This window comes from Ostrinia furnacalis, unplaced genomic scaffold (genome assembly GCF_004193835.3).
Source record: "Ostrinia furnacalis isolate ACB-3 unplaced genomic scaffold, ASM419383v2 OfSCF1491, whole genome shotgun sequence".
Taxonomy (NCBI): Eukaryota; Metazoa; Arthropoda; class Insecta; order Lepidoptera; family Crambidae; genus Ostrinia; species Ostrinia furnacalis.
In genome coordinates, this window is record NW_021131730.1 from 82,538 (window position 1) to 226,716 (window position 144,179).

General features: G+C 41.6%; 8 protein-coding genes and 1 long non-coding RNA gene across 17 annotated transcripts; 5 read left to right on the forward strand and 4 right to left on the reverse strand.

The window, feature by feature from the left end:
* Nucleotides 1–15,150: 15,150 nt before the first annotated feature.
* FASN1 (Fatty acid synthase 1) lies at nucleotides 15,151–44,927 on the reverse strand. Of its 4 annotated transcripts, XM_028304735.1 has the most exons (23): nucleotides 44,817–44,927; nucleotides 44,630–44,687; nucleotides 34,514–34,709; nucleotides 27,206–27,972; nucleotides 26,528–26,758; nucleotides 25,766–26,095; nucleotides 25,079–25,582; nucleotides 24,734–24,962; nucleotides 24,148–24,629; nucleotides 23,438–23,710; nucleotides 23,151–23,330; nucleotides 22,868–23,076; nucleotides 22,418–22,706; nucleotides 21,547–21,840; nucleotides 20,732–21,262; nucleotides 19,909–20,463; nucleotides 19,630–19,817; nucleotides 19,413–19,555; nucleotides 18,229–18,549; nucleotides 17,275–17,960; nucleotides 16,569–16,853; nucleotides 16,169–16,333; nucleotides 15,151–16,009 (listed from the first exon to the last, which is right to left on the reverse strand). In XM_028304735.1, the coding sequence occupies exons 3-23, from the start codon at nucleotides 34,686–34,688 to the stop codon at nucleotides 15,647–15,649; spliced, it is 7,200 nt and encodes a 2,399-aa protein (XP_028160536.1). In that variant the 5' UTR covers nucleotides 34,689–34,709; nucleotides 44,630–44,687; nucleotides 44,817–44,927; the 3' UTR covers nucleotides 15,151–15,646. The 4 variants fall into 4 exon arrangements, with proteins under 4 accessions (XP_028160536.1, XP_028160535.1, XP_028160534.1 ...); XM_028304734.1 differs by lacking the exons at nucleotides 44,630–44,687; nucleotides 44,817–44,927 and adding an exon at nucleotides 44,293–44,527; XM_028304733.1 differs by lacking the exons at nucleotides 44,630–44,687; nucleotides 44,817–44,927 and adding an exon at nucleotides 44,285–44,527.
* Nucleotides 44,928–53,829: 8,902 nt separating this feature from the next.
* LOC114352973 (reticulon-4-interacting protein 1 homolog, mitochondrial) lies at nucleotides 53,830–62,764 on the reverse strand. The gene is made up of 8 exons (XM_028304751.1): nucleotides 62,626–62,764; nucleotides 59,948–60,155; nucleotides 59,409–59,629; nucleotides 58,910–59,098; nucleotides 58,359–58,471; nucleotides 55,345–55,483; nucleotides 54,908–55,057; nucleotides 53,830–54,373 (listed from the first exon to the last, which is right to left on the reverse strand). The coding sequence occupies exons 2-8, from the start codon at nucleotides 60,141–60,143 to the stop codon at nucleotides 54,251–54,253; spliced, it is 1,131 nt and encodes a 376-aa protein (XP_028160552.1). The 5' UTR covers nucleotides 60,144–60,155; nucleotides 62,626–62,764; the 3' UTR covers nucleotides 53,830–54,250.
* Nucleotides 62,765–62,839: 75 nt separating this feature from the next.
* TrpRS-m (Tryptophanyl-tRNA synthetase, mitochondrial) lies at nucleotides 62,840–68,421 on the forward strand. The gene is made up of 7 exons (XM_028304749.1): nucleotides 62,840–63,027; nucleotides 63,278–63,505; nucleotides 64,153–64,392; nucleotides 64,954–65,098; nucleotides 66,450–66,601; nucleotides 66,884–67,015; nucleotides 67,556–68,421. Exons 1-7 carry the CDS (start codon nucleotides 62,938–62,940, stop codon nucleotides 67,760–67,762), a joined length of 1,194 nt encoding a protein of 397 aa, XP_028160550.1. The 5' UTR covers nucleotides 62,840–62,937; the 3' UTR covers nucleotides 67,763–68,421.
* A 660-nt stretch (nucleotides 68,422–69,081) lies between these two features.
* Nucleotides 69,082–72,232, forward strand: LOC114352976 (serine/threonine-protein kinase MAK). 6 transcript variants are annotated; one of them, XM_028304757.1, is made up of 5 exons: nucleotides 69,083–70,866; nucleotides 70,949–71,011; nucleotides 71,092–71,211; nucleotides 71,381–71,577; nucleotides 71,967–72,232. In XM_028304757.1, the coding sequence occupies exons 1-5, from the start codon at nucleotides 70,028–70,030 to the stop codon at nucleotides 72,026–72,028; spliced, it is 1,281 nt and encodes a 426-aa protein (XP_028160558.1). In that variant the 5' UTR covers nucleotides 69,083–70,027; the 3' UTR covers nucleotides 72,029–72,232. The 6 variants fall into 6 exon arrangements, with proteins under 6 accessions (XP_028160555.1, XP_028160558.1, XP_028160557.1 ...); XM_028304756.1 differs by having other exon boundaries at nucleotides 69,084–70,866; nucleotides 71,381–71,602; XM_028304759.1 differs by having other exon boundaries at nucleotides 69,086–70,866; nucleotides 71,381–71,571.
* A 433-nt stretch (nucleotides 72,233–72,665) lies between these two features.
* On the reverse strand, nucleotides 72,666–73,877 carry TBPH (TAR DNA binding protein homolog). The gene has a single exon (XM_028304738.1). It carries the CDS (start codon nucleotides 73,704–73,706, stop codon nucleotides 72,831–72,833), a length of 876 nt encoding a protein of 291 aa, XP_028160539.1. The 5' UTR covers nucleotides 73,707–73,877; the 3' UTR covers nucleotides 72,666–72,830.
* A 211-nt stretch (nucleotides 73,878–74,088) lies between these two features.
* SA1 (stromal antigen) lies at nucleotides 74,089–115,021 on the forward strand. Its single transcript, XM_028304739.1, has 20 exons — nucleotides 74,089–74,749; nucleotides 79,587–79,757; nucleotides 79,894–80,098; nucleotides 80,550–80,775; nucleotides 81,119–81,242; nucleotides 82,401–82,579; nucleotides 83,076–83,298; nucleotides 83,826–83,957; nucleotides 84,903–85,022; nucleotides 85,518–85,676; nucleotides 86,148–86,361; nucleotides 100,623–100,636; nucleotides 101,418–101,585; nucleotides 102,410–102,595; nucleotides 103,215–103,380; nucleotides 108,007–108,137; nucleotides 109,492–109,662; nucleotides 111,669–111,869; nucleotides 112,630–113,849; nucleotides 114,578–115,021. Exons 1-19 carry the CDS (start codon nucleotides 74,282–74,284, stop codon nucleotides 112,927–112,929), a joined length of 3,558 nt encoding a protein of 1,185 aa, XP_028160540.1. The 5' UTR covers nucleotides 74,089–74,281; the 3' UTR covers nucleotides 112,930–113,849; nucleotides 114,578–115,021.
* Nucleotides 91,765–93,483, forward strand: LOC114352959 (uncharacterized). The gene has a single exon (XM_028304737.1). It carries the CDS (start codon nucleotides 91,781–91,783, stop codon nucleotides 93,278–93,280), a length of 1,500 nt encoding a protein of 499 aa, XP_028160538.1. The 5' UTR covers nucleotides 91,765–91,780; the 3' UTR covers nucleotides 93,281–93,483.
* Nucleotides 115,022–118,930: 3,909 nt separating the features above from the next.
* LOC114352975 (uncharacterized) lies at nucleotides 118,931–122,640 on the forward strand. Its single transcript, XR_003655903.1, has 3 exons — nucleotides 118,931–119,410; nucleotides 120,453–120,521; nucleotides 122,117–122,640. It is a non-coding gene; the product is annotated as an uncharacterized LOC114352975 (long non-coding RNA).
* A 9,484-nt stretch (nucleotides 122,641–132,124) lies between these two features.
* On the reverse strand, nucleotides 132,125–132,918 carry LOC114352971 (uncharacterized). Its single transcript, XM_028304748.1, has one exon. The coding sequence runs from the start codon at nucleotides 132,837–132,839 to the stop codon at nucleotides 132,411–132,413; it is 429 nt and encodes a 142-aa protein (XP_028160549.1). The 5' UTR covers nucleotides 132,840–132,918; the 3' UTR covers nucleotides 132,125–132,410.
* Nucleotides 132,919–144,179: the final 11,261 nt, after the last annotated feature.

A 144,179-nucleotide genomic window follows, 5' to 3' on the forward strand; every position in this document is an offset into this window, starting at 1 on the left:
TATGGTTCTAATTAGTTACGTGGGATGAATAAATTCCTTGAGAATTTTAGCGCTTAACATCGTTGACATTGTAGGTAGGTAGGTACTATTAAGTTTCTACCATAACATTTTTTAAGTATTATAATTGAATTAAATGATAAATTAAAGCCCATAAATCCTAGTTGCAACATTTTCAATTTTAAAACAATTAACTTTTTTATGTCAATACACTTTTACTTCTTTTATTTATTATTAAAATCAATTTAATCATGTCAGAAGAAAATAAGTTGGTGGCCATGTGGCCATAGTAAAAGCTCTCCGATCCAGTATAATGCATACGGCAGAGTTAAAACTACAAGCACCATCTATCGGTGACTGCCTTGACTACGAGTGCTCCAAGGGGCTCAGGCGAACGTAAAGCCTTCTAGTGACGCAGCAACCAGGCTGGCGCGGGTGAATAGAGGCGCGGAATACTCGCAAGAGGACGCTACGGTAATATGTAACATAATAACTCAGATACGAGTAGGTACTTACGTTAAATTATGGAACCAAAACTTGTGAAAAATTTTTAGGTCCGTTGTAATATTAAAGGCCATTATAGCTGCTGACACAGAAAAGTTCTCAAGCAGAGTCAAGTCTATTTAGATGCCCACCCGGACGTTGAACTAATGACCTGATTGATATACGATCTGCAGGATTGCAGCGGCACAAGGTGGTAACAAAAATACAAAACGGCGCGCGACGCAACAATCGCGACGCGAGCAATTTAAAGCAAGAGAATCTACAAAGGCAGGTGCATTTTGCAACATGAGGGAGAAAATTATTGACGTGCTTTGATACTCATGCATGAGTGGCTCATCGTCAAATCCCAACATCACATTTTCAAGTTAAATAAGATTAAATCGATGAAATAGTGTATGATAAAATGATAGACGATGAGATGAATTATCCCCCCTTTTCTCCTGAATTTCAGTAAAGGTGTGTGTGCCGGTATGCAGTCCCCCAACATGGCACAAATTGGTGACCCCGACGACGAACCCGACGAACCTGATGATCCTAACGTGATTGGCACAGTGTGGCACTTTACTGGACTATGGACGACGATAGAACAATAGAACCGCCTACTCTATTCTCAGTTTGGCCACAAATTGCTCCTCAGGAGGCCTACGTGCCTAAGTTAGGAATGGCATTAAGATCACTTTATTGTACTGTGATTTATGTGCAATTCAAAATGTGCATATAACTAATAAATAAATGATGTCGCGATGCAAATACTAAATGGTTAATTTTGAAAATAATAATATAAATAAATAAATGTAGGTAATTTTTTTAGTTCACGGTATCGCGGAGCCAGTCACGTGTAGGCACTACCCGAGGCAGGGTGAGGCGCGGCGAGCGTGAGCACTGACCTGCCGCTGCGAGCTGCGCCGTCTCCGTCATGTAGAGCTCGGAGCCGCTTCAGTCATGTCTCCAGAGGAGCGCCCTCGGTGACGTATCGTCCGGCCGGCCGATGTAGGAATGACAATCGACAGATCGGATGATGGTCCGCGTAGCATTATTGGAGTTGGCTTCATGGACAGTTAGGAAGCGGCTAATGTGAGCGTGACACGCGAATATGGATGTAACAAGCAACAACTAAACGCGTAGAGGTATTAAATTGAAATTCTTATCAAATATAATAGGTCTATAATATCTATAACAAAATTAAACTTCTAAGCCAACGCAATCAAAAAATACAGCCGTTTTGCCGCCAATTTCCGCAAGTATCGACACTCGCAAGGGAATCAAAACCTATAGGGCACTTCCGTTAATTCAGAATCTTGAAATTTGGTACGAAGCAACGTCTTATACCTAGCACAGAATAAGTAATAATTTGCGAAACCCGTAATTTTTTAGTTATCAGTTTAATTTCGCAGGATCTCGTTAATAGTAGGTATGCTTGTTTAAATGTTAAAAAGGCTGCTTCTACACATCCGTTTTTTTGACCGGACACCGGATTGGGCGGTGGTGTATCCATGCGTCCGGAACCCGGATCGGTCCAGCGAAAAAATTTACAACATTTTACCCTAATATCAAAGAACTAACTAGATAAGACTGTGAACGATCAGAGTGAATGAAATTGTTAAAAGCACTCACCATCGGCGTCAGGGCGAGCGCGGCGGCGGCTGTCTGGGCGCGATGCCTGCTCAGGGCGCGAGGCGGCGCCCTGCGGCGACCTATGCAAACAATTTACAAATTATGTATGAACAACATCTACTGTGTGTGTTGCTGTTTGAACGTTTTCTTTGTTTTTCATCGTCAAAAAATATATTATGCTACAGTCGCTTTTGAATGCAAAAACCAGTCAAAAGTGGTTTTGACAAAGGGCATCGGTCAAAAAAAAGCATTTCTTAACTGATTATTCCAGACCGTGGCTTTGACCAAGGGCGTTAGTCTAAACCACCTCTGACTGCAAAAATAGTACGGAATAGGAGATCGAATAATCGCTGATTATGCTGTTAGAAATAAATAGCATTACGATATGTTACATACTATAATCTACACTCAACATCAAATAAACCGCACCTTCCGCGACGCGAACTTTAAAGATTTTCTTCTGACACAATCATGATGCCCCAACAATATTGGTGTTATTTGAAAGCCCAATAAATACCCTTAAAGAAAAACACATAATTTCTAAATAAATGATTATCATTACCATAAATGTGACTTGAAAAGAGACCTCACTTTGGGCTCACCTCTGGGATCAATTAGACCAAAATTTATGGTTATAAAACCAAATAATGATCACACGTGTCCTCTTTAACAGATGGATACCGATTAATCCCAACTTAACAGTTTTATAGCCATAAAAGTTGACTCTGGATCCTTCTAAAGACACATTTTTGGGGTAAAAACCTTTCCTTTAGTGAAATGAAGCTTAGAACTAGAGGCTTTTAAATGGTGCCAATATTGGTGGGAAGTGGGGACGCATACGTTTGAAAGTGCTTGTTGCGGGAGGTGCGATTTATTTGATGTTGAGTGTAGTATTTATGTTATCTGTGCATTATGGATGGGGAAATAAATAAACTTGTGATCATACTTGCGTGCATCACGAAGTCTACGTGGGCGATAGGCGCAGAAGAAGTCAGGGCGGACGCGATGCGCGCGCAGCAGCACCTGCAGCGGGTGCGGCGACAGGGCGGGCGCGGGCGCGAGGGCGGGAGCGGTCGCGGGCGCGGGCGCGAGGGCGGGCGCGAGGGCGGGCGCGGCGCCCTCGTACGTCTGGTCGGGCAGCAGCATGCCGCGCGCATCCCGACGCCAGCGCGAGCCGTCGCCCGCACACGCTGTTCAAGGAAGCCCTAAATGCCCAGATACAACTAGCTTTTTTTAAAGGGGCTAACGGGATTACGAGACTTGTAATTTGTGTAATAGAAATTGCTAATAATCTTAAAAAATATATTTCATACATTGCCTAATTGCCGGTAACATATTATGAACTTTATAATAATAAGTACTTTAAGCTTGTAGGTTGGAGTCTAGACACTTCATTTTGTATATGTATTTTGTTATTTTTGTTATGTAAATGACTAACCTGTATGCGTACCTACTTATTGAAATAAAAAAATAAAGATATAAAGTGGAATAGATTACAGAGTATGAAAGTGGTGGAACACAGTTGATACTGAATATCGAATTATTAAATTGTTCCTTTTAGAACACACAGCGGTATCTATACTAATATTATATGCGAAAGTAACTCTGTCCGTCTGTTTGTCTTGCTTTCACGCCTAAACCACTAAACCGATTTTGATAAAATTAGGCAAGGAGATAGTTTGAGTCCCGGGAAAGGACAAGATAATTTTTATCCCGGTTTTTGAAACAGGCACGAGCGCGATAACGTTTTTCTGTGACAAACAAAAATCGCGGCGGATAGCTAGTCAAGTAATAAGTTTATAAAGATTATTTTAAACCGACTTCAAAAAAGAAGGAGGTTCTCAATTATTCGAGTGCATGATTTTTTTATATGTAATGTTACCTACAGAACTCCATCAATTATGAACCGATTTCCAAAATTATTTTTGTGTCATAGGTATACCTACTCCCGAGGTGGTCCCATTGTCACCAAGTCAGGGTCTGATGATGGGATATCAGGGAAATCGAAGACAACCCTCAAATTTTATAGGCACGTATATCGTTATTCCTCATATTGAGGAGCTGATGATAGAAGGTAAAACTCCTTGATGCTTAGGAGCTAGAGGATAATTATTTTAATTTTATAGATACGTATAGTTTCTAAAGTTATTCAAGTGTTTGCATCAGGTAGTTATCAGCTCATCATGATGAACTGGTGACGGTAGGTACAACCAGTACAACTCCTTAACGCTTAGGAAATGGAGGATAATTCTTTAAATATTTCAAATAGACCGACAGTTGTATTCTTTCATGTTGTTAAAGTGGCTGACGGTTTAAGGTCTTTTTAGGTTGCCGTCTTGCCGTTATAGTAACCTGGATTTTGTAAGGAACATTATTTTACACTTAGTCATGAAAAATATAGTCTTACTGCCCATCTTCAGTGGTAACATCAAAGTAATAATTATAGTTAACTAAAAAGCAAGAAATAAATTAATTTTAACAAAAAATAAAACCGACTCCAAAAAACATCCACTATAAAGTAAAGAAATTATTACTTTATTTATTTAGGACGAACTAATACCATGATTGATACTTTTGGATTCGGTGCCGGAAAATTTCATGCGTTTCATAATCAATTTTTTTTATTTATGACCAGCCGTATGCGGCGTAACTAAATTAAATATGTTTTCAGATAAAAAGTAAGTACCTACCTACCTTTCTTCCTAAGGAATTATGAGACGCTGCCGCTAACGAGTCGCATGCGCATCAAAAAAGCTTCGAACGCTTACTCGGTGCTCGTGTTTATATCATTAAATACAGTGACTCGACAGGCACATGTCCAAAGATTTATTTATTGATCGAAGTGATTTCTGTCAAAATTCTGAATGTGATAATGATAAGTAATGGTCTTTGTGTGTATTATAGACTTTTCTTAGCCAAGTATCGTAATGAACAGTTTTTAGACTTTTTATCAGCAGATTGTAGGAGTTAGACTAAGTAATATCCACGAAGCATAATCGTACCTACATGTATAGTTAGTTGGCTACACTTTCTAATAAAATTTGGCGATATTCAGTTTGTGAACGCGGCGGAGCAAGGGAGCGGGTCGGGCGGAATGTCGCGCGCATGCTTTTTGTGCAGATTCGGCCGCCGCCTACTGTCATTCGGCCGTCGCCGCGAGTCTGACCATCTCCTGCTCGTACCTACCTACGGACTACGCGTAGACAGACACGAAGCAAGCACCAATAAACATGGTGAGGATACTGGCTTCTTTGGACTTCGGACTTCCAGATGTCACACTGCCACACTATGGAGCGAAATTGAGATTTATGGACATAGCGATTTTTTTCACAATTTCTATTTGAAAAAAATACCTATCGATAGGTTACGTTATTCTGATGAATAAATGCTGCACAAGCTTTTCTCTAAAACCAATAGTTTGACTGGAAAAAAATATTTTCCATTTTCGTTGTATGGAATGAAACATAAAGTGGTCGATTTCGACTAAGCCTTGACAGATCTTGCTTTGAAACTACTTGAGCCTTGTTCTATGGCTTGTTGACTGTAATCCTACGCTATCAGCGCGCATCCAAAGTTGCCCGTTCACAAGTTATGAGGTTCTGAAAAATTAAAAAAAAGTAAGTAAAAGTGACTTTTTTTTGGAATATCTTTAAAGATTTAACAAAAATATAAAGATTTTATACGTTAATAATGTAAATTAACCTTAAATTACTGCTAAAAACACATTTTAATAAACTTAATGTCAAGGCTTAGTCAAAATCGACCACTTTATGTTTCATTCCATACAACGAAAATGGAATTTTATTTTTTTCCAGTCAAACTATTGGTTTTAGAGAAAAACTTGTGCAGCATTTATTCATCAGAATAACGTAACCTATCGATAGGTATTTTTTTCAAATAGAAATTGTGAAAAAAATCGCTATGTCCATAAATCGCAATTTCGCTCCATAGTGTGCCAGTAACTACCCCCCACCAGGAAGACAATATTAATTATCTATACTTATAATAAATCTGTAGAGGTCAATTCTGTACATGAAATATATTTTCAAAATAACTATCAGGGGGTAATTACTTAGTGATCGATACTGATGCCAAAAATGCAATCAGTAAGATTTTTGTCTGTCTGTATGTTCCATAAAGAAACAAAAACTGCTAGACGGATTTTAACGAAACTTGGTACAATTATTCTTCATACTCCTGGGCAGGTTATAGTATACTTAGGAATTCCTACGGGAACGGGAATTAGCGGGAAAATCCTTTAGTATGAAAAATCTAAACCGCTTAAGTTAGACGCTTGCAATTTGGCATGCAGGTAGGTACCTTAGTAAACTTAAAGCTTAGTTACAACAGGATATTGCAAAATTCCCACGGGAACGGGAGTTAGCGGGAAAAAACATCTGTATGAAAAAATCTTAACCGCGTAAGATAGATGAAGGGGGTAAAACGTTTAAAATAAGTAGTTAAATCGGCTACCTACCTTATGGGTCACCGTGATAGCTGAAAAGGCTTATTGCAAAAATATAAATAAGTTTACCCTGGCCACGTTACAGTTGATGACATAGTAAGTATAGACCTGCAAGTTGCCACAATGCGTTTCAAGGAACCACCTCCATATTTAGCGGCGCACAGCGATGACGGTCTGTCCCGCAGACAATGCCCTCCTGATTTAACTGTATTCGGACGACCAAATGTTCGTTAACCGATGTTCACGTACAAAACATGTGAGGAGGTATCCTTACTTAACTTGTTTTACGGTTTAAGACATTTATTTCTCAAATCAGAAAATGTTTTTATTTAATTTTTTCCAAAATTTGTCTTACAAACTGCTTCAATTTTTTTTCTCGAGTGTTTTCAACCGCGTTTTTTATTTGATATAATATCGAATATGTCTTTAATCAAATAAAATAAATTTCAGATCCCGTACGGCTAGCACGAAAAACTGAGTTGGAATCGTTTGCGTATTCGAATCACCATCAAAAGATTTAGTTCGCAAACTACAACAGCGCCCATGTGAACTTGTCGTAAAGTGAACCTAGTATGAGAAATGGTTGCACGAAACTTATTTTAAGAATCAAAATTGTCACATTATCGTCTAATTTGAAGGTTGAGTATCGAATTTTGTCGAATACGCAAACGATTCGAAGACGAAAGTTGTTCATGAATGCTAGAGGTACAGACAATAATTGAATAGCTAGTTACGAGCAGCCAAAGTTGCTAAAATTTAAAAGTACAAACCACGATACAAAATTCCACTTAGAATTCGATTTAAACAATACCTAATGATTTTAAAAACATCTCTATAGCTTCTCTTTTTTCTACTGATAGGTATATCGAATATGTGTTTAGTCAAATAAATAATTGAAATTTATTTTATTTGACTAAACACATATAATGATTGATTGATCACACTAAATAGATAATGATTGGATAGCTAGTTGCGAGCCGCCAAAGTTTAACAAAAGTACAAACCACGATAAAAAAAACAACTTGGAATTCGAATTAAAAAAAAAAATTGATAGTGGATTGCCAATGATCTTAAAAACATCTCTAGCTTCTCTTCTTTCCAATGATATATCACATGTAGTAAGCAGATATTGAAATTTGTCAAACATTCGAAGTTTATGGAAGAAAATGGAATAATAATACAAAAGTTAACAAAAAACCCCTTTTTTGTAGATAAAAATAGGTCTAGCTAGTTTCATCTATTTTCATAATATGTAGGTAGCTACACTTTATCGCGACATTAATGGCAATTTTGTTTGTCAACCCAAAAAAATAATAATTAAAGTCTATATGTTATAGTCAAACCTCGAAGCTCAGGCGCTCCTAGGTTTGACTAGTCAATCCTCAGGTCTGACTAGAAGTCTTAGTTGACTAAAGAATGTTAGTCAAACCTAGGAGACTAATTTGGTCAGTCAAACGTCGAAACTGAATTTAATGAAATCGGGGTTTGACTAGTCAAACCTCAATTAATAAGACTTTAAACTAAACTACACTTCATTTTGATATTAAACTTATTACATAGACTTTAGCGACCGGTTCTCTCTTTAGGTGAAGGTACGAGTACGAATAACTAAACTTGTTTACTGCGGTAGTTTATCAGTGTTTCTAAACCGATCTTGAAATTATTATTTTTAGGGTTCTGTACCATAAAGGATTAAGGTTAAAAACGGAACCCTATTACTATGACTTCGCTGTTTGTCTGTCACCAGGCTGTATCTCATGCCTTTCCCAAAATATTTAGTTTTATAGTCACTTTAAAAATCATCCCCATTATAACAATAAAAGAGTCGTACGGAAACCCCTTCGTACGTGAATCCGATTCGAACTTGGTCGGTTTTCTATAATATTGCTGCCGGCCTCTGTAACACTGCGTCTACTTTTGACCGAGTCTGCCAGTCGTTTCTAGGATTGACTAGGCAAAGCCCGAAACAGATTATTTTAGTTTCGACGTTTGGCTGAACAGTTTAGGCACTTCTAGGTTTGACTTAGTCAAAGGCCGAAATAAGAATCCACTTCGGGGTTGGCCCGAAGGCTTTGATCAAACCTAGGATAGATCAGTCATTCCGCGAAGAGACTGCATATCGAACTTTGACTATGACATATACATAAACTAGATCATGAAATTTTAAAAAGTCACTAAATTAATGATAACTTTTAACTACGAAAAATCTTACAGGGAAACACTCTGTATACAGGCGTGATAACCGCTTATCGCGGCGCGCATCATAGGCCTACAGTTTTCGTATAAAATAATATGTTTTACAGTAATTTAGCTAACTTACAATAACTACGCTCACTCCTGCGGTTTGTGAGTGCTCGCACTTTGCACTCAGTTGGCGATGACGAACCAATATTATCGAACTACCCTCACAGTCAAGTTTCTCTGTCGCTTGTAACTTTTTCTCTAAGACTTACAAAAATGTTACAAAAATACAATAACATAACATTTAATAAATGCCTACGTAGCTAGCTATGTGGTATCAAACTCGGTTTTCTTACTTTGGATATCTAGCGAGCAGTCCGCCATGCAGTCTCCCCGCGCAGGTCGGATCCCATCTGGAATTGTTCGCACCAATACACACGAGATAGTACACCCACGACATACCACAACTATTTAACACTGCTCAGACGGAAATATAGTCAAAATACATAATATAATATGCAGAAATGGGAATTATTTGCAACAACAATTCGAACATTGCAGCTCGCGGCACTCGCGGCGAGGACGGCGGCCATCACACTCACAGTGGCAGCCAGCCAATCAGGATCGACTCCCACTGGTCTGCCCGTAGAAATCGAGCGTTGCTACTGGCGGAGCGAACGAATGAAGTTTTATGAATGTTGGCGGCATATTTTTTTTTTATAGCTCGCTTGGTTTGTGCATTTGATCAAAGTAGGGAAAATGTAGGGGAAATAGGAAATACAAAGTAATGATTAGTGAAAATCACCAAAAATCATCAAAAACGGTTAAAAAACAATTTTAAAGCGTAACGTTAAAAATCAAATATTCTGAACATTAAATTTTATAGTAGCTAGGTGTGTGATCATTTAAAATGGTTTTTTATAACATATTTATCATGATTTTAAATTTATTTTCAACTAGCTTTCCGCCCGCGGCTTCGCACGCGTGAAATTTCGTTTGTCACAGATCGTCATAAATTATAGCCTATTATATGTTATTCTGGATTATGAACTATAATACTGTAAAGTTTCATCAAAATCCGTTCAGTGGTTTTTGAGCCTATTCATTACAAACATACAAAAATAGGTAGGTAAAAATCTTTCCTCTTTATAATATTAGTATAGATAATCATAAGAATTTGTATGAATTTTGACTGATTGGTAAAATTTTAAATCCGGCGAAACAACTGTTGACTGATTTTTCAAATTCAAATTATTTATTGCATGTCACATGGCCCATGAGCAAGGATTGATAGACCATAATTTTGTACATGTGACGCCCAGTTTTTTGCAGTTAAATGTGGTTTTGACTAAAAGCCCTTGGTCAAAACCACTTTTGACAGGAAAAATCAGTCCAAAGTGATATTAACCAAGGCGCAAGGGCATCATCATTCAAAACTACTCCTACTACTAATTAATCTACTCTATCCTAACCTGTAATGTTAGAGATCTGATTGTGGTTAATTAATTAAATAAATAAAACCGCTTTTGACTGATTTTTGGAGTCAAAAGTAGTTTTGACCGATCATGACTTTTGACTGTAACGTGTATATTATATTTTATGAATATAATTGAGAACCTCCTTTTTTTTTAACCGACTTCAAAAAAAGAGTAGGTTATAATTATGTTCGGCTGTAAGTGTTTTTTTCTATGTATGTTCGCCGATTACTTACTCCGTCAACTGTGGACCGATTTTCAAAATTCTTTTTTTGTTCGATAGGGTACACTTCTGAGGTGGTCCCATTGTCACCAAGTCAGGATCTGATGATGGGATCCTAGGGAAATCGAGGGCAACCCTCAAATTTTATAGGCACGTATGTCGTTTTTCATATTTATTCTAAAGTTATTCAAGTATATGCGTCTGGTAGTCATCATCTAATGTTGATGAGGTGATGATGGAAGGTAAAACTCCTTAAAACGCTTAGGAGTTAGAGAATAATTCTTTAAATATTTTAGGTACGTATGTACATACAGCTGTATTACTTCAGGTATTTTAGGTGAGCTGACAATGAAAGGTCAAACTTCGTAAGTTAGGAGTTAGATGATACTTTTTAGTTGCCAATATTTAAAGTAGGTAGCCTGTATTTTGTAGGGAAGATTATTTACACTTAAAATGTAAAACTATAGTCTCAATCTCATTAAACATAGGTACTGTCCATCTTCAGTGAGAATAACAAAGACCAATCAACTAAAAAGCATGAAATAGTACATTAATTATAACAAAAAAATTAAAACTGGTAATGGTATACATTTGTCCTAATAAAGAAATAATGAAATTATTTTTTACTTTTTAGTGCAGGTTTTTTGGAGTCGGTTTTAATTTTTTTGTTAAAATTATTGAGGACGGAAAAAAGAAATACAAGGACTAAGTATTAAAAAAAATACATTCAGTCGTTCTAAATCCGTGTAAGGACTTTCATGTTATAAGTCGAGGTACCTACCTACACTATTGACAAGAGCCCGGTTTGGAAAGCGGCGCGACTCTTATTGGGGCGTCAAGCGGCCAAAAAACTTGGGTGACCAGCGTTTACGCCGCGCGCGCCGTCTGCTACCAACTAATGCGACAGCTAGATGATTTTCTAGAGCAATGATTTAATCCTACTATGTAATAATAGAAATGCGAAAGTTTGTGTGGATGTATCATTAATTTGTTACTCTTTCACGCATAAACTACTGTGAACTGAAAAACTAAGAAAATGGTGTCTATTTCAAAATGTATTAAATAAAGCAGGTTGCGTGGCTGAACTAACTGTCGCCTATCGTCTCACTCGCTGATCTATATTTTTTGTGCGTGCGCAAGCTCCATCCGCGTCACTCAATCGTCCGCGGGCCATGCACTGCTAAATTAGGACGTGTACCTACTGTGAAGTACTGCAGTACGCGGATCTATCAACTAATTAAGTAGTTATAAAAAAAGCTTTTAAATACTTACTTACTGAGCAAAAAATTTTCCCGCAGATTTGCCTGGTCGATTTATGGTTTGTCACAAATTCTTCCCCCGATAATTTTCATTCTCTATTTGATTTATTGTTTTGTTATTGCGACAAAGGCTACTTATCTCCTCTCTTTGTATGTCCGCAGCAGGATCAACGTCTATCCTTACGTCCATGATGAAAGTAAGTCGATAGGTAAGTAATTATTGCTACGGACGGAGTCTTAATGCTACCATCATGTAGGTAGTCGAGTCATCATGGAGCTAGCTTTACTTAACTATTTCTTTTTATTAATTGAAATAGTATTTAGATTTGGAGAGCAAGATCTGATCACCTGAGCCCCGATGACGGTAATTTTTATCGGGGCTCTGGCCAGCTGAGTGTGACGCGCGGGCGCGGCGGGTCGCAGGTCGCGCATTAGAGGGGCGGCGCGCCGCACGCGCGAGCTCACGCACGCACGAGCCGCGCTAAATTATATAATCAAATTTAATCGCGTGATTTATTCGCGCACCAATGATGCGTCGTTCCCACGATCACCGCAGCATATAAGTAAGTATTATTATACGCTCACCCTACTGTTATTGGCTCGAAATAGGACCGTACTTTATTTAGCGAGCAACGAGTTGAAGCGATTAGCTATTGTGGATAAAGTAATAGGAAAGTTAACAATTAAATAGTGCTCTACTAGAGAAACATTAATACCATCGCAAATGTAGCTTGTGACTCGCTCGAAAGCTATTTATACCTACTCGTATCTCCCTCCATTAAGCAGACGTTTGTGGACCACCTGACTAGTTGTGTGTAGGTTGCGGTCTGTCTGACAGGATTAAGTTACACACCCAGGGTTATAGTAAACTAGTGGTGCGGTGGGAGATTACTTCCATGTGAGCGATCGAGGCGGCGGTACGGGATGTGCAGGTTCAAGATAAGTATCCGCCACGAGCGCGGCGAAGCACGGGCAAATGGAACAGCAGCAGCGTTGGGGCTGCGTAGATAACGCTTTGCATTCATTGCTACGTGCAAGACGCGAATGACTATGAAACCGGGTATTATTAAAATCTTATCGATGATTTTAGACGATAAATGTATGGGCATATCGGTAAAATCGATAAAACGACGAAATAAAACCTTAATATTACTTATTAGTTCAATCGACAAACGATAGAGAATAAATAGGCTGCGGAGTCCCAATTAAGCAATTTAGTCAATTGCAAATCCCGTGTTCACGAATGTAAAAAAGGTACGAATATAATTTTGCAACAACAATACAATTTAAATGGCGCTAGCTTTGAAATGTTATTGAATACAACTGAACTATCTAAGGAATTATTAACTAAAATCGGGCAACGCAATCGGGTAAAAAATATCCATAGTTTCTCATCTACAGAAATACAGGACAGTAAAGAAAAAGGGTAGGTTAGAAAATCCTCAATATCTTCAAAAGTACCTACCTCTGACCTAGCTTATAAATAAAGACTAAATTAATTCAAACTATTTATTTTTCTTATTAAATGAAAATACGTAGTTTTTCCAATAAATGTCCTTTGCGGCACAGTGTATATTGTATTGTTCGCATTATGTATTGTGATTTAAGTGCATAAAAGTTTGAAATAAATAAATAAATATGTTTCACTTACTTGTAACAATATCCCAGAAAGAAAAACTGACCTATTAAAGTGTGTCTCAGCTGAACTAGGTAGATAGTACTTATTTTTGCTGCATCACGTTTTGACAATAAAAATTCACGTCTGATTCCATGGGTTCTAAGAAAAATTTCAAAGTACCTCCATCCGACTATCCAATACGGCACAAAGTATAATTTTCCCGTGAGTTTCGTTCACCGCGCCTCTCCCACGGACCCCGTGCACGCGTCGACGACCGCGCGCGCCGCGTGCCGGCCGCAGACTGGCGTGCCCCGCAACCACAAGCCTTGCCCGCAACGTCTTACCACAGAGCTGGTCTTGACATCTGAGCGATATGAGATACTCAGATAGGTTCATTTTTCTGATATTAATTTTAAAATTAAATAATGGAATGTATGGCTACTAATTTTGACTACCCACCATTTGATTTCGGATCATAAAATTATCATTTAACCATTGATAAATATAAGTCAAAAGTTTAATCATCATCATCATTTCAGCCATAGGACGTCCACTGCTAAACATAGGCCTCCCGGCTCCCCCAATGATTTCCACAATGGCCGGTTGGTGGCGGCCTGCTTCCAACGCCTTCCTGCTACCTTTATGAGGTCGTCGGTCCACCTTGTAGGTGGACGTCGTACGCTGCACTTTCGGGTACGTGGCCTCCACTCCAGAACCTTGCTGCCCCATCGGCCGTCAGTCAATCAAAAATTTAATAAGTAGGGTTTATAATTAGGCAGGTATAGATTTCTTAATCAAATGGTTTTCATTGAGGGGGTTTGGCGGAAAATAGCGCTTATAAGCAAAATGGCGATCACTACGGCAGTTTTCGGCGAGAATACGTTTGCTAACATTTGCTGACTTCCATAGTGATGTGTTTCATCCATTTTTAGTTTCCGTAATTTTAGCAGTGACATGGCTTACCGCTTAGCGATCGTCATTTGGCTTATTAGCGCTTCCAAGAACTGTTTTCCGTCAAACGCAACGCCCCCATTGTGTGACAAATAAATAAATTCTATTCTATTGATACCTACATACAGGGTGTCCCAAAAATAGTATCAAGCTGAAGCCCAGAGGCAGAGCATCAGCAGGGCTACCCGAATTACCCCCATGTATGTTCTACGATTTTTCATAGTTTAGAAGTTATCAATTATCATTGTTTCTGTAACTTTTTAAAATTTCATGAAGTTTTCAACTTTGTAGTCAGTCAACCCAGTAAAAAGTTAAAAAAATTAAAGCCTACCAAGAATAGGTCCTGAAATTTTAAAAAGTTAAAAAAATAATGATAACTTCTAAACTACGAAAAATCGTAGAACAAACATGGCACCCCCATGTATGTTCTAAGATTTTTTCATTGTTCGGGTAGCCCTCCTGATGCTCTACCTCTGTGCTTCGGCTTGACACTACTTTTTGGGACACCTGTTTAAATATATGCTTGGAATCTCTAAGCTCAGAATGCAAATAAAACATACTATGATGACCTGTTTTTTTATATTTTTAAACAACTGAAAAAGAAGTGAAAAAAGTAGGTAAACTAATGTTTTTTTTTACTTACTATCTTAAAACGTATGGGGCTTGTGTCTATTTTCTACTTCTACCACTTCTATTAGCTAAAAGACAACATTGTTAGCTATCGTATGATATAAAATATTTGCTTATTAGTGTTAAGGTGCCCATGCTGTCGCTTGTTTTTGAAGGAAGACGTGAATACTAAAAATGTAAAGTCTGATGCGCTATCGTCTGTACCGATGTGATCAAATAATTAAAACACAAACTAAAAATAATGCACTTTTAATCACAGGGCGCTGACGCCAAGTCAGTAACAAAATAAATTACCACAACAACCATACACATGAACAGAATATACTGCTACTTACGCACTATACATACATGTGATGTCAGAGTCGCTTACACGCTTCACCTACTTACGCGCTACGGGCGCCGTCCCGCGGGCGCCGCCCTCCGCCTCGCGCCAACTACATCCAGTAGCTGACCGGCATTCGAGATACATTCGCTCGCTAAACGTATAAACCTAAGTTTATACAGTGTCCACTCGTCACCGCGCCCCCGGCCGTAACGATCGTACGCGACGGGAGCGCGCGGGCGCCGGCGGGACGGCCTTTATCACAAGAGTCGAGCCGGGCTCGCATAAATAAATCAGTAACACATCGACCCACTACACTAGGCGAGATTCAGTCCTCAGCGGCGCGCGCGCCGGCCGCGCCTCCGCCGCCGCCGGACGGGCGCGCCGGCGGCGGCGGCGGCGCCGGGCTAGTGCTGCTCGGCCAGCAGCTGCGACAGGTGCGCGGCGATGGTGCGCGCCGAGTCGCCGGCCAGGATGGTGCGGTGGTTGCCGGGCAGCACCTCGGCGCGCAGCGGGCCGGCGCACACGTCGCGCAGCCCGTAGTAGTCGTCGCCCACGGTCACGTAGTTGTCGCGCGCGCGGAACAGCGTCACCGGCGCGCGCAGCTTGGCGGCCGGCCGGTACGCGTCCGCCACCACCAGCTTGCGGTAGAACGACGCGGCCGCCGCGGCGATGGCGGCGGCCGGGTGCCCGCCCGCGTCGCCGATCAGCGCCGTCGCGCGCTCCAGCCGCGCTTCCCAGCTCGGGAGCTTCTCGAGTTCGCTCGCCATCTGGGGACGAGAGGGGGCGTTTTTACGTCCGACTCGATTCGAAACAGACGAAAGTTTTAAAACGTCCGGGCGTCGATTCACGAGCGCGCCCGTCAAGTTTTCGGGTTCGAAAAGGAATCGACGCCCACGGGTCCCTCGAGGGCGGACGGGGGGGCTCACCTTGGCCTGGTCGAGGTCGCGCAGCTGCTGCGCGAAGTAGGCGAGCGCGTTGGCCTCGTTGGCGGCGGCGGAGGGCGCGGCGCTGCGCCGCTTGCCGCGCGTCGTGTGCGTGCTCAGGTACGCCGGCGAGCCGTCCACCAGCACCAGCCGCGCCGCGCAGCCCTCCTGCGGACCGACACCGTCAGACACCGAGCAACGATACCACACCTCACGGTGAGGTGCTCAAAATAGGGTTATGCGTATGCAATATTTCATCGAAACATTGAAACCTTCACACATTAAAAAAACAATTGACCAAAATTATTAGAATTACTTTAGACTTTTTTACGTCTTCTGTAAAATGAACTTTTTGTAGATATTATTTATCGATACCTCACGGTCGATTTGACATTTGGCTCACCTGCTCGAGCTGCAGCGCCATCTCGAAGGCGACGCCGGCGCCGAAGGAGTAGCCGAGCAGCGTGTAGGGCGGGCGCGGCTGGCGCGCGCGCACGTGCGCGAGGTAGAAGCGCGCCAGCGCCGCCATGCTGTCGAGCGGCGCGGCGGCCACGCACTGCAGCCCCCACGCGCCGCCCGCCAGCGCGCCCGCCACGCCGCGCAGCACGTCCACCACGCCCTCGATGGGGTGCAGCATGAACACCTCGCCCGCGCCCCCCCCCGCGCCCGACGGCAGTCGGACCATCACCTGAAGACGGGTAGCGTAAGTTCATTATCGTCCGCATAGTCTCGATGTTCAACTTTCATTTTTGGTTTTTCTTTTGGTTCGAAATGTTTAGTACACCCTACCAAGATTTTTTACAATGTTACGCTGTGGAAGAGCCGCTTCCTCGGACGCAGGTGCATAAGCACCTGCGTCCGAGGAAGCGGAGTGAGCACATAAGTGCTTAATAGAGAAAATTCACATCTACTTTTTAACCCTAAGATTGCAGCGAATAAATGTTTATTATTTATTTATTTATGTTTGCAAGCTCGCGGCAAACGTCCAGCACGAAACGATAAAATTAAAAGTGCCCCAAGGAAGATGCAAATATAATCTTTAAAATCAAAACAAAGATGAAAATATAGTATCTTCCCTGTTCAGATTTGATTCAGGATTCAGACCGTACCTGCGTGGGCATGAGTTCGCCCATGCTGGCCATCTGCACGAGGTCGTCGGCGGGCTCGGCGGGCGCGGGCGGCGCGGGCGCGGGCTCGGCGGGCGCGTCGCCGCCGGACATGGCGCGCAGCTTGGCGAAGGTGAGCGCGCGGATCTCCTGCGCGCCCAGCACCACGTCGTAGCCGCGCTCCAGCGTCTGCTTGATCTCGGCGCCCATCAGCGAGTCCATGCCGAGCTCGGCCAGGTTGGCGCCGTCGGACACCTTGCCGGGGTCCTTGATGCCGAGCACGTTGGCCACCACGTGCACCAGGTCCTGCGCGGGCGCGGCGGGCCCGCGGCGCTTGTCGGCCAGCACCATGGAGGCGGCCACCGCGTGCGGCAGCGCCAGCAGCGTGCCCAGCGCGTCCACGCACGACAGGATGCGCTGCGGCACCGTGCCGCCCACCACGGCGTCGTGGCCGCCGCCGCCCATCTGCTCCACCACCATGCCCACGTCGCCGATGGCGCCCCACTGCACGGCCAGCCCGGGCAGCCCGTCGGCCTGGCGGCGCTCCACCACGCGCTCCATGACGGAGTTGGCGAAGCCGTAGTTGGTCTGGCCGGCGTTGCCGCGCCCGCACGACACGGACGAGAAGGCCACGAAGTACTCCAGCTCGGGCGCCAGCTCGCGCGTCGCCGCGTCCAGGCACTTGGTCGCTGCGGGGACACGGTGTCGCTTTTAATGGCCACTTTGCTTCGCGTACAGAGTGACTTATACAAACTTTTGTCTATAAAATGACACGATCTCGAGTTCGTCAGTAAAATTACTCGTCAACTGAGTGCACAAAATAAGTAACAAAGCTATTTACGGAAGGTATACACCGAGTATGAAGTTTTTACAGAATCAAAATTGAGATTTATACAGGGTGTACAAAAAAAGAACGTGCCAAAGTTGAGGATCGTCGTCGTCGGGTCGGGCACTCACCGTCAACCTTGGGGCGCGCGACCTGCTTGAAGTCGTCGGGCGTCTGGTTCTCGAGGAAGGCGTCGCGCAGCACGCCGGCCAGGTTGAACACGCCGCCCACGGGCCCCAGCGCGGCCGCCTCCTGCAGCAGCGCGCGCGCGCCCGCGGGGCTGGCGGCGTCGGCCGTGGACACCAGCACGCGCGCGCCCTGCTCGCGCCAGCGCGTCACGCACCAGGCCTGGTAGCCCGTGCGCACGCCGCTGCGCGAGTTCAGCACCAGCCGCGTGGCGCCGCGCGACACCAGCCAGTGGCCCAGCTCCAGTCCGAAGCCGCCCAGCCCGCCTGCGACGTGCACTCTCGATTATTATGACTGCACGTGAACGCGAATGCGAGTTCCGCGCGAGAGTTGAAATGCGAATTCGGTATTTGACACCGTTTCCCAATAATTCTAAAGCACAATTTTTATAAGACACTTCATTTTGTAGTTTCGAGTTAAAAAATAGTGACGTCATTGGCTAGTATCACAATACAAAATCTATGGGAGTCTCGTTTTGACAGATTCAAAAAGTATGTCAATCGATCGGTGGTATCAAACACCGTATTCGGAAGACGGCGTCTCGACGCAATTTTGAGTCAAACACCGAGACGCGTCGTGTTGGAATTTGAGGTTTCGAAATGAGGACGCACGATGAAGTTCACTCTCATAAATGAATCTGACGCCCGTATTCACAAACGATGCTCGATAAAGAGAAGCGGCAAATCGAACGCGCAGCGTTGAATAGAGCTCTGTGGTCGGATCGTGTGTGACTGTGCGTCCACGCGCACTGCGAGACCTCATAGTGGTGTTTGTGTACACGGGCGTGGACCGAGTTCGCTAGCGGCGGAGCCGGAGGTCGGGCGGCGCGCTACGTTTTAATGTTTTAATTTAATGAATGATGTATTTTGTTATTATTATTATTTTTTTATTTTTTGAATAATTAATTTATGGTTTTTATTATTATTTTTTTTCTTCTAATTTCTTTTTTTTTTTGTATAGCGCTGCAAAAGGCACCCACTGAAAATCAGTGTCTTGGCAGTCACACTTTCAAGATATTACTGAGTGGGTGACCTTTTTTGGCAACTTAGTTATTATTTTTTGTGTATGTCTATGTTGCTTGAATTTGTTGTTGCCAAAGTAAAGTTATTTTGTTTCGCTTTGTACGTACCCACGAGCACGTAGGTCTTGGCGGGGTGCATGTAGGTGCGCGGGCGCGCGGGCAGCAGGCGCGCGGCGGGCGGCGCGCGCGCCGGCTCCTCCTCGCGCACGCGCAGCACCACCTTGCCGATGTGCTTGCCTGTCGCCATGTACCTGCACACACGACACAACGTCAGGACACCGGAGCTCGACGAACACAGTGCCGAGGCGCCGGGGGAGGTACGCACCGGAAGGCCTGCTCCAGCTGCTGGTCGCCGAAGACGGTGGCGGGCAGCGGCGTGACGGCGCCCGAGGCGAGCCCCTCGCGCATGCAGCGCACCACGGCCGCCTTCTCCGCGTTCTCGCCGTCCGCGTCGAACAGCGCGTCCAGCAGGATGCCGTGGAACGTGGTGTTCTTCAGGAATATCGACATGCCCTGCAAGCGAAACGGTCTCACGTCACACGGTTTTCCGTCACGATATATGAACGAATAAGTTTCCGAGTTCGCACGGCGACGCGACACTCACCAGCGCGGTGTTGTTGGAGAGGTCCAGCTTGCCGATCTCGAGGAAGCGGCCGCCCTCGGCCAGGCAGCGCACGGAGGCCTGCAGCTTGTCGTCGGCCAGCGAGTTGAGCACGAGGTCGACGCCGCGGCCGCGCGTGCGGCGCAGCACGAGCTGCTCGAAGGAGGCGTCGCGCGAGTTGCCGATGTGCGCGTCGGGCAGCGCCGGGAAGCGCCGGCGCAGGAAGGCGCGCTTGTCGGGCGTGCCCACGGTGGTGTACACGGTGCAGCCCATGTGCAGCGCGATGGCGATGGCGGCCTGCCCCACGCCGCCCGTGCCCGCGTGCACCAGCACGGCCTCGCCGCGCGCCATGCGGCCGCGCACGCACAGCGCGTAGTACGCCGTGGAGTAGGCCACGGGCACGGTGGCGGCCTCCTCCAGCGTCCACTTGGCCGGCACGTCCCACAGGAAGCCCTTGTCGGCCACCACGCTCGTGGCCAGCCCGCGCGCCGCCACCATGCCCATCACGCGCTTGCCGCTCGACGAGCGCCCGCTGAACTCCAGCCCGAGGATGCAGTCCTGGGGAAGCGACGTCACACACATAGTTAATAACTTGTGTTTGTAAATTTTATATAATAAAATAAAATATACGGTGCATGTAACGATTGAATTCAAACCCAAAAATATTTATTGTGAAACATATTGTAGATTTTTACAGAAATTACGTTGTGACAGTCTGACCGTGTTTGGTGAAACACCTGGTTGGCGTATGTACAATAATAATATGATCGTTAGACGAAACGTTACGCCTCCGAATGAGAAAAATGAGAAGATAGACGGGTCTCACCTGTCCGGCGAGGTTGCCGGGCAGCGCGTCGGGCGGCAGCTTGCCGGTGGCCAGCATGATGTCGCGGAAGTTGAGCGGCGCGCAGTACACGCGGCACAGCTCCTCGCTGGCGCGCAGCGGCAGGTGCGCCGCGTAGCGCAGCGGGCTCTCGATCCAGCGCAGCGACGACAGGTCGCCGCGCGTCAGCGTGTTCACGTACGCGTGCTCCACCTGCAGCGCCGCCGCGTCCGGCTCGGCCAGCGGCAGGTGCCGGTACGAGCCCCACACGCCGCCGCGCAGCACGTTGAAGGCGGCGTCGCGCCGCACCTGCGCCGCGTAGGCCGGCGCGCCGGGCGCGAAGGCGGGCCCGCCCGGCGCCAGGAACACGCGCACGCGCGCGCCGCCCGGCTCGCGGCGCAGGCACGTGCCCAGCCCCAGCGCGCCGCCCGCGTCCGCGCGCGACACCACGTACACGCGCATGTCCTCCGTCTCGGCGCGCGCCACCGCCTCGCGCAGCGCGTCCACCCACGCGTACGAGCTGTCGTCCGTCACCTGCGGGCAGCGGGGGTCAGTCGCGGTCCAGTCTCGTGCCGACTTGCGCCAGAGACTCATAAAACTCATTTATTTATGCAAGTAGGCTTTAAAAAAACAATTTAAACACGTCCCAGAATTAACCCTACCACTGCTTCAGGACAAATTTCTTCAAAATCCTTTAAATAATCATCGATTTTATAGTGTTTTTTCATTAAGGTACTTTTAATATGTTTTGAATTTATAAATGGGCAGTTCTACAACAGTTTGTGGTGATTTATTAAAGAATTCGAGACGGCACTCACGTCAACAACGACGTGGGTGGAAGGGATCTCGGGCGTGCGCTGCAGCAGCAGGTACTCGCAGCCGGCGGCGAGCTGGCGCGACAGCGGCTCGAGGCCGGCGCGCGCCAGCACGTCGCGCGCCTCGGGCGCGTCCAGCGCGCGCCGCGCCTCCTCCAGCAGCAGCATGCCGCCGGGCGCCAGCGCGGCCGCCGCGTGCGCCAGCGTGGCCGCGTCGTGGCGCGACACCAGGTCGCACGCCAGCACGATGTGGCAGTCGCTCTCCACCGGCCCGGCGCGCCCGTCCTTCTGGGTCACCTGCGCGGGGACACGCGGACTCGTTACAAATCACGTCGATTCGTGGAAAGCGGTTTCGCGAATCTCGAGCGACACCAGGCCTGTTCATCTCCGCGAGTTTACACCTACAGGATACTATTCGATAAGGCCTCACATACGAGCGAACATTGACTCACGCACGCGTATTCTTGTGTATGATGGTAGAAAATAAAGAAAATGGTGTACTAAATACTGTGCAGTATTTAACTGCCTAAATAATAATAAAAACACAGAATGTACTTTTTTAAGTTGCCTCAAGACACTGAGAGGTAAATAAGTAGTTAATAATATTCATGATAATTCATGCTAAATCATGTACTATTTCCTCCGCCATTTTCCGCAGTTTGGCACCTCACGTCACATCATTTTACCGAAGTCAGCTCTATAGCTTCGGCGCAATGCCGATCACTGACGTTTGTCAACAAAATGTTGCTTGACTCTTGAGACAGGCTAAATTACACCATATTGTTAATGACATTGAGCATACATTTTTTTAAATACCTTCGCGAAGTAAAACTTCTGTACGTAGTACTTATTATTATTCTGTGGCGACACGCACCTTGACGCCGAGCGGCTGCAGCGCGGCGGAGTAGGAGGCGGCGGCGGCGCCGGCGCCGGCGGCCACGGTGGCGTCCACGCGCAGCTCGGGCTCGGCCTCGAGCAGCGCCAGCGCGGGCGGCGTGAGCAGCGCCTCGGCCGGCCGCTCCAGCGCCAGCTCGGCCAGCTTGAGGCGCGTGAGGGCCAGGTTCTCCACGGCCGTCTGCAGGCTCACGGTCAGCGCGTCGCGCTTGGAGCGCGTGGCGTCGTCCGTCGCCACGGCCGCGTCGTCGTACGGCCGGAACACGTATCTGGGGACCGCGAAGCGGCTCAGTCGTGTCGTTTGAATACTCGTAAAACTCTATTTATTTTTGCAAGGAGGCTTTTAAAAAGCACATGTTTTCAAAAATTCTTTTGGGGATGTCGACCGTTTCAGTTTAGGTTAAAAAATCAAGAAGTTCAATGTACTCACTTCTCCAGTTTGGGCGCGTTCTGCGCGTTGGTGCGGCGCGGCGCGAGGCTGACCTTGAGGTTGCGGATCTCGACGCCGCCGGCCGCGATGAGGCCGAGCTGGTGCACGCAGCGCACGCGCACGGCGTCGCCGCCCGCCGCCGCCGCCGCCTGCGCCGCCGGGTCGATGAGCACGCGCTGCAGCCGCGTCGGCAGGTACAGCTCGCGGGTCTGCGCACAGAGGGAGCGGTCAGTGTGTCGGGCGAGGTCGCGGGGTCGCGGGCTCGCGGGGCGGGAGGGCGCACCTTCTGCGAGATGATGAGGTACTGCAGCATGGTGTCCATGAAGGAGATCCAGTTGCCGCTCCAGTCCAGCTCGCCGTCGGTGGCGCGCCAGTCGGACACGCGGATGCCGCGGAAGGCGCCGCCGTAGTTGTAGCCGCGCAGCCGCAGCTCCTTGTACACGTCGTCCTCCTCCAGGGGGATCTGTCGACACACGGGGCTGTCAAAATCGACTCGAACGAAGTTTACCTTTTTGAAATACTTTATTATTCGAATTTTATTTATTGATTTATTTCGTCCGTGGCTCATACCTCAGCGGGGTTGGCGGGCGGCACGTCGGCGACGTCGAGCGGCAGGCGCTCGGCGGCGGGGTCGGCGGCGACGCGCACGGTGCCGGTGACGACGGCGGCGCCGGCCTCGCACACGTTGAACTCGCCCGTGCCCTCCAGCACGTTGACGAGGAAGCGCACGGGCGCGTCGCGCGTGAGGATGGTGGCGCGGCGGAAGGCCACGTTCTCGATCACCACCGCCAGCTCCTCCGGCTTCTTGTTGTGCAGCTTGGCCATGGTGCGCCACACCAGCGTCTGCGCGCACACCCAACGAGTATGATTCGATCAGTACTTTTGTACTCAATAAATCGTCCATCGAACGCTGAAGCTGGGTTGCTAACTGGGTTTAACTTGGACAAATGTGAAAAATCTGTCAAACTTCATAGGTACAAAAAGCACCGGTTGTCGTTATCGTTACGGTTAAAATGAGGTGGTGCAACTCAACCTAAACAATAAAATTTGGTGTCGACGATCCGAGATCGTCAAAGACCTAGCCTAGGCGCAGATCACCGATTTTTAGTTGGCTGATAGTTGGGCCCGATTCAAATTTGTATGAAAAATCGGACGATACCAAATCGCTGTAAGGTGAATGTGATCAACAGCCCGACCCAACTATCAGACAACCAAAAGTCGGTGGTCTGCGCCTAGGCTTAATATCTTTCGCCCGACGAACGGTCGAATCGGCGACTCACCAAATATCCGGTGGCCGGGAACAGCACGCGGCCGTCGATCTCGTGGCCCACGAGGAACTCGTCCTCGGCGCGGTTGAGGTCGATCTCGATGACGTTCTCGCCGGAGCGCGCGGGCGCGGCGAAGTTGGCCACGGCCCACTCCACGCCGTGGTCCCACAGCACGCTGGAGGCCAGGCCGGGCGTGCCGGGCGGCACGGGGAAGGGCACGGCGGGGTACAGCGCGCCCAGCGCGGGCTGCGCGCCGGCCGCGAACAGCCTGCCCAGCGCGGCCAGCAGGTGCAGGCGCGCGTCGGCCGCGTCCCGCCGCACCAGCGCCACGTGCGCGGCGGGCGCGGGCACGGCGCGCTTCAGCACGGCCTGCAGCAGCGCGTGCGGCGCCACCTCCACCACCAGCGCGCGCGCCGGGATCTCCTTCAGCGCGTCCGCGAACCGCACCGGCGACAGCAGGTTGTTCACGTGGTACGCCACGTCGCTCATCTTGGCTGCGGGCAGAGCGCCGGGTGAGACACGAGCGGAACGTGCGTTAGGTTCGAACGATATTTGTCTTTTTGCATTAAGTTTTTCATAATGTAAACAGGCGACTGACCGAGGTCGGAGTTCCACTGGTCGCGCGGCAGCGAGGAGGACACCCAGCGCGACGAGCGCGGCTTGGGGTTGGTGATGACGCGCTCCAGGCTGCGGCGCAGCAGCGGCGCGGCGGCGGCGATGTACTTGCTGTGGAAGGCCACGCCGCTGCTGTTGACGCGCCGCGCGAACACGTTCTCGGCGGCCAGCTCGGCGACGAACTTCTCCACCGACGCCACGGGGCCTGAAATCTACGGAACGACCGACGTGCTCCATTAAAACGAAACGGTCTATGGACGAAACTGTGAGGTGGATCGGGCGTATCTGAAGCATCGAATGCTATCAGTCATAATAGAGAGACACGTACCGTGACGCTGTCGTTGGCGTTGTGGCAGGCGGGGAAGACGTCGGGCGGGCAGCGGCGCACGCACTCGTCCCACGACAGGCCCACGGCGGCCATGGCGCCCGGCGCCAGCTTGGCGTCGACGATGCTGCGGCCGCGCCAGTAGGCCGCCAGCACGGCCTGCTCGCCCGTCAGCGTCTCGTCGGCGTAGGCGCAGCCGATCTCGCCCACCGAGTGGCCCACGATGCCGTCGGGGCGCACGCCCACCTCGCGCAGCACGTCCACGAGCGCCACCTGCACGGCGGCGATGGACACGAAGGACGCGATGACGTCGTCGAAGGCCTCGTCGGGCGCGTCGCGGATCACGTGCTCCAGGTCCACGCCGTGCGGCCGCAGCGCCGCGGCCGAGCGCGCGATGCTGGCGGCGAAGGCCGGCAGGCGCAGCAGCGTCCTGGCCATGCCGGCCCACTGCGAGCCCATGCCCGAGAACACGAACCAGATGGGCCGCGGCTCACTGCTGTCGTTTTCCTGCCACACACGAATGCTTTCGTCACATCGAGAGCGCTTCACGCATTGAAATACACGACTGTATAGATTTTATTAAACAGGTAGGTGCTTAACTAGATTTTGTTACGATGAATATTAAATACGATTTGAGTTTGGGACCTGTTACTGATGAAAATGCTGAATGAATTAAAAAATATCGCTCACCACAACTTCCTCGACGACGTCGTCGGCCAGCAGCGCGTAACCGCGGTGCGCGTGGCCGACGATGTTGTGCGCGTGCACGCGGTCCAGCAGCGCGTGGAGCGCGCGGTCATTGGGGTGTTCGCGCGCCAGCGCCAGCAGGCGGCGCACGGCGTCGTCGGTGCGGCCGGACGCCACCACGACGCGCGGCACGGCGTAAGCGCCCTCGGTCGCCGCCGCCGGCGCCGCGCGCCCGCGCTCCGACTCCAGGATGACGTGCGCGTTGGCGCCGCCGAAGCCGAACGAGTTGATCGCCACGAGCCCGCCGTCCCATGGCGTGTTCTTGTCCACGACCTGGAATCGACCCGTCCGTTTAAGTCGTGTCCTGAAGCGTAGGCGAGCTTCGATCCGTGAAGAAAATGAGGGTTCACGTTCGGAGCGCCGACCCTCGCTCGAGTGGGTCGTCAAAACCGTATTAAATGATGATCTAGTTCTGAGCATATTTTATTTTATTATCTGTGATTGTTACTTGTTGTGTATGCCTAGTAATAAATAAATAAATAAAACTGTGATTTGTACAAAATTTTTCTCAGACCGTGTGACCTCAAAACGATTAATATTTTATAGCTCTTAAAGGTTTAACCGCGTCACACATACGTAGGCATCTGTAGACATTAAAACGATTTATATGTCAATAACACCAGTCAGGAACTAAACACGTCGATATAAAACGCATATGTCGTAAAGCAACAAACGGTCGAGCGTCGAGTGCGCGCGGCGGCTCACCTGGATGCGGCCGTCGCTGAGCGCGGGGATCTCGGCGTTGGGGCTCTTGTAGTGCAGGTTGGCGGGGATGACGCCGGCCTCCATGGCCACCACCATCTTGGCCACGGAGCACAGCCCCGACGCGGGCTCGGAGTGGCCCATGTTGGACTTCACCGAGCCCAGCAGCAGCGGCGTGCTGCGCTCCTCGCAGAAGAAGTCGGCGATCGCGTTCACCTCCTGCGGGTCTCCCACCTGTGCGCGGTGTTGTATTAGTTAAATGACGGGCGCGTCGATCGATGTAAAAAACGAATTCAGAAGGATCATGCCGATAAACGCCGAGTACTGTGTTCATATTGGCTGCGCGGGCTAAAAAAATATTAACATACGAGTTACATGCTGACGTAGGCTGTAGACGTAGGAATACCGATTTGCATAATAATACATATACATATCTGATGGGTTTATGTCTGGTGCGCAGCGTGAGAGTTCACCGGAGATGTGTAGGTGATATTATTTTGAATTTGAATAGTTCATAAAAAAGAGCCGTGCACGTGCCAAACGCAACCACGACCGCGCGGCACACAAACACAGCGTCGGCGAACTCTTTATGGCATGCGAGATTCGTTATCGCAGTGCGAAAAGACTTTTAAATCGAAGGATCGAAGGAACACCGGCCGGCGAGTTGGTTTCTTGACGTACCTTGGTGCCGGTGCCGTGCGCCTCCACGTAGACGACGTCCTGCGGGCGCAGGCGCGCCTCGGCGAAGGTCTCGCGCGCCAGGCGCTGCTGCACGGCGCCGGCGGGGAAGGTGATGCCCTGCTCCTTGCTGCCGTCGGTGTTCATGCGCGCGTTGCGCACGGTGGCGTAGGCGCGCCGGGCCGCGCCGCGCCGCTGCAGCAGCACGGCCACCACGGCCTCGGAGCGCACGTAGCCGCGCCCGCTGGCGTCGAAGGCGGCGCAGCGCCCGTCGGGCGCCAGCATGCTGAGGCGGTGGAAGTTCAGCGAGTTGCCGGGCTTCAGGCACAGGTTGGAGCCGGCCACGATGGCCGCGTCGCAGTGGCCGGCGCGGATGGCCGTGAAGGCCTGCGCCAGCGCGAACAGCGAGCTGGAGCAGGCCGTGTCCACGGCGTACGAGGGCCCCTTGAGGTCGAAGGTGTAGGAGATGCGGTTGGGGAACATGGCGCGGCAGCAGCCGGTGAGCGCGTAGCCGTTGATCTTGTCGGGCTCCTGCGTCCACATCTCCTCGGACTCGGAGTTGGACACGCCGACGTAGACGCCGGTGCGCGAGCCGCGCAGCTCGGCCGGGCTGTAGCCGGCGTCCACGATGGCCTCGTGCGTGGTCTCCAGCAGCAGCCGCAGCTGCGGGTCCATGAGGTGCGCCTGCTTGGCGTGCACCCCGAAGAAGGTCGCGTCGAACAGCTCCAGGTTCTTGAGCTTGCCATTGCGCTCCGGCAATCCGTGCAACCCTGTCGGGCAAAACCTTAATGTTACGATGTCCGTGTGATTTAATTTGATCTTGCTATTACCTTCTTGACTAAAGATGACATTGAATTTTAATGTATCTCTTGGTTACATATAAAGTGTTAAAACTAAATATTAGGTATTCCGTCGTGACTCTATTTTCATGTTATTGCAGCTGTAAGTACCTATACATATACCGCCTTAACTCTGATTCAAATGCTACTTCATCTCAAGTGAAGAACCGTATGCAGCCAAATGCAATAATGTAAATTAAATGTAAAGTAAAAATATTGGCGAAATAGGCGAAGGATTATTTATAGTCGTTGTCAAGTCAAAATTTGGTTAGCGGGTCACGACGAAGCGCAGACGGGGATCCCTAACAGCGTGTAACCGGTTTTTTACAACCTACCTATAAATCCGACGACGCGCAACTGACGCAGGAGTTTGTGTTTGCGATGTCAAGAGCTATGCTTGAGTCAAGGCCGAGCCGTCACCGGCTTCGAAAATAACAAAACGACAAATGCTTACCACCATTACATTATTATGTTTTCGAGTATTAATATTAATTAAACATTTTATGCTAAACGTAATTTGATGTTTTAAAATAACTGGTGCCTTTTAATTTAATCAAATTAATTGATCGTGAAAATGAAATAAAATAAATGTTTTCTTAGGAAATAATAACACATGAATTTGAACTGCTATAAAACTTTTCAGTATACGCAATTTTTTTTAGATAAATGTTGTTGTGTTGGCCGTAGATTAGCCAGTCAGTGCGCGGGTAATGCATAACTATGTACTCGTAACATTGCCAATGCCTTGCTCTTTATAGTCACAAGTAATTAAGTTATGCACCGAGCGCGGTCTCCGCACAGTCTGGGGCACGCATATCTCAGTGCGTCACAAGTGATGGAGAGGATAAGTATGATGATCGAGAGAAAACCTTGTTAGGAACGTTTTCAGGGCCTTGGTGCTGTTTGTAATTCAGATCCACTTGCTTTGTTATTTAGAGGAAAGTTTTTTCTTATGACCACTTATTATGTAGAGACTGAAGGTTGGCTATTCCTAGGGTTTCTTCTGACCACCAACAACAATTAGTCTATCACTACAACGCATATTATTATGTAAGTATTTAAGTTGCCATAAAATTAAATACAATATCAAATAAGATTTTCGCAAATCGGAAATAATAATGTATTTCATAAATATTAATTAATATTTGTTGAGTACGGCGTAAATATTATTTTACTGTTTTTTTTCTCACCTGACTGGACTTGCAATTTAACGCCAATTCCAAAAGCTATGCATGCAAAAATATCAAAATCAAAACTAATCCTAAATACCGCTCGATTTTATATTTGATCAAGTTATTATGTCATGTCAGAGAGCAGCGATGATTGTCTCGCATCGTTTGCTATAGAATTTAAGTAGGTAGGTAATTTTGACGCACGCGCGTTAAACAACTAGCCAATGACGCAGAAGATGGTTACATTTAGGGTTTTTTCGGCAAGGTTGTCGCTTGTAAAAGCGAAAAGTCAATGCAGGAACTATGTTGAATGTTTTCGCAAACCGTCAACAAATATTACACTGTTTTGTATAATCGTTAATGAGTATGGCACACGTCACCGTCAGCACCCGATTGCGTGCGCATGTAGCTTGCGGAAGAACATCGTCTCTTGTGTACTTTGCAAAAATAACTTGAATAGTCAATACTATTTGTTTTATTCTAGTACTAACTTAAGTAGTTTATGGTAAGATGTTACAGCTAGGTATTATTGCACAAAGAACACGCGCGTTATACAATAGAATCGACAAGTAATTAGCTGGAAGATGGAGGGGCCACATTTATGCATAACTTAATAAAAAACGCTGCAATAAATCGCGTGACTGATAAACTGTAAGTATGTTACAGTTATGTCGTAGTAACGTAACTCAAGTCATAGGTACCCTGGTAGTACCGACTCTTATCTAGCCTGCGTAATAAATAGTTACGAAGAAATATTAATTTTATTTATTTTAATTTCGGTTTCTTTATCTTTGCTTAGTCATGATTACTAAAATCAATCCTGATCACGCAGGTCTCCTAAACTATCGCCGATTGTCAAATTGATAGAATGTATCAGTCTGTAGCAATAGTACTTAAGCTTAGCAATCAATTAACGGCTTCACCTATATAAATTGTATTTAACAAAACGCAGCTGATATTCCCGCCAGTGTTAGAATTATTTATGCAATAGTATCGATTGATCGTCCGTATATCAGTCGGCGGTCGGTGAACGCAAACATTATGCGTCATGCAATTCATAATAATAAATAACGGAAGTGGCGGACTCTCAGATCGCGATCAGGAGCGGGTCGCATCACGTACAGTCTGTCATAATGTGGCCAATTAAATCGGAGGGAAGCAACGACCCGGCGCGCGCGTCGCCGCCGCATCCATCCGAGGCTAGCCTGCTAACCTCGTTACAGTTCAAGATTCGATTATAGAAGTAAAAAATTAGATTGGATCTTGCCCGTGGGAGTAAGCTAACTAAGCTACTTGTACACCAGACAATCGTAGGATCGCTGCCCTGCTGTACTATATTTATCTCCATACTTCGAAGTGAAGTACTCCTATTCTGTAGTTCATTGTAGAGTATTTTGCTGTCACTTCTTATGCGCAAATGTTTATACATACATATTTTAATACACTTTCTCGCAGTCTGGTCATCACTTTTGTTTTTTGCTTGTATTATTTGAAACACTTTGTGTGCTAAATAATTAAGTATTTCTATTCATCAATAAGTATAGTTTTAGGTGTGATTATTTATTTATTTTATTTGGAAAACCAACAGCAATACTAATACAAATAATTATTATTATTTAAATAATTATTTTATTTTTTGCAATTCAGCGGTGACGTATTGTAGCGAGCAGCTTAGTAATTTGCCACTTCGGGAAGTCGGCAGTGCCGATGCGAAACAAGCGCCGAGCTAAATTGTAGCACGTCATTTCGGCCACGAACACCTACATCAATTCGGTCATTATTGAGTTAACAACGCCAAAGTAGCGCTCCGGCGAGATGATGCGAGAGATAGTGCGCTATGCGCGAGAGCGAACAAGAGGAGCTGCAGATTCGCTCCGTCCGTCATTAGCTTATCGCGCGATCGGCGGCGATCAGCGCGCGGCGCGGGGCGCGGGGCGGGCGCGGGCGCAGCGCTCACGCGATACTTCAATTGTTGATAAACATGGTGCTGACGTGACGACATTGAACTTGCAGCATTAGTCAAACAGACAAAATAAACATTAGCACTAATCTTCGAATATTTTTCCGATTCATTGGACGTTGAATTTTATTAATATTAGTAAAATTATATCCTAAATTTTATAGTGCTGTTTAAATTTTATGTTTCTTTCATTTGTCATTTTTTGTGGTGTGCAATAAACAGTAGACCTCTATCAAATACAACGTGTCCCCAAATTCAACGATAAGCTGGGTGCCGTGGGGTGGACAATTGGAATTGGTCAAAAAATCCATTTTCTTTTTAGGGTTCCGTAGTCCTGACAAGGAACCCTTATAGTTTCGATATGTCTGTCTGTCTGTCCGAGGTTATGCTTGGAAACTATTGGCACTAGAGAGCTGTAATTTTGTGGAGGTATGTATATTAATCACGCGGACAAAACGATAAAATAAAATTTTGAAAAAAAAATTTTTAGGGTAGCTCCTCTACATAAAGTGGGGATGTTTTTTTTTCATCTTCTATGCCCATCGTGTGGGGTGTTGTTGGATCTGTCAGTTCTTCAGTCTTTTAAAATGGCTTAGGGGTTTCTAAGACTATTTTTCCATTTAGAGATCTGTTTGCAAATGATTCAAGTTTAAAGTGCCAATTTTTGTTCGAGTAGGGCGTCCCCCCTCTAAAAACTAAACTGTTGGCTTTAAAAATCTGTAAAAATTCGTAATAATACTACTTTTTATGAACTTTCAAGGAAAACTATAGCGGTTAAGATACATCAGTTAGTTTAAGAGTAATAGTTATTTAACTCATGTATTATAAAATTTCTTAACTAGTAAAAACTCCTTAGAAGAAAATATTAAAAGTGACTTTAGATGAAGTAATTGCTTGCTTCTGAAATATATTGTGTGAACCCTACACTGCACTTGGCCAATTTTTTAATTACAAAATAAATTATGAAATTCTTCAAAAATGTATATTTTAAATAACCACGACCACAATTTTTGAAATCATTCTGTTTTTTTTTTGTATCGGCAACCTAAGTAGTACTAGTGTACGTCACAACACTTAAAACCCTCAGAATGCTTGCAGTTTTTACACAAATATTAATGAAAATATTTTTTCTCCTTAGAATTTTGACAGATTTTTACTTGTCGTTTTGTAAAAAAAAGTACGGACACAATAGTGTCCGTACTTTTTTTTACGTGTAAAATATTGCGGCAAGCAATTTTTTTTATAAAATAGGGATGATGACTGGGTAATTAAATCTAAATTCTATTTAGTCCGTCATCAGACAGATAATTAGAAAATATTAGACTCATATTTTTTAATTTTTTCCATAACTCAATAATGACAGTATTATATTGAGTTGAAATGTCGCGTGACGTCACTTTTGAGTAAAAATTCTACTCAAGCGTGACGTATCGCACCATTTCAACTCGATGTATTAGTATGTATGTAGTAGCACTGTTATTATTTAATTATGAAAGAAAATAAAAAATATGAGTCTAATATTTTCTAATTATCTGTCTGACGGACAAATAATTGAAATTTTGTCATCTAGCCTATTGATGCGACGGACCAAGATCCGAAAATGATATTTATAATACTCTAAGTAAACTAGTCACTAGATTGATAGCAGAACGCACTGACCACAGAACCATATATCTAATGGAGAATTTGTAAGAACTTTGCAAAAAGAAAATAGTAAGTACAACAATTTATTTGTGATAAATAAGGAAATTACTTAAGTTTCCTGATAGCCTATTAGTACTAATCTGTCAATCACATATTATGCCAAACAAAATACATGAAACATGATGATGCCGAGTGCCGTTAAAAGAAAAATGATACATTTTGGAATAATATTATATTCAAAAGGGATAGTTGCTACGAAACTTTCGGAGTACAGTAGCGTCAGTAGCAGTGCTCGATACTACGAGAGGCCCTACGATGCGTGTACTACGCGCTACGGCGCGCGCACTCTACCGCACCAACACGCCGGCGGACATCTATCTAGCTTGACAATGTCAATTAGTACTGGCAGTAGTACACGACACTATTGGGTAGATACAAATAAAAAACATAAGTCAAGTACTACGCCGCGCCGTATATCATAAATACCTAGAATTTAAACCGTATTATGGAATATAAAGATAATTATAATTCTCAGTCAAACCAACGATTAACTCAAATTAAGGAACTGCCATGAAACTTGTAGGTAGAACAAAACTCTAGATGTATAATGATATAAGAGGTTAGCACCTTGTGTTGACTACTTGTCGATTAGATACCAAAGGCCGTCAGGTCGAATGCGCCATCCAATGTTACATTTCATCAGCTTCACTGCACGTTTAAATTTAATTTCCTACTGGTTCGTAAACACTATCTTATCTCATTTTATTTTTCAAATGCAAATGTGTGCAATGAGAATCTATTCTTATTAAAATGAATCTAATTATACTATCAGTCTAAATCTTATCTAACATTTTCAATGTATCGCTGTTGGTTTCTATAAAATAAATAAATAATTATAGTGTGTTGTTCAGAAATAAAAAACTGAGTAAATAAACCAAAGCAAAACTTATAAGACGGGTAAAATGAATAATTATTTAATTTATATTTGTCTTTTTTTTTTCATTTTCAGCATTTAAGTTGTGGCTTGTAAGGACGTTGGATTTTCCAACTTATTAAGCATAATGTCAAATAAAAAAAACAATAGATCGTACGTGTCCTTCACATTGTATGACGACGTTTAGTTAATGTGTTGTCAAGAAAATTTCAATATTATTTTTTTCCATTTATTTTCGATTTAAATTTTGAAAAACTTTTAAAACAATAACAATAGATTGTAACTTGTTGTAGGCTGTTTGACTTTCATTTTGACCTTTGGAAAACATATCACAGGAAAAGAATTAGTTAAGTATTAAGAAGAAGCATAACGTAGCTTCTAGTAAGCTCTATTTATATAGCACGACAGATCAATAGAAACATGTAATTCGTCAACTTGCCCTTCAAGCCTATGGCCCATTTAATAAATTAATATATTAATTAAAAATTAATTAATAAATTAATATAGTAAATATACTCTGCCTTAATTTCTAAAGAATGAATTAAATCTGAACTCAAATTTTACTTTTCTACAATGTATTGAAGAAAATGTAAAAAAATATTATATAATTAAAATACTTTCGCTTTAGGAACTCTTTAGTTTTAATAACCGAAGTGAATATTGTCACTTATTTTCTATAAGTACAAATATTTTGTTGTTAAGTTGGAAAAGTGAAATTCTAAACCAGTGTCAAACACAAAAAAAAAGAAAAAAGAAGCGTACCTGGTGGCCAGCGGCGGTCGTCAGCTGTGACGAGGTCGACGCCTTCGAAGAGGTTCTTGGCGAACTCCTCGATGGAGTTGGAGTCGGGCAGGCGGCCCGAGATGCCGGTCAGCACGATGTCGTCGTCGCAGGCGCCGCAGGGGCCCTTCTTTCCGTTTACCGTCGCACTCGGCATTGTGGCTTAGCTCTTAACTATCTGTAACGAAACGAGCACTTCAGTTCGACGCACTGTCCGAACGAAACTGAAAGTCCATCGGTCGGCAGAGGGTACCTCGAAGGACGGTGGCACCGCGTCCAGGGGACTTTCATGCGCGACGTCGATCGCTACTGAGTGTCGGAAGCGGAGTGCGCGGGAGTGTGTGGCGAGCGCGAGCCGCGAGCGGAGTGCTGCCGCGGCCGCCGGCCGGAGCGTTAAAAGGGTGCGATAGCAGGGTCGAGGTCGCCGCGGGTTATCGCGCAAGGACGACCAAGGTCGCCGTAATCTTCCTAGACGTTTTCACCCCTCTAACATTGATTACGCCTACACGTCAGCTATCTACTCGATCAGCTGCGATTCTCTCGCAAACTACGAAATTGAGATAGAAAATGTTACGACTACGGAACGACACATTCACGCAACGACAAACTCGCGTGTCGCGGTGATGTGTGCGATAAGGAAGTTTCACGGGCACAAAGGTCTGGGGAGCGTGAAAGCCGGGCGGGCGAATGTGGGAGTCGGAAGACGCAGCTCGTGTCCGCTTCGACCTCCGATTATCTGCGCGCGGGTGAAGCTGTGACCCGCGATTGAGACGCAATGGCGCGGCGTGCGCATCACGCGGCGGGTCAGCGCGGGCGCACGCGGCAGGTGCGGGGCCGGGCTCCGCACCCAGCCGCCTGAACATTTGCTGAAATTTTCCACACTTTTTTACGACACATGCAGAGAGATTAAAGAAATAAAGTTTATTTATAATTTATTCACATGCATCTGATCGGTTTCATGCTCGTGTGCGTGTTTTATAAAACGTTGGCAAATAAGTAATTATCGTTCTTTAGGTATTATATACGAACCCGGTAGGCCGGTAGCCCAAATTACCTAAAAAATTAGTGGTGTCTATTTATTTAACTATATCTCAGCAAAAAGTCATTCAGACAGAAAAAAAAACAAAATCTTTAAAAGTTGCGGGGTTCAGATCCTAATAGACATTATTGCCTTTTCAAATTAAATAAGTAGGTAGGTAGGATCTTGGTTTCGGCCCATCGACATCCCAACTCTAAGTGGCCACATTGCACAAGTATTTTATTGGGTTCTGTTTTTTGTTAGGTAATAAAATAATATGAAAATAGTGTTATAATGCGTCGTAAACGTGTGATTGGGCGCGCACAGGCCTACGGCGGAGACGGGCAATGAGCGCCTTTGTGTGCCAATTGCGGCCATCAGCTCCCTGCGCGGCGGCCCTTTGTTACCCTCCACAATGCAGCCAATGAACCATCTTCCACTACTACTCAAGCCTGGCTTGTCTCTCGGCACATCTATCTAACAACAATTACTCCCACGCCTCTGTAGGTAACAAGTATCTATATACTTTTTTTTTAATTGAGTGACGTGCGTTCGTCCGGCTCATTTCAGCCAAATTACTTATGACATGAAAAGTCAATAGATAGGTACTTACTTACGTACTTAAAAAAACAAAAATGGGATAAGCAAGAAGAATAAGCGTTTACTTTAACAAAATCTCCTGTTAGACTATAACTGCTCAGGTAATAATTACTAACACTAAAGTCTAATTAAAAATCTGAACTTTGGAATATTACTTAATATTTTTTTATGTGCGCTTATTGCAGCTATTTCGCTATAGCAAAAGTATTTAAATGCTTAATCACACCAGAACAGCTAAACAGACTTGGATAAAAGGCACATAGTTACTCGTATACAGGATGGAATTTTGTAAAGCCACCTAGAGGGAACGTACTCATAATACATGTAGATAGAAAATTTTACTCAAAGGAAACATTCCTTAATTTAGGAAAAGAAATAGAACTGTATTCAAAGATTTCTAAAAATTTGCTTGCCACACCCGGGAATCGAACCAACTATGTTAAAAATTACACCCTGTATTTTTATTGCATCGATCGTTAGGGTTAAGTATAAGGATGAAATCTCTCTAACAAAACTTGATAAATCAAATGTAAGAAAAACCATGAAATCTTAAATTATTTTAATTATTTACAGAAAATTGTATGATATGGAATTGAATAATCGAAAATTTTTAGAATATCTTTGAATGCAGTTCTCTTTCTTTTCAAAAATAAAAGAATGTTTTCTTTGAGTAAAATGTTCTATCTACAGTATTAAGAGTACTTTCCCTCCAGGTGGCATTACAAAATTTCATCCTGTATATTTAATCTGGTATGTAAGAAATAGTACTTTAGATAGGAGATGAATGTTTGTACAGGGACTAAAGTTGCTACAGCCGATATATGTACTTATTATTATTTTTGTGGCATTAATAAATAGGTACATAGTTTTTAAGGGGTATACTAGACAATCTGCTACCACCGCAAGCAGAAGCTGTTAAGTCTTTAATAAAACATTGTATATTGGAAACCACATTACCCTGTCGCGATGTTCTTATTAAAAAAGTATAGGTTTGCTTTGAGTGCATATCAAGTGCAGAAAAGAATGCCCATCTGGTAAAGGGAAACTGTACAATGCATTTCATCGTCATTTAATAATTTGTATCATCCACAAGTCACAACGAGGAAACTCTTGGCCTGCATCTCACCTAATAAGTGATTATCAGGCCGAAGGTGTAAGCTACTTATCCCGGAATCCTCGACCACAGAGGACTAGCTGCCTATTACTTGTCGGCCGTTTGGTGTAGTGGTTCAGAACGTGCTACTATGCCAAGAGGTCCCGGGTTCGATTCCCGGCCGGGCAGAAATTGAAATGATGAATTTTAATTTCTGTGACGGGTCTGGGTGTTAATATGTATAATATGTATGTATTAAAAAAAAGTATATAGGTAGTATATCTGTTAAGTTAGCACCCATAACACAAGCATTAAGTTGCTTACTTTGGGGCTAGCTGGCGATGTGTGAAATTGTCTAAAGATTTATTTATTTATTTATTTATTTATTACTTGTATAAAACAAAAATAAATCATTGAAAAACTAATTTCTTAAGTAGGTAACAAGGCACTCTTTAAAATCACGTACTAACATCTACTAAATGTAGAGTCGAGTAGTGTGAAATAATGACGATTTAGTGACTTATATTTTTTGAATATAGACAAAACCCCAAAAGACGAAAAAATATTGATGAAATAATGTTGTGTGCTATTAACCTTACAGTTTGTAATTTTATTCGTAAAATAGGTATTACCTACGAAAACATATTTTTCAATTTGGCAATGCTCTATCACAAATTTTTGAGGAAGTTTATAAATATATTCACTAACCTAAAATAATATGATCCCAATGTGATTGAAATAAATAAATCTATACTTATAATAAATCTGTAGAGAGGTCAATTCTGTACATGAAATATATTTTCAAAATAACTATCAGGGGGTGATTAGTGATCGATACTGATGCCAAAAATGCAATCAGTAAAATTTTTGTCTGTCTGTCTGTCTGTATGTTCCTTCATCATCATAATCATCATCATTTCAGCCACAGGACGTCCACTGCTGAACATAGGCCTCCCCCAATGCTTTCCATGTTGATCGATTGGTAGCGGCCTGCGTCCAGCGCTTCCCTGCTACCTTTACGATGTCGTCGGTCCACCTTGTAGGTGGACGTCCCACGCTGCGTTTTCCGGTACGCGGCCTCCATTCCAGAACCTTTCTGCCCCATCGGCCGTCAGTTCTGCGTACTATGTGCCCTGCCCATTGCCACTTCAGCTTGCTAATACGTCGGGCTATGTCAGCGACTTTGGTTCGTTTACGGATCTCCTCTGTATGTTCCTTAAAGAAACAAAAACTACTCGACGGATTTTAACGAAACTTGGTACAATTATTCTTCATACTCCTGGGCAGGTTATAGTATACTTAGGAATTCCCACGGGAACAGGAATTAGCGGGAATATCCTTTTGTATGAAAAATCTAAACCGCTTAAGTTAGACGCTTGAAATTTGGCATGTAGGTACCTTAGTAAACTTAAAGCTTAGTTAAAACAAGGAATTCCCAAAATTCCAATGGGAACGGGAATTAGCGGGAAAATCCTTTTGTATGAAAAATCTAAACCGCTTAAGTTAGACGCTTGTAATTTGGTATGTAGGTACCTTAGTAAACTTAAAGCTTAGTTACAACAAGGATTCCCGAAATTCCCAAGGGAACGGGAATTAGCGGGAAAATCCTTTTGTATGAAAAATCTAAACCGCTTGTTTTTTTTTTATGCTAGACAAGGCAGGTATTTGACCGCAATCGCACCTGGTGTTAAGTTAGACGCTTGAAATTTGGCATGCAGGTACCTTAGTAAACTTAAAGCTTAGTTACAACAGGATATTGCAAAATTGTCACGGGAACGGGAGTTAGCGGGAAAAAACATTTGTATGAAAAAATCTAAACCGCGTAAGATAGATGAAGGGGGTAAAACGGGATCCACGCGTACGAAGTCGCGGGCGGCCGCTAGTTATTTAATAATATTTTAATACTAACCAACATGCAGTGAAACAGTAAGTGGCGATATCTTGACTGTTACAGATATTATAAATCAATGCAATATACATTGTGATATGATCTCTATCATTAAAAATACGATTGGGCGCAATAATCAAGCAAGTAAATTAACAGTGGTTGTTTCCACAATCAAGTCTCTTTTAAGTAACTCGTTGTACAAATATTTTTACTCTATATCTTTTCCGTTCACACGCATTCAGTATATTATGAAGTGTCGTGAGTTGGTGTCGTGAAGACCGCACGATATCTGACGTAGACCGCTCGCGCAGTTTCACTCGTAGAAATCGTGGCAGACTCTTCAGTAAAAGTATTTTTATTAGGTACTCCAAACAGCAATGTAATATGTTGGCTAGAAAATTGGAATCCTTTATTTAATTAACGCTTATCATGAAATCATTACATTTTAGTTATTTCTGCCGGCGACTTCGCCCGAGTGGATTTTGATCTATCTATACTATATTGTACTATACAATATACATTATACATAACATACAGGGTGACAGGGAAACTCGACCTATTCCTTGAAAGGGATTTACAATAATATATTATAGAAGCATACTATAATATATTATAGAAGTCATAGCTACAAATTAAGTCCAGTAAAACAGGGGTCAAAACTGGATGCTTACTAAGTTATTAGATTTTTTTAGAAATTACTGACTTGTTACCAAAAACCATTAATTGTGAATAAACTACTCTACTCTAAACAATGAATTGAAACTTTTCTAAAAGCTGAAAAATTAGGAATCATTTAAAAAAGAAGTGCTTGCCCAAAGCTTACAAATCTCAGAACTAAACGGTAGCAATAATTACTTCACCGTAAGGTATTGGAAAAAAACTGAATGGAAGTTGGCGTACAAATTAGTAGAATAACTAACGAGTTTCATAAAAGCTTTCCAAAAAGTTACAAAAGTTATCAACTTTCTTTGCTGTTTTAAAAAAAAATAGCCTAAGAGCGTTGTAAGGACAAAAGGGTTATGCCCACTTAGTATGGGACCTTTGGCCTGAGATGGACAGACATTACAGCATGTAATTTGTTATTTATTAAATAGTCTATACCAGTAAGAAACATAATATAAATGTCATTTTGTATCCAAGTCCTTAAAAAAATTGTTTTTTGCTTAAGACTAGAAAGGTTAGAAGCAAAATAAAACACCATTTTTTATTATTATTATTATTTTAATCTGACTCATGGGTCAACAAAATATTGTCTAGGAACTAGGCAGGTGGAAATACATGTTCCTGATACCTTGCCCAGCTCAAAAACCACAAAATTGTCATAACATGAGCACAGCAACCTACTGTTATTCGGCCAATATAAGGACAAATGAATCCTCGTCCCATCATGTGTTTGTTGGGGCTCCACAGCATGTGTAGCAGCTCGATCAGCTCACTGCCATCAGGGATGACATATTTGGTCTGATCCCCAGAGCTGAAACAAAGAAATTAATTATGGTATCTTTCAAATTCATTCTTTGAGATATTGAGATGTGATGTCAATTTTTATCTATCAGTAAGAAGTATTTGTATATTATAGAAAAAAATATACACTTTGTTCAAATATATCAAGCCAATGTCTTTAATAAAATATAATGAAAATAATTATGAAAAAACTTACTTGACGAGGTGAAATCTGTTCCATTATTACATTATTTTCGAATATGTGATTCTCTTTCCGTGTTAATATGCAGTCTATGGAACGTATTTGTAACAAAGATAATCCACGTTAACTGTGACCAGTGCTAGTGGTTGCTTCTTCATTTGAAATATTATTTGTCCTTGATTGGTGCAGAGCCACACCGTGGCCACGGTCCAACATGAGTGACAACATACACTGCTGTTATCAATCTAAAAAAAAAGTTTTATTAGGATTATGGTAATCTACGGTAAAGGTAGTTGATCAAATACATTGTAAAAGGTATTCAACAAGTCCACACGCTCATTCAATAACTTACCAGCTGAGGAGTCATCCACTGACATTATAACCAACTGAACTTAATAAGCTCTAGGCTATGTCGCCTCCTCTGCATCATGTCAGCTATACAATTGATACATATCATAGGTTCCTCATGAGATTGAGGAATTGCTGGTTGCATTATCCAAAATCGGGCTGGGGTTAACATTGGGGCTCGGGTCGGAGTCCATACGTAAGCCGTGGTCGGCGTTTAGGCAAGGTTCGATGTCCGAAAGTGAGCCATTGGTCATTGGTTGAGTGAGATTCGTAGTTCGAGAGTATGCCAGGGTCATCGGGAAGGGAAGCATCGAGGACCATGGTCAAAAAAATAAAGTCGTCAAAAGGGAAACTTATACAACACTCTTCTGCTTTTATTTTGGCAAAGACTTGGTTTTGAGAACTAAACAACACTCACGATGAAAAATACAAAACAAAGCGAATGACAGATAACAGCTGTGACAATATTTTCAGTGTTGCCATGCTAATAATGTGGTGATGAATAAAAATAATCGATATAAAAATCGATTGTATTTTTTGATGACTCGAAATAAGGTGTATAATAAGGTGTGTGTGAAATAAGGTTTCATTTAGTTATTTAAATATTTTTGGTAGTGTTATTGGAATATTATAAACGTTTTATAAATGTCATTTTAATGAATACGTATTTAAAAAAATACTACTTGTCATAGTCGAAAAACAATCGATATGAATCGATTCTTACCGATAAGATTCATTTTGGCAACACTGAATTGAGTGTTAAAGACAGGAAGTTGTAATTATCACTTAAAGTACTATTTAAAATGGATTTTTATGAAGGCAAATTGATACAAAGTTACACTAAGTGAATACTTTAAAAATTGATTAAAAATTTTTGGCAAATTCATATTTTCATTAGCAGCTTGTCCACGCCAGGCCAGAAATGAACATTGTCCTTTTCATTTTGATTTGTAAATTGAATTTAGATCGAAAAGGCAACAAACATGAAGGACTTACTTAGTGTATGTTACTGTGACATCCATTGAAATGTTGAGGAAGAGGATATTGGTAGCTGCTGAACAAATAAAAACCTCACTTTCAACGCGAGTACAGTGAGTGAAGTATGTCGTAGGCTTCATGCTTGCATACGAAACAATGGTAGGCACTTTGAACAGGATTTGTAATGTTTGTTTATGTAGGGGAGACCTAGGTACGACGTACCTTCTACACTCACTGTCACTCGCTTTGAAAGTGAGGTTTTTATTTGTTCAGCAGCTACCAATATCCTCTTAAAATCTTCAGTGGATGTCACAGTAACATACACTAAGTCCTTCATGTTCTGTTGCCTTTATGGTACGGTATGCTATGGTGGTACAGCGTTAACTTTTTCTACTAAAATGTACAAAACTAAATTGAATGTTTGGTCATCAGCGGCTCAGCGCAGCCTGGCTCACAATAACATTGGCTGCCCCAATCAATGCGGCATGGCAGCACCACGTGACGCGCCACCAAGGTTAGCCGCGGGAATTCCACCCCGCCCCACCAGCCAGCCGCCAGCCGCGTCTCACCCGGTGCAATTATTCCTAATTTATGCAAATAAATGTCTACGTAAAATGTTATTTATAGGCTTTATGTCGTTTCTAGTAAAACTCACGTTTATGAATGTTACGAGTAATGCCAAATTCTAGAGCAGTAAATCCCAACTAATATTATAAATGCGAAAGTAACTCTGTCTGTCTGTCTGTCTGTCTGTTACGCTTTCCCGCTTAAACCTCGCAACCGATTTTGATGAAATTTGGCATAGAGATAGTTTGAGTCCCGGGAAAGAACATAGGATAGTTTTTATCCCGGTTTTTGAAACAGGGACGCGCGCGATAAAGTTTTTCTGTGACAGACAAAATTCCACGCGGGCGAAGCCGCGGGCGGAAAGCTAGTTAAGTATAAAAAAATAACCAATGTTGTTTTTCATTTGAAATATCCTCGTGGTCATGGTCAGTATCGTTTTCCTGTCAAATCACTTGGATCAATCAAGTCAAGCATGCAGCGGTAGCTTATCGATGATTCGTATTTGGTGAATCAGCTTTGAATAATTTTGAGAGCTGACTCAACGACTGTTTAGCCTGAAATCGTCCATTCATTCTACACCTATCTACTATCACACAACATAATGTGTTGTAGCATCATGAGTTAAGTAGTAAATGATTGTTTGGCGTTGCTGTTAATTAGCCAAAACGTGGATAGTTAAGAAGTAGAATTAAGTAAAGAGCCTCGCGCGAGGGTAATTTGGCCGGAATGACTCAAACAAAATGGGAATGGGGCATTCGTATTATGGCGAGCGAGACTAAAGCCGCCGGCCTGCGCACGGCGGGGAGGGGGTGGCATCAGCTGGAGGCGGTGACGTCACGTCGTACGATCGCGTTGCCACCACGATACAATGACTCCTGTGTTGTTATTACGGTATCCACCACGCCGCGGCCGTCACACCACATTCGCAATCGATATGATGTCCGTACTTCGTCGGGTATTTTTTTATATAAGTAATAAGTTTAAAAACAAACATTTCTTTCTTCCATACATTGCATTCTCAAGTCTACTGCTGTTATCGCGATTTCAAAGTTTAGAATTTAACAATGACAAAAAATATAGCAAAAATGTCCGTGTTTGATACGGGCAGTTTCATTTGTTTTCAAGCTCCGTAACTCCGAACACATCGAGACCGACGACAGGTGAATTGTGCTGTCTGGAACTGTATGTATGTACCTTAAAACAATGCTCTCCGCGGTGCGTTCGCTCCTCTCATTTCAGGGTTAACAAAATGGAATAAGCCGTAAGTAGGTATAAACAATATACCTACATGATATGCTAAGTTGTCTTATTAGGTTTAAACTACACAGATTAATTGAAACCAAATGAAAGATTATACTAAAATAGAATTAATATAGGTACCTAACATAAATGTATTGGAGGGAATGTTTTCCTCAATATTAGTTACTGAGAAACATTATTTATGTTTCAAAATATTATATTAGTTTCCAGTTAGGTTAGTTTTAATTTTGCATTAGTTTGAAATAAATACAATGGATTGAAAGAAAAGCTATACCTCTAACAATATACCAGACGAGTAAATTGTATCTAGTCATGCAAGGGAAAAAGTTGATGTAATGTTTGCATCCATTACGTACCTACTTACAAAGATACAAATAACTTTAAGTGACGGCAGGGTGGCGTGCGAGTGGTGCCGGTGCAGCGGGTGCAGCGGCCGCGGGCCGGGCTGCGAGGAGCGGGCACTTCGCGCTCGCGGGGCTCGGCACGGCGGTCGTGGCCGGCAATACTATGGGTTCGCGGCTATCGACCGGCGAGCGTGTCGCCTGTGCGGGGTCTGCACGTCAGCCCGCCGCTGACACTGCGGCGCGAGTAGGCCTGCGGGGCGGCCGCAGCCTCGCCGCCGAGGTGTGGCGAGCGCAGAGAAGGCTCAAACCTACGCATCGAACTAATTTCGACAAACAATTTAATAATAAATCACTCACTGGGTCTCTGGCACTGCGAGGCTTTCAACTACTTTGATGTGTTGTCTGAGGATGTCGCCTAGAACAAGTAAATACTCACTTATTTCTCATTCAAATACTGTCGCATTTTCATTAAGGTAAGTATTTCATTAAATAACAAAAAAATATAATATCAATTTTTCATACACGTTTAAATAAAAGTACCTACCTACACACAACGATCTAAATCCGGAAGGGACTAAACTTTTAGTAAAGAATATTAGCGACTGTACAACGTCCGAAGGCTGGTATCATTCGGACAAGCTCTATTCGCGATATCTAATTGCGTAGTGCGGGGTGAGTGAGGAGCGTTGCCATGGTGCGGCGATCAGGCCACGTGAGCGCGGCCAATGGCAGCGGCCCGCGCGCGCCCCCCCGCCCCGCCGCCGCCGCCGCGCACCGCCAGCGCCCGCGCCCCGGCCCGTTGCCGGCTGGCGTGCGCGACCACGGTAATATTATTGTAACATGGCCGTGGAGCGACTTGTAGCGGTCGCTCACTAGCGAGCGAGCGAGTTCATGCCGTGACGAGTGACAACATAATGAGCCGCTGTTCCCGGTGTATTGCGATTTTTCAGATAGGAGCAATTAGATAGATAACCTTGTATCTGATTAATGATTAAAAGGTCTAGGCTAAACTGTGTATGTATTTTTGTTGCAAATATTATCACCTAAATGTTATAAAAATTTTTCAGTGTTTAGCTTTCATGTAACCACGTCGTCATGTTTTATGTAGGTGCTGCTACTTACTTGAGAGTTTAAAAGTTTTATGTGTACTTACTTAATGCAAAATCCGATTAGATAATGTTTAAGTTTCCTAATTTTCTATTATATTTAGATTTAACGTTCGTTAGTCTCGCTAAAGCTCGAGAGCGGTTGGGCCGATTATGGAGATTTTGGTTTTGAAATGTGTCGTTGTCCAGAGGTTTAATAAATCGGCGAGAAAATAAAGCAGATATAGATATTCTTACAGGTTGTACTAAGTTCATCAGGTCATTTAGTAATAAATAAAACCGTTTAATAAATAACCTTTTGTACAACATTCACAGCAAAAAACATATCCTTTATTTATAAAAGAAAACTATCGGGAAGGAGTTGCCCAAGTATTGTTTTTTTACCAATCTGTCTGTTAATACAACCCGACCTATATACAGGGTTGAAACTATAAGTGATCTCACTCGATTATTTCTAAACTATACAAGAGAATCAAACGGTATCAATAATAGATTACAGAATAAACTTGATCTATCCGAAAATTCAATGTTTCCATACTAAATGTATGCCAGCCACATAATATTAGAAGTGTATTTTTTTATTAATCAATAAACTCTTATTCATTTAAAAATATTTATGAAAATTGATTTTAGGCTTTACTTGCATAATATCAAAAGATGAGTGCCATGACTGTGGTAGTACTAAATGTATGAAAGATGGAAACATGAATTTTTGGATAGATCCAGTTTTAAATAAAATAAATAGGTAAGTAATAAAACGTTTAGTTTTTTCTGTAACCTATTATTAACACAATTTGGATAGAGCTCGTGAAGCACTTTTAGGATCAGAATCAGTTATAAATACAATATCTTGTGTAGTTTTTAATATTATGTAGCTGTACCTACCAAATGTATGGAAGTTGGAAACATTGAATTTTCGGATAGATCCAGTTTATACATTTCATAGAGCTCATGAAGCTTTCAGGATCAGTAACTAGTTTTTTGATATCATGTATACTTACTTAGTTTAGAAAATGGAGTGAGTTCACTTATCGTTTCCACCCTGTATTTTAATTGGCAACCCGCCCCAGCTTCGCTACGAGGTAGAGCCTTAGTTGTCGCGCAATAATTTTAATTGTATGGTGTAAAGGGCAATTATAATGTGTTTGAAATCTTAAAGCCTACAGCTATCTAGGTAGGTAGTTAACGCTTTTAATTGGGTAAAGTTTAACATCGTACAGGTACTTAAGGTACGAAAGAGAATAATAGCACTCTTATCGTTTTAATGATGAATGGTTTTATACTACTTAGATACTTTTACAGGTACTTAGTTTATAGAGAATTAAACAGCTTTTAACACAACATCAAATTATGTACCTACTTATATGTAAACTTTATTGAGGGTAATAATATTTGTCCTTACCTAGTTAATTAACGATAGTTAATATTGCGCTTCCTGCAATATCTCGAAGTAAGGTAATTTTCAAATGATATTTATTTGGTTAGTGCTCATGTCCTTCGAAACTTTTTGGTAAACAGTAATTATTAACTCTGAAACAACAACGAAACAACGAATGAGCAAGAATAATTTTGAAACAATGTAAGCAGTAAGTACTCGTACATGACGTCACTACTAGTAATTTTGATGTCACAAATATTGTTTTTATTTGATCTTGTTGATGTGTGTCTACACCATGCGCACCTCCGCAAGTTAAGTTGACAAGTAGGTACTTACGAGGTGTCAACCAGGCAAGGACGGTAAGCCTAAAAAGGGGTTTTAGGTACCAACATCAAATTGGAACGAATTGACTGCTATTTATAGGGTAAAAGTAGATAGGGCAAAAGTTTGGGCAGTTATCATACGCTCAAATAAAAAAACGACTTTAAAAATTAAACTGACTCCAAAAAAGTACACAAAAAGTAGAAAAATAATTACTTTATTTATTTAATTAAGACAATTTATATGATCATGATTGATATTCTCGGAATCGGTGCCTGTCTACCAAATGGCAAGCCCCAAGAAACATACTAAACTTACCGGCACCGAATCCAAAATATAAATGATGGTCATATTTTTCCTAATTAAATAAATAACGTACCTAGTTATTTTTCTACTTTTTATTTAATAGTTTATATTTTTTTATACAGGGTGTCCCAAAAACAATGGATAACCCTGTAACCATCGATAGGCCTCGCCATGGTCTCCCTTTAATTTTGACCCCAGTAAAAATATCATCGTTTTCAAGATTTTTAAGTTTTTGTGCATTTTTAGAAAATTGCCACCTGCGATTACTTTTTCTCATGCCATTTCTACAAATGAGGATACTTTTCAGTCTAGTTTTTTTCCTTATCACAAGGGATAGTTGGGCTATCAAAAGAAAATATTAAAGTTCAACAAACTAGTTTATAAGTATGAAAATTTTAAGAAATTGCAGAGAAGAAGGAAAAATTAATTTATTGTCTTGCACTTTTGATCAGCCATCGTGTAAAAAAAATGTAGGAAGACCATCGTGCCCATTACCTTAAAAACTTCCTTGGTTAATTGAGATTCTAAAAAGGTATCACAAGCCTATGTATTCTGTATTATTTTTATCTTATGGCTACTTGAATAGCAACTGGTATGAAAACTGCAAAAATGAGTTTTTCTCGTAATAGTTAAACTAGGACTGCATAGTGGCATTAAATACAAACTGATAATTTTTAGCGTAGGAATGTTAATAAAGCAACATTTAATCATCATCATCATCATTATCATTTCAGCCATAGGACGTCCACTGCTGAACATAGGCCTGTCCCCAATGATTTTCATAATGACCGCTTGGTAGCGGCCTGCATCCAGCACCTTCCTTCTTCCTACATTTTTTTTACACGGTGGCTGATCAAAAGTGCAAGACAATGAATTAATTTTTCCTTCTTCTCTGCAATTTCTTAAAAATTTCATACCTTTAAACTAGTTTGTTGAACTTTAATCTTTTCTTTTGATAGCCCAACTATCCCTTGTGATAAGGAAAAAAACTAGATTGAAAAGTATCCTCATTTGTAGAAATGGTATGAGAAAAAGTAATCGCAGGTGGCAATTTTCTAAAAATGCACAAAAACTTGAAAATCTTGAAAACGGTGATATTTTTACTGGGGTCAAAATTTGATGTTAGGGAAGCCATGGCGAGGCCTATCGATGGTTACAGGGTTATCCATTGTTTTTGGGACACCCTGTATTTTTTAGTGTCTGTAATCTGTGGTATCCTTCCGTTTGGCCAAATTACTTTTCGCCAAATTTCACTTCGCAAACAACTTATCGCCAAAGTTTCATTTCCCAAATGAACTTTTAGCAACTGTACTTTTCGCAACTAATTCATTTGGTCAAATTATCATTTGGAAAAATTTTACTTGGCAAATGTTTATATGGCAAATGTTTTATTTTGCCAAATATTATATCCCAAATAACTAATTTGTTTGGTCAAATTGACACTTCACATACTTACCCACCGTTACCCACAAATCAAAGCATAAGGCAGATGATCATGGTTTTCACAAGAATTTTATGTGAAACAAAGAGATTGCAGAAAATAGTATGGTTGCAGAAAGTAGGTATCGCAGAAAATAGTAGGTTAGGTTAGGTTAGAACAGTGACCCTTAACGCGCGAAGGCGAGCGAAGCGTGCCGCGGCAGCGGCCGCCGAGCGCTAGAATCACCTCTATTGTTTAATGAATCATTTGGAAATTTTGATAAAAAGAATGAAATATGAAAATTAATTTAGAACAAATTTTATATTATCTTACCACTAAACAAAATAATAACCACCAGCTAATTTGTAGTCCATTCTATGCGACAATAAAATTATTTTGTAAATAGTTCATCGTGAAATATTTTTGCCAAATGAAACATTTGGCAAAACATACTTTGCCAAACAATAATTTGCTAAACAATAATATGCCAAAAACGACATTTGCGAATTAAAAGTTTGCAATACGTTGTTTTGCCAAATGAGAATTTGCCAAATGAAAATTTGCGAAACGTTGTTTGCGATGTGATAATTTGGGAAACGTTTTTTGGCCAAACATTAGTAATCCGTAATCTGTCAACTGGAGGAACTCGTTTCATATTTAAAGGATAAGGCTTCTCTTTTCCCCGCCATTTCTTTCTTTAGGAAAATCGCGACTTTTGCAAATTTTTTACCAAGCGGAAATTAGTTTTACAATGTTTTAATGAATTATACAGATGCGTAATTTTATTCTCTAGTTTGATACAAGTTTCATCAAGATAACTCCAAAATTGCCGAAGTTATCGCTAAAAAACTAAACGTTCGTAAAAATTGCACCGTATAAAGTTAACAAAAATTAAACTACCCAATCAAATTAAATTATATTTAAAGGGACCAAATGGCAACCATTTCGCGTCGAACAAAGAAAGAATAATGTAAATCGGAACAGAAATCACGGCGTAATCGGTGTACATACATAGTAAAAAAAATACCAAGCGAATTGAGAACCTCTTCCTTTTGTTGAAGTCGGTTAAAAATAGAAGCTACTCAAATACATAGGTAGTAAATAAAATAAATACGTAGCAAGGTACCTTGGGTAACCTTGAACAGTAAAAAATCAATGTTACATAGAAAACAAACTGAATTATAGATGATGAAACAGATAAGATTGCTCGCCAGGAATTTAAGTACTAACGCATCGTGAGTAGCATGGTCGCAATATGAATATAAACAAACGTCGCAATACTTACGCATTTTTATACCTAACTGTATATTGATTTTTCTAAAAGACAAAACTACTCATGTATTTATGTAGTTTACATTACGACGATGTGAGTTTATGTAACAAGTTTACTGTCAGGGGTTAGTTTGTACGGATGCAGACACATCCGTTCACTGTTTTCCTACGCCCGGAAAGTCGTCATTCGTAGTCGAAAACAATTATTTATTCAAAGTAAACGGCTGCTTGCTTAGGTATTGTCTTTACAAGGTTTCTGTCCTTGACGTAGACGACCACAACCGCGTTGTCGGTATGACGATACTTCTAAAATACGTCATTTTGGAGTCGGATTCATTAATTTGTGTAATTATATCATTTAAAAACTATAATAATCATACCTAAGTTCAATTTTTAAAATGAATCAAGATTCCTACTAAATATTATAAATGCGAAAGTAACCCTCTCTGTCTAAACCGCTGAACCGATTTTGATGAAAGGTACATAAAAAGGACATAGGATAGTTTTATTAATCTGGTTTTTGAAAGTAGGAAGCGCGCGATCAGATTTTTCTGTGACAGACAAAATTTCACGCGGGCGGAAAGCTAGTAAGTAATATAAGTTATTGTTTGTACCTGAGCACCCGTCGCACGTCAGTTCAGTCTCCGCGCCGCACGCCGCGCGAGCCCGCCCCGCGGCCGCGGCCTTACAGCATCAGCCTCCTTCCAACACATACAATGATCGCTCATTTTTCTATTCTGGAATGTAACCGGACTATTCCCACATCTCGTTCCCAAATCCTGTGTGTAGCCAGGATCTACAGCTTGACCACCAATAAAAACCCAACCGGTGAAGGTCAAATTCGTCCCGGGGGAAAGTTAAACTCATTCAATCCAACGACAGTTGGATCCGCAACGATATTGATCAGAAGATCGGCGTAATAAATTGCAGAATACACTTGTATGTTATGCATTACCTAAGCATTATGTTACGTTCATGTTCCCAAAGATTCAATTTTCAAAAGAATGTAGGTAATATTTACCATGGGATGGGTGGGGTAGTGCACAGTTGAGGAGTGTCTTTTCAAAAGGGGATACCTACATTCTATCTTAATTTTCACAAAATGGGAAAAACTTATATGGGAAATAGTTGCAGACCTACCGAAAAGCATTATTTCTGTTATGAAACTATTTCATTACAGTGTTCTAACTACACTTTGTGCCAAAAAATATGACTTGTTAATTTAAAGTTACAGAGTTCAGAAAAATCATAATATCCTCTTTTGACACGGATCTTTTATAATATCCCCCTTTGTTCTGTACTTACTGTAAATATCCCCTTTAGTTGAGCCTACTATTTTGTAAATATCCTCAAATCAAATCAAATCAAATCAAATATATTTATTTTGCGAACATGGGTAAATGTAGGTATTACAAGTATTTTAGTATCTCCATCTTCCACCTTTTGGCATGCAAAATTATAAATCAAACTTATCAAATTTCATTTACATAAAAAATAATTTTCACTTAAATAATGTCAGATCAATCGCAGTCATATTATAATTGAATAAACATTCTACATTACATTTAAACATAAAATAATAATAAAACAATGTCATAAACACAATAAAAGTTATAAAATTACATATTATACAATCACATTTATATTAATGGTTACAATTCTCTATCATTAAAATATTCATTCATATTATAATAACATTTATCTATTAACATTTTTGATAAAATAATTTTAAATTTATTTAAATTAAATTGCTTCAAGGATTCTGGGAGTTTGTTGTAAACCTTTGGAGCCATTTCTGTGACATTTTTACGCATTAGTGCGGTTTTACATTTATTATTTGTGCAAAGTTCGGGTTTTCTAGGGCGAAGGTTAGGTATGTGATCTTTTTTTTTAAACAAATCTGGATTAGATTTTACGAATACACACAGTTCAAAAATATATATACATGGAAAAGTTAATAACTTCAGTGATTTAAAATATGGCTGACAACTTTCTATAGGTTTTAGACCGCATATAGCCCTAACACATCGCTTTTGAGCCCTCAGTAATATTTCTCTGTAGGTAGAATTGCCCCAAAATATTACACCATAACGAAGAGTCGAGGCAACAAAACCATGGTAAGCCGTTAATACTGTATCACGGTTAGCAGTCTTAGCTAACTTGTAAAGTGCAAATGAAAATTTATACATTTTTTTGCAAACTTCAATAGAATGGGATTCCCATGACATATTGCTGTCTATGTATATGCCAAGAAATTTTGTGCAATAATAATAATGACCAAAATTAAAGACGCTACTAAACAGAATTATATTTTTTTAATTATTAGACATTCAAATCCTGAGCCCCGATTACGGTAATATTTAACGTCTACAATCCAGACACGCTTCTTCGATTCTGCGATACGATTGGTCAAAACAGCTGACGTTGACTGACAGCTGACTGTTTTGACCAATCGCATCGCAGAATCGAAGAAGCGTGTCTGGATTGTAGACGTTAAATATTACCGTAATCGGGGCTGATTTGTCCAATATCAGGTGTCAGACAATCACACAACATAGATTCCGTTTTACGTTAATTTTGCGTTCCGTTGAGTAAAATGTCTAAAAATAAATCCTAAAGCATAAAGTTAAAGGAAATAAAACACTATGTAAAAGTAAATATCCCGTTTTGAAACGGCTAATTGGTATAGTGTAAATATTTGTATTGTAAATATCCTCTCTTGTTATGAAATGAAAAATAACTATTATTTTTTTAATTTTGTAAGTGTAAATATCCTGTTCTGAAATGAACACTCATATTTGAAGCTGCTTTACTTGGGAGAATATCCCGTTTTGATTAAGATTCAAGTGACGAAAGTGAGTATTCAGCACTAAGAACAAGACTGCATACTCAGTTTAATCTATATATATATATAAAAATGAAACCCGTTTCGCGTTGTCACGGCATCACGTGTGAACGGCTGAACCGATTTCGATAATTCTTTTTTTTTAATGTTTGTAGAAGTCCAAGGATGGTTCTTATGGAAAAAAATATTAAGAAAATCTCTACGCTAAGGCGGTACGAAGTTCGCCGGGTCAGCTAGTAAATAATAAAAATGTAAATATCCCCTTTTGAATAGACACTCCTCAGTTGTTCTTTCTGCTCCGTTGCTACATTATACATAATAATTACCGCTCTTGCAAAATGAAATTCGCGATTTGTCTCTCTTCATCAGTTTTTGTTTCCTAAACTTTCAAGTACTACATAACTACATCTACTTATTTACATATACACTACATGATACATACAATAATATATAAAATTATACATAGGTTTATTAATAATACATTGTGTGTGTCAATCGAAAGGGTTCTATTCTACTACTTTTGTAACTTGACAAGAAATAATGTTCATATTTATCTGCAAACCGGACTGCACTTACTCTGTAACAGTGTGGCCACCGCCATCTTCCTAGTCTGCACCCTGCACCAAGTTCTGCAAACGGTCGACTAACGCTCGCCGGATAATGAATGAGTTCTCAACTGTTTAGAACTCGATGTCTATTTTAGTTTCCATTAGTGTCTTTTCGTCACTGTGAAGTAAAAGTAGCTTAATATTTGTATGCACATTGTGCACAGTTAGGCACAACAGCGGCGCTGCAGCGACATCTTACCTGTTTTAGTTGACGATCGGTGCCGACAACACTTGCAGACGCGGGAATGACGTCATACGCCGATAACGTTTAGCATTCAATGGGGTGAAAAAAACTCCAACACCAAAAAGTTATTTGTTTATTTCTAAAAATAAATGTAACATTAACCTTTAAAAACTACATGCGCGGTACCTACTCAGTTGTGATGCAGAACACGATACATAATTATAATAAATGTATTTTCAATGCCAATCAAGTATACATATCTTTTATCTAACTACATAATTTATAGGTACCATCACCAAAATAATGGTCATCTTTGAATAGGTATAATAATATTAACTACGTAATTGTAACAAAAAAATCGATATCACCTGTAATAGACTTAATAATATAAGATAATAAATATTTATGTATAATACTTGTATAACGAGCTCTGAGCTGATCTATCTATCCATACCGAGAGGAGTTAAACTGTCTCTGCGCACACGACACCCCGGCGTGGCGCTAGTGGCGCGGCGCTACTGGCGCTAGTGGTACGACGCTAGTGGCGCGGCTGCGCGCGGAAGTCGAGCAGCAGCTTGCCGCGCGCCGAGCCCCGCGCCGCGCGCTCGAACGCTTCCCGCGCGCGCCACCACTCGAACGTCTCCTCCACCTGCACGCAGAACTGCAACAACACATCCACTCGTCAGACCGGTGCAGCATCACGTGTAAACGGGCCTGCGCTTGCCGGCCGGCGCGATTGGATCACGACTCGTGGGGAGACCGCGATGCTAAATAAATATCTTTCACGAGGACTGATCGTACATCATCATCATCATCATTTCAGCCACAGGACGTCCACTGCTGAACATAGGCCTCCCCCAATGACTTCCACATCGCACGGTTGGTAGCGGCCTGCATCCAGCGCCTTCCCGCTACCTACGCAGAACTGACGACCGATGGGGCAGCAAGGTTCTGGAATAGAGGCCACGTACCGGAAAACGCAGCGTGGGACGTCCACCCACAAGGTGGACCGACGACCTGATCGTACGTTAACCGTTAAAATCTACGCATCCTAAAATGATCTCTTCACACACCGGGAGCGGGCGGCGATTCTTTTACTGGCAGCGGGGCCCGCTCGCGACGATCCCGCCCCGACGATCTACGTTCGGACTTCGGAGAGAAGCTCGCGAACGTCCCCGAGCGTGATGTAACTGACCTTGCCCTGCTCGGCGAGCTTCCTCAGGTGCTCGATGTCGTCGGCGTTGGGCGCGAAGTAGGCCCAGCGCACGTGCGGCGGGCACGCGCCCGCGCCGCCGCCCGCGCGCGCCGCCGCCGCGCCCTGCGCCAGCAGCGTCGCCGTCGCCACCTTTGACACCAAACCAATTACATTTTTACGACGTATATTATGTTTGTTTTTTTCCGCTGTAAATACAAAGCAAATAGGTAAACAAAGAAAGAGTAAACTTGACGATTTAACCTTTAGATAAGTAGAATAAGTTACTTGACATCACCAGGCTATTCTAATCAAAATCTCAATCTAACTAAGTGTCTGGTAAAGTACAATGTTTTTAAAACTATGTGCAAAGGAAACCAGTACAGGGCCGGCATCGGCATTGTAAATTTTTAAAGAAAGGTAAAAAGCACGGGTCGTACCGCGGTGCCGGCCAGCAGGCCGCGCGCGTCGGTGTCACGCAGCAGCGGCGTGGTGAGCGTGACGTAGCGCCCGAACCGCCAGCGCCGCGCGCCCGCCTCCGCGCCGCCCAGCCCCGCGCAGTCCAGGATCACCTCGTACCTGAGCACACACCACCACGTCACGCTGCGCCCGGCGCCCGCGCCACACCGCAAGGCACGGACGGGGACGAGACAAAATTTAAGGATTATCGTAAGGATATGTTATCAAATAAATAGTGGTGCATACACGTGAGCCATAGAACCGTTCACTCGTCGTTAATACTGCAAAAACAGCACAGATAGAGACCGAAACCTAAATATCTGCCTGGAACGGGCATTGAATTGAATCTTGAATTTCCTTATTCGATTTTTTCTTTAGAAACATTTAAATTCTCAACAGATGAGTGCTGCATGCAGAAGTGATCCATTATATAAAAAAATCAATCAGTACGAATTTCATTGAAATCGATTCATCAGCGATATTTGTTTATACTCAGTTCAATTCCATTGCAGCATAATAACGAAGTTTAAGCGTAGATAACAGTGATCATATTGTTACTAGCTCGCGCCTTATCAAGCTTTTTGGAACAATTCGCACTCTTAGTCACGCCGCCGATACAGCACTGGGTCATGATCGTGTCATGACTGTGCGTACAGAGATACGCTCAACCAGGAAAAACTATAACAATGGCTGTTTTGTTCAACTTTTACCTTTAGTAGGTGTAATTATAGCTATCAATAATTCAAAGCCCCCCACTGTTGATGTAGGTACCAAATAAAAAACATAATATTTAAATTGCGCACCGCAAATAAACAAGAAAATAAAAATAAGCAAGTACAAGTTACGTTTCAGTGTTTTTTACATGAGGTAAGAAAAATATGTTTATGCAAATAACATGAATATTTATAAGTAATCTTAACTTCTTTGTTGTTTAACTGTAGGTAGACTGCTTGACTGTTACAAAACATGATAGATAAAATTAATAAATAAGCATTAAACATTTATCTACAAGTAATTTTTAAGAAGGTGAATTTTTTAATTGTGAATTCAAAAAGCAAAACATGTAATTTCGTTTTTAGATGATATTTACTGAACCGATTCTTCTTATCATCAAATATTCTGTTTAACTTATCTAATAAAAAGAAAGAATGATAATAATAAATGTTAGACGTCAATAAAGTTAAACAAAACATCAAAACAAATATCATTTTAGATGATTACTCGTTTTAAGTAACTGCCTAAACTGATATCAGAGTCAGAACTGTTCTTGGATTAAAACTCATTAAAACTCATTTAGTTCTGTAAATAGGCTTAAAAAAACCACTTTTACACGTCCCAGTATTAACCCTACCACTGCTTCAGGACAATAAATGGGCCAGTGCTGAGAAGAAGCAGCGCAAGAAACTCAGTCACTATTGTCAGCCTCTTTTTCAAAGGTTTACATGCTTTAAAATGTACAAAGTTATAAATATTTATGCGAGCTAGGCAGTAACGTAAGTAAGATTCATCATCTGACTCTGTGAAAGATTTATTAAAGTTGAAGACGCAATTACTAAAAAAAAAAAAAAAATCCATAATGTTATCAACATGAATATTACGATCTTCTGTCGATAACTTCTACGACCTTCTGCCGGTTGGACATTGTGCGTCTTGTAGTAGTTAAAACATCTCGTTACCTTATCTAATACAAAACTTATCATTGAAAAAAAAAACTATTTGCTTTAATTTGAAAATTGATATTTTAATGTCTATGGTAACACGACCGCAGGAAAGTCTCTATTGGTGCACTCCTAGCGATGAAGCACTATATTACTTTACGCAGATTTCATGGACACAATAGGGAATATGCATCGATTTTAGAAGTTAATAAATTGTGTATAAATAAACACTAGTTAAATCATAGAATTTCTGAAAAACTTGTTTTGAAACCGAACTGGAAACATAAAAGTTACAAGTGTTTAAACTTTGTATGGAAATAGCTGAGCGTGACGTCAAATGTCACCCACCTATAGTATCTTGTATAGGACTGCGCGTCGTTCTTACATGACCAATGACGTTATGAGATCTCCAACGTCTGTATTTTAGGTATCTTTTGAAATGTTTGTTAAAGAAAAGCAATATTTGATTTGATAATGCCAAGTCTACTGAAATGTGAGAAAAATAAAAAACCTTGCATATTCCCTATTAAGTAACTTGATACTACACTCAACATCAAATAAATCGCACCTCCCGCAACAAGCACTTTCAAACGTATGCATCCCCACTTCCCGCCAATATTGGCACCATTTAAAAGCCTAGTTCTAAGCTTCATTTCATTAAAGGAAAGGTTTTTACCCCAAAAATGTGTCTTTAGAAGGATCCAGAGTCACTTCTTCAAAAAATAGGCTATTACGCTTGAGCCAACTTTTATGGCTGTAAAACTGTTAAGTTGGGATTAATCGGTATCCATCTGTTAAAGAGGACACGTGTGATCATTATTTGGTTTAACAACCATAAAATTTGGTCTAATTGATCCCAGAGGTGAGCCCAAAGTAAGGTCTCTTTTCAAGTCACATTTATAGATAGATGAGATAGGTAGATGATAATTATTTATTTAGAAATTAAATGTGTTTTTCTTTAAGGATATTTATTGGGCTTTCAAATAACACCAATATTGTTGGGGCACCATGATTGTGTCAGAAGAAAATCTTTATAAAGTTCGCGTCGCGGAAGGTGCGGTTTATTTGATGTTGAGTGTAGTTGATACAGTTCGCGAGGCGTAAGCTGAGCTTTGAATTTTTTGGCATTCGGTTTCAGGTGCATGCAAGTCCGCCGCGCATCTGTCACACTTCATCTCTCGGAGCGGTAGTAGCGTGACGTGTTCAATTTTTCCATACAAACATTTTTGCGATTTCTTTATCTGACTACTTTTGGTGATCAATCACACAAATGTAAAGCTCAGCTTATTCTCGCCGAGTTGTCGGCGTTGTTTCTACAGACGCGTCACAATACTCACGGGCCGGAGTCCTCGAGTAGACGCGCGTAGTCGGGCGCGTGGCGGTCCAGCGCCGCCGCCGCGCCCAGCGCTAGTGCGCGGTCGCATTGCTCGCCCGCGCACCCCACTATCACCTGGGGGACATTACATATTGAAAAAACAAAAACTTACAGTTTTTCAAACTTATGTACTCAATAAATGAACTGAAAAGTAATTTTGATATACCCAGTATCACTCTCACGAGAGATAAGAATTTAGCAGTCTCTCAAGCTAAAATCCGTCAAGTCGTTTAAGCTGAAAAGAATTACTACCCTTTGGGCGCAGCTGCAGAGGAGTCAAAAATTCAAATACGATACAAAACAAAAATCCAGCTTGATCCAGTTCAAAATAAAAATCAGCCCGCCTGCAGTCGTCCAGCGTCGCCGGCGCCGGCCCGGCACATGCTCACCCGCGCGCCGGCCGCCACCAGCAGCTGCAGCGCCGCGTGGCCCACGCCGCCCAGCCCCAGCAGCGGCCCGCGCCCCCGCCTGCAGTCGTCCAGCCGAGCCGGCGCCGGCCCGGCACACGCTCACCCGCGCGCCGGCCGCCACCAGCAGCTGCAACGCCGCGTGGCCCACGCCGCCCAACCCCAGCAGCAGCACGCGCGCGGCCCGCGCCGTGGCCCGCAGTCCGCCCGCGCGAAGGGCCGCGCTCGCGCTCAGCGCCGCGTACAACGCGCCGCCCGCTTGCAAGTCGTCCAGCGTCGACGGCGCCGGCCCCGCCTGCCGAAGAAACACTATGTTACATTGTCAATACACGTGTTGACACCACCAATCGATTGCTGTACTTTTTAAAAATGTCAAAACGAGATTCCCATAGATTTTGTACAGCAGTACAAGCGAGTGACGTCACTATTTTGCCAACCTTCTTCGACTACGATGCAACCAAAATTCTTAATTTACAGGTAATTTAAAATTAATTAAGTTTTTAAGACTAGAATGAAGGATCTTTTTAAAAAAGTTGTGATTTCAAATTATTAGGGAATAGTATTAGGTATGTTCGGTGGCATCGAATATCTCCCTCGTCACGCACCCAGCGGTCGCGCACCAGCACGTAGTCGGCGTGCGCGCCGGGGCGGTGCGGCGGCAGCACGCCCCACACGCGCGCGCCGGGCCGCAGGCGCGCCGCCGGGCCGCAGCGCACGGCCGTGCCCGCGAAGTCGCGCCCGCACACCAGCGGGAACTCCACGCCCTCCGCGCCCTCCGCGCCCTCCACGCTGCGCAGCGCGTTCAGCACGCGCGACCCGTAGCCGCCTGGAAAGCAATTATTTATTTTCATGAAAAAAAAAACAACATAATATGTAATAAATAATAGAATAGGCACTTTAGATCAAATATGCCTTACGTTTCGCTAAATGGAACAAAACGAAACTTTTAAAAACTCTGCTAAAGAAGGAATTACGTCCATAATTAGTGGTGCATGCATCAATGTGGAATCTAAGATAATTTCTCCTGATATTGGCACGAATCGGCACCTGTAACTGGATTCGCGACAGAGGCTCACTGCAGTCTATTACGCCTTTAGTGCTTCTGAATGTTTTCTTAATATTTTTTTTAAAAAGTCAGCGTCACCCAGCATGGCGACGTCGAGCGGGTTGATGGAGGAGGCGGCGACGCGCACGAGCACGTCGTCGGGCGCGCGCAGGGCGGGCACGCGCGCCGCCTCCAGCCGCAGCTCGTCCAGCGCGCCGTACGCGTGCGCGCGCCACGCCGCCATGCGGCCCGCGCCGCGCACCGCGCCCAGCGCCGGCGCCGCTGCCGCTGCCATCGCCAAGGATCACTGGAAATACATTTTGTTATGTTACACAGTATGTTATGAGACTGTATAATCGGACATTCTCATTTATTTGATGAACCGTATAGGGCTCAGTTATACAAACATGATAGTAAAACTCCCGTTTGAAAATTCCAAGTAGTTTTCGCGGTATAAAAATTCAAAGTTACCTATTTTTTTACTTCAAAATAATGCAAAAATATTCTCACTCGTTAACTAATAACATTTAATTCAGAATTGTTATAATACTTCATAGAGCTCTTAAAACTACACGTAATAAGCGTATTAAGTGCTTCGTAAACGCATTCAGTTAATTAGGAAAAATGATTTTAGTGATTTTTGTTTTTAATTTTTTTCTCAATTATACCTTAATATATGCAAACATTTTTAATTGCAAGATATAGTCTGATATTTAATCTAATTGTATAAAAAATATCAGCTTTAAATTCCGTGATGTATTTGAGGAAAATCAAATTAAAAATATGCGCCATATAGAATTGTAAATTTCCCATCACTTTTTAATAGCAATATTTCTTTTGGATGTTTAAATATCATCAGCTCGATTGTACCAAATTATTGTATTGACATTCGATTTATTATAGGTTTCAAATCGATGAGAAAATTATTAAAGGTAGGATAAATTAGACTTCCTAGATTTGTTTACATACTTTTTTAGTTAGTTACTTACATACAACTTAAGTTAATATAAGAGTGTTAAAAAAGAAAAAAGACTCGACTTGAGAACCTCCTCCTTTTTTTGAAGTCGGTTAAAAACAATGTGAATGTGACTTTTTAGAACCTTCAACACTATGCACATAACAGGCGGGATTTGAAACTTTTTAGACATGAATTATTCCTTCCAAAATTGTCGACCCTAGACTCGTAAACATTTTATTAAGACGTTTTATGTTTTTTCTCAAATATATCACGGAGTTTAAAGCTGATTTTATTAATACAATTAGACTAAATATCAGACTATATCTTGCAATTAAAAATGTTTGCATATATTAAGGTATAATTGAGAAATAAAATAAAAACAAAAATCACTAAAATCATTTTTCCTAATTAACTGAATGCGTTTACGAAGCACTTAATACGCTTATTACGTGTAGTTTTAAGAGCTCTATGAAGTATTATAACAATTCTGAATTAAATGTTATTAGTTAACGAGTGAGAATATTTTTGCATAATTTTGAAGTAAAAAAATAGGTAACTTTGAATTATTATACCGCGAAAACTACGTGGAATTTTCAAACGGGAGTTTTACTATAATGTTTGTATAACTGAGCTCTATTCGTTTCATCAAATCAATGAGAATGTCCGTTTATACAGTCCCATAACACACTGTGTGTTAGGACACCACAAGCACATCAACAAAAAACACAGAATGTAGGCCAAGCTATGTCATCATGGACCTATTATGTCGTGTCATGAAAACTACTAAACCTTAGTGACAGGTTATCTGTGTTCAAAAGGAGGCTCATAAATAAAAAGGTACATGGTAGAAAAATCAATTCATTATTGTCAGTTCCTGTGCAAGAAAAATTAAAAAAAAATTAGAAAAGAAATTATTTATTTATTTATTAGGTACACCAACAAAGTCACATACACAATACAGTTCATACATTTTAACATGGTTTAACACATGATACGTATATGACCTCAATTACAGGTATACACAGCATTTCTTTTTGCAATGTTAGGGTAATTATACACTAGTAAAAACAAAAATCGATTGAATAGAGTCTAGAGTTTAAGCACCGAACAATATAAAGGACTTAGTAATTGTTCATTTAAATGAAATGGAATAAACTTAACAACCATATTAACTTTCCATAAGTTCTACAAAATCAGTCGGGTCAGCTACTTTGAATAACACAAGTAAAACTTAGTAGTTAACTAGCCTAGCCCTTAGATATGGTTACATCCCTGAATTTATTTGTATTTATACAAGGTGTCTTAGTAAACTATTTCAACCGGAAAGAGTGATTTTGGTGATTAAATACAACAGCTTTTTGTTTCTATAATCACTATAAAGTAAATTCAAGCTCCAAAATTAGTCTTTCGGATCTTCAGAGTGTAAACATTAATATTTTTTTAAATAAACTCACCTGTTGAAGACCAGTTTCTTGGGTGATAAATGCTGAGCGAGCCTATTGGTATTGACGTAGTGACCCACTATTTTCTACACCTATTCGCTTTCGTTTGTTATCTATACTAATATTATAAATGCGAAAGTAACTCTGTCTATCTTGCTTTCACGCCTAAATCACTGAACTGATTTTGATGAAATTTGGCATAGAGATAGTATAAAAGGAATAGGAAAAGGACTTACCAAAGAATACGGACTTACAGGCTTAGATTAATAAAGCCTTACAGGTTTATAAAATGAAAATTAAACCACAAGCGGCAAATCTTAGTTCAGTAAACAAACCTAAATCGACATAAGAATTCTTAATATTTAATTCATACTCACAATGTTAGGTCCCAAAACTGTGCGTAAATAACAAATTTAACCAATCTCGAGTATTATTTATCAAAGTTTTTTCAATTCTTCGTTAAAAAATTGTAAGCGCCAGAGGTTATAAAAATTTTCTTACCATAAACAAATTGTTTTGACTTTTATTTTTCTACATAGTTTGGTTGTCTATGGTCCACTTTTGACAACAAAACACAGCTGATTGCTGTCAATTTGTGGATTTGCATTTTGCTGTTGTTAATAAAATTGGAATAGTGAAAAAAACAAAACGTTTATTACACGGTATTTAGGTGTACACAACTCTGATAAATGGATGTCTTCAGAAAAGGTCTCATTCATTGTAAGCGATGTGTTCATGTTTTTCGCCAAAATGCGATCGCTCGAAGTTTGTCCAGTAAGGTACGTTTATTTACATTATTTCTCTATTAGTTCGGATGGGATTAATGTTTATTTTGATTTTTGTATAAGATTCCATACTTTAATAACAAATAGACTCGTTTCTAAAGAGCTTCCTGAAGTATTGAACATTCTAACCTATAATCAAGTGATTTTAGAAGAAGAACAGTTATAGGTGGTTTACATTGAGACTTCTTGTAGTCTGAAAAGCTCTGTCGCGTAGTCTCATGTGAGATTTGATAAAAAATTGCAGAGCTTAGAAACGGCGCCGCCGGTGGGCTGCTCGGCAGAGGCGGGCGACGGCGGCGCGGACGAGGCGGGCGCGCGCTGGGAGCGGCGCGTGGTGTCGGGCGTGCAGCCGACGGGCGCGCTGCACGTGGGCAACTACTTCGGCGCGGTGCGGCGCTGCGTGCGCCTGCAGGACGCCGGCGACGACCTCACTATCTTCATCGCCGACCTGCACTCGCTCACCACTAAACAGGTAATATATTTCACTGCGGAATGGCACAGAGAAGAGTTTTCTAGCTGGGATGCCTCCTTATATTAGTTTCATTATTTTCTGATAGCAACTCATAATATCCATAATCATCAATTCATCAACAGCCCTTTACAGTCCACTGCTGGACTACGAGCCTCCTCCACTATAGTGGAGGGTTTTGCCATAATCTCCACGCTTGGCAGGCGGGTTGGAGATCGCAGTTTAAAAGATTGATGTTTTTCAGAGAGCGCTGCTGCCCATTCTCTGTTTGATGTGTAGTCCCTAAGTCGCCTCTTACGACACCCGCGGGAAGAGTAGGGGTTGGTGACAAATGTATTCTACTCTGCCGTCACCACACGGCACTGCAATATCCATAATATCCATAATAATCATAATTTAAAATAAATTACCATACCACTTCTGTAACATTCTGGATGTAGTAAATTACTGGATATTGAGCATTGCTTGTTGAAAGCTATCTAGTTTGACCCTGGTTTTAGACATTCCTCAGATTCCTCATAAAAATATATTTAAAATTAAATACTGAAGTGATGCATATTTTTGGTTCAAATGAAAAGTTTAGTTAACATACACGTGTTTGGTATTATCATTCAAAGATTATACTCACAAAATTATAAAAACAACTCCAGGACCCTCAGCAGCTCCAAGAGAACGTTCTCGACCTGACAGCGTACCTGCTAGCCAGCGGCATCGACCCGGACCGGAGCACGCTGTTCGCGCAGTCGGCCGTGCCGCGCCACGCCGAGCTGTGCTGGCTGCTGGCGTGCCTGGCCACGCACGCGCGGCTGGCGCACCTGCCGCAGTACAAGGAGAAGGCCGCCGCCACCAAGGAGGTGCCGCTGGGGCTGCTACTCTACCCTGTGCTGCAGGTATTTTTATTTGGATTTTTTTTTGTACAAAATATATGTGACCAAAAATTCAATGATAAGTCAATGTCGTACGGTGGACATGGTCATGACTGCTTTAGGAAAAATCAAGTTTTTTTTTTAATTGTAACGGAAAACATTTTATTTTATTTATTTTTGTGTAAAAACTGCAAGCATTCTAGGGTTTTTAAGAGTTGCAGTGGACAACAATACCACTTAAGTTGCCATTAAAAAAAAAGACAAATATTTGAAAAATTGTGGCTGTGATAACTTAAAATATCATAAGGGATGTCAGTTTTTAAAAAATTTGACAATTTATTATATAACTTAAAAAAAATTCACTCATTTTTTCTTATATTTCCTGAAGTATTCATGACCATGTCCACCCTACGTCGCCGGGTTATCGTTGAATTTTGGAACACGTTGCATAAAAAAAAATCCTGCAAACCCTCTGTGGAAAGCTAAATACATAATGCTTGTGTTGCAAATGGGTCAATTACACAATGTTCATCGGCGATAGGGATCGATTTGTGCGAGGACATAATAAACTGTCGTTGCGTGCAGGCGGCGGACGTGCTGGTGTACCGCGGCACGCACGTGCCGGTGGGGCGCGACCAGCTGCAGCACCTGCAGGTGGCGGCGCAGCTCGTGCGGACCTTCCGCCACCGCTACGGACCGCTCTTCCCCACGCCGCGCCCGCTGCTGCCAGGTATCCTTCATAATCAACGTAATATACAAAATAAAAAAATATATTGACCAAGACGAAGCGCGAGAACGGACACCGAAGTATGGGCGACGCCCAGCGAAACTAGCTGAAGTGCGTGTTTACACTATATCGTTCGTTCGTTTCAGCCGAATGACGTCCACTGCTGGACAAAGGCCTCACCCAAGGATTTCCACAAAGACCGGTCCTGCGCCGCCCGCTTCCAGGCATTTCCCGTGACCTTCACCAGATTGTCGGCCTACCTAGTTGGAGGCCTGCCCACACTACGTCTTCTGGCTGGTGATAACCACTCGAAAACTTTTCTGCCCCAGCGGCCATCAGCTCTGCGAGCTATGTGCCTCGCCCACTGCCATTTGATTTTAGCGATTCTACGGGCTATGTTAATCACTTTAGTTCTCCTGCGGATCTCCTCATTCTGATTCGATCACGCAGGCACGCACTGATGTTTCGATCTATTTTCCGCATAGTGTAACTGTGCCATATGTAGTAGTTTTTTATTTTAAAGAGATAACTTGGAATTGTCATTCTCACTAAAATGTCTCTGGGGTGGTGGCGTAGTGAGGCGGGTCGTTACATTCCCTCTAATATGGTCGAGTGAAGCGATGGCTGGTTCACTCGTCATGTCTGTGAACAGGCGCTGCTTTCGGGGACTGGTCAATCCAAGTTATTCAAATTTATGTATGCGAGTCATTTCTACTAGTATCTAATATGTAAGTCTAGATATTAGCACGTCACTACCTTGTTTAATATACCACGCAATCTTGTATACCCATTCTTATAAGATACACCATACAAGAATGCATGGNATATAACATTAAAAACAAAAAAAAATATAAAAACAAAAATGTATAAAAAAAAAAACAAAAAACATTGTATATAACTATCATCATCATCATCATTTTTGTAAATATTATTGACTCACGTACTTTTACAGTTTGCTCGTACAAAATAGCGAGAAACTATTCCACTCTCTCTCAAAAAAAAAAACCTATTTAAGAAAGTCAACATCTACATTTATCTCTAATTATCTGGTAATAAACTACCAGACTAATAATAAAAAAAAAAACTATTTCTATTTATTTATATTAACCGGCAGACAGTGGTGACTGAGTTTGTTGCGGCGCTTCTTCTCAGCACTTGCCAAATGTTGGTCTCGAAGCGCTGGTAGGGTAAAAAGATTATGAGACATGTAGAGGCTCCTTAAGAGCAAAATGACGATTTGTAAGAACTATTTATAAGTCCAAACAAATAAAGAAATTTTGACTTTGACTTTGACTATGAGTGTAAAGGACTTACTCGCCCAGAGGTAGTACTGAAGTTTTTTTCTTCTCGACAGAGGATGGCAGCGACAGGATACTGAGCTTACGCGATCCGAGTAAGAAAATGTCGAAGTCGGACGCTGACCCCAAGTCGCGGATACTGCTGAGCGACTCGGACGACGTTATCACTAAAAAAATCAGAAAAGCGGTCACAGACTTCACTCCACAGGTGCGTGAACTTCACCCGAATGAAAGAACTAAAGCCCGGTCTGTGAGCACATATAATTTTGTCCAATGACCCCACGCTACCCATCCTTATCGCTCGCGTGTAATTATATTGCTGTCGCTACTGTGCGACGGGCGCCTGCAGTGAGCGCAACTGCAACATAATTACGTGCTAGTGATAAGGATGGGTAGCTTGGGGTCATTGGACATAATTCTACTTGCTCGCAGATCAGACTATAATTGATGTTTTGATCACTGCTTCCATTATTGTATTCTTATATCGCAGGTGACGTACGAGCCTGAGGCGCGGCCGGGCGTGGCCAACCTGGTGGCGCTGCACTGCCTGGCCGCCGACAAGACGCCCGAGGAGGTGGTGGAGGAAAGCGACGGGTTCACCACGGCGCAGTACAAGCGAGAGGTACGCCCCCATAAGCGAATGTGCGCGTCATCTATCGGAGGTCGCGGCTGTCACTCGTCATCGTCTTAATTTCAGACACAAGACGTCCACTGATGAACTGCATCTAGCTCCATTTTGCTACCTTTATGAGGTCGTTAGTCTACCTTTTGGGTGGACGTCTCACGCTGCGTTTTCCACGGGGTGTAGTGTGAGTTTCTGTCAAATGCATTCGATATCGACTACGTTAAAAAAATATATTATTATGAAAATTTTAGTTCTTGAAAGTACTCGCTAGGGGCGCTGTACAATCCGTCATACATTTAATGTCATTTTTTACGCACTCGATATCGAATATAGACTACGCCTCTTGGTAAAACGCAGCGTGAGACGTCCACCCACAAGGTGCACCGACGACCTCATAAAGTACGTGGCTCGGCCTCCACTCCAGAACCTTGCTCCCCCATCGGTTTTGCGTAACATGTGCCCTGAGCATTGCCACTCGTCGCCCAGTTGTTCTTTAGTCCTTCTCGGAGTTTTTTTGAGAACGCTTACGGTCCGCAGGTGGCGCGCGAGCTGTGCGCGACGATCGCGCCCATTCGCGAGCGGGCTCTACAGTACCGCGCGCGGCCGGCGCTGCTGCGCGACGTGCTGCGGCACGGGGCGGCGCGTGCTCGGCCGCGCGCCGACGACGTGTTCCAGCGCGCCGCCGAGCTCACCGGCCTCGCGCCCGCCGCGCCCGCCCGGGCCGCGCGCCTCGCACGAGGCTAACGACCAGCCGGACCACAATGAGGGCTATCGTTTTTATACTTACCTAACAGTTGGCACCCCTGGTGATTGACAGGACCTCACTCTACAGTGGCGCCATCTTGATGAGTGCAAATGCGATAGTCCTCCTCCTACCGCTTTAGAGCTCACCGGTTGGTGCCACTGTCTTCGCTCCTAGCAAGTGACAGGACCTCACTCTACAGTGGCGCTAACTGGTGAGCGCTAAAACGATAGCCCTCATTCGACTGGGACTGCGACTGTGACATTTGTAGAACGTGCAATATCCTGGAACCCACTAAAGTTTAGCCCGCTGTCTTAGATTAATAAGGCCTAGAATTAAATGGATAGTCTTCATACAAAGGCATCGTCAAAAATGAGACAAAAATCTTATGTCATTACTGTCAAAACGTTGTTAAAAATTTGAGATTTTTATCTACATTTATCGTAATAAAATGTTATTGTTTGTTATTTAACAACTATTTAATAAGAAATTTTATTAAAACAATACATTTTCAAGTTTTAAAGTTGCCTCACTTTTCGTGCACTTACTATCTATATCTAGGCTTTATTAGTCTATGCCGACGCAGGAGCTTAAAAACTCAATAAACTCCCAGTGTAAAATACTACTCTCAAAGAGTTCATTTTATTTCTACGCATAAGCCTTTAGAAGTAAACACGGCCACAGTGTTAACTATCCATTTCCGTTTTTGCTCTCGCTGTCATCAAATGGTGATTCTTTGCGATAGAACGAGACGACACGCGACATGACTAACAATGAGTAGTTAACACTGTGGCCGATAGTACTTAGTTTATGCTATAAACTGTTGAAAAATCATATAAACAAATTAGGTATTTATTTAGTTAAAATAGTTCGTAAGTATAATTTTTTTAAATGCTTAGGGATTGAAACAATCCTTTCTTTTTTGTTTGTTAATAGGGGTGTACATAAATTAAATAATACAAAAATATCGGTGTTTTTCTATTTGACATGTGAAATTATAATTTTAGGTTAAAAAAAACCTAATATTTTTTTAACCTAACGTTTGTTCGGTTCTTCTACATAGGTACTACTTTTTCTCCTAATAATATTTTTTGTACTAATAAAATTATACCAATTTCACTGCGTAATCCAAGACAGAATATTATTTTTTCTTAATTTATTTTCCAATTTAAATAAGGTTATTATGCTATTCGGAAATCAATAATTAAAATCGTTCCAGCTATTCTCGAATTATAAATGGCATAACTAACCCAGTTTTGTTTTATGTATTTTGATGAAAATGATTTGATGTCTGGATGGATGATTGTTAGTCTTTCACGCAAAAACTACTAAACGAATTTCGATGAAACTTTACAGTATTATTCTTTATAACCCAGAATAACATAGGCTACTATTATGTATTCTGTGATATAGGCTATAATTTATGACGATCTGTGACAAACTAAATTTCACGCGGGTGTAGCTGCGGGCAAAAGCTAGCGATTAATGAATATAGAAACAATACATGTATTGCTTCATTTGATAATATAATTATTAAGGTCTTAATCTAGTACGTTTATGTCCTCAAATGAGCATTCCTGGGAATTACAATAAATTCAACAGAGAACTACTATTGTATCTAAGTTCTTAGATGAAAACAACTAAGATCATTGTATAAAAGTCGCTGTGTAATATTTTAGGTATAAATGTAATAAGCTTCAGTTTACTCAATCTGAAATTGTATCATACTGTATTAGTCACGAAATTACCATTATTGATTAAATACAAATACTTGTTTGTAGTTACCAATTATGCTGATTGCTAGGAAATTAAAATTGATATTTATTCAAAGGTCAGTTTATTGGAGCAGTTTCATTAATTTTAAAAATTATTACACCATGTATGTTTTGTCACTACGCGCGGTTACCATAGCGACGCGATGCACACAATTTCCTCGACAAATCGTATCTTGGCACAATTTGATAAAGAATCATATTAGAATAAAATCTACTGAACTAAGAATGGTTCTTAATCGTTTACGGATTGCATAACAGGTGTAGCGGTGGCAAGTTAGAAAATTGCGTGTTTTCATCCGTGGGGAATAAGTCTACTAAAGTCTAAAGTTGCATCTACCAGAAGTATGTCACCAAACAATGTAATGTGATTCCAGTGTAATAATCGATTCTGGATCGTCGGATATACCGTCGAGTCACAATGGTCCGTGTGGACGGCGAGCATGCGGAGCTGGCGGTGCTGGGGCAGTGAGCGAGGCCGCCGCAGCCGCAGCCATGAACCGCTACGTGGTGCTGCAGCAGCTGGGCGACGGCACCTACGGCTCCGTGGTGCTGGCGCAGCGCCGCGACTCGGGCGAGAAGGTGGCCATCAAGCGCATGAAGCGCAAGTACTACTCCTGGGACGAGGCCATGAACCTGCGCGAGGTCAAGTCGCTCAAGAAGCTCAACCACGCCAACATCGTGAAGCTGCGCGAGGTCATCCGCGAGAACGACACGCTGTACTTCGTGTTCGAGTACATGCGCGGCAACCTGTACCAGCTGCTGCGCGACGCCGAGCGGCCCTTCGCCGAGCCCGTGCTGCGCAACATGCTGTACCAGGTGCTGCAGGGCCTGGCGCACATGCACCGCCACGGCTTCTTCCACCGCGACCTCAAGCCCGAGAACCTGCTGTGCGCCGGGCCCGAGCTCGTCAAGATCGCCGACCTGGGCCTGGCGCGCGAGGTGCGCTCGCGCCCGCCCTACACCGACTACGTGTCCACGCGCTGGTACCGCGCGCCCGAGGTGCTGCTGCACGACACGCGCTACGGCGCGCCCATCGACCTGTGGGCGCTGGGCTGCATCGCCGCCGAGCTCTACACCTGCCGCCCGCTGTTCCCCGGCAACTCCGAGATCGACCAGCTGCACAAGATCTGCGCCGTGCTCGGCACGCCCGAGCGCGACGACTGGCCCGAGGGCTTCGCGCTGGCCGACGCGCTGCGCTTCCGCTTCCCGCCCGCCGCCGGCGTGCCGCTGGCGCGCGTCGTGCCCGCCGCCTCGCCGCCCGCGCTGGCGCTGCTGGCCGCGCTGCTGCGCTACCCGCCGCGCGACCGCCCCACGGCGCCGCAGGCGCTCCGGTACCTGCCCCGCTTCAAAACTAACGTGATTGTTTCGATTTCGTGCTATAATTGTATGATGAGATACAATATTTGCTTTCAGATTCCCATATTTCGCAGTGGGCGCCGCTTTAATTCTTCCACCACCGGCATCGAGAGCCCGACGGTGAGAGCGGCTCGGTTACGCTTGAATTATTTTAATATTTTTAGTATATTGTAGTGATAACGTCCATCTACTGCATTCAGGAGTGGCTCCCGGGCGGAGGCCGAAAACGCGCCGCCGATCATGCAGCAGCCGGCGCCGCAGCCGCCGCCGCCGGCGCAACCCGCGCCGCTCATGCGCGACCGCTTTGCCGATATACTCGGGTGGGTTAAGTTCTATTGCACGTGTCGCCGTATCGAATTATACTATTGTTGAGCGAGTCATAATAGATACTTAGTTGCTATTTTGTACTCGGAAATCCTCGAATCATGACCCTCCAGCCAGACCGGATTGCCGGGCTAGCAGATTGTATACACAGCGGTGGTGTGGCAGGGGCGAGGTGGTGCACGAGGCGGAGGCGCGGTCGGAGGCGCGGCGCGGGCGCAGCGTGCTGGGCGCGCTGCAGGTGGCGCCGGCGCCGGCGCCGGGTGCGGCGGCCGCGTACCTGGGCGCCGCTCGCTACGTGGCCGGCGCACGCATCGACACCTCGCTGTTCCACCCGCTGCCGCTCCGCTCGCATCACGGTACGAGTACGCAAACAGTACAAGTAGACAGGTATTTCTATGTTCCTCCGGATTCTCAGGGCTTTTTATATTTTATCTTCGAAATAGTTATACCTACCTGCTAATCGAATCGCTAATGAAATACGGTGCATGCGCGTTAGATAATATAATCTGTGAGAGTGGTGCGAATAGTGTTTTGCACTGCCTGCTCTATTTCCTCTACAACATACGACTCAGTTTTGCTAACCGCTGGGCGTCGCCTTGTACATGGTAATTTACTCAAATCTATTTTTTGCTCTATCGTAATCGTAACGACCTCGCCTGCCTGCTCGCTACTAAAAGAGAGGTCAGTTCTTTGAAATAAATTAGAGTTGTAGTCGGGCACGATGACGACCCATGGGCGTTGTTTGTTCCAGAAGCGACGGCGGTCGGCAGCGGGGCGGCGCGCGTGGACTGGGCGGCCAAGTACCTGCGCTGAAGCGCCCCTCCCAGTTCTTCGATTGATCGCGAGAATTGGGTCGTTCTACTCCAGAGCGTTGACAAAAACTATTGAATTTTGACCTTTTTGTAGTGATGTGATAAAACGTGATGTTTATTCCTGTGGTATCTTGAGATACATGAGTGATGAGAACTGTAATTAGATTGACACGAAATTCATATTATAATAAAAAAACAGTTTAAACAGTAAATAAAGTGATTATGAATGCAATTTGTTTACTTTTTGTGTATTTATCATGTGCATGAGGTACTTAGGTGTGATTATTGGAGTTGTGAACTTTATTAAGTTGGATATATAATTAATTTTTTTACCTACCACTTTTTTACCTATCTAGCATCTTTTTCATCATAGCGATGTACTTTCTTCTCCAAGAGTCTGCTTGGCTTTCAAGCTCTGGAACTGTACACTTGAAATTAAAGACCTCAAGAGATTCCTCACTATACAGGATTCCAAATTTAATATCCTTCCACTATTCCAATACATCAGGTATTTTCAGAGAAACAAGTGATGAAATTGTATTCGTTGATTGCGGTTGATTGGGTGAAAACATCAATAAAGTATTGAAAATTCATACCTCTACGAGTAGATATTTTTTCAATGGACAGATTTATTTAGATTTCACATTCTCAAGCCTCAAAATATAAACGGTAACAAAATAACAAGTCTCATTTAGACAACTTCATTACTATATTATATTATGTACACATTTACTTTCATATAAAATCTGACAGCGATCAACAAGAAAGGTTCGGTCCGGCGCCGCGGCGCGCACGGCCGGCGGTCACTCGTACTTGAGGTAGGACTTGTCCAGCGGCTGCTGCGCCGGCCACGCGTCCTGCGGCGGCCAGTTGAACACGCGCGCGCCCTCCACCAGCCCCCAGCCCAGCAGCTGCGAGCCGCGCGCGCCGCGCTCGCGCTTGGGCGACGCCGTGGAGATGTTCACCGACACGCCCTTGATGATGTGGTCCTGCCCGCACAGCGACTGCGCCACCTCGGGGTCCAGGAACGTCACGAAGCTGAAGGCGCGGAAGGGCCGCGGCACGAACACGTCCGTGACCTGGCCGAAGGCGGCGAAGTACTCGCGCAGGTCCTCCGCCGTCAGGCTCTCGGTGCAGCGGCCCACGAACACCTTGCGGTGCGCCGCCGCGCCGCCGTCCTTGCCGTTGGGGATGCGCACGTCGCACCAGCGCCCGTCGATCATGTGGCGCCGGCCCAGCGCGCGCGCCTGCGCCTCGTACGACGCGAACTTGATGAAGCCGAAGCCCTTGGACAGCCCCGTCTTGGCGTCGCGCTTCACCTGCACCATGAGCAGCTCGCCGAAGCTGGAGAAGTAGTCGCGCACGGCCTCCTCGCCCGTCTTCCACGGCAGCCCCAGCACGATGAGGTCGGAGCAGCGCGGGCGCGGCGCGGCGGCGGGCTCGGCGCGCGGGAAGGCGCACCAGTAGCGGTGCGCGGCCCAGCCCTCGGCCGGCGGCGACAGGCGCTCGTCGGTCTGGCGCACGCCGCGCAGCCGGCCGCCGGCGCGGTACTTGAGCCCGCTGGCGCCCGCGAACTGCGCGGCGACCGTGCTCAGCAGCAGCGAGCCGTCCTCCTCCGTGGGGAGCTCGATGGGCTCGTCCTGCTCGCCCTCGCTGACCGGCACGTATTCTATCGACATTTCGTTCAGCCCCCTACGCGTTCTTTCCTACTCTTCATCGCGTTTACATTATATGGGCTCGAGGGCTGAATTGTGATCGCGCTTGTCTCCAATATACAATTTCAATACCAAATTCCGTGATTGGAGTTCTTCTGCGTACACTTGGCAGTTGGCATTACGCGTGACGTATGACATCTGTGCGTATGACGCATGACGTGACGTTTCATGTCATAGTTTTTTTCTATTTTTAGTCTACGTTCGGATACTTTTCGCAAATTCGATCTAAGTGAATTTTGTATGAATGAAATGAGCGTTGATTTTGATTGAGCTATAAAGCTAGAATCACATCTGTTGACCATAGACAAAGCATGTCATAGACTTCCAAATGTGGTGATGGTGAGTTAAAAAAAACATTATTGTCTGTGGTTTGCTAGCGTCGTTTTGCATTTTTTTGCAGGCAGTTTGTGTAAATCAATATCGTAAAATCAATGAAGTGTTGGTAATAACTACTCTCAAAACGACTGGAAAATTATGGTTGATCACCAGACGTGATTTGTTTGTGACATTTTAAGTGACTTCAAATAGTGCTAATCAGGATGCACCGTCGCGGCGGGAAACGCATCCGAATGGATGATCCACCACCGGAGTACGCAAATCCGACCACTCCTGCAACACCAGCGACGGACTATGGCGGTCAATCGGTGCACGAGCCTGAACCGAATCGGTTAGGTTTCGACGGAGGAGCCGGTGAACCCGTTCGGGAGGAGGCTGAGGAGTCTCACCACGAAGAAGAGGAAGTTCGCTCGCCATCGCCGGCGCCCACCAAGCGCATCACTCGCAGTCGCGGGCGAGGCGCTGACGGCGGAGGCTACGTGGGTCGGCTGGCGGAGTCCCCGCCGCCCCCGCCGGTGCGCCGGCGGCCGCGCGGTGGAGGCGCCCGAGGCAGGGGCAAGGGGCGTGCGGCAGCCCCGCCTCCGGCATATTCACCTCCCCCGGTGCTGTTGCCTGGTGATGATGAAAACAGTCTGTACAACATCCTCCGATTTAACAGAACTGCTATCAATGTAAGTTTATAAGTTTCTTTACAAAAATGTAATTACAGTAGATTCCAGGCTGTGACTGGTCCATGTTTGGAAGATCTTTCTTGACTTTGCAACTAATTTTGAGTGTAGAATGAGACAATGAAGAGGCCTATAATATAAAGATCCTTTCCTGTTGACTATGTGTGAGTGTGTGTGTGACAAAGGTGACTGAGTTTCTTCCGCCACTTCTTATCAGTACAAGTCCATATGTTGTCCCGAAGTGGTGGTAGGGCAAGCTATATTTGGGACGTGTATAAGTGCTCTGGAAAGGGCTAAATAAAATATTTTAATTTTAAATTTTTTATCAATGCTCCTAAAACTACTTTGGAAAGGATGAATTTAAGGTTTATTTATTGTTATTGTATACGTAGATATTCGGGAATACCGGGAGAGCACGCGTGCTGACTCACCTGACGTGTCCAGACTGGTTTTTCAGATCTACCCCCAAGTGGGGTACATGACATGCCTTTCCCCCGGGATAGTTCACTATCACTTTAGTCTTTAAGTTCTATCACTAGTCTATATTACTAACACTTACACAACACATCACTCTTAACAACTATAATATGCATTAACTTTTCTATTTAAATTAATCGTCCACTTCACTTCCTAGATCTTCATCTTCCTCTTCATCTTCATGTGTTAAGTCCAAATTTGGTTTTTTGTTGTGGGACTGTTGAGGTGATGCTGATTCTGAGCGAGCCCTTTTATATTGTTCAGGTGCTGTTTGTTCATATTGTATCCTCCGTGTAGCATCAATATCCTGTGGCCCTGATACTCCTATAATATCTGCCCATTTTGAAGGTGAGGGTATAACTATGGTCTCCTCCTCCTCATCATCATCATCTTCCCTTAGTATGTTTTCTTCACTTTGTTGTTTTGGTTCTGTTTCACCTTTCTCTTCCCCAAATAGATGAATCTGGTTTATGTGTCTTTTTAGCAATTTTCCATTCCATTGAATTAAGTACCTACAAATTCCTATTCTCTTCTCTACCACACCTTTGATCCATTGGGGGCCTTTGCCATAATTCCTTAAATAAACAGTTTGTCCAACCTTTACTGACCTCACATTCCTGCTTTCATTTTCTTCCAATTCTTCAAGCTGTGGTTTATCTTTGAAAGTAAGAGGATTTAGGTAGTCAAACTTGGTTCTGAAATGTCTGTTATTTAATAATTCTGCCGGGGTTTTATCGTTGGTGCTGTTTGGCGTTGTTCGTAGGCCATATAACATTGATGTAAGTTTCATATGCCAAGATCCAGGTGATTGTTTTTTAAGTTTATTTTTAATGGTTTGCACAGTGCGTTCTGCCTGTCCATTAGAGGCAGGGTGATATGGTGCAACTAGAACATGTCTTATACCATTTGATTTGCAGTAGTTTTGAAACTCCTCAGAAATGAATGATCTTCCATTGTCACTCACAACTGTGTCAGGTAGCCCTTGTTCTGTAAATATTTCTCGTAATGTTTTTATTAGTGTTCCACTACTCATATCAGGAACTATCTTCACTTCTGGCCACTTTGAAAATGCATCAATTAGAATGAAAAAAGTTTTCCCTTGAAAAGGTCCTGCGTAATCCATATGGAGCCTCGACCATGGCTTATCTGGTCTTATCCAACTGTGTGTAACTTTCTTAGGCATGTTTCTATTTTCTGCACAAGTATTGCAACGGTTTATCATCTGTTCTATATTTTTGTCGATAGCTGGCCACCAAAAATAGCTTCTAGCTAGAGCTTTTGTTATTACGATACCATCATGGTTCGAATGCAACTCCTCCAATACTTTTGCTCTCATCTTTTCAGGCAATACTACTCTATTACCCCACAGAATACAATTTTTAAAAGAAGACATTTCCTCTCGTTTTTGCCAAAATACTTTGTATTCTGTCTCTACTTTACTTGGCCAACCATTTCGTATCCAATATAATATTTTGCTTAATTTTGGATCCTTTAGCGTCAATTTTGCTACTTCATCTGCAGAGAATTCTAACTCAAGTGGAGTTTCTTCGATAAATAGTACCCCTGAATATTCTTCTTCCACTTTGCCTTGGTCTGTAGAAGGCCAGCGGCTTAGAGCATCAGCATTTCCAAGTTTCTTGCCCTGAACATAGTCTATTTGATAATCATATGAATTTAATAATAGAGCCCATCTTAACATTCTTGGTGAAATAATATTTGGGATTGGTCGTTTTGGATCAAATAATCCTAGCAAAGGTTTATGATCGGTCCTTATCACAACCTTCCTGCCACTTATAAACTGATGAAATTTTTTTAACCCAAATATTATCGCTGCTGCCTCCTTGTCTATTTGTGCATAATTTCTTTCATGAACATTCATAGTTCTAGAAGCAAACATGATGGGTCTAACGGTGCCATCTTCCATTTCATGTTCCAATACAGCTCCTAGCCCATACTGAGATGCATCACATGTTAATAATAGTTTTTTCTTGAGGTCGTAGTGAACCAGCGTGTCTTCACTAGTTAACATTGTACGTAGCTTTTCAAAAGACCTTTGATGTCCGCTATTCCAATGCCATTTCATGTCACTCTGTAACAATTTGTATAGGGGTTCGGCTATAGTAGCTTTATGGGGTAGAAACCTATCGTAGAAGTTTAAGNTTCACAAAAATTACATTTTACCCATCTAAATCTACACTCTCCTTTGTGTTGTTTACCACACCGGAAACAATTTTGTTTTTCACTTTTTTTAAATGAAATTTTATTAATGTCCATGGGTTCCTCAAACACTTGAGTTGGACTACTAGTATTAGGTAAAATGATAATGTTAGAGTCACAATTGGCAGATTCATGCGACAAAGCAATTTCACAAGCCAATTGGAATGTCAAACTCGTTTGTTGTAACATTTTCTTTTGAATATCTTTATCTCTAATCCCGCATACCAATCGATCTCTTAGTGTGCGGTCGACATTTTCAAAATCGCAGTGTATTGACAATTTCCTCAAACTTGCTACATAATCTCTAATTTTTTCCCCGTCTTCTTGATTTCTAGAGTGAAATTTAAATGATTCCACTATTTCATTTGGCTTTGGGTGGAAATGATTGTCTAAATAAGTCTTTATAGTTGAAAATGTAACCTCACTTATTTTTTTAGGAGCAACCAATGACGATATTAACCCATTTAGCCCTACCGTACCCTATGTGGTACGGTATCTTTTTGAAAATATTTCGAAGTACCAAACTGTTATTAATTTGTAAAAATGATTGTGACAGTAAGCTTAAAGTGATTATTTTACATAAAAATATTTAAAAATATGTTTTAACAAGTGGTTTCGGAAATATTTATGAAATTCCTCGACATAAAACAAAAAAAAAATTTACAATGTATTTAAGATTCTTATTATTCATGGTAAATTATGTTATTTATCAATTTTATTTTAAAAATAGAGTACAATAGATATCATGACTACAAAAAAAATATTATTGAGATTATTTTTATACTGTTTATTCCACTCTAAAATAGGTGTACCGTATAAGGTACAGTAGGTCTATGCATGAGCAAATCGTGCGAAAAATAAAATTTAATTTTTATTATTTTTATTTGTTTTAGGCTATTGATGCTCACTTTATTGCCACAAATCATGAAATATTTGATAATTTCAGCAAACATAAAGCATTTTTGGTATTTTACTACTGCTGTCTTGTCAGATGACCGCTAATGATGATCAGACTGATGAAGATTTAGGCGATAAAGATAGTGTCAATGTAAATAATAACCCTCAGAGTTTTCTTCGATGGATTTGCTAAATTTCCATCGTCGTGTTGCTAAATGCGATTATGGATAGCACTAAACATAACAAATCAGAAGAAGCCAGATCTTCTTCAGCTATCCTCACTAACTTCAGAGAAGGTAGGAAAAAAGAACCAAATGTGGTTAGTATCACAGAAAACGTCTTACAAGATATGCCAAGTGTGATACTAGTGATTATATGATTTTATTTTTATTTTATATCATACAAAAATAAATAAAAATCTTCTTTGAACAACAACTATGTTTTGCTTGCTTATAGACCTACTGTACCCTATATGGTACGGGCTCCCCACGGCCCCCTATTTATGGATTATTTTTTTAAATATTTTTTTCATGATTTTTAGGCTTCCCTTTGTAAGTTTTTGCTGAAAAATCAATTTTTATTTACAAAAATAATTATCGGTCTAAATGGGTTAAATCAAATAAATCAGGGCCACATACCGCAAGTAAATTCGCTTTCTTTTTCTCGTCTTCCTTCACTTCACTGGCTTCCAGGCAGTACCCAAACCTAGTGATGTAATTTTCCCAACAGCCATGTGCTACATCAAACTCACCAAACTTTACCACCATTTTTGCACTTTTCACTTTTACAAATATTATTAATTTGTTGTTTATGCACTATTATGCAATTTTACACTGTTTTACACTCGTCGCCAATATTGTATACGTAGATATTCAGGAATACCGGGAGAGCACGCGTGCTGACTCACCTGACGTGTCCAGACTGGTTTTTCAGATCTACCCCCAAGTGGGGTACATGACAGCCATCTTNTGCAATTTTACACTGTTTTACACTCGTCGCCAATATTGTATACGTAGATATTCGGGAATACCGGGAGAGCACGCGTGCTGACTCACCTGACGTGTCCAGACTGGTTTTTCAGATCTACCCCCAAGTGGGGTACATGACAATTGTTATAAAAGCAAAATTTTATTTCCTTCACTTACCTACCTATGTAAAAAAATTGTGAAGGAGTGCGCAGGCATTTTCATCTAAGGTTTTTGTTAGGTAAATCCTAACTTTATTAAAATTGAAATGTGTGGTTTTGCAGCAAGTAGTGGACATGTGGATCGAGGAGTACAAGACCAACCGTGAGAGCGCGCTGGTGCAGCTGATGCAATTCTTCATCAACTCCTCCGGCTGCCGCGGCAAGGTCACGCCCGACATGGCTCAGATGGACCACACCCTCATCATCAAAAAGATGACACAAGAGTTTGATGAGGTAAATATTATTATTTTTTCAAAATACAGATACACCCATAAAATTTATAGCTTTATTATTCACTAAAGCCTTTTAACTAAGTGTTCATTGTTGTGTATTGTATTTATAACTAAATTTTAACATTTTATTTCTGCAGGAAAGTGGAGAGTACCCGTTAATAATGTCTGGACAGACATGGAAGAAATTCCGGGCCAACTTTTGTGAATTTATCCAGACACTAGTAAAAATGTGCCAGTACTCCATAATATATGACCAGTTTCTCATGGATAACATCATATCCCTGCTCACAGGACTTTCTGATTCACAAGTGAGAGCCTTTAGGCACACAGCCACCCTTGCAGGTAAGAATTGGCTTAGTTTTATGTGAACAGACTTATGATTATTAATTATTCCTCACTGTAGGCTAGTGCAAATGGGCCTATGGGCATTGCTGCTGTGACATGGTGGCACTGCTCAGTCCACTTTTTCTTTCCTTGTAATGTTTTATGTGCTACTTCTGTTTTTTTTAATATACCTTTTTTGTCCTTGTGTGATTTTCATTGTTGTTCCCCGTAGATCTAAGTTAGCCTAGCCTAACTGCGAACCATATAGGAGATTTATGAATGAAAAACTGTATTTTTAAACTGGTTATATTACAACAAGTTTAAGATGCGCGCGCGATGGTCGTACGGAGTGAGTGAGTAGCGGCCGCGGTTGCGGCAGCGTATTCATGTGTAGGCGCGGGGACCCCGCGCACCGTAATTTTAATAATAGATCTTTCTTTATTTCTAAACATGCATTGGTGCTTTGCAGTGATGAAGCTGATGACAGCTCTGGTGGACGTGGCGCTGCTGACGAGCGTGAACTGCGACAACTGCCTGCGCCAGTACGAGGCCGAGCGGCTGAAGGCGCGGGACAAGCGCGCCAGCGAGCGCCTCGAGGTGCTGGTGGCCAAGCGGCAGGAGCTGGAGGAGAACATGGAGGAGATCAAGAACATGCTCTCCTACATGTTCAAGTCCGTGTTCGTGCACAGATACAGGTAACAGGCCCGGTGACGTCACACTGCCGCGCCATGCGAGATGATATGCGAAGAATACAACTTGTGCACATGGCACATAACACAAAATAGCAGATGATGGCATGTCTCAATTAGATTAATTTGTTGTTATGTAATAGTTTATTACATCAATAATGACCTTGATTATAACTACTAGTGCCTGATACACTAACAATTTGCCCCATTGGGAATATTGGAATTCAAACCCAACTGATGAGTGTCAAATAAGGCCAGAAGGTAGCTATGCGCATTATACTCCTGTGATTGATTGCAGTTGGTAATTTGCATTTGTATTAATGGAAATGTATGTATTAAATGTTTGAAGGGATACACTGCCTGACATCCGGGCGATCACAATGGCTGAGATAGGCATCTGGATGGAGAAGTTCCCGGCGCACTTCCTCGACGATCTCTATCTCAAGTACATTGGCTGGACTCTGCACGACAAGGTAAGTAATTTTGGATCCTTTTCCCTCCAAACAAAACAATAAAATCCTTTCCCCTTTATAACAGACAAAATAGGAGTCTGTTATAGATGTGTTTTTATAGAAATAATTTATGGGTACAATGAAGTGCTCCATTTTTTAATGGCCTTCAGCCATTTGCCATAACAAAGGTAGGGAAACGAAAAGTACTCCATTACTGTGTCTATAAACTACCTGCTAGTGATGTGAGAGCTATTTGTGTAATATAATCCACATAATTAATGCATTCAAAGATATTAACTAAGTTAACTATTCATAAAGCTAATAAGTATGTCGTTGATGGTCATGAGTACGGACACTAAACTGAAACGCAAGTGCGCCACCTAACGCCGAATGCGCAATACCGTTTTGGCGTACTTTGACAGCCGTAACGGTCACGGCGTCGTTCCGTGGAGGGTAGTTGTGCGGGAAGCAAGGTCGATCTGTTTTAATGGTTCTAATTTATTATTTATTGGACTGAAACGTGCAAATCTGGTGTTATTTTGTGTTCTAAAGTGCAGTGCAGTGATCAGTATATGAAAACATTGAAACACTTCGAATTTGAGCGCGCATCGAGTGTAGAGTTTTGTACCCGATGGCGTTTTGAAACCTCCTTACGGGAATACGTGTCTCCACGGAATCCACGAAAAACCAATAGAACTAAAACACCCATTTTCTATTTTACAACAAGCAATCAATAAAAACTAAACTGTAGAACTATAAAGTGCTGATTTTGAACTCGTGACTATTATTAAAAGTGCACACACAAGTCTCATTCTCATTGCATGATACCCTATTTCGCCCATAATATTATACTTTGTAGTTTGTATGTTGTTGGTATACCTCAATAAATAAAATAAACAATATCTGAGGTTCGAATCCTGACGAGCCGATAGATATGTCACCGTGAAATTGTGAATTCCGTCAGATTATAATCTGTCGTAGTTAAATTACAATCTAACCTAACCCACTGTTAGTTTACAATCTAACGCGTTATATTATAAACTGACAGAGTTCACAATTTCACGTTGACAGATATAACTGCAGCGTGCAGCGACGTTTTCTAAATAATGGCGCTTTGTCGATACTTAGGTTTTGTTGCATGCTAAAGTTGGAGAGTCGTACTGACGTAGTCCCTTGCAGGTGGGCGAGGTGCGGCTGCGCTGCCTGCAGGCGCTGCAGCCGCTGTACGAGTGCGAGGAGCTGAAGGGCAAGCTGGAGCTGTTCACGTCCAAGTTCAAGGACCGTATCGTGTCCATGTCACTCGACAAGGAGACCGACGTCGCCGTGCACGCCGTCAGGCTCGTCATCGCCATACTCAAGTGAGTGTCTGAACCCAAGCATTTGACATTGTCATTTTGCTTCCTTCTAATATGTGTACTTTTCATATTTTTTATTTATTGCATCCTTGGATAACACTTCTGCTTAGACGTACTTATGTATAATTTATTTATTTTAGTTTCATGGAAAACAATATAATCTGTTAATCGTGAAACCTTCCCCCACAGAATAGGCAATGCCTAGTGTGGTGGTCAGTATTTTTGTATTTTGTTAGTTAATCTGGCACTAAATCCGGGTTAAGCTTTCTTTCATCTTCGGCCTGATCGTCACTTACTATCAGGTGAGATACAGGCCAATAGCTTCCTCAAAGTGGATCAATTCTTTTTTTATTTAATTTTCATGTTTTCTGATACGGCGCCACACATTATACCTATTTTTTGTTTGCTAGATACCACAAGTTTTTCGAGTGGTGTTGGAACCAATGTTGGGCCGATGTGTGGAGCCAGCCATACTAATTTGCGTCGTTTCACTTTCCAGAATGCACCCGGACGTGCTGACGGACAAGGACTGCGAGAACGTGTACGAGCTGGTGTACTCGTCGTGGCGGGCCGTGGCGGCGGCGGCGGGCGAGTTCCTCAACGTGCGGCTGTTCCGCGCCGACGACGCGCCGGCCGCGCCCGTGCGCTCGCGCCGCGGCAAGCAGCGCCTGCCCAACACGCCGCTCGTGCGCGACCTCGTGCAGTTCTTCATCGAGTCCGAGGTCAGTGACCGAGCTCCTCAACGTGCGGCTGTTCTGCGAATTGGAGTCGCAGTCAGGTAACAGGTCAGTGAAGGATCTGCGAATCTGACAGGGACCTGCTAGTCCACCCCGGCGGTGCAGTGACCTATGAGTTTGAGGTCAGTGACCTGCGAGTCTGAGGTCAAGGACCTGCGTGTCTGAGGTCAGTGACCTTCGAGTCTGAGGTCAGTGACCTGTTAGTCTGACAGATTAGGGACCTATGAATGTGAGGTCAGTGACTTGCAGGAACTTACAGATTTACTACTATGCGCTATGGTATATTCAGTGACTACATGCTCTTGTAGCCGGCAGTTCAATCTACTCTACACAAAACCAATTTATTTATTTATAAACCAATGTCCAAAGTAATTGTAAATGCACAGGATATCAAAGATGAAATTCTTGGATTCATTATTGTGTGCTTTCTGTGGTGTTGGTTTCAGGCCTAAGAAGTACTAACCGCTAAAAATAAACCATAACTCCGTTTTAAGTAAGCGTTGTGGTTCCAGTTGCACGAGCACGGCGCGTACCTGGTGGACTCGCTGATCGAGTCCAACCCCATGATGAAGGACTGGGAGTGCATGACCGACCTGCTGCTGGAGGAGGCCGGCCCGGGCGAGGAGGCGCTCGACAACCGCCAGGTACGGAAGACCACTGATGTTTACGTTAGAACGAGTTTGATGCATAAAGTGCACTCAAAATCTACAGGGTGGAAACGATAAGTAATATCACTCGATTATTTCTAAACTATACAAGATATCGAAAAACTGGTTACTGATCCTGAAAGTGCTTCACGAGCTCTTTCAAACGGTACCAATAATAGGTTACAATAATTATAGATCCAGTGAATTCTATAACCTAATATTGGTACCGTTGGATAGAGCATGTGAAGTACTTTCAGGATTAGTAATCAGTTTTTCGATATCTTGCATAGTTTAGAAATAATCGAATGAGATCACTTATCGTTTCCACCCTCTATACTAAATATTAGGTTTAAATATCATTTATTTCTCATTAAAAACCTTACAGTCACTTACATGAGAAATTAACAAATTTTATGTAGGTAGGTAATTTACAAGTTGTCCAATAGCCAGAACAAGCAGATGTACTTCTACGGGAACTGTCCTAACAAACCTATTATTCAGACAAACTCTTCAACTTTAAATTAGTATAGGATTGTGCGCACTCCGTGCTGCATTCTGCGTCAGACCCACTAACGCTGTTTTCGGAGATCATATTAGCTTGCTAAAGGTCTAAATTTTTTCAATAATGTGTATGGTTGAAACTAATGGCAACTGACAGCCGCCTAGCCTTTATTGATTTGCGTATCGGTCTACTGCTAGACGACGCGGGTTCGATCCCTGCATAATAAAAATATTTGTGTGCATGAACCCATGAACATACTCCGGACTATAATCCGGGCCTTTTCAAGGCGAGAGTGAATAGACACTTACAGGGCAAATATGTACCATCCTAGACCTGTATATCTCGCTTAACATCAGGTGCGACTGCGGTCAAATACCTGCCTTGTGTTATGCAAAAAAAAAAAATTGTTGAAATAAGTAAATATTGTTTTCCGTGCGCAGGAGTCGTCGCTGATCGAGCTGATGGTGTGCTGCGTGCGGCAGGCCAGCACCGGCGAGCCGCCTGTCGGCCGCGGAGCCTCGCGCAAGCAGCACCAGGCGCTCAGCAAGGAGCAGGCCAAGGTACGTCCGCGCCCGAGGCCCGGTCATTACCGATTGATGGATAGATCTAGATATTAAATGTTTTTTGTTCTAATTTTTGTCACATAAGGGCTGATTTTTCAATCATCAGATATTTTTTAACTGAAGAATAAGTTTAACACTTTGACAAAATGACAAGTTTATTCTTCAGTTACAAAAAGCTATTTGACGATTAAAAAATCAGCCCTAAACATTTAAAATGTAAAAAGCAATTGTGCCACAAATTATTTACTTATCCATTTAGGTACAGTATTGACCAAGTTCAAAGAGGCCAAAATATTTACACGCATTTTTTGTAAGTAACCAGCTCTGCTTGGACGCGCAGTGAAGCGCGTAAGAATGACTATTAACTAATTAGTGCAAGGGAAAAATGTGATATTTAAATGATAAAGCAGTTTTTAAACAGAGTTCATTTATTATTTCTAACGTTGGATATCATTTTTGTGTTCTTGCGTACAACTTGTGCGTCACGTGCAGATGGTGAGCGACGACCGCTCGAAGATGACGGCGCACTTCATCGCCACGCTGCCGGCGCTGCTGGACAAGTTCGGCGCCGACCCCGAGAAGCTGTCCAACCTCGTCTCCATCCCGCAGTACTTCGACCTCGAGCTCTACACCACGCAGCGCCAGGAGGGGGTATGCACACATGCCTAGCTTTGTATCTATAAGGCTGCTGCTGTCTCGAATATGCGGGCAGCAACGCGGCGAGGGCAATACGCAGATCCGTTCTGGAAACCAACGGGAAGATCGGGCGGTACTGTGACTTGTACTCTCCATTGTTGTTGTGCCCGACAGGGTTCATGGTGATCCAATTATATATTTAAGACCCACTGTGAAATGCAATAAAGATTTGAGTATTGAGTATTGTAGTGTAATGCGTAGACGCGCGGGCGGTCACCGTTTGACAGAATGCACCGCTCGTCGGTCGCTGCCACCCCGCTGCCGCGCCGTGTTTATCGAAGGCCGGTATATTTGATTTTAAGTAAAAAATTCTGTCGCTCCCACGTCGCCGCTGCCCATGCGATTCGGAGGAGGGCCTAAGATTGTAGTCTAAACTACAATATTAAGACTATTTTGCCTTCCTAAAATAAACGTTTATTTTTCCAGAACCTGACCCTTCTGCTGAACAAGATCCGCGAGATCGTCAGCGTGCAGACGGAAGCGGAGGTGGTGGAGGCGTGCGGGCGCACACTCGAGTACCTGTGCAGCGAGCAGTGCGGCGTCTACACGCGCTGCAACGTGGCGCGCGCCACCATCACCGACATGTGCGTCAACCGCTACAAGGAGGCCATCGACGAGTACCGNCTGACTCACCTGACGTGTCCAGACTGGTTTTTCAGATCTACCCCCAAGTGGGGTACATGACAAATATTTTTTCGTTAATTTATTTAAATATCAAATTAGCCCGCAATCCTGAATCCTGATACATAAAGTTAGCCTGTTAATTTAACACAGGTACGACTGTACTCAGTGTTGCACTATCAAATGCAATTGAGGCGCCTCTATGCCAGGGTTTTTATGTTCCTGGTCAGGCTATAAAAATCAGTTTATTCCTCAGACAAACAAAGACGAAGAGGAGTGGCACGCCAGCGGCAGCAGCTCGTCTGGCTCGCCGCGGCCCAAGCCCATGCCTAAAGCCGGCTGGCGCGCTTCAGACTCCACCGACGCCGACTCCGACTCAACCGGCCCGCTGTTCGAGATACAGCACGAGGAGCCCGACCGTGAGTCATTATTTATTTATTTATTTAAGGATAGTACACAGCACAATATCAATTCATCATCATTTCTATCATCATAGTGTCTAGACAAACCTAAAAAGGATTTAGGACACTATTTGGATCAAATATGTAATTGCTCAATAATGAATAATAAATAAATAAATAAAAAAAAAAATTTCAGCCACATGACGTCCACTGCTGAACAATGAACATAGTCCAGTTATGGCTGCATCTAGCCTTTCTGCTACCTTTATAAGGTCGTCGATCCACCTTATTGTAGGAATGGCGCGTCCAGTAATATCAATGTCAGAAAACTAACCAAAGTTCGTGAAAATCGCTGCAAATCGCTGCTCCCGAGCTACCAGTCGATTCATATACATTTTATAAGCGACTCTGACATCGATTTTGTATGACAATGGGACTGTGAAGTCATCAAGGAGGAGAGACAAAAAGCTGTTTTTTTTAGACCAAAATTTACAAACCAGATTTAAATAAAGATTGCTGTAATTTAAAATAAACTTATTCTATTCACAGTTGACTTCAACAAGTCTGACCATGAATTTTCACCTGAATCTGATCTGGAGAGCGGCGAACCCATCGAGCCTTTGAAAAGAGCCCGCACGCTACAAGAAGGTAAATCTTTAATTCTGAACAAAATCAGAATATTCTCTTGAGCTTATGATATTATAGCTACGTAATTTTCACGTTTTATAGAAAAAGACGACGGATTTTGCAAGCGCTGTGGCAGCGCAGAGCAACCGGAGTGGATTCTTCTGTGCGACAAGTGTGATGCAGGCTACCACGCTAGCTGTCTCAAACCGATGCTGTTTCTGGTCCCCACGGGCGACTGGTTCTGTCCGCCCTGCAACCACGTGAGTCCATAGACTAAAAACTGTAGGACCATAGACTACAATCTGCAGGACCATATACTACAACCTGTAGGGCTATAGACTACAATCTGCAGAACCATAGACTACAAATTGTAGGACCATAGACTACAGACTGTATGACCATAGATAGACTACAAACTGTAGGACCATAGACTACAGACAGTATGACCATAGACTACAAACTGTAGGACCATAGACTACAAACTGTAGGACCATAGACTACAAATTGTAGGACCCTAGAATAATGACTGTATGACCATTGACTACAAACTTTACAGTAGGACCCTAGACTACAGACTGTATGACCATAGACTACAAACTGTAGGACCATAGACTACAACTCAAAAGACCCTACAAACTGTAACACCATAGACTACCGACTTTAGGACCATAGACTCCATAAACTGCACAATATATGATCATAGATCAACTAAAACTATAGCCTGACCAGCCCCCCTAGACAAAACGCACTTTTTGATCGAATCGAAAATCGAATCCGTCAAAACTCCATACAAAAAAGGGGCTTTTCGACCACTTATCGACTGGTTTGCGATTATAATTTGCACTTTGTCTAGACCCACAGGAACATAAAAACCCTGGCATAGAGGCGCGTCAATTGCATTTGATAGTGCAACACTGAGTACAGTCGGACCTGTGTTAAATTAATAGGCTAACTTTATGTATCAGGATTCAGGATTACGGGCTAATTTGATTTTTTTTTTTTTTTTATCCACAACGAGGAAGCTCTTGGCCTGTATCTCACCTGATGATGATGATATTTTCATAAATTAACGAAAAAATATTATTATAGCTAACCTGGTTTAAATAAATTAAATGAAACCATCAATCGAGCTAGTAGGATTTATTTTATTGTTCATCAATAATCAAATTCAAAACTTGAATATTCAACTGCAATGTTTGCTCATGAACGCTTCAAACTCGGTACTTCTTTCCCAATTCCATAAAATTCAACAATTAGAAAGTGACAAAAATTTTTAAAATAGGTAGTTGAAACAAACCACAGCTAATTTTCATAGTGGACTGTACTATGCGATAAACATGTCAGTCAATTTGACAACCTTTGTCGGAANTCAATTTGTTGTTTATGCACTATTACGCAATTTTACACTGTTTTACACTCGTCGCCAATATTGTATACGTAGATATTCGGGAATACCGGGAGAGCACGCGTGCCGACTCACCTGACGTGTCCAGACTGGTTTTTCAGATCTACCCCCAAGTGGGGTACATGACAAAAATAAATATTCAATCAGTGATGTTCTATATTCATGACAATATCTGAGTGTCCATCATTCCTGTATTCTCAAGTTCCTTCACTGGTTGGGTTATTATTGGCGGTCAAGCTGTAGATCCTTGCTACACAGGAGTTGCAGCGTTGGAAACGAGAGGTGGGAATCAGTCCTGGATCTGTCAACAGGCCGTATAGGCCACGGCCTAGGGGCGGCAGATTTCAGATGACGCTTACTCGATTTCAGAAGATAAAAGTTAAATAAAGATCCAACCCCACCCTAGCCTACGGGCGGCCAAACTGTAAATCCGCCATATTGGTGGGAATAGTCCCGAAGTATAAATTAGTCCCATACCAAGCCGGTACCCCACGCCGGAGAAAGCTCCGCCGCCGCCGCGGCCGCGGCTGGCAGACGGCGATGCCTCGTCCTCGAACGCGACCGCACCTCTTCTGAAAACAGTACACGTTGTAGTCGCTTGGTCAATAGAGTTCAACTTTTGATTCAACAACTACGCAGGTATTCAAATTTCTTTATTTCCAGGTGTTTTAAGATAGTAAACAAGTTTTGATAAGCATGATGGATTGATCAACTACCATTTTTGAACAGCTTTCCAGGTTAAAGCCTGATATCCATGATAACAATATCATTCACTGGAGATTTTCCCAAGAATATCTGAATCAGCATGACTTATCTAACTACCATGTAACATTACTGGGGCCACAGATAAAGTTGCATAAAAAGGTTAGTGTATTTGATACTTATAAATCTTATAATAATATTATAATGATGATGAATGTGACAAATAAAAGGTATAACTTACTCTCTCACACTTTTGAACATTTCAGTGACAAAATCTTTTCTGCCCTTTCCTGGTCCCAGTATTTGCTGCCCTGATCTCTCCGAACCACCAGCGTAGAAGGCTTGTCCTGAAATAAATCAAAATAATTCCTCATATAATTTAAACTTAATTCTAATAAGGAATTTGCCAATACTTTCATTCATTGTTTTTAAAAAGGGCAATGTAATAAAATTGAACAGTAATGCTGATTTTCTAAACTTATACTAGGATCAACATTTTGGGAAAATTATAGACCGACCTGACTGATCATTGCCTTTTAATCTTGCTATTTCATGTCTCAAATCGCTATTTTCTCGTTTTAATCTTTCAATTTCTTGTTTCAAACTATTGATTTCATCATCATTGTCAGTATTTTCATTTTTTTCTTTACTAATTTCTGAAGGTGTATTTTTTAGTTTTTTGGAACATGATGCTTGGTGGCAAAAGAACTCTTGGACAATAAATTCCGTTTGGTTCTTATTAGGATTGTGATTGGGCACTGATAGGCAGAAATAATATTTTACTATAGTTACGGTTTTTAGATGACTATCATGTTTATCAGCTACAGAAGTTTCTAACGTTCAAAAAATAATTATTCTATAGTCTGGTCGCTGAGCACGTAGAATTTTGTCCAATGACCCCAAGCTACCTATATCACTCACGCGTAATTATATTGCTGTCGCGACTGTGCAATGGACAGTAGCAGTGAGTGTGCGAGCGCGACAGCAATATAATTACGCGCGAGCGATAAGGATGGGTAGCTTGGGGTCATTGGACAAAATTCTATGTGCTCAGCGACCAGACTTTAATCATATTCTGTGGTAGGTCTCTTCAATATAATGTCAAGTGAGTTACAGTTAATTATGTTTTAAACGCATATCAATAATTATTAAATGAGAAATATTAAATAACTTACCCTCATCATCCTGGCTTGAACTGTCCTGTTGTATTGAATCTAACGTAGCAAATTTAGAGCTAGGCTTCTTTTTATCTTTCTTCTGAGGGCGTGCCGGCGACTCCGGCGGAGACTCCATGTCACTGTCGGAGAGCGACGGGGGCGAAGCCCTGGCTACAGGATTTGTAGGAACTTCGTCTACATTACCACCATGTTCATAGAAGCTTGATAATGCTATCTGGAAGACAAAATATCACTGTTCTTGCAAAGTATGTAAAACTGAAGTGGTTTCAAATAGTAATTAGTGGAATTTGAAAAGGAAATTTTGGAAATGATTCATTTTTGATAAATGAAGGTGGTACGTTTTAACTTTTAAGTTGACAAAAGAATTACGGTTTACAGACCTAAGCACGACATTATTTTGATTCTAAACACGTATTGCGAAGTATAAATGGGATTTTAGAACAAAAGATTTATCAGAAAAGTAAAAAACACATGAACTTCAATTACTTACTTCCAGTTGCCAATTCGACGACTCTAAAAAGAATCTACTTCGAGTTTCATCGGCGCCAGTCACATCACAAAACTGCCGCAATGTTTCATCTTTATTTGCTGACATATTAACTAGGTAATAAACACCGCAGCTAATTCCTTTTTGACTAATTTCTTCTTCTTCTTCTTCTTCTTTTATTATGGCAACGGCACAAAATAAAATCTTTCTCTTGAAAATGCCGATGACTTTTGCGATGACTTGCTTTTAGTTTTGTTTTTATTACGTTGGTACTACTGCACTAGTGATTGCCAATGTTTACAAATCAAATGTAAAGGTAGATTCAGATACCACTTAATCGAATTTGCTGGCATCATTTGCCGTGAGCCCAAGGCCGTAAATATTTAAAAAAAAATACAAATAAAAAAAATTTTTTGACGATTTTGACAATTCGATTTGCGTGTTGTCTTGTGTCATAAAAATTTTATTTTGCGACAAAAATTTGAGGAAAGTTGTAAAACAATAGTGATTTTAGTTAATTGATAGTTTTATTTAGTCCCTTGGTAAGTATTTCATTGACGATTAATAATCTCTGTTCAAATAGTAACTAAACAGCTCAATAAGCATTTGTTTTTTGTAGAATCGATGCCGGCAACTACATGAAGAACCCCAGAAACACAGGAGGAATAATGCGGAAGTATTACCAGCTGATTCTTGTTATCGTTTGCTTTATTAGCATCGTAACATTGCTCATATATCGCCACGAGTATTACAGACTGCGATATGTACTTGAAGTGCTCAATTTCTTCGGTAAGCCCGGTCTTTCGGAAATAGAATTCTGCGGGCCTGGCTTTAACGCCACCATGCTCTCGGAGATACTTCGGAATTCGTCCATGGAGGTTCGTGAAACTCCCCCGCTTTTTCAAGAAATCGACGAGAATTTCTACTCATACTCCTCATTCTTAAGATCGTATCAAAAATATGAAAAACTGTCTCAAGAACATGCTCACAACATTGATACCATTGTGATTGGTAAAGCGCATGTACGACCTAACTTTCGATGCAACATTTGGCTTGAGAACTCAGCTAAGCCCAGATCGGGAAGATTCATTTACAAAATTATCTCTGAGCCTTCAAACGATTTTCGACTTTACATCTTTCAATGCTCTCTGAATAAGAATCTAGGTAAACCTAAAGGTGTTAGTTTCTACATGAATGACTACAACATCAACCCAATACATGCCCCAATAAATAGAGTTATACAAGTGAACACCAAAAGGAAGGCTCGTGAAAGAAGTAGCATCAGATTTGTAAACAATATTGAGCCTGCTATTTGTGTTATACCAAACCAAGTGCCTTTGGTCTCTAGAGATGCTTTCATTGAATTCCTTGTGTATCACCACATGATGGGAGTCAATGCTTTTACCATTTACGACAGTATGATCTCAGAAGATATTATTAGAAGGCTCAATTTGCTTCCAGCAGATATTACCCAATGGAGCATACAGTTTTTCCCACTAAACTATCCTTTCATATTTTCAAAGTCCTATGACATTGTCAGAAGTGCTATCGAACTTGATTGCCTGTTCAGACACTTCAAATATGACAAAGAGGAGTCTGAAAAAGCCAGCCATGCAATGGTTCTCTCTTGGGATGAATTCTTAGTGCCCCGAGTGCATAACAATATCAAGGCCATACTGGATGACTTCGATCCTACAAGGAAATTGAGATCAATTGAGGTCAAACCTCTTCTGTTCTGCCTCAATCAAATTGATGATGATAATGCTGAGATTGGATACCCAGATATCATGAAGAAAACTCACTATTATGCTTTGCCACAGCCTTTGAAATCTGTCTATGTGAGAAATTTGGATTCAATGACATCGTTTAGTGATATTTTCAACCTTAATTCAACTAGCAAAGTTGTTCCCATAGATATTCTGGGTGTACATAAGTATACTGAGTGTAGGGATCCTAAATTATTCCATCCTGGAGGTGTGGGTTATAATGAAACGCAAATGCAAGTTTTCCAGCACAAATTTGAAGGTGCCATGTTGAAGTTTGGCCAAAGTCTGGTCAGCAATAAGATATACAGGCTGTATATGTCCGGCCAAATCTGGGAGAAAGCCTCGAGTGAGAATGTCAGGGATATGTTGTGAATGTTGAGCAATATTATTCAATTACTAGATGGAGCTATAAGTTCTTAGGGGAAAATGCCTAATGAAATTTGAAATATAGTTGTAAACCAATTGTGCAATATTTGGTAGCACAAAGCTGTTTTTAATCACTAGCTAAAATAAGGCATCTTCAACAAATTATGGTTTCTTTTCTTTCTATGTATTCTTGATGAAAGAAATGTGTTTTTAAATGACACCATTTTAAAGTTTTCTATTAATTACTATTTATTTAATGAGTGACATGAAAGTTGCCATATTACCAATGGAAAGTTTTATTTTTTATTAATGCCATGTGAAGTACAATAATTATGTTATTTCATTACGAACAAATAATTATTTATATTATTTTTGTATACTATTGTTAATTAAACTTCATAGTGTTTCGAATAACAACTAAAAGCTAAAAAATACTGTTAATTTATTCTTTTAGTTTTTTTATTATTAATCTGTTTAAATCTTTAGTTTTAGATAAGTAAAATGTATGAACTAGATATAGAGACCAGTATAAAATTTTTTAGGCTTTGTTTTATGTACAATGATCGCTGTAACTAACATTTTAGGTTTTTCACTCGTTTTATTAATAAGACAATAAACTAAAAAAAGTATTGTTTTTATGATGAGAACTTTTTGGGTACTTTGCTGTGCCTAACCTCATGTAAGAGAAATCGGTGTTTGTATGTAATATAAAGCCTAGTATACAACTTGTTATTGAAAACACAACTAAAATTAGTTTATTCAAAATCAATAACACTATTTTTAGTGTAGTATAGTTTTGAACAAATGTAGTATTACTATCTCCTGTCGAATCTAATAATTAAATGGTGCACGCAATACTACGCCATTGATAGCCACGGAAGCCCTACGTGTCGTGAGATATGAATAAATTACAAACACGATATCAAAAAATAATATTTCGTCCATAAAAATAAACGTTTTATCATTGAGGCTGTTTTAATAACAGCTTTTGTGCTATTTCTATTTCAAGTTGTATACTTAATTTATGTGAGGCAGACAGCATTTTAAAGATTTAATATTTACATTAGTACTCTACAACTCGGTGAGATAATAGCGCACCTGGCTGCCGTGACGTCACATCGACGCTGCCGTGACGTCACATCGACGCTGCCGTGACGTCACATCGACGCTGCCGTGACGTCGCATTCCAGCGAGATTCGCATTTAGCTCGATTGGGTTGTAGCCCTATAGCGTGGTCTTTCAGACTCATCCAAAGTATTGAAAGTTGAATTTAAAATGCAGTATGTCTCTAGTAGTCTAAATACATAGTAGATAACCATTATATCAATAATGTGAGAATGTTACGAGGTTGTTATGGATTGTTGGAAGTTGTGCCTTGAATAATAAGGGTGGGTAGCTAGTAGTACAGTAGTACTGTTCCCTATAAGGTTGTGGCCTTACACACAGGTGAAAAATGGTGCATAATTGATTGAAAATTGATCTATTACACCGTCATTGACGCTTATAATAGCACAAATTCGATTTAGAGATTAATTGCTTTTGAAAAATATTACAAAATTCTTTACGGAACAACGCCATCTATCGATTGTATTGAATGTAACAATATTTCTAGAACCATTACAAAAATACTATGGCCTGCACTATCCTTGTCTCTCGTGCTTTGCAATACAGTATTGAGTGAAAGAGATGGGTAGTCTACTACACTAGATAATTTCTTGTAGTAATTTAATAGCCCAATGGGATCTCACTGTTATTTTATCCGCTACCCACAACTGCTATGGAAGTTCTGGAGACGTATTTTTGAACCATTAGAATTCAAATCGCTTAGAAAACAACAAAAAACTTATGCGATCTTGTTCCCACTTGAATCCAATACGAATTCGTATACAATTTACTAGCGATTTTGAATTCTAATGCTTTGAAAATATGCCCTTGGCCTGAGGTTGCATTTACAAGACTGCTTGTTTGTATTTTTAGAAGTATGGAATAGTTATAAACCCCACAAGGTATCTAAAATATATTATTTAATAAGTTCACGACTTTGTCGGTTAATTTATTCAGTAATGTATGAGTGTTAAATTCATAATTCAGTAGAGGACACAGTGTAAAGAACATAAGCTTAAAAGTAGACTGTAGGAATTTTTAATACTAAAATGCAATTGAATAAGACTTAAACTTTCTCTAATAATATTAACATTTAATTTAAAAATAATAATAATTTCTACAACTGGCAGGTATTATCTATCAGTATACAAATTATCATTTCTCTTTTTGATGTTAACTAACCAACCTAGCAATTTGTGTATTTATAAACGACAGAATTGCACTTCTGTAGGTATTTAACAATTTTTAACTATACTCACCTTAGCCATCTGCATATTTCTTATTTAGCTACCTGTTTGACTCAATCGAACCACACAATATTTGGAGAATTCTAGTCGATCACTTGTAGTAAATAAAAAAAATATAATCCTACCCATAAAAACACACTTGCCAATCAAATGTATATTAATTTTAGTTCTCTGTGTAGTACAATCACATTTTAGTTGTTTGTCAGTCAATATCATATAACCAGATAGAAACTAAAATAACCGTAAAATCGACAGAATTGACATGTCGACTAAACCACAACTAAACTGTGATTGTACGAACAAAGTGGCTAACGTTATTGTTACCTTTCTAACTCCAATAAAATGTTTTTTGTTTAACTACCCTGTTTTAATAACGTATCGCCTTTGCAGATTTATCTTTTGTTCTATACTGGTCATTTTTAGTCTACCTTCAGAAAAAATAATAACTAAGTAGAGGATAGCAAGAAATGAAAAGCATATTTCGATACTAAGTAAATGTTTATTTCATTCATCTATTCTAAATACAACAGGCATAGCCTGCAAATCGTCACAGATCAAGTTGACAAATTATATCTAACTCATCCAAAAGGAAATCAAGCGATGAACCAAATCATATACACATAAATTGATAATATCAACGAAACACTAATACGAGGAATAAAATGAGCATAATATTGAGCAATACATAATTGTATTGTCGTTGCCACAAATAATATAACTTAAAGTGTGGAGGGAATCCGAAAGTTTTAAATACCTAAAAAATTATAAATACAGTTTAAAGCTTAACAATCATTACATATTGCCACAAACGAAACTTAAATTATGGGCTACAATTTAAGTACTGACATCTCACTAAACTTATGTTTATTTGATGGTGATATAAATACAGTGTTTTGTAGAATGGAACGAGAAGCGTCTTAAGCTGGAAACGAGTAGTAAGTAACTGTAGAAGGCACGGAGGTTGCGAGCGCGGCGGTGGCTAGTATATTCGCTCGGTCGCGAATTCGCCGCGAACTTTTTTTCCAAATGGAAACAAATGAAGTACGTCACGTGGTGACTTGACGAGCTTATGTGACCGAGCCCGATAGGCACTCAATTTGAGAACTAAGAAAAACATTAAAACGCGATGCTGTCTTGTATGTATGATATTTTTGGGACACTTAAATGGAGAAATGTATGAGAACATTCAACACCGCCAGCTGCGTGTTTTGGAGCAGAACTAGGATCTGTAGCGCTCCAAAAACTGTCGATCCACATTTAGAATCTATTTTAACTTCCCAGCAACATCCTCAACGACTATAATATCACAATCATATCACCTTTCTTAAGCTTGATCATCTCGATACATCACATCAAAACTGCCTATCGAACTGTGATGTATTAGAAATTACATTCCCTAACACTAGGTATGATGCGGTTAAAATGCTGTATTATGCTTAGATTTAAAATAGCCAAAATACCCAATGAATAAGAAAACGTTACGCTATTCAAGGAACGTGTTATTTAAATGCATTATCTCTGGCCATGGATCGAGTAAATACTTAGCGAATAGACACATTGAATTGATGTGAAATAAAATTATTTAAGTCAATGCTAATTAGAAAATGCACGAAGTCAGAATACACGAAACACTAAAACATTGTACGCAAATATCTTTACCGTTTCGCAAACATACAGAAAAATATACATTATTTACTTATTGTCATCATGATTGTTTTGAAGATCGACCGATCAAACAATAAATAAGACGCCACTTTTCATACACTATACTTTAAAACATTTACTACTATACCAAAACTTTAATGACTGCATTTAAAATTATTAATGCAAGTTATTGCAAGTTAAATTTTACATTTCGGTCTCTATAGAAATTTTCATAAATTCAATAATTCATTAAATACATTGTTTTAAAATTATCTTACACTCAATATATTCAAACATCAACGTCAATATTATGTACAGTACATAGTATGAAAAGGTATCCTAATCAAGAAAATAGTTTTAAAATATCACCTTCTCTAAATACTAAATAGTAAAAAGGATTACAGTAAATGCACGAAAAATAGTTAAATAGTCTTATGAGTTCTTGTAACAACAGTATTCTAAATGAGCTAAACAACTGTTGTGTGCAGATATTCGGTACGAATATAGGCTATTAGTTATGTATTGATTGTGATTAATATAAGATAGGACAATAACATGTTCTCATAATGAACAACATGAAATGAAGCTATCATCCATGTAGACGATATTATAAATTGTATATTGCACAAGATTTCTGCACACAAACCTAGAATAAATGCGTGCAGCCGAACATTTTAATCTATAGTCACACTATCAATACTAGTCTAGACATAAACCAGGCTAGAAACAAATATCCTTCACGATAATTTAATTGAACGGTATTTGTTAAAACCTCTTGAGTAGATCTAGTATTTTTAAAGTATGCATTAAATATTCGGCTTTTAGACTAGCAATTGAATGTTGTTGTTGCATGGAAATGCAGAACTCAGCCTCTGATATTTTGCAGAACATAGTCTTTACTTGTAACTTATGACTTTTTAATTTATGTACCATACGATACAGCACTGACGGTTAACGCACTGATTAACAAGCGTATACTCAAAATGATTTCAGACTAACTTGTTCGAACATGCAATTGCCACTCTCACTTATAGGATAACTTGATAATCGCGAATATAACATTCTATTACATTATAATAAACATTTCAACATATTTACATCGATAACAGTTATACAATAATCGATACTTAATAGAAATACTACATTTTAAACAGTTTCAAGGATAAAAATTTGTGTTTTATTTTTGTCTTTTAACATTTCATATATTTTTAAAGCGTTTAAGTAAAATTTTTATTGAAAAGTAAAATTCAGCGTGCTATTATGTGATTAAGTGGCTGAACAAGTGTTATTAAAGTTTGGTTACTTTTGCATTAAACATATTGTAACATCCTTAAGATTACATCTAAACCTAAGAATTTTGGCCTCAAACATATTGTAGGTTGCCTAAACAAGTATTTAATTTGATTTACTAATTTTCTAATCTGATATGTTTAATGCAAAAAGTAAAATAACAAATATCGTAGTAGCAAAGAATTATATAAAAATTGCTTTACAACAACAGATTTTAAACAGTCGACTACAGCCACAGTCTGTGTCATAATTTCAATGTATATCAACAACAAGATATTAATTTTTATACCAAAACATCTATTTTAACAACCGCTATGCCTATAGACCGCTAGATGTAGACACTCGCTACGATAAAACTTTCAACTTATCGTTTAACATATTAAGTATATCGTTCACCGTCCGCTTTTATTTTTTAATAATTCGTTTTATATTTCAATATAAGTATTTACTAATTTTATAACTTTATTATGATTTTTATCTAACAATTTTGACTCAGGTCCACCACAACTAACTTTAAGATAGACATTGAGACTTTATGAGTAGAAATAAATAAATATGTGTCTAATGTAAATGCTTTAAGAGTAAATAGCTGCACTAAATACTGCCATCAGGAAAATAAACTAGAATTTTCTAAGTACATTTATTATAGAGATCATTTTTGCTTATACAGGAATGTAATATTATCAGATTTTTTAATTTTGTACTGCACATTGGTGTTAATAGAAAAAATATATTTTAATGGCCCCATTTGAAATAAAATCTTCGTGTGAAATAATGTATAGGTACATTTATAATAATTCTGATAAGGGAATATTGATATGAAATTCATTTGAGTTTCTAAAATGTAAATACGATTAATATTTCAAAATCACCTTGATTCCGAACAATGATTTTCACTAAAATATAATTTAATTAAAGTATTTATAAAAATAGCAATAGTACGATTGATTTATTTAAGTAATTGGAAGAAACTTTTAGAATATTTTAGATAATATGGATGCATACGTTTTAACTTTATCCGCAATTTTCAATTTATTTTTATTTCAGAACACCACTCTGTCTAAGAAATATCGTGGGATATTAATTTCCTGAGACCGCGGGTAATCAAACAACAAATTATCAGGTCATGATTATACCTTTAACTAAAAGTAATAAGGTTAAAAATGAACTCTCTGGCGATTTTTTTAAAACATTGGATCACCTTTTACCAATATAACAAGTCAACATAGCTCCTTCAGAGTTTTCCAGAACTCAATTCGGAAGAGGTGGAAAATTTTGTCTATGGTCATTAAGTCATCACACTTTTGAATAAAATACAAGACTATAGGTAGGACTACAGGCGGCAGTCTCAGGAGTTAAAAGTAGAAGACTAAAATGCGGAGCAGTCGACTGCCAGTGTTATCCGAATTGCAACTTTATCAAAACATCAATAACGCACTTTTTACCAGGAGCCCACAGCTGCCAGGAGTTTTTACTATACAGGGTGGAAACGATAAGTGATCTCATTCGATTATTTCTAAACTATACAAGATATCGAAAAACTGATTACTAATCCTGAAAGTACTTCACAAGCTCTATCCAACGGTATCAATATTAGGTTACAGAATTAACTGGATCTATCCGAAAATTTAATGTTTTCAGCCTCCATACTAAATGTATGCCAGCCAAACAATAATAGAAGTATTAATTTTTTTTATTAAATAATAAACACTTAAAATGTACTCGTAGATTGCATTCTTATTTAAAATTATTCTTGGAAAACCTTGGTTTTAGGCTTTACTTGCTATAATATTAACAAGACATAAGTGCTGTACTAAATGTATGGAAGCTGGAAACATTGAATATTAGAATGGATCCAGTTTATTTTGTAACCTATTATTGGTACTGTTAGATAGAGCTCGTGAAGCACTTTCAGGATCAGTAACCAGTTTTTTAATATCTTGTATAGTTTTTAATATTATGTGGTTTTACTAAATGTATGAAAGCTGGAAACATTGATATTTCGGATAGATCCAGTTTATTCTGTAACCTATTATTGGTACCGCTTGAAAGAGCTTATGAAGCACTTTCAGAATCAGTAATCAGTTTTTCGATATCTTGTATAGTTTAGAACTCAGAATACGGAACAAACCAGAAACCGTCAACGGGCGTAAATGTGTATTCATATAAAGTACTCCAAAACGCACTACTTTGACTTTAGAGCAATTAGTCAANTTGTAGACAGCACCTGCCATGTTGCTGACACTGGTACTGTAGACAGCACCTGCCATGTTGCTGACACTGGTACTGTAGACAGCACCTGCCATGTTGCTGGCACTGGTATTGTAGACAGCACCTGCCATGTTGCTGTCACTGGTACTGTAGACATCTCCTGCCATGTTGCTGTCACTGGTACTGTAGACATCTCCTGCTATGTTGCTGTTACTGGTACTGTAGACATCACCTGGCCTGTTGCTGTCACTGGTACTGTAGACATCTCCTGCCATGTTGCTGACACTGGTACTGTAGACATCTAGCATGTTGCTGTCACTGGTACTGTAGACATCACCTGCCATGTTGCTATCACTGGTATTTATTTATTCGACTCGACTCCCTAAGTCGAGAATAGTGTGGTGTGGTGAATTGCATTGTAGCTGCAATTTGGCCAGTATGACCGTAAGATTGATACGGACATGAGTTACTTATTGTGACTGCTTACGCTTCGAACACTTGTTCAGCGAGCAGTTGCTATGACCAAACATTCTATTGTTTTAGTCTATCTTTACTTGTGTTTATTTATTGTGTATAATATAGCTAATATCTTCCATTTTGTGTATCATCATGCAAGTGAAATGTATTAACGTGTCATCTATCTGCAGGGCGAGACGCCGGACGCGGACGAGGTGTTCAACGTGGTGAACTCGCTGCGCAAGGTGTCCATCATGTACATGTGCCACAACCTCAACGACACCAACATCTGGGACTCGCTGGCCGAAGACCTGCCCAAGTGCCACACGCCCGAGCTGCTGGACCAGGCGCCGCCGCAGGTGCGTGCCTTCATTGTTCACTGGTGCGAGCGAGACTCGCTGTCGTAGCCCGACGGATTAGCAAGCTGAAGTGGCAATGGGCAGGGTATATAGTACGCAGAACTGACGGCCGATGGGGCAGCAGGGTTCTGGAATGGAGGCCGCGTACCGGAAAACGCAGGCGTCCAAGGTAAAGGTAACAGGGAAGCGCTGGATGCAGGCCGCTACCAATCGATCAACGTGGAAAGCATTAGGGGAGGCCTATGTTTAGCAGTGGACGTCCTATGGCTGAAATGATGATGATGATGCGCGAGAGGGCGCTATTGGTTCGATGGTGTCAAAATTAATTTGTAACACGCAGTAGGTACGGTGTCTTGAATTTTAAATGGCTGTGCGGACCGATCGATAAAGAGCAGCACGCACAGATATAGTATCACCTAAGGTTCATTGTAAGAATTAGCTCGTCACGACTCTCGGTATAGTCTGGTCTGCGAGCGCGTACTTACGCACGTCGCGACTGTGTGACGGGCGCCCGCAGTGAGTGTGTGAGCGCGACAGCAACATAATTACGCGCGAGCGATAACTTGGGGTTATTGGACAAAATTCTATGTGCTCACAGACCGGGCTTTTTAGTTCAGTAAGAAAGGAATAAGAACTATTGGTTTACAACAGGTAGCTTTTGGTGATGATTTTCAAAATTAAACAAAAAAGATATTTATTTTTATGTTAATATATTTAAATTATTTTAATTTTGTGCTTCATCATTACAAGTTGGAGTAGATGCAAATCGAAGCAATCGCGCTTAAATTGTTTTTGTGCTTAACAAAAGTTTTATTTCCTCGCAGGCGCTGGTGTACGTGGTGCGGTCGTGCTTCTACTCGCTGCTGTGGTCGCTGCACGAGCTGGAGGAGCGGCTGGCGGCGCGCGGGCCGGCGGCGGGCGGCGCCGACGCGCTGCGCGAGCGCCTGGCGGGCTACGTGGCGCACTGCCAGGCCACCGTCGCGCGCGGCGCCACGCCCGAGCTGCGAGAGGTACTGTGACACACGCGGCGGGCGCCTGGCGGGCTACGTGAAACCTTACCAAAGAAACTTAGTCTCAAGTTCCAATTTGTAGCATTAAAGTAAATTTTGTGCACTGGTGAACTGAGGGCCCATCGTCTGATTGGATTTTCTTTATTTGCAGTTACTATCCAGAGCTCTTATTTTCGTATGTAGCCCTACGATTTACCTCCTAAATATTACCATTCATGAAAATCATCTTATTTGGTCAGATTCAGTAATTTGGTATTTGACATAGTTCATCTGAGGGACCACATTCGGCGGGTTGTAGCGTCCAACTTACAACACCTACAAATTTATCATTCTGGCTACATTTGTTTTAGAGGTTCTGCTAAATCTTTATGTATACGAAACCTTCGTTTTCCACAGTGGCCTCTCGAAGGGAACGCACATCTTATCTTAGGCTCAAACGTTACTTCGACATTACTAAATATAGACATGACTTCGACACTACACTACTCAGACAGGATATTCGTCTTTGTCTGAGTAGTGTAGTAGTGTCGGAGTAACGTAATGTCGAAGTAACGTTTGTCGGAGTTTATTTCTTATCTTAGTATCAAGTACGTTTTCTGACGGTCCCCTCTCTATTAAGGAGGCGTACACGAGCCTGTGCGACCTGCTGATCCTGTTCGCGGAGCAGCTGGGCGCGCACGTGGCGGGCGAGGCGGCGCGCCGGCTCGTGCTGGACTGTGACTCCGCGCTGGCCGACCTGCTAAATGCCTTCATCCAGGAGGTCGTCTTCGTGCACCACAACTACGGTAATTCGTGTGCCTTGTTGCGACCCCTTAGCTAAATTCTATGTAATTTGTGATTTAAACCAACTTGGATATAGGGACTTTTTTATTTACAAAAAACTGCCCCCTTATTAATAAAAATTACACCTTTGAACCCCGTTTCAAAGTGACGTTTAGTATAGAAATGTCACTTTAAAACAGTGTTCAACTAGGGTGTAGCTTTTTATTAATAAGGGGGCTAGAGTTTGTTCTTGAATTGTTAAGAAGAAGGGAATAGATAAAAATAAAGACGTCATTGAAAACTTCGTAACTTCCTAATCTTTTTGATAAATAAAATAATTGAAATAACTAATTTCAACAAATGTTGTACTGAAAATGTAGGCATCGAATTATACGAATACGAATTACGTATTATACGAATACGAATATTTTTATTAACTAAAATCAAACGCGACTTAATTAATTACAACACAACTAAAACGCCAAACTGTAAGTAGTCATGTATAGTACAATAAAATTTAATGTCGCGTTTGATGTCACGTATGAACTGAACACTTATCCATGTTGTGTTGTCAACATTCCAATTGCGTCCCCGCATAAAGCATACCTATTTATCCTCACGATGCATTGTAGCACCTAAGTTAAACTTCCACATAACCGAAGCTACAACGTATCGGGTGGACGCAGCCCAAGATCTGGTAGTTTTGTCAGCTTTAAAAATGGCCTCCTCCTATAGTTTATGTTTCTCAATGTTTTAGTTATTTTTATTTTTTCCAAACATATTTGTATCCCTGTAGCGAAAAATAAATAAAAAATAATTTAAGCATAGCTCTCACCGTGAGTTAAGCTAACACGACTCGCTAAATTAGTGAACTGTACGACCGTCGATACGCGCAAGGAGGGTTAAGCTTTGTCTTGTCGGAAGTTGGCTCGACTCGAGGTGTGATTGTGCTTTATGTCTCGTTAGAATCTTGTACTCAAGTATCTCTAGTACGAGAATGAAAAGGCATGAGAATGTTAACTCCTGTTTTGTTAAATTTCAAACTTTCAGCAGTGGACCCTATCGATAGGTATTTTTAATAAACTGTGTTATTTTATTCGTGACAGTTGCGATACCCAACTGTGGTAAAAGATTTTACAGAAGGATTTTTTAATGAATTTTTAAAAAACCTGTCTGATCCGAAATTGAATGAATTTGGTACTCAAATACCATGAACAAGAAATCCTCTTTGATTCAATGTTGGTCCCATGATAAAAAAATATGGTAATAAAGTATCAAAATTATCCCGTTTGGATCAGTAAGGCATTTTCCCATGATGTATAATGTAATGTAATTTTAAGTGGATCAATTTATTGGTATAAGGTGGGGAAAAGTGTGCACTTCTTCCAAATTGGGTGTAATGTTTCTCTTTATTCATTGTGGGCTGGTGCACATAGTGTGGGGTTTCATTCTTTTCGTTAAGTAAGAATAGGAAGCACAATTTCATGCTGCAATTTTGCAAAATATCGTTACCAGTTGTCAAACGTGTAGCTTTTTAGCATTCTCGTTAGGTTAGATGAATTTACCGTTGTTGGAATGTGCAGCAGATAATTGCCCTTTATGGCACAGTCTTGATGTGCTCTCTGTCTAGATGTGTAAAGAATAAGAGAAAAAAATATGCATTATTCCCGAACACACGGAGCTAGCGGGAGACGTGACGTATCACAGCGCCGGCGGCCGCCCGCCCGCGCCGCGGGACCATTCGTCCGGGACCATTTAGCCATTAGTTAAATGATTTAAGGAACGGAAGGCACATTGAGGGGACTTCCAAAATAAGTGCATTCCATTGGAATCAATAGATCGGCGATAAGTGGACGAATCGTCCCGTAGCGGGCGTGGTCGCGGGCAGGGTCGCGCGGCTGCAGTGCCAGTGCTCGTCCGCTACAAACGTACCGCAACTCCCACTGCCGACTGCGAAAATGTATTCGCGTTTCGGCCGTCGAAAAGCGGGTACATTTTCCGGGCGCCCCGCTCGCGGTGCGGTTGTGGAGGCCGAGCGTTAACGCGTGGTGTGTTTGGTTGCATGTCCCGCGGGGCGCGCGGCGCGTCGTGACGGTAAGCCTTGTCCGCATCGCTCGCACTAGTTGACACTCGGACGGCGCATTTTACCTTAGTAATGGCGACCGCCCGCGCCGGCCGCCGGGTCGCTCGCGCGCGCCTATGACTGACCGACGATACTGATGTTATGTAAATGCGACCGTTTTTCACTCCTTCCACGTATTTTCGCACATGCAACGTCACCCGCGGATACGAAGGGTCAGTCAGTCATTGCGTCCCAATAAATTTAAGTTTTTCAGTTGAAACATCAGAATTCAAGCGCTCTTCAAAATGTAACGCTAGCCTAAACCTTACCTGTTCACCGGAGCTGGGCGAGACACGATAAGATAGTGAATTTGGTTTTCGTGTTGTTATTAGTCAATTGAGAGGGTGAAACGGTTTCATCTCACGCAACTCCAGTAAACAGGGAGCCTTTAACCGGGCTGCTGCGACCAAAACACAAACATGCAATGGAAACGCTCCGATAGCATTTGGTGGCAGAAGCCCTCGCGAGTCGCGTCTGATGTTTGAGCTGGGGCCGCGCGCCGGGCCGGGGGCGGTCGGAGGCCGCCGCGCGCCAATAATGCATATTTTTGTCTCGACGCACTCGCTCGCGCCCGTTCGCTACCTCACCTAACATTACTAAGGGAAAATTGTCGCGCCCGCTTCACGACACGTCCGATACCGTCAGCGAGTCGTCCCCGCGTCGCCCGGGCAGGTGTCGCTAAAGCCACGACTCGGTTGGTACGAGATATTGTATACCGATAAATTGCGATATTTGGAATAGGCGCCTCCAAATCATTTTATGCAAGTCAAGAAATGATATCTCCAATTCTCTTTATCTTATTTTGGATTTTATTAGAGTTTCTTATTGGTGAGGTTAAATATGATGAGGAAAAAGTTCCAGAACAATGAAACCTGTAGTAGGTCTTCAATTTCTGAGAGATAGCGGGAAACCTGCCTGGACGCTGCTGGCGGTGTCGGGCCGAGTTTGATTCTAACACGCTCGAGGTTTTGTGATTTTGAGCATGTTTTGTGCATCGTATTTGTTTATTTCAGTTGCATTTTGTATTCTTATAATTTTCTTTTGTAACACTGGTAAAGGTGACCTGGTACGGCGACGAAGATACGGCTTCACTAAATATTAATGTTATTTTTATCCTTCCTGCCACTAATTGTAAACGGGAACGAGCATTCTAATCGAGCTTATTATTTCTTACGTAGAGTTTTATAGTGTGCATGCTACATAGTGAACTCAGCGGCCGGACCGTTCGCTGCTTAGTCGAGTGATTGAACCTGTTAGAGTCGCCGATCACGGGTCACCGGCCACAACCACAAATCGGTGGTCACCGGTGGCCGCCACACGAAAGGCCACGGCGACTTTTTGTAGCGATGCAGTAGCGATTCTGTCGGGATACAGACGAAATGTCGCTAGCTGAGTACCCGCGCCCACATAAACACGATACGTCGTGATGCAAACGCGATACTGTTGCGCTTTCTGTCACGATGCAGATGCCATTCAGTAACGGCAAAAAATTACCTGCGATCGCTAGTTGCCGCGCAACCCACCCTCCGTTCGTTCCGGTCGCGCGTTTGCATTGATACAGTCGCGATGCTGTAGCGCGTTGGCATCACTTCTGTACCGTTTTGCAAATTAATGCAACTAATGCGCGTTAGAGCGCTTTCACATTTAGGCGACTTTGGCAGCGCGACAGACGCTACTGTCGCACTTCTGACGCCCTAATGTAAAAGTGGTCATAGTAGCGATGCTGTCGCTCGTTTACGAAACGCGCGACAGCATCACTACAAAAAGTTGCCGTGGGTTAGGGGCCAAAATATGCCGGTGGCGTCGTTTTGGGGTTACGGCAGGTGACCCGTGTGTGGGGGCCTTATTCTTCCTTTGGTCTATTGGGTTAACCTCGAGTGACTATTTTGGAAAGGTAACTGCAGATTATTGTTTAAAGCTTCAGCCAAATCAACGCGCTCAGCCGGCGTGCACGGTAGCGATGGCGACCAGACGTCGTGTATGAATTTATAGCGATGAGTTAACATCAACGCGTCCTGTCGCGGTGATTTATATGATGAACTACACTGAACCACAAACTGAACTGTACCACCGGAATCGGAACCAGCGATCCGGTATTGACGGTGGCGCCCCGCTGTCAGTGTCACACTGAACTGTCCCACCAAACACATTGACAGGGGGCGCCACCATCGTTCAACTATATAGTTTCCAACGTGGCAAAAATGGGAACCAGCGATCCGGTATTGTCAGTGTCACGGGTGGGATAGTGACAACTTTTGCACGCGTAGTTATCGCCATCGCGCTCGCGGCAATGTAAAACCACTATTGAATGCACAGTGGTCGTCATCGCCATCGCGGTCGCGAACTGCACGCGGTGGTTTGATTGAAGCTTTATGATGATTTTAAGCTGAAAGTGTTCATCATACCTTTTAAGTTAAAATGAAAAGTATAAACTTAAAATGCTAAAGAAAAAACTATGAGTCATGTCACCCGAGGTTAGACCCGCGGCCCCACGCGGGCAGCCGGCTACAGCGCGCGCTCTGTGCAGACGGCCAAGACGAGAGACGCATCGAGGAGCTGCACAAGCGGCGCAACTTCCTGGCCGCCTACTGCAAGCTCATCGTGTACAACGTGGCGCCCATCCGCCGCGCCGCTGACGTCTTCAAGCATTACATCAAGGTTAGACGATTTTATTTCAATAGACATGTTGACACCACCAATCAATTGACGTACTTTTTAAAACTGTCAAAACGAAAGTTTCCCATAAATTTTGTATGGCACTAAAAGCAAGTGACGTAACTATTTTGTCAACTCAAACTACTTTTTTCAATTACAATGCGACCAAAAATCGAAATTTACAGGTAATTTAAAATTAATTAAGTTTTTAAGACCAGAATGAAGTGTCTTTTTAGAAAAGTTGTGATTTCGAATTATTGGGGAATGGTGTCAAATTGTCTATTATTAAAAAAGTGCTTTTTATTGGATAAGTGCTTTTTAAAGGTTCAGCCAAACCAAAGCGATCAGCCGGCATGCAGCGATGACGATCAATGCTTTAAAGTAAAAATAAAATGAGTTTTATCTTATCTATCTTTATACTATTTATAAAAACTGGGAATGGGAAGCATTTCTCGTCTTGTCCATGCCGACTTTCTTTTCCTAATTTGGTAAATAAGTATACACAATATTTGTTTATTTTCCTGTAAACATCAAGATATGTAAACTTCGTTCTATTATTATGTACAGTATAAAATCAGAAATGCGTCAAAATTAATTACATAATAGAATTATTTAAATTTTCGGGTTCACTACTCTGTGGACCACATGCCAACTTTTTTATGTTCATTGGTAGATTCGCCCAGATCAGTTTTAAAGAACGTACCAGATGTCAATAATAAGAAAAGGAACTTTAATGTTATAGCAAAAAAAAAAACAATATACCCAATTAGAGCTTTTCAATTTAGTGACCTACACTAAATCTTGGTTCATGATTATTTTAATCTAGTAATGTATCTAGAAATATTTCTAAATGTTTTTAACTAAACTAACTAACTCAAATATTCTAAACACGAGAAGTCTGCTTTCAAATGGGTATGGATGGTATTATGAATTGGGCAACGGGAAACATGAAGCTGGGAATACAGACGCGAATTTTCCAATGAACATTTTATAAAGTTGGCATTTGATCCGAAAACTAGTATACACGGGGACGAGATGTACATTATTGTACATTACCCGACTAATTTCTAAAAATCAGATCACTTCGTATTTTCATTGTTTTTACGATTGCGATTGCGGGTTCGATTCCCGCACAGTACACACATTAGTGTGCATGAACATATTTGTTTGTATTGGACTGAGTGTTTTCTATGTATAATAAGTATGTATTTACAAAAAAAAAAAGTATTTAAGTATGTTTATATCCGTTGTCTAGTACCCATAGTACAAGCTTTGCTTAGTTTGGGACTAGAAGCGCAGTGTAAAATGTCTAAGGATGTTAATTTATTATTATTTATTTATTGAAATGGTCGTGCAGTGCTACAACGACTACGGCGACATCATCAAGGCGACGCTGAGCAAGGCGCGCGAGATCAACAAGCTGAACTGCGCGCTGACCATGGAGCTGGCCATGCAGGCGCTGTTCCGCGACATGCTGGCCCGCCACCGCGCGCCCAGCCGCCACACGCCCGAGTTCCTGGAGCTGAAGGTGAACAAACTCAACATTTCTTTATTTGTATAGACCAGGGTTTCCCAATTTTTTTTTGCCAAGGAACCCTAATTGATTATACTTTTCCTAGCGGAACCCCCGTACTACTCCGCCCGCACGCCCTGTCCCTCCCTTGTGCGTAAACAAGTCGGAGCGAGCGAACGTCGGTCACGAAACGTGGGATAATATTTTTTATAGAACCCTTGCGGCCTTTCCACGGAACCCCAGGGTTCCGCGGACCACCATTCGGGAACCGCTGGTATAGACTATTAAATAGTTCTTACAAATCGTCAAATATTTTGCTCTTAAGGAGCCTCTACATGTCTCATAATCTTTTTACCCTACCAGCGCTTCGAGACCAACATTTGGCAAGTGCTGAGAAGAAGAACGAAGAAGAAAACATAGTCATATGTGTTTGTTAGTTAAGTCTTATAACTAAATACAGTGCTTAAAACTTAGGCTGAGTTGCATCACCTAACTTTAACCTCTTTTTTAATAAAAGTTACACCCTAGTTAAACTCTGGCTTAAATTGTCATTTAGCATGGAAATATAATTTTAATCCAGTGTTCATCTTAGATGTAACTTTTTATTAATAGGTGTGGGTAACTATAACGATAACCGGTACTTTTTGTATTGAGTTTGACAGATTTTTGACGTTTGTTAAAGTAAAATGGTGCAACCTAGCCTTAGTAACCTAGTTGAGGTATTGCAATTTTTGGAAGGCTACACTACATTATTGTTATATTATTTAAATAGGTAAGTGTATACCATGTTTTATGCAAATAAACAATTATTCTATTCTATTCTAAGGTAAAAGGTAGGAAGGAAGTGGTGAACATAAAAGTGTTGTCAGCCAAAATATGTAAACAAATTCCGTCAAAATATTGAAAACAATATTTTGCTGTACAAAATATTAGAAGGACGTTATTTTTCAAAAAAACGATGTAATCATAATCATAGTAATAAAAAGAAATGTTGGTATTTTTTTCAATTGTCCCCAGCGTGATCTGATTTTCGGGCTATCAAGTGGGGGGGATAATGAGGGCGCACAATGTGGAAGGGCGCAATAACCTTGTCTGAAGGTTACGAGGAATTACTAATGAACCGTATTCATACCGGGAAAAGTAAAGTAGCTCAACTTTCCCATGTCTATGATGTGACGATAAGATTTTTGGTTTCGGATTGAAATTGTGTAAAAGTTTTTCGTTGTAACTTAGGCAGTATATTATAGGGATTATGTTTATTCACATTAAAAGCGCAGCTGCTTTATTTAATTAGAAAGTATTTATAGAATTATTTTGAAAGTGATATACCGTTGTTTAGGTCGTTTTATCCACGAAGTCGCGCCCCACCACTATAATATAAGATAAGCGCGGGGCGTGGGGAGTTTGATCCGAGCAGTTAGAGCGTCACTATTGCAGTGTGCGTGTACAACAATAATGACGCATCCATGAGTGCACACGCATACCACAATAACTACGCCCGGATTGCTTGTATGGATCAAATTCTCCGACCAAAAAGTCTTCGTGGATGAATTGATCTACAGGGTGTTAGGTAAATGGGTATATGAGCCGACACTAGCTCATGTTAACATGGGCATATAAATGGTATAGTGAAGTCAGTTTGAAATCATTTAAAATTTTTAAATTTCATACAAAATGAATTTTATAAAATCAGATTTGTATGAAAATTAAAATAATTAAAATGAAGATATCAATTTTCTGACTTCACCATACCATTTATATGCCCATGTTAACANGAAATCATTTAAAATTTTTAAATTTCATACAAAATGAATTTTATAAAATCAGATTTGTATGAAAATTAAAATAATTAAAATGAAGATATCAATTTTCTGACTTCACCATACCATTTATATGCCCATGTTAACATGGGCTAGTGTCGGCTCATATAGCCATTTACCTAACAACCTGTATATCCTGCTCGGTTTCCCGAGGGTCGTTCAAATCTGACGTCCCAACTGACGCGACATGACCTGTCGTAGGAGCTGGCGAAGCGTTTCTCGGTGATGTTCGGGCTGGACGCGGTGAAGAACCGCGAGGCGCTGGTGGCGCTGCACCGCGCCGGCATCGCCTTCGCCGCCGTGGACGCGGCCGCCGCGCCGCCGCCGCACCTGCTGTTCCTCGAGCCGCTCGCCGAGTTCTCCAACCGCCTGCTGCGCCAGGACAAGCGACAGGTGCTCAAGGTCAGACCGCTGGAAATTGGTTTTATAACATTCACCCGTATTCACAAACATTACTATGAGGTCTCACAGTGCGACTGGACGCATAGGGTGGCGCACGAACCAATCACAGAACTCTATTCAGTGTTGTGCGTTCGATTTACTGTTTCACTTAAGCAAGTATCGTTTGTGAATACAGGCGTATATCTTGGAGAACAAAAATATGACAAAACTGAAAAAAATCGAATTAAAGTCGCGATTGCCCGACGGGTTAGTAAGCTGAAGTGACAATGGGCAGGGCACATAATGGGCAGGGCACATAATACGTAGAACTGACGGACGATGGGGCAGCAAGGTTCTGGGCCACGTATCGGGAAACGCAGCGTGAGACGTCCGCCCCCAAGGTGGAGTGACGACCTCATAAAGGTAGCAAGAAGTCTTTGGATGCAGGCCTCAACCAACCGGGCGATATGGAAATCATTGGAAGAGACCTGTTCAATAGAGGCTGAAATAATGATAGATGATTTTTGTGTTTTAAATGACTAGCTTTTGCCCGCGGCTTCACCCGCGTGAAATTTAGTCACATATCGTCATAAATTATAGCCTTTATGTTAATCTGGGTCATAAACAATAATACTGTAAAGTTTCAACAAAATCCGTTCAGTAATTTTTGCGTGAGAGTAATAAATATCCAGACATCCACACAAACTTTCGCATTTATAATATTAGTAGGATTGTGTGATACCTTTTGTCAGTGTTGATCCTCACAAAGCATCGTCCGCAGTTCCTGGACTCGCGCATCTCGCACGGCGTGCAGTGGGGCGAGGAGTGGGCGCCGCTCAGCACCTACCGCAACTCGCTGCTCACCGACTCGCCCGACGAGCGCCCGCCGCCCACGCGCAAGCACTACGCGCGCCGCGCCCGCGGTGAGTCATGCCACACTACAGCTGGGCTGCACCGCTACTGTAACGTGGGGCGAGGAGTGGGCGCCGCTCAGCACCTACCGCAACTCGCTGCTCACCGACTCGCCCGACGAGCGCCCGCCGCCCACGCGCAAGCACTACGCGCGCCGCGCCCGCGGTGAGTCATGCCACACTACAGCTGGGCTGCACCGCTACTGTAACGTGGGGCGAGGAGTGGGCGCCGCTCAGCACCTACCGCAACTCGCTGCTCACCGACTCGCCCGACGAGCGCCCGCCGCCCACGCGCAAGCACTACGCGCGCCGCGCCCGCGGTGAGTCATGCCACACTACAGCTGGGCTGCACCGCTACTGTAACGTGGGGCGAGGAGTGGGCGCCGCTCAGCACCTACCGCAACTCGCTGCTCACCGACTCGCCCGACGAGCGCCCGCCGCCCACGCGCAAGCACTACGCGCGCCGCGCCCGCGGTGAGTCATGCCACACTACAGCTGGGCTGCACCGCTACTGTAACGTGGGGCGAGGAGTGGGCGCCGCTCAGCACCTACCGCAACTCGCTGCTCACCGACTCGCCCGACGAGCGCCCGCCGCCCACGCGCAAGCACTACGCGCGCCGCGCCCGCGGTGAGTCATGCCACACTACAGCTGGGCTGCACCGCTACTGTAACGTGGGGCGAGGAGTGGGCGCCGCTCAGCACCTACCGCAACTCGCTGCTCACCGACTCGCCCGACGAGCGCCCGCCGCCCACGCGCAAGCACTACGCGCGCCGCGCCCGCGGTGAGTCATGCCACACTACAGCTGGGCTGCACCGCTACTGTAACGTGGGGCGAGGAGTGGGCGCCGCTCAGCACCTACCGCAACTCGCTGCTCACCGACTCGCCCGACGAGCGCCCGCCGCCCACGCGCAAGCACTACGCGCGCCGCGCCCGCGGTGAGTCATGCCACACTACAGCTGGGCTGCACCGCTACTGTAACGTGGGGCGAGGAGTGGGCGCCGCTCAGCACCTACCGCAACTCGCTGCTCACCGACTCGCCCGACGAGCGCCCGCCGCCCACGCGCAAGCACTACGCGCGCCGCGCCCGCGGTGAGTCATGCCACACTACAGCTGGGCTGCACCGCTACTGTAACGTGGGGCGAGGTGCGAACCAAGTGACATCAATGACAACTCTCAAGCTTGAAGCCTCGTGGTCTAGTTTTGTTCGAAGCGTGCTTTCTTTGATGTTAAATCTGTCAAAAAAAATGAAATTAATTAGTTATGTTACTACTGCTAAGTCAAAGTCAGGTGTGTAAACAAATAGACCTCCCAATAGGTGGACCGACGATCTGGTGAAGGTCACGGGAGGTGCCTGGATGCAAGCGGCGCAGGACCGGTCTTTGTGGAAATCTTTGGGGGAGGCCTTTGTCCAGCTGTGGACGTCTTTCGGCTGAAACAAATGAACGAAATACACAAATAGAAATAGTAGCTAAATACTACCAGAGTAAATACAAATGAGTAGGTCATCTTTATAGAAACGCACAGGCGTGGTTTGTATGTGACCGCGCCAACACGTATGCGGCGCACACGCACACACTGACAAAAATTTACGGGGAGCCAATCGTGCTTGCGCCGAATTTTGTCAGTGTGTGCGTGCGCGCCGCATAAGTATATTGGCGCGCTCACATACAAACCGCGCTCGGTGCGTTTCTATGAAGATACCCTACTCATTTGTATTTACTCTAATACTACTGCCGCATTATCAAAGCGGTTTCAACTTTTTACATACTCGTTAGGTGTGTCATAGTTGCAGCGCAGTAACAGTGGTTCCGTTGCAGGCGGGCCGGCGGAGGAGGAGGACGCGGAGGTACCGGAGGCGGGGTCGGCGCCCGAGGAGGGCGAGTCGGACGGCGACGCGGGGTGAGGCCGCCGCCGCCGCCGCCGCCGCCGCTGGCGCTCGCTGCCCAAGCCCTACCGCGGCTAGCTCCAACTTAAACCGCTTCTCCGCACGTCCCTACATCGTTAAAAGTTCCCCACTTTGGAAAACGTGAAGTGTGGTGAAACGGTTTCGCGGTACATCGTTAGTGGGAGACGGAATGTGAAGTGTGGTGAAGCGGTTTCGTGGCGTTTGAGTGAATCTGACGTTTAACGTGTCGGGTGACGACGGGCTGCTCCACCTGTACTAACACCAAAAACTTTCGACTTCGAATCATTTGCGTATTCGAAAAGAAGTATGAAAATATGTATAAATAGCACCTCCGTAACCATCACGGAAAGTGAACTTAGTATGAGAAATGGTAAAACAGAACAATTTTTGACAAATTAATTTTCACGTTATCGTTGATTTCGAAGGCTGAGCCCCGATTACGGTAATTTTTAACGTCTCCAATCCAGACGCGCTTCATCGATTCTGCGATACGATTGGTCGAAACAGCTGACGTTGACTGACAGCTGACTGTTTTGACCAGTCGTATCGCAGAATCGAAGAAGAGCGTCTGGATTGTAGACGTTAAAAATTACCGTAATCGGGGCTCTGGTTATCCAATTTTGTCAAATACGCAAACGATTCGAAGACGTAAGTTTTTCGTGTTAGAGGTACTGGCTTCTTTATGTTGCGTGCGCTGTCGCGACCGGTACTTGACTATTACCACCGTAGAAATGGTGCTTGAAGATTTTTATAGTCGAGACTCGGGTGGGTCAGCCCGAAATGCCTGAAAATAAACGTTTTGTTAGATCACGAACAGTGCGGATCGCTGGCGGCGGTTGTGGTGCTTGGTGTAGCGACACTTGGACACTTACTTATTTTTAAGCTATATTCGTGTCGACTGACCACTAAAGACTTCTAGAGTAATTAAATGGGCCTATCGAGCCTGTGAAATAAACTTTGGAATTGATAAACAGTAGTGACTATACAATCAACAATTTTTTATAATGTAATAATTTATGTATGAAATGAAATCCTATAGAGACTTCAAATTGAAATTACAATGTATGATATGTATGTACATAGAATATGAAATGAATTTGCCGGTTATACCCATACAAATAATGTTTCGAATATTATTTTATTATACACAGACCTATTTCACATTTTAAAATAGACCATATTATTTATGTATTTGTTCAGTATGTAGTTAGAGTAAGTAGCTATAGTAAGTAGTTAGATATTTTATGTATATCTTTAAGGCTGAACTGACTATGAAAATTCCAAAGTCATCACATTTGATGCCTTCGGTTGAGAACTTGAAGATCTCGTTGTCTTTGGAATTTTTATGAGTGTCGTGCCTTAAAGATTTGTTCAACGGAATACGGCGGTCCTGGGTTTGTGACGGTGAACGGGTTAACGTAATATTGTTGTGAATGAATTTTCGTTGTTTTTGGGAGAGATAATATTGTGATGTCCTTTGATTAGAACGTATGTGAAATTAATTTCATGTTTTAATAACTGGGCGAGTCTTGCTTGGAGGACCGTTGTATGTCTAATTATTGTTAAATTGTTGTATTTAATTATTAATATTGATAGTTTGGAATATATATTTTTATAATTAAATTGATATTTGTATTCTCTTATTTTATTCAAAAACCTTCATTAGTGTCATAAGATTCGTAGTGACGTTACCTTACTCTTCATTGATCACTACATTGAGTAACGCCCTCGCAGCCGGATTTTATTATTTACAAAATTTATTATTTACAAAATGGGTTCATAAAATGCAGCATACTATTATTACTGTGATCGAGTTATTTCCGATATTATATTTATCAGTTAGATAAATATAAATATAATACTAGTGAAGACTGGTGAGGTCCCTGGTTTTAAATTGCAACAAATGTTTAGTCGTCGGTAGAGGTATAATTTTCCTGTAACGGCGGAGTTTTTGAATATTATTTTGGGTGGGTAATGTAGAGCGAGTATGGCGAAATTTTAATAAAATGGCAATCGATACGTTGATTGAGTACGTAGTGTAGTGAGGATAATGAGTACCAGTTTGTATTGTTGGTAAGTAACTGATATGACTATTTGAAATATGGGTGTGGCGATTAAAATATATTTATTTTATGCAAGTAGTATTACATTTATTTTAGTTTTTGGGTTGGTAGTTGTAGTTTTTCGAAGTTATTTTATTGTATGATAATTATTTTTTAAGTTTATTTCTTAATTTTATTTTCTTTCTGTATATTAATTATTTGTTTAAATTCGGATTTTAATTCAGGAAACAATTAAAATTTTAAACTACTAGCTACATTAAGAGTTTGAAGCACCTCGTGATCGTGATGACTAGTTGCAGGAGGCTTAACTTTCAAGTAATATTGCTGAAGTTTGCTTTACAAGATATATCATATTCTGACGCCTGGAAAAAAATCTTTAAACGAAAAATTCTTTGATCGGACTAAGGTTATCAAACAATTACTCCTCAGAGCCCGTCGCCGGCCGCGCCGCTCGCCGCGCCTTCCGCCGCGCCGCAAGCGCGCCAGCGACCAGTCCAGGTGGGCGATCTAGGATTAACACAAACATTTAGACCTTTGCTACACTTACGGAAATGCCGTTGCAGATCTTGCGCAAAGCAAGGTATTGCCACAAAATATAACATAAGGTAAACTCATGTATGTACTTCGCTTCGCATACCTGCGCTCGGCCGTCGCGCTAGGGTTGTCTTGTCACGTGTTGCGTTTATTTCGTTATGATAGAAAAATAAAACTTTTAATAGGTACTATGGAAGAAAGACAATAACAGATATAAACATTATCCACGTATGATGCAAACACGAGAAGGAAGTAGTATGACGTAGTACGTAGTTGGGTGGTTGACACTATTATCCAATAATTCCTAAAAGCTCTTTAAAACACTTCGATATTCCTAATAATTGAGTTGGCTTTCAATTTGTCAACGTTAAACGAACTATTGAAATACAAATAAATACCTTACTTACCTCCCGGAATCAATTTAGTTAGTTAAAACGAAAATTTAGTTTTTAATGTTGAGTGTAAGCAACCATCTACTTAACAAATATTATAATACCCCTTTTTTGTTGTTCACTCATTTTCGCACAAAAAATATATTTCACAAACGCGTGAGCAGCGTCACTCAAGCGAACGCAGTCGCGCCTCGCATTCGTCCGAGACAGTCTTGATAACGCGTACGTGAGCGGTGTCTATGTGTGGTGTGCGTGGCTCGAGCTCACTTAGTATGGAGTTTACCTTCTGTTATATTTTGTGGTATTGCTCACAAATCGGAGCAAGATCAACTCGCGTGGTGTGACATGCGCGTTTTAATCACGTGCAGTACCTTGTATCGGTGGTAGACCCGCTCCGGCGTTTCCGTCGAGTGTGACAGAGGCCTTAACGCAAACTTCTCACTGACATCAGCGTCATGCGGAACCTCTCAGGCTCTCTATTATTATACACGCTTCATGCGGCATTAGGCACACAGGTCTTTTTTAAAACTATATTTAGATTTTTAATTTGCGAGCAGTGCGATCGGCGAAAAAAAGATTCAGCGTCAATCCGTAGAGCTAAACTTTTGTTGTTTCGTGCGTTCACCTCGAAAGATCTCTGAAATTTTCCACTTACTTTTAGCAGAATTGTCATGACCATCCACGCGCTCTGCTATTTCGAACGCGCTGTCATTTTTGCAAGCGCGTGTATCGTTTTTTGACCTTTTAGTCTAGCGTCTGTGGATAAGACACGGAACGTATTTTGATATCTAAAAAAAAAAAAAAATAGACACCCGCAGACCCAGGGGCGTTACAGGTGCGTTGCCGGCCTTTAAGATAAAGATACGCTCTCCTCTTGAAAGCTTGCAGGTCGTATCCGTCCGGAAACACCGCAGACGACAGTCCATTCCACAGTTTGGTTGTACGGGGCAGGAAGTTTCTAGAAAAACGTACTGTGGTGGACTGCCAACCATCTAAGTGATGGGGGTGGAAGTGCTGTCGGGTAGATCGNCACCCGCAGACCCAGGGGCGTTACAGGTGCGTTGCCGGCCTTTAAGATAAAGATACGCTCTCCTCTTGAAAGCTTGCAGGTCGTATCCGTCCGGAAACACCGCAGACGACAGTCCATTCCACAGTTTGGTTGTACGGGGCAGGAAGTTTCTAGAAAAACGTACTGTGGTGGACTGCCAACCATCTAAGTGATGGGGGTGGAAGTGCTGTCGGGTAGATCGGTGGCGAATAGTGGCGGCAGGAATAAGTCCGGATATTTCTTCGGAGCACTCCCCGTGATACATGCGATAGAAGATGCACAGTGAGGATACATCTCTACGCAGCGCCAAGGGGTCAAGCGGATCCGAAATGTCCTGGCAGTCAACGATTCGAGCTGCTCTCCGTTCAATGCGGTCCAGAGGGAGAAGCTGGTACTGGGGCGCACCTGACCAAAGGGGGGCCTCCGGTACCCTCACTCACTCGGCGAAACACAACACAAGTGCTGCTTCACGCCGGTTTTCTGTGAGGCCGTGGTATCACTCCGGTCGAGTCGGCCCATTCGTGCCGAAGCATGGCTTTCCCACGATATAAATGTCACGAAAGCACGCGAGAAAACTTGTGTAGTGTAGTGTTGTAGTTTGGTTTGAAACATAACAATACCGCACCTTCCCGCAGCACGCCTGCCAGCACGCGCTCGGCCAGCCCGGCCAGCACGCCGCCCGCCAAGCGCGCCCGGACACACACCAGGTAAGAAAAACATTTAGTGATAAAGGAGCTGCATGTACAGACGCCAGCACATCAGGTTAAACACTGCGGCTTCTAATGTAAGGCCCTTTTCACACGTCCCGGTTGCCGGCTAACCGGCGCCGGGTATCTGGTGGTGAAGTGTATGGGCATGGTACGTAGCTTTCACATGTTCCGGCGTAATTAATCCGGCATGCCCATACACTTCACCACTGGGTACCCGGCGCCGGTTAGCCGGCAACCGGAACATGTGAAAAGGGCCTAATTGTGATAAGCGCTATTTTGCAGCAACAATGTCTGAAAAATAGTCTGATGTGCTGTCGTTAGTACATTATTTCGTTGGCAGAAATGACCAGCCCTGGTCTAGGCGATCGGTTAAGGAATACTTTTGCATAACTCTGGTAATGAGTATAGCTTCATATTATAAATAAATAAATAAATAAATCTTTGGACAATTTCACACAGCGCCAGCTAGCCCCAAAGTAAGCAACTTAATGCTTGTGTTATGGGTGCTAGCTTAACGGATATAATATACTACTTATATACTTTTTTTTTTAAATACATTATTTATTATTATTAATTATTATATTATAGCAAACTAATATTAATAAGTTTGTATAAAGGGGTACAAATGATACAACATGTTACAGAGCATGTTGCATAGCAACAACTTCTATCAAAATTTTAGTATCATCCTACTTTTTACAAGGAATATCCAATTCGCTCTTGGAGCGGGAGATAAGGAAGTGTATAACATAGGAAGAAGCGGGAGATAAGGAAGTGGATAACAGTAATAGATTTTGTAGAGTCACGTACCTACTCATATCGATCGAGTCGATGTGTTGCTGCATAGCTAGGTTGTTATAGGTCTTAACTCAGCTAGCGCCTGAGGCATGGAAGCGGCACGAGAGTGCTGACAGGGCATACAAATCTGAAGTCCCGCTGACATTTGACCGACGCAAAATCACTCCCGTGCTGCTGCCATACCTCAGACACTGAGGTAAGCGTCGACCTATAGTATCCAACTGACGTTTGGTCCCCACAGCGGCCGCTGGCTGCGCGTGAGTGCCGAGGTGCACGCGGCGCCGCGCGCGCGCTCGCAGGCTGCCCGCTGGTATGTTGATGATGTTATTATTTCCTGCATTAGAAAAACTGATTTTATTTTTATGAAAATATCTATACAAAGCTTTTATACACCAACTCAATAACGCTATCTTAGTTAGTTTCGTCCCTTTAGGCCCAGTTTTTAGGGTTCCGTACCTCAAAAGGAAAAAACGGAACCCTTATAGGATCACTTTGTTGTCCGTCTGTCCGTCCGTCTGTCAAGACCCTTTTTCTCAGGAACGCGTGGAGGTATGAAGCTGAAATTTATATCAATTACTCAGGTCTATGTCCCTTGAAGCTGTGAAAAAATCAAACTTCTAAGCCAACGCAATCAAAAGATACGGCTGTATCTTTTTATGCCGCAAATTTTCGACACTTGCAAGGGAATCAAAACCTACAGGGTGCTTCCCGTGAACTCAGAATCTTGAAATTTGGTACGAAGCAACGTCTTATAGCATAGATAAAGGAAAAATTACGAAAACCATAAATTTTTAGTTACATCACATAATATATTTTTTTTAAATAATTTTAAACTTACTACCCATTTCCTCACAAACGCGTAGAGGTATTAAATTGAAATTCATACCAAATACTCAGATCTATAATACCTTTAAGCTGTAACAAAATCAAACTTCTATGTCAACGAAAACAAAAGAAACAGCAATTTAAGCTGCATATTTTGAAACTCGCAAGTACTCGCAAGGGAATCAAAACCTAAAGGGTACTTCCAGTCGACCTAGAATCTTGAAATTTGGCATGAAGCAACGTTTTATAGCACACATAAAGGAAAAATTCCGAAAACCTTAAATTTTTAGTTACATTACAAAATATATATTTTTTAATAAATATAAACTTATGAATTTCATTTTGCAATAAAAATACCATAGTTATGACTCGATTGTCGTAATGAACGAACTTTGTAAACCTTGCAGGTTTGTACGGAACCCTCGGTGCGCGAGTCCAACTCGCACTTGGCCGGTTTTTTGATTCATAGTTAAAATAACTAATTGTTAAATTTTGCTACTAATGGTTAAATATTAACAAATTGTAAACAAATAGTTAAAAAATGTACTAAAAGTCAAGCTAACCATTGTTCGAAAAACACATTTTTCTGATATTTAACCACTTGTCATTTGACATCTGTCAAATTTAACTATGGGTTATTTTAACTACGAATCAAAAAACTGGGCCTTAGTGAGGTGTAATAACGCCCGTATTCACAAACATTACTATGAGGTCTCACAGAGCGCGTGGACGCACAGGGTTACACACGAACCAATCACAGAGCTCTATTCAACGCTGTGCGTTCGATATACTGCATCACATCATTTACTTAAGCAAGCGTCGTTTGTGAATACGGGCGTAAGAGATGACACGACATCTCTTCCAGCAGATGTCGTGAGAGGAGGGTCAGTTCATCAGTTGTCAATGGGTGGGTAGTGTGATGTTATACATGTTTTTCCGTTCTGCGTGCGTGCATCCAGCATAATAGGAAATACATGTATGAAATATTGAAAAGCGAAAATCGCATCACAGGAATAAGGCACTTACTATGCCCACTTTTGTGTTGACACGGTTTGACATTGACGACTGGCAACATTGCAGGAGCAGCGGCAGCAGGCGCCCGTCGGAATCGCCGCGCGGGCGCGACCGCACGCCGAAACAAACTTGATGCCTTTTGTAGTCCGTTGGACTACAAAAAGCAGATATGCAGGACTGTATTGTAACTTTTTGTACGTGTTCATTGCATTTAGCAAGCTTTACGAAGCCTTTTTTATGTTATAATTAAGTTTAAGTTTTTTTTGTATGTTTATTTTTACGTATTGCTCTCCTAAATACATTTACTTAATAATGTATAGCTTTTTTGATGTTATATGAACATTACACATTTGATGTGTATTGTTCTCTGTTTCATGTTTTTTTGTTAAATTTTATAATAGAACTAGAAACTAGATATAGACCAGTTTTCATAACCTACATGTTGATTGTGTAATAGTATTTTTGGAAATGTATAAGCTCGGAAGAATTATACGTTTTTGTGAACAAAATGTAATATCAGCTATTTGAAGAGTGTTCCACTTTTGTTGTTTTGTTACTCTACATAAGAATCGTAATTTACTACTAACGTGTTGACAGTTTGACACAGTGCGATGCTAAGGAGATAATAAATTAATTTGGATAAATTACAATGTTTTATTTACGTTCCGTAGATGTATTTATTTTCATCGACATTGCTATTATGAGGAGGTGAGTAATAAAATAACATGCTCTTTTGTTTTGGGCCAAAGTTGCCCCCTAGAGCTAAAGTAACCCCGGCATCTCGGTATTGACTAGCGAAATAGGTAACAAAGCTATTCTAAACATTATTAGGTGATCAACTTTTTAATTAGGTATCCACAACGAGGAAGCACTTGCCTATATCTCATTTGGAATCCTCAACCACAGAGAAACTAGATTTCACAAAATAATTCATTACATATTGACTTTGACTGCCTAAATTGTGCCAATATCTGGGGTGGTGGGGGCCTGATGACCTGTACTACAGGTATGCAAATACCTATCACAGGCATCAGTCTCACACAAACAACTTTGTTTTATAAATTGTAATGTGCTTAATAACTTGTGTCATTGTAATGTTTGTGATGAGAAAATAAAGACTATTTATTTATTTATATTTATTTTTCACTTGAAAGGCTATCTACGTATTTTGGAAGCTTGGGAATTAAATCAATAAGTACCTACCTAATTAATTTTTCAGTCCTAAATGAGATCAATGCCTTATTATCGTGGTGCGAATGCACTATTAAGTAAAATAGAAGGTATCGCACTATTATTGAATGTGAGGATACGTGTCAGTACCTACTCTTGTACGCAAAATCTATTGAAAGGATTTTGATAAAACTTTACTTACAGTAGGTAGGTAGGTATTTGTCATCTGTGAAATACTGCCTTTAAAGCGGGCGAAGCCGCGGTTATTAATTAACTAACTACTATTCCATATTATTACAAGTATGTTCCACTGATGAATGTTATTAAGTACATATTGTATTAAGAAAATATTAGAAAAAATAAATAGATTGTAGATAAAAATAAACAGGGGGTTTGGAATGCGTTGAAATCTTTTGTATGGTGCATTGCGTGAGTTATTTAACATTAATTTGTTAATGTGATGATAAAATGAATAATCATATTTTTTGATTTGTTGGAATGATTAATTTGAAATCCGTTGGTACAGTCAAGAATTTAATGGATGGAAACTATATCGTTAAGAACAAGTTTCCTTCTTCCGCGGCATTTACGCGTCTCGTGCGCACGTGCCACATTCTTTGTGAATAACAGGATTTTTGTCGCGAAGGAAGCGCGGAAAACGCGGTCGCTCACTCAACACAAGACTGAACTAGACAAGAATTCGTTTTCCCATGACGCCAACAAAGTTCACAGCTCGCTGGACGAAGTCGACGTTGGGGAAGCTCGTTTCAAAATGCATTATTTGACAGGAAAACTACATTAATGACCTCAGCGAGCTGATTTGAGTAACCATATTGCTAAAATTGGGGTTATGAGTGAAAATACACGCGATGAAAATACTTTTAGGCGGGCGTCGAATAGGGATGATGACTGGGTAATGAAATCGAAATTCTATTTAGTCCTTCAGGCAGATAATTAGGAAATATTAGACTCATATATTTTATTTATTCCATAATCGAATAATTACAGTATTATATTGAATTGAAATGTCGCGTGACGTCACTATTGAGTAAAAATTCTACTCAAGCGTGACGTATCGCGCCATTTCAACTCGATGTAGCGCTGTTATTATTTAATTATGAAAGAAAATGATAAATACGAGTCGAATATTTTCTAATTATCTGTCTGACGGACAAATAATTAAAATTTTGTCATCTAGCCTATTGGCCGGGGCTGCAAAGGGGGAGGGGCCTGCGCGCGCGCCAGCCCCGCCCCCCGCCCACCGGCGCGCGGGCACGCCTGTCCATGCTCGGCCCCGCTACGCTGCTACGGCGCCCGAAATCGAACGATCGGAATGTTATGCTGCTTTTACACTATGCGGAAATTAGCCGAGTCAAGTCAAAAAAACAGAGGAGTGGGGATGAAATTCATTCATAATTCATCAACTGTTTTTTTGACTTGACTTGGCTAATTTCCGCGCAGTGTAAACGCAGCATTAGATTGTCTTGTCTCTAAATAAATAATAAACATTACATACGTCACTCTGATCCTGTAATTTGTAATTATTATACTATTTTCCTCTTGGTTTTAATTAATGAAGTTAAATAGGATGTTTACATAATTATTCGGTGTTGTAACCGCAATCCGTTATCCATTCACGCCGGTGCGAGTCCCGGCGCGTGTGTCATCGGGCGCCGGCACTGATTTTAATATTATTAATATATCCTGTTATACTGTGGTATTAATAATTGTAACTTAATATTCTCGATGTGTCCCTTTTGGTTTTAATAAATAACCACAATTATTATTGGTGCCTAATTGAAAGTAGGTGCATACTAAACTTAGGAAGTTACAAGTAACATATTGGAAGGTCAATGAAATGTAAATTTCGTTCTTAATCAGAATAGTACAAAACGATTAGTAAAATACAGTAAGTGAAATACAAAATACCTACCTACGTACTATTAAATAAACCCACAATATTCGTCGATGACATTTGTAGTTCTTTACCGTGTTGGGGAAGTGGCTAAAAGTTCAATAGACCCAGACATAAAGTTCAAATGTTTTGATAGCGATCCACAACAAACAAAGTGCGTACCGAGAAGCGAGTTAATAGCGTTGTTTACGTACCGGCTGGAGCGGCCCTGCCTCCCGGGCGGGCGGCTAGAGCGGGCGGCAACAGGCACAACAGCGGGCGGCAACAGGCACAACAGCGCGCGGCGATGTAGGTCGGCGCGGCGGGCCCCCGCCCTTGAACTTGCGGCCCAGCGCGACCCGGCCCGTACACTCGGACCACACATCAAACTCCTCCAATGATGCAGAGACCACCATATGCGGGATTTAAAAAATAAGAATAAAAAACAACACTTTAGATGCATCTTTACCTAAAATAGGATATTATTTATTTATAAAAACAATAATTATTTGACTGTCTGATAAAACTTAGTATTTCGGTCGTCGCCGGAACTGGTATAGTAAATTAACCTTAACCGCCTCTGTGGTCTAGTGGTAAGACCACCTGCTTCAGACGCAGAGGTCCCGGGTTCGATTCGAAGTGGGGGCAGATTTTTCTGTTCGGTTTGGTTGTACCACCAACCAGGGCTTGTTCTAAGTACGCCTGGCTAGCTACTACCATTTTACCTAAGTCTGTCGCCATAACAACAATGTTAACAGCATTATTTTGTTCCGGCAGTTAGAGGTAAGATAGCCAGTTCCTCCGTGGTTGAGGATTCCGGGTGAAGCTAGCTTCCACCTTCGGCCTGATCGTCACTTACCATCAGGTGAGATACAGGCCAAGAGCTTCCTCGTTGTGGATAAAAAAAATACAAGTAAACTACCTAATTAAATTGCAATCAACCCATTGAAAACTTTAGTAGTACAATTAGTAACGTAAATTAAGCATTTTCAGAATTTAGAACACTTAACGACTAGTTAATCAGTCAGCCATGACGTGAAAACCCATGTGCTCAAATAAATTATTAAGAGCAAGCTTCATCAAATCGATTTTCGTGTTTTTTTCATAGCCGTCAGGTCTGGAGGAAGGTAGATTCGCTGCGGAGTGTACCTACCTAGTACCTACACGGTGGTTGGTTAAAGCGGTCGCAATTGTGAAAGGTCCGCAAATTGCCGGCTCTCGGCGGCGCGGCGCCGAAAGCCGCCGCTACCACGAGCCTTAGCAGCACTCATCCTGGAGTCAGGATCACTTAGCCTACCAGTCTCAGTCTGGGGGGCAGAAGAGGTTCATCGAGGAAGTGAATAACTTTATAAAAAAATATGTACCTCTACATAGAAGATTGTCCTAACTGACAGACTTGTATGTAGGACATTATTTTGATTAAAACATACGGGTCGAATTGAGAACCTCCTCCTTTTTTTGAAGTCGGTTGAAAATATGGTAAGAATGTGAAAGGATTTATAGTAAGAAGGTCAAGAGGATAAGGACATGTACACCAGATAACGGTGAAAATGAATGTTACCAACACCTTTTTATAACAAAAGTACCTACCTGACCTGCTCAAGACGTGTATTAACTCATTAGCAGCGAATCAGCCACAACGGATCGTGATATTACGATCAAGCAAATAATCCAAGATCAATTTCAATGGGGAAATCCTAAAGTGCGGTGGTAAGAAAGTAGATAACTGTTAATGAAAAGGTTTAAGACGCTACAGACGCGAATCAATTTGTGTTCGCGTCGTGGGTTATCCCCGCGTTGGTCGATGAACTGCTCGTCGCTTTTGCACGCTCTACTGTAGAACTAAGTATTTAAGTGCTTAGTACTTGAGCTTCCCAGCTTTCCAATTGAAACCAGTAAAGTGGCTTTGGAAAGTCTAAATTTTAGTTTCCAATAGAACGATGTACGTACGAGTTCTTGAGTGGCGACCACGAGCCGGAAGACGTAGCGTGGGCAGGCCTCCCACTAGGTGGACCGACGATCTGGTGAAGGTTGCGGGAGATGCCTGGATGCGAGCGGCGTAGGACCGGTCTTTGTGGAAATCCTAGGGGGAGGCCTTTGTCCAGCAGTGGACGTATTTCGCCAGAAACAAACGAACTAACGAAGAACGATGTAAGACGATAAATACGGTTATCAATGCAATTAACAAAGAAATGAACAATGATTTTCAAAAATAGTAGAGAAAGAGATTCACGGCCGTATTCACAAACATTACTATGAGGTCTCACAGTGTGCGTGGACGCACAGTGTGCCACACGAACCAACCACAGAGCTCTATTCACCGCTGCGCGTTCGATTAGCTACTTCACTTAAGCAAGCGTTTGTGTATACGAGTGTCAGACTTTAGTAGTGTTCTCTGTTCGTGTTCAAATGGTAGCCGTGTGCGTTATCATGGCAACGTGCCTAGTTGTTCTTGTAATCACGGCGGTAGTAGGCCCGCAGTGCCGCGCCGCGGGGCGCCGCCGCCCTCGGATCCCGCGCATACGGGTCACGGTGCGACAAGTGACAACTTATCATGGGAGGTTGGAAAACTGGGAACTGGGAGACTATCAAGTTGCTCAGTCCGAATAAGTAATCTATTAGTTTATAACAAACTGAGTCTGAAGCAGATGGTCTTACCACTCGAACACGGTAGCGCATTTTCTTACATAACTTTTCAATTCCTATCATTGGAGGTCCGAAAATATTTCTCATACAATTTGATACCATAATGATCATTCTTCATAAAAAATTTAAAACCTACATATTTAAAAACATAATCATTGATATTCATAATATCACTAATCATACACTTAGTTTTTACTAATATTTGTTTTCATATATTTTTCTATACTAATGATCGAAACTCTTAATCATTCGAAAAAATAACTATAATATTCATAAATGTGATGTATCCTAATATTTGTTTTCATAAATTTATTACTCATAAGTGTATTTATCCATATTATTGAAAATCATGATGTCTATATTCGTATTAAATCGTATTTTAACATTAAATTAATTTGAAATGGTCCAAAACAGGCAATATTTTGTGCCACAAAACTAACGTGACAGAAACGAATCGCTGCAAAACCGACTCCACGTAGTCTTGTCTGCCCTACCCCTAAAATGTAATTTAAAAGCCGGAGGCGCAGAGGGAGGGCAGCCCTCGCCCGCTGTAACGAGGCTCAGGCGCCCGGGTGAGCTGGAGCGGCTGAGGCTGGTCGCCAAGGCGCCGAAGGATGTCAGTATTTATGTAACGCATAATCAGTATTTGAACATGTAGGCACAGAATACATAATAGTAGCAACAGAAATTGCACTCCTTTGTGTAGGATCAGATGCCGACATTTTAACGGTAATAATAATAATGCAAAATATCCAACGCACATGGTGCATTCGAAATCGCACCTTACTACTACGCTCACAAGAGCGCAATTTTTTTGTATTCAGAATTGATCTACCTCGCAGCTCAAGCGTCAGGGTTGTATAAGGGTCATTCCACAAAAATATGTCAACTCTTAGTCCGCGCCACATTTCACATGGAATATTTGTTAATATTTTATTCCAAAATTGTTAAATAACAGCTCGCAATGTGTTTTATTCATCACCCATTTATATTTTTTAAAACTATTTTTAAAACATCTTAAATTCCTTTTCAATGACCCAAAACGTCATTCCCTAGACATGTCCGTACTCCAAAAGTTTGTGTTTTGGAACCCATATTTAAAGAAACATCAATTTGATCCTTTGTTTTAAGTAACGAATAATCTATTTAAATGTATATTACACCAAATTCTATTAATATTTTGAGGTTTCAATAAACAATTATTTGATTTTCTGTACTTGAAAAAGAGTCCACAGCTTTTAGCGTCATTCCCTCGCCACGCTCTGGTTTTATAATTTTGCGCTACAATATGTATCTATAGTGAATGACATTTAGTTGAGTTTAAAGTACGATACGAAGTTATCCTCAGACCATACTGGCTTTGTGGCAGCCGTTTTTTGAATTAGTGCAAACGTGCCAGTTGTTGCGGAAACATGTGTTAATCCAGTCACTTCGTCAGTCCCTAGTTGAGTAGCTTTATTGATTACAATAGGAATTTGTATATAATTTAATAGTATTTACGTGTGGATTTTCGGCTATTTTCAGCACATCGTATTAAGCATCTTACATTATAAAGTTAATCTGCATTTGTGTTAAGTTTTACTCCAAATCGTCAGTCCCTAGACGTCAGGCCCTAGCTTTAAATGGCGCTAGGGACTAAGTTACTAGTTACGGAATGACGTTTTTTATATAGTGATAATAACAAAACAACTACATGAAGTATATTAACTTATCTATAAATGTTAAGGTTATAAGTTTTATACTTTATTGAAAGTCATATAGGAGTAACGTAGTATGAAAAAATTGAAAATTATAATTTCTCCTAAAATATAGCATAAAGTGACTGGCCCTTTTAGACATAACATAATTAATAAATAAACTTTAATTTACACTAATAAAGTATTCAAAAGCATCTTAAAAATGTTTGGGACAAAATGACGTCCAAAATATACAGATTTTCATGGAATGACCCATAAGCAAAGTAAAATAAATAATAACTTAATTTTAAGAAGCATTTATTGTATTTACGATTGGTAATCTTTAATCTAGTGGTGTTTGTATAATCGTACCATCTCTAAAGTACCTATTAATAAACTTCAGTGTTGCAATAATTTGAAATTGGACAAATAGTTTTAAAAGGTGTAGTGTCGGAAAAAAGACACGGTGAAGTAAGTTAATGTTTATATTAGCTAAAATAATTTTTTTGCTACAGTTTTTTGTCATAAGTATTTCAAAATTATGTAAAAAGTGTAGTTTTTTTTAATTATTTAAATTAGTACAGTTAATTATTATTCCTAAATACTACGATTTTACATTAAAGAAGGATAACAGTGCTGTTGGAACAATAAACCTTGATTGTGACGATGATCGACCGAGCGTGTATAGAAATACGCGTGTGCTCACAGGCGCGTGGCGGTCCTGACTGATTTGCAACTTGAAGTTGTCGCGCGCTGTAGGTAATTATCTCGGCCGGCATAGGCGAGTGACGGAGGCCTGATGTAGGTTCAAAGTCTCATTCGTTATCTAAGTTTACCTACTTTGTACTTATGGGAAATTGGAATATGCTGAAAATTATTATAAAGCTAAAGAGTCTCTTTGTTTGTTTGGTTTACGGCGCAATCTCAGGAACTTATACCGGTCCGATTTGAAACAAATATGTTTGTGTTGGATAGCCCATTTATCTAGTAAGCTACGCTACAACCAATAGAAGCAGATCAATCATAAATGAAAAATGTTGCAAAAACCGGAAAAAATATTCTAACGATTTTCACACGTCGGTACGAAGTCGCGGTTACAGTACAGCTACAGATAACTCCCCAGAAGGTTGAAATGAAATGAAATATGTGTGTATGTGTATTTGAAATATATTTATTTGCTTTAATCTTTAAATAGTTCGTTCGTCAAAAACTACATAATATGTATACATATGAACATTAATAACTTGAAAAAATCGTACTGCCAAAGGCGGGAAGTCTGATTTTTTCAAGTTATTTATAATTTTCAAATAAGTTTGAGATGCAACTCTTAACGCTAAAAATTCAATAACTACTTATATAAAATCATGCAAAGATTTTACAAATAAAAAATAAAATATTTAATTTAATACTTAATACAATACAAACTCAAGTCATCATTAGTTTTGCCTTTTGTCAAGAAAATCTCTGACTGAATAGAATCAATTTTCCACTGGGTATTCATGCAGACGACTTTGGAAGGGTCTGACGCAGAATATGCACTTCGCAAAAGTGATCCATTTAACTGTCTCAGATCAGGCCGGGAATTGAATATTTTGACAGCCATTGAGCACACATTATTATTTGCTAAGCTTAGGCTGGGTTGCACCATCTTACTTTAACTTTGACAAACGTCAAAAATCTGTCAAACTCCATACAAAAAACACCGGTTATCGTCATAGTTACGGTCAAAGTTAGGTGGTGCAACTCGGCCTTAATCTAACTATAATTAACTAGGTATTTCTAGTTTATTTGCTGGTTTAGAACGAACATTTTTTAAGTCTGTTTAATGACGAATTGGTTAATATTGTCTTTGACGTTTACTATCGTAACGTAACTATTATGCGTCTACGTTATTCCATCGTAGCTACTGTAAACTGTAGTAACAACATTTTTAATGGATGCTGCATACCCAAATTCAAATGTTTCGTTTTTCTTTAGTTATAACTTTATAGCTACATAGTTGATAATAATATAGTCGTATCAAAAATCCTCCATGGATTTTCCGCCGAAACGTTGCGTGCTGTTGAGCAACTCATCGATACCTGAGGATCGCGCGCGTTTCGTAGAGCGTGTAGAAAGTGGCCGAATAGTGACTCATGGCCGCGACTGAGTCAGCCTCCTGGTGACTACTACAGCGCGGATATACTAATTCTTATTTTATCAGATGCTGTCAGAGATGACAATATGAGACCTAGCCTGGGAAATCCGATTCAGACAAATTTCAGTCAACCACAGAATGTATTGTAGTGCTATTTACAGTAGAGCGCCGAGCGTAAGTAGCATTCATGAATGAACGTGTGTATTTTAAAATTACATTCAAAACTCTATTACGTATTAGTTGATGAATGAAAATTACGTGTGTACCAGATGTCATGTATAATTTGCAAAATGTTTAATCTTAGTTACGTATGCATAACACGATTCTGACCCATATTGAAATCTGATGAAAATTATTGTTGTTTAAAATATTATAAAGTGAATATAAATGTAATTTTTTGTCACATTCATCTCTCTCATAGGGATTGTTTTATCTCAAAGGTAAAATAAATAAGTATTATCAATTACGAAACTTCTTGATAAAATATTTAAGAGGGTATGTAATCCTATACCTATTGGGTTTTTTGTAAAGAAAACTTGAAAATTCATTGAAAATATTTTTTATTACAATTCAGGTATAACAAAACTTAAACATAGCCGATGCCTGAAAACAGGTAATCGGGAAGTCCTTAAACTTAATAGGCTGCCGTAGAACCGAGCTGCCCTTTTCACTGACTGGACTTAACTCTATATTTACAAAGTCACAACCATAACAATAAATACGTGCACTCGGTCGCAGTCACACAATAAATTAATTTTATCACTAGTGGAGTGTAGGAACTTGGTGAGGCGGTCGCCGGCGGTGGCGGCGGCGGTGGCGGCGGCGGCGGCGGCGCGGTCACCTGGCCGGCACGGCGTCCTGCACCTGCCCCGTCTCCTGCATGACGCAGGCGCAGCCCACGGACACGCGGTAGGGCTGCGCCAGCTGCTGCGCCGGGTAGTACACCTGCACCGTGTCCTGCACCTCCACGCACTCCAGCTTCACGTTGTCGTGCTGGTGCTGGCAGCACTCGTGCTTGGGCACGTGCATCTTCGAGCACCACTGGTTCGGGTCGCGTTCGCACTTCATCACTTTGATCCTCTTGGGTATCCGGTCGGGGTCGACGTCTATCTCGATCTTGATCGGGCACACCGTCTTGTTCATGACGGTGGACAAGTCCAGCTTGTGGGGGGTGCGAGCGTCCGTGGGCATCGCGGACGCCAGGGCGGCCAGGGCGGCGAGCGCGGCGAGGGTGGCCGTCAGGGCGAGTGAGGCTTTCGAGTTCATTTTCGAGCGGCTGAGTGGCGCGGTTGTTGAGCTAGCGGTGGTCGCGTGCGCTCGTGAGGAGGCTGAGTTGCGTTTAACAGGTGCGTGGAGAGGCTCGAGCTTAAATGCGGCGCCCACGCCCCGCCGCGCCGCCCGCACGCGCCGTCCGGCGGCCGGCTCCGCACACGAGCGCCGGGCGCCGCCGGCAAAACACGAATTCAGTGCCGCTGTGTCGCTCGCGCTCGCAACAACTTTAGTCACTCGCGTAAAAAAGATCGCGCACAAAGTGTAATTCAAAAGTGGTGCGTCGTGTGTTTACGGACAGTGTGTGCTGTGATACGGACATGTATTGTGAAAGATTCGGATAGAATAAACTGGAAAATATTTACTGACGTAATGTAAAAATCTGGTATATTGACATGGTGCATTCTGTTACATGCTTCATTTTTAACGTTTGTTCCGAGTCATCATAAAATACATTAGAATTAATTCTTGAACGAACAATGTGTCATAGTAGCACATGTAGGCAGGCATTTAGTGCTATAAAATGTAATCTATTATTATTTTTGTCAATAATTCATTAGCTGGCGACATAGAGATCGAGCATCGGTTGGAAGTTGGCGAACAGTAAAACATCGGGATTAATTGTAAAGTATACTATAAATATGGTTTATCATCAGGGGGCGGGGCAAAAATATAATTATAAATTAGAAAGTAGATAAAACGCATCTCGTGTTCGATTGCTATGTACTCGCCATGCTCTTAAATTATTTGTATTAAAAATATCATTTTGTATAACGCTGTCAGTTTATAATTCGTCTAAGATTTTATTATTTATAAACTAACAGTGGGTTATTTTCCAGCCGCAAAAAAAGGTTGGACTGTAATCAACTACATCAGATTGTAATCAGTCAGACGGAATTCACAATTTTACGGTGGCAACAAATCCCCGTGTTGATTTTCTAAAATTTGTATGTTAATATTTAATAGAAATAAAGGGATATAGATTATAATCTTTGCCCAATATTTGTGTAAATGATAAATGTAAAATTTGAAAATGTAGAGCGTTTGGGCATGTACTATTTTACGTATCTAATGTTATAACTGATTGTAAATCAAGCTCTACTCTCAAAAACAACACCAACAGTATTATAATTTCCCATAGATGACGATCTCGCGCGTGGTTCGCGTATCGGACTGGGTACTAAGCTAGAGAACGCGGGTTCGATACCTGCACAATCAAACTGTCAGTTTAAAATGTCCAAAATGTAATAATGTAATTTTATAATAAATTAGAAGTTTTATATCTTGTATTCATTAAGTAAGTGATCTCACATATTCTGAACAAAAACGCCCGTATTCACAAACGATGCTTACTTAAGTGAAGCAGCAAATCGAACGCACAGCGTTGAATAGAGCTCTGTGATTGGTTCATGTGTAACCCTGTGCGTGTGCGACCTCATAGTAGTGTTTTTGAATGCGGGCGTTAGTGCATTCCCTAATTACGGTTAGGCCACAATCTTATGACGTGTTTGATTTTTTTAGAACACGCGTGATACTCATATATTTTATACTCATAGATTAATTACTTTTCTTAAGTAGGAGTGGGTACTTATTACTAAAGATCTCGTTTGGAAAAAATTGCCCAGTATTTAAAATTGATTTGACAGTAAAGTCATTCATATGTAAAATTATTTATTTATTTAGCCGTAGAGAGCCTATAGTCTATCCAATATAGCTTGATTAGAATGACGGCTGTCAAACGAATGTGACTAGTGATGGGTATGTTTCGTACGGTTCACATAGATGTATCGATAAGTTTTAAAAAAAATGATATGAAAAAATGCACCCAATTTTTCTTCATATATCTTTATTCATAAAAATGACAATTATGATTTAAATTTAAAGACAGTAAAATTTAAAATTCATATCAAGGGTGTACAACCTAAGTCGTAGTCATTATCATCAGTGTTCTTCAGTGGTTTTTTCCTCTCGCTAGAGGGCGGTGGGCATCTCTTTTAGAGCAACGGAGCAAAAAATTACCGGTGATTGATTTCCGATGTTTGATTATTTAAGAATGAAATGTTTTTTTGGTTTTTAATAGTGAACATTTAGAAAAACGCATAACTTTACTTAAATATGTTAAAAAATGAGTTAGAAAAAAAAATTGTTAAATATGTTAAAAAAAATAGGTTTCATTTAATATTACATTTGTCGATATGTCCCAACACTAACATTTTTGTAACTCGAGATAACCTTGTAGAGACGTCGTTAATACTCTAGCTTGATTTTTATAATTTCGAATTACTACTTATTGGTGTAATTTAACGCTGCATTTACACGAAATTATCATTTTTATTGGAAGCACTGTCGTGGAAAATATTGTTTGTAGGTCAGACGTGAATTATTTCTTGTCCGCCAATATTTTGCTCTCATTGATCGCTACTACAAAGTTATGTCGTTACTTTTGATGACAGCTGTCATTCTAATCAAGCTATATTGGATAGACTATAGTAGGTACTACCACCAAAAACATGACTACTGCCAGAAACTGACTATTTTGTATTTCTATTAATTCTGTCACCTTATGAAACCAATAAACTCAATCAGAGATTTGGTTTAAGTTATTATTTAACATATTAAACTTCTTTTACTTTTACAAGATAAGTTTACTCAAATGAATACTGCCAGACTCCATTGACGCAGACTATATTATAAAAAACCGTGATTTCCAATGTAATACCTCATCCGATTGATATTTGCGCTGGATGTCGAATCTGCTACTGCCTTTAGCTGTGGTCCGGTACGCAAACGCAATGTCCAAAAGTGCACATTCATAAGTCTGATACTATTCTATAGTAGAGATCCTACTTATTATTTAGTTTAATTAATTGATAAGCTGCTTTAGAATCCTAAGCGATCATCTGTATGTTATATCGTTTTTATTTTAATAAAATATTCCTTTTAAAATGAGTTTTGTTTTCTGTCCTCAAAAATTTCCCTTTATTTATGATATTTAAATCATTTGGACGTCAGTATTTAGACGAGCTTTAGATGTCTTGTTTTAAAATATCTAAACACTAATATAATCATGAAGGCAAACAAAGTATGTACTTAAATATTGTAAGAAAAATATTTTATATCGCCTCCGACCAACACCAAATCTGATGTTGCTACGAAAATCGTAGCGCACGATTCGTAGCGCACCCTGCCTCTAGCCATTTATTATCTCTGACAATCATTAATAGCTAGATGAACAGCCCTTGCCATAAAAAAGTCAAAAGTCAGTTTCTTTTAATTAAATTTAATTTAATTAAATAGTGCTTACACATTTACAACTCGTCAAATATTAAAATAAAAAAATAATAGAAGAATAATTTAAAAAATGTGGTTTATGGTTATTAAAACAACATACAAGAACTATATGTTTCGGCAGTGGAGGTAGGATAGCTAGTTACTTCGTGGTTGAAGTTCACTTCCACCCTCGGCCTGATTATCACTTTCCATCAGGTGAGATAAAGGTCAAGAGCTTCCTCGTTGAGAATAAAAATATGTTCTATTCAGTTGTTGTCTCTAAATCTGTGCTGCGTAATGTAAACTTAGAGGATTCCCAATTAAATTCACTCTAAGAAAATCAAAAATATTGAACGGAATAATAATATACGATTTACCACTTTAGTGAACGATTACAGGAAATTAAGTACATTTTTTTTTAACTTTTTTGCACTATTAAGAAAGTTCAGATAACTATTCTTTTTAGGGTTCCGTAGCCAAAATGGCAAAAACGGAACCCTTATAGTTTCGTCATGTCCGTCTGTCCGTCTGTCCGTCTGTCCGTCTGTCACAGCCGATTTACTCGGAAACTATAAGTACTACAGTGATGAAATTTGATGGGAATATGTGTTGTATGAACCGCTACAAAATTATGACACTAAATAGTAAAAAAAAGAATTGGGGGTGGGGCCCCCCATACATGTAACTGAGGGATGAAAATTTTTTTTTCGATGTACATACCCGTGTGGGGTATCAATGGAAAGGTCTTTTAAAATGATATAAAGTTTTCTAAAAAACATTTTTCTTAAAGTGAACGGTTTTTGAGATATCAGCTCTCAAAGTCGTAAAAAGTATGTCCCCCCCCCTCTATTTTTATAACTACGGGGTATAAAATTCTAAAAAAAATAGAGGTGATGCATGCTAATTAACTCTTTCAACGATTTTTGGTTTGATCAAAGTATCTCTTATAGTTTTTGAGATAGGTTGATTTAACTGTTGCTGCTACGGAACCCTTTGTGCGCGAGCCCGACTCGCACTTGGCCGGTTTTTTTATTTAAACTTTTAAGTTTACAATTTTATAATGTTTTGCTAAAATTTCATTTTTCAAGTTTCTAGCAAACATTTTGCTTTCGTTTAAGAATGCTTCGTATGCATCGTATTCCGAACGGAATCACGTTCTTCTTCATTTCTTTGTAAATCGAGCATGTGATATGTATTCTAGCAAATAAATTATTGAATTTCAATTTGAATCTTGTATTTTGCATCAAAGATAGGAAGGTCAATATTTTTACACAACTGCTGGTAAAAGATCTCTGATAAAAGTCAAAAAGATAAAAAAAAAAAAACCTATCGGGTCATGAAATTTTAAAAAGTTACAAAATTTATGATAACTTCTGCGGGTGATTCCGATAGCCCCACTGATGCTCTACCTATGGGTTTCGGCTTGTCACTACTTTTTGGGAGACCTACCCCCTTAGACAAAACGCACTTTTTGATCGAATCGAAAATCGAATCCGTCAAAACTCCATACAAAAAAGGGGCATTTCGACCACTTTTCGACTGGTTTGCGATTATAATTTGCACTTTGTCTAGACCCACTGTACTTTGATATTATTTTTCTTTTTCTTCTTGTCGTGTCGTCAACAAACCTACACAGTGTCAGCCCGAAACTCTGCTACAAGAGAGGCGTTGTTTTTTCCATAATTCCAAAAGTTATCTTTATTTTTGGAGTAGGTTTTCAAAATATTTTTAAGGGAAAATTGGTTTTACCAAGGTTTTTAAATTATTCTTATAATGCGGTTAAACATTTATTAAAATTAATTTAAAGACTGGTATTTGATCGGAGTAGAAAATAAAAAAAGTATAAAAACAAATACCATTGGTATTAGATGATGGTATTGGATCGGAATAGATCAAAAGTTACATGAATAAAAATAACCTCATATTCTGAAAAGTACTACATAATTCAATAACTTACGATTGTCTATGAATTAATATGGTACAAAAATACAAAGAAATATGAGTTAAAAATATTTTGTTTTTATTAAAGTGCATGACAGTTTAAATTAACACAACAAATAAATTAATAAATCAACACAATAAATAAATTAGGCTAAAGTCGACTCCAGAGCGGCGATCGAGAGATCCTTCAAGTGGCGCGTGCGCGAGCGTCGGGCGTCACTCCCGGCGCTCCAGGCACCTACGACTAGCAACAACGGGCAGCGGCCCCGGACACACAGGGCCCACGTTAGCGGGCGGGCACGGCGTCCTCCACCACGCCGGCCTCCTGCATGACGCACACGCAGCCCACGGACACGCGCAGCGGCTGCGACTGGTCCTCCTTGGGGAAGTACACCATCACCGTGTCCTCCACCTCCACGCAGGCCAGCGACAGCCCGGCGTGCTGGTGCTGGCAGCACTCGTTCTTGGGCACGTTCTTGAGCGCGCACCACTGGTTCACGTCGCGCGCGCAGCGCAGCATCTTGATCCTTTGCGGGATGCGCGCGGCGTCCTCGTCGATGGTCACCTCCACCGGGCACACGGTCTGGTTCAGCACCGCCGTCAGGTCCAGGGCGCGCGGCTCCCGGCCGGCCAGCGGCAGCGCCGCGGCGAGTCCCACCAGCGAAGCCACCACCACTAGGGCCAGCGTCTTAGAGCGCACATCCATAGTCATTTGTTTCGAGTGAAGACGCGAGGAGACAGCAGAGTCGGGTGTGTTCGCTGGAGGCACTACTTCGAATAGGCACTGGCGATGTCGACGGTACTCTTGAGAGAATAATCACGGAAGCGCTTACGTCTGCGCTGTAAGGAAGGTTGCACGACAATAGAGCTCGGCGCGAGACAGCGAACTTTTTAAAGACGTTCTACCATGTGCGCGTATAAACCAAAACAAATATCCGACTCACACAAACACATTCAAAAAGATACACGTCATTACGTACACTGGGGTTTGTACCCTTGTATTAAAAGGCATTCCATAGATGTTGATTCATACGATTGAACACATTAAGCAGGTTTTGTGTGTGTGTACTACTTACATCAGAATTTTATGTACGTACACCATATCTTTTTTTCGGGAAGAGGAATAGTTAGTTGCCCGGCACCGTTGGGCTATTGTCGCCTCAAGTATTATATCTGAATGATGATGATGATGTTCTTATAGTAGTAAAGTTTTGCATGTTTTTGGTCGTCTACTGTTAATGGCAAATGTAATCTCTTATTTCAGATGCTGTATCATTTTCAGCTTTGGCGGTATTTGTGCAGTAGACTCATGTTTGGTGTGTCTTGCTTGAGATTGCGATGATGGAGTGAGTCTTTTTGTAAAATGTGGGATCTGGCATAATCTGTACTAACTGCGTCATATGTCAATCCTTTTGCCGTGGCTTATCCTATGCGTTCTTCTAAGGACAGCCCTTTCAATAGGGTGTAGACAAGATAAAGTTATTACCTTCCTAGTCGCTCGCTTGTAAACCTCTTCAGCGACAGGGATTTTACCTGAGTCCTACCTCCTTGAAAAAGTTACAAACGTGACAGTTCACTTCATTAGGTCATTCAGTTGTATGTATAATCTCCTGAAGGGCCGAGTGAATAATGTAACTTAAATCTGTAAGGACAAGATTTACATCAGGCTGAAATATCTTTTCCAATAACAAAGAAAATGCAGCCTATCCGACTTTCTTGATAAAAACCCAAAAAAATTTGCTTTATTCGCGATACTAAAAAACCAAACTCCTTGTTACTAAAAGAAAAACTTTAACATTTTTGGGATTTTGTCTATGTATTATTATTATTTATTATAGGGTTATTTGTAAAATAACAGTAACATCGCAGGACTGGATGGATACCTAACATCATAAGTAACAACTTTTGCTCTACGCTGAGACATTTGAAAATTCGTTGGTTTTTTTATACGCTAAAATCAACATTATTTAATTTATCGCTCTAATCTTCATAAATCTACGTGCATCACCAAGATAGCTGAAGCAAAAGATTCATGATTTTGTTTATGAACATCCAAATTTTGCGATAGTATTGTAAAAGTTAAAAATGTTTTTTATTATTTTATTTTATTTGTTTAACAATGTTTCAACAGCATTAAATTGTACATAATTTTTTGTTAAGTTACACTCCTTTAGGTTAAAACTCGTAAACAAAAATGTTGTTGCTTATCATGTCAGCTATCTAGTCTTGATTGCAGGTGTTTTACAAATAACCCTGTATAACTCTATCCCGAAATAGTGAATATTTTATCATATCTTCCTTGCAATTCTATGTCTTGGAGATAACCTAGTGAAGTTAAATAAACTTGACTCGATTTCGAAAAATTACTTATAAACTGAGAGTAACGAATAGTTTGAAGTTGGAAGGTTTTCACGAAGACGTACCTGGGTACGTCTACTACTACTGGATACTGATTGGTATCAAACAACAATCGCAAGGAGTTTAGGATGAAAACTTGTCAAGGATTACTATTGGCTATTATAAGAAAAATATAACTAAATGACCTAAGTATGTGACTGTTATAATAATTTATTTATTTATTTAATTGATCGCCAACAAGGTTACATTGTAGCGTTCATAATAATAAACTAGTAATTAGTAAGCCCACCTTTAGCACCAGTGTGCTTATCATGAGTTTAATTTACGTTATGTGTTCACGCTAGCGACTGCGTAAAAAAATGACATTAAATGTATGACAGATTGTACAGCGCCCCTAGCGACTACTTTTAAGTACTAAAATCTTCATAGATGTTTTTGACGTACTCGCTAGCGAGCACACCTATGGTAAGCACACAGAAGTTACAAATATTGGTAGACACGAATGAAAATCTGATAAAATATTTGCCTCTTGAATGGTGAAGTTTCGTGATGTTGAAAACATTATATCTTACTGAATGGGATTAAAATATAGACCAAAACTAAAAAGCCGGTGAAGTTATTTTTGAAACGAATTATTTTACTGTTTGTACTCCGAATGACTGTCGTGACTACATCGATCAAAATGGCGCGAATATTGTTATGCGCAACTTTAGGGCCTTGTAACTTTTATATTCGTAGAGATATTTTCATGATTCTTTCGCAATTATTATTAGTTTTACTTATATTTTCAAGAATTATTAAAAGAAAAAAATTGGAAACCGTGTTATGTAAAATAACCGCAGTCTTTAATAGGAGCTGTACATGTTAAAGGATCGTGTAATCATTATCTACCATAATCTGAAAAGACCTTAATAAGTGTTTCATTACTGTTATGTAGTTGCTTTATGAGTAATTATGGTGGAAAAATGCAAATAATAAATGTTTAAAATTATTTGTTTTATTAAAATGCTTAACAGAATAAATTATTACAGTAAATAAATTAATAAATTAACACAATAAATAAATCAGACTAAAGTCGATGCCTGAGCGGCGATCGTGAGATCCTTCAAGGGGTGCGTGCGCGAGCGCCGGGCGACACTCCCTGCGCTCTCGGCGCGGCTGTGACTAGCAACAACGGGCGGCGGCCCCGGACACACCGGACACACGTTAGCGGTCCGGCACGGCGTCCTCCACCACGCCCGCCTCCTGCATGACGCACACGCAGCCCACGGACACGCGCAGCGGCTGCGACTGGTCCTCCTTGGGGAAGTACACCATCACCGTGTCCTCCACCTCCACGCAGGCCAGCGACAGCCCGGCGTGCTGGTGCTGGCAGCACTCGTTCTTGGGCACGTTCTTGAGCGCGCACCACTGGTTCACGTCGCGTGCGCAGCGCAGCATCTTGATCCTTTGCGGGATGCGCGCGGCGTCCTCGTCGATAGTCACCTCCACCGGGCACACGGTCTGGTTCAGCACCGCCGTCAGGTCCAGGGCGCGCGGCTCCCGGCCGGCCAGCGGCAGCGTCGCGGCGAGTCCCACCAGCGATGCCATCACCATGAAGGCTACTGTCTGGGAGCGCACATCCATGGTCGCTTGTTTCGAGTGCGAAACACGAGGAGACGGCAGAGTCGGGTTTGTTCGCCGGAGCCTGCACTTCGAATGGTCACTGGTGATGTCGATGGAACGCTTGAGTAGAATAGTTCAATCCAGGTGTTTAATTCAAGTCAATGCAATATCTTTATTTTTAATATCTTTAGTCACGGAAGCGCTTACGTCTGCGCTGTAGGAAGGTTGCACGACAATAAGGCTCGGCGCGAGACGACGAACTTTTTAAGATACGCGCGCGACGTTCATGCATGTGCGCGTATAAACCAAAACAAATACGCAACTCACACAAACTCACTCAGGAAGATACACGTCATTGTTTCAAAAAATATTTCCATAGATGTTTCATAAGAATTATATTAATTTTCCCATCTCATATAATTTTAATAAGTTATCACCTGTACCGTGAGAGAGTACATCTAAAAAACCGGCCAAGTGCGTGTCGGACTCACGCACAAAGGGTTCCGTACCATTGATTTATGAAATATATATTTTTTTAATTTAAGTTATTTGTATGAAAGATTACGCGGTAATAAGCGGTTTACGATTTACGAGGTATTAAAAAAAACTACTTACTAGATCTCGTTCAAAACAATTTTCGTTGGTAGTTTTTATAGTAATGTCTTGGACGAAGTAATGTACATCATATGTTTTTTTTAGATTTTTCATTTTCTTATTTTAGAAGTTAGAGGGGGGGCGGACGGGGGTGGTACGTACACCGTACATTACCATTCCATTCATAAAATAATTATCTAAACTTCCACTTCATTCGCCCTAGTCATCGTCACTCATTATTACGAGTATCTTTCCAAATTCTGCGCGCGAGATAACGGGTGTAGATATTTGGAGTTGGATTAGTTTGAGATCTCAAGTAAACAATGATGTATCACCAAATTATGCCAATATCGTGTGAGGCAATGATGCCGGAAGATGAAAATAGTGTTTTTTATCTCTTCGTTCTTTTAATTAATATATATCTGTGCAGTTAATTCATTTGAGTCCTAGGAAGCACATGAAGATCGCAGCACAAGCACAAGTATTTAGATCACTTCTAGTTAGTTTAACTCTACATTTTAGACGCGTTACTTGTTTACTTTCTTTAAATGACTTTTGAATTAAAAGTTGTGTTGTTGGTAGATCTTTATCAATAAAAAAGAGCATACTAAAAAAGTGAATAATTTAAAATGACAAGAGTGCATTGACTTTGCCCGCCTAGCTGTCTCCGCTCGCCCAGACAGCCTGTTCATCCGCCCGCCCAAACAGCGCCCGCCCATGCCCAAAGGATATAAAATGACAAGCCTGAAGAGCTTTGTGTAAGCTCGTTAATTTTTTTTACTGTGACCGTAAATGTAGATGTATTTTTATGTTTAGTGTGTGCTTGTATAAACTATCGTTATACAACTTAAGTGCTGACAGAGGTATGAACTATGAATGTATTTTTTTAAGTAGATTTAACTCTCACATTTTTCTGAATTAATTTTTAATTAAGATTTTTGTAATAATAATAAAAAAAAGATAAAAATCATTTATTATATGACAAAAGCAGTCCAGTTTGGTTAGTAACAATTTGATCTTAGGGACTAAGTTAGTAGACTGTTAGTAACAATGTTCTTAGAATATAAAGACACGACATTAACGTACTGTTAATTAATTTGATTTTATGGATACCATATTTAATAAGTATATGAGAATGAATATTCATTATTAAATTGTTGCTTGTTAGACAACATTCTTTTTTTGTTTTTTTTTTTCTTTATTTGGAAAACATACAGCTTAGCCAACATGGGGGTGGTTTATTTTTCGCTAATTAGTATACTCGTACGTACTGTAGGTATCTATAGTTCTCTACGAATTGATGTATGTTTATTAATTCGGAAAAGTTTTCCTGTACTTAATCCATTCACGGTTTTATGTCACCAAATTCTATACTTCACCTCAAAGAGTCTCAAAGAGTATGTTAGATGACGCCAACATCATTTTGGTCACTAGGCAATGACTGATGTCTTCCCATGGGACCAATCCCATGAGAAGGCATCAGTCATTGCCTTCTCACATTGGCGGGTGCGTGTATAATTTTGGTTTGTTTCCTTGATTCCGTACCAAAATCGTAGTTCAATTTTCCCC

Coding starts and splice junctions, on each gene's coding strand:
- LOC114352971 (XM_028304748.1), bottom strand. CDS start 132,839: ATGAACTCGAAAGCCTCACTCGCCCTGACGGCCACCCTCGCCGCGCTC.
- TrpRS-m (XM_028304749.1), top strand. CDS start 62,938: ATGGATGTCTTCAGAAAAGGTCTCATTCATTGTAAGCGATGTGTTCAT. Junction 64,393..64,953: donor TACTCTACCCTGTGCTGCAG/GTATTTTTATTT, acceptor CGTTGCGTGCAG/GCGGCGGACGTGCTGGTGTA. Junction 65,099..66,449: donor GCCGCGCCCGCTGCTGCCAG/GTATCCTTCATA, acceptor TCTTCTCGACAG/AGGATGGCAGCGACAGGATA.
- FASN1 (XM_028304735.1), bottom strand. CDS start 34,688: ATGCCGAGTGCGACGGTAAACGGAAAGAAGGGCCCCTGCGGCGCCTGC. Junction 25,583..25,765: donor ACGTCGTCGAGGAAGTTGTG/GTGAGCGATATT, acceptor CGTGTGTGGCAG/GAAAACGACAGCAGTGAGCC. Junction 16,334..16,568: donor TGGCGCTGCAGCTCGAGCAG/GTGAGCCAAATG, acceptor GTCGGTCCGCAG/GAGGGCTGCGCGGCGCGGCT.
- LOC114352973 (XM_028304751.1), bottom strand. CDS start 60,143: ATGGCAGCGGCAGCGGCGCCGGCGCTGGGCGCGGTGCGCGGCGCGGGC. Junction 58,472..58,909: donor TGGTGGCGGCCGGCGCGCGG/GTGAGCGTGTGC, acceptor AATGTCCCCCAG/GTGATAGTGGGGTGCGCGGG. Junction 55,058..55,344: donor GCCTGCTGGCCGGCACCGCG/GTACGACCCGTG, acceptor TTGGTGTCAAAG/GTGGCGACGGCGACGCTGCT.
- LOC114352976 (XM_028304753.1), top strand. CDS start 70,028: ATGAACCGCTACGTGGTGCTGCAGCAGCTGGGCGACGGCACCTACGGC. Junction 71,212..71,380: donor CGCTTTGCCGATATACTCGG/GTGGGTTAAGTT, acceptor GTGGTGTGGCAG/GGGCGAGGTGGTGCACGAGG. Junction 71,603..71,966: donor CAAACAGTACAAGTAGACAG/GTATTTCTATGT, acceptor TGTTTGTTCCAG/AAGCGACGGCGGTCGGCAGC.
- LOC114352959 (XM_028304737.1), top strand. CDS start 91,781: ATGAAGAACCCCAGAAACACAGGAGGAATAATGCGGAAGTATTACCAG.
- TBPH (XM_028304738.1), bottom strand. CDS start 73,706: ATGTCGATAGAATACGTGCCGGTCAGCGAGGGCGAGCAGGACGAGCCC.